Genomic DNA, 134,654 nt, shown 5'->3' with positions numbered 1-134,654 from the left:
GGTTCAAAATGGCACATCAAGTGCTAGCTGAGCCCGATAGGGCTGCACTCCTACCTACCTACCTACCCATTTCAAACCGCACGTTTCTTTCGAAGACTTCTGGCGCGAAGTGCACTTCACAAATGCATGCATTTTTAACATTAATTTTGTCCGTACGACGACAAAAATTAATCCATTGTTTTACTACGGCTTTATCCTTAGGGAAATGAAAAAATCTTCACTTCGTAACACTATTTTTACCATTGTTATTATAACAACCGAACACTCCGCAACGCATTTTAAAAATTTAGAATTTCACAATCAATACAACACTTGAAAATGCAATTCGAATACACATTCAAAAGCGCAGGCGAATAATAAGCCAACCGTGACGTCAGCGAGAACAGCTGACTGAAAGCAAACATTCGCATTGCGTAATCTCTTTCTCTATCATTCTTCGTCAAAAAACATAATTACCAATAAAAATAAAAATGTATGTTGACTTTGTTTCATAATCTTTACGAAATTTATGTAAAATTGATTTATTTTTTACCTTTTTGTCTTTGAGTTCCGTACAAAATATAAAAAAAAACGGCAATCGATTAATGTCTATGATGATGCGAGCGTTGTTTTTCAGTGTCTGGAAGCATTTGCACTAAAATCAGATCTAGTTTAAACGATGAAACTTGTATTGCTTGGATGCGCTTGTATTTTTAAAATACTATTTAAAATTAGTTCCTACAGAAATCGATCTGTGATTTTTATTATTTGTTTTTTGACAAAATAATATATAGATATATAATACCAAATACATAGGTATATTTTTAATTTAATTCATGTAACTGATTCGAAATAAAAAGTGAATTATATATTTTTTTCAATTTATAAGAAATAATAATTATTATTAAATATTAATTTTTTTATTATAAAGAACCCAAAAACAAGAACATGGGCATACTTAATTGAATCTATGTAATTTATTTATATTGAAAATATTTTTATTTTAATACATATTCGTAAATAAGAGGACATTATAAACAAATACATAAAAAATTAAGTTTTTTATTTATGCTTCTTTTTAACTGTGGTAAGTTAATAAATGTTCACCACAGAAAAATGTTACGAACAAATATGCAACTATGCCGAATAGTGGGGTCCAGAGTATGCTCATTCACAGCCAAATTTATATTTTTGCAAGGCAATTTGCTTGAGTTTATTTAGTTATTTTGTTAATCTGGAAGCTGTATAAATTATATAAACCTATGAGAATAATTTTAAAATAACGAAGCTCAAGATATCGACCACGGTACAATGTACGAGTGTTTGCAAAACTTTCCTTGTGATTATAAATAACAGATCGACTCGGATTTTATTCCAATAGAAGTACGAAATAACTAAACATGGCCTCGTTAATATTGCTGCGTAATGGGTCAGGTGCTGTTCCAATTTTATGATTTAAGAGATGAAAAAGCGATACGCGATGCAGTGAAGTACTCAAGTGTAGTTATCAAATTAGTTGGTCGTGAATTTGAGACAAAACTTTAAATTCAATAACGTGCACGTGAAAGGTGCACGTCGCATTGCGAGGTAAGCTAAAATTAAACTTTATTTCAAAATATTTACCATGTATTTTTTAATATTTTTTATAGAATCAGCAAAGAAGGTGGTGTAGAACGTTTGACACATTTGTCTGCTTTAAACGCTAGTTCCGAGCTTTATGCTTGAGGGTGGCAGCAACTTTTTGAACAGTAAATACTACGGTGAGTGTGCTGTTCGCGATGAATTCCTAGAGGCCAGTTAATATCTATAGTTCGGAAGATCGTTTCCTACGATACTACGCCCATATTTGGCGTCGCCAGTTCCATGACATGTCCCTCTGCTTTGCGGGCAAACGTACTGTGAAACAACCGGTTTTTGTGTCGGATGTTGCACAAGCTATTGTCAATTACGCTAAGGATGCCGATACTACTGGTCAGGTTTATCAAGCTGTTGGCTACCTTTTGAGCAAAATTGAATTTACATACTTTCTAATATGCTAAACATTCAACACCCACCTTGCAGACCAAAACGTTACCAGTTGAGCGATTTAATTGCCTGGTTCCATCGTGTTATATGTAAAGACGAAAAATGGTGGGGATACCGTTTATGACTTGCGATCCTACCTTCCTATTGAAAGCCAAGTTCACTGAGCTTAACTGTCCTGGACAACCTATTGGTGAGCTACTTAAGGAACGTATCGATAGCGAATGTAATACCGATGTCGTTTTCTCCGACATACCGTGCTTTGGGGATTTGGTGCACAATTGACCTCCATGGCAATATTATGATACCGAATTGGGAGAGTGGGAAGAACCAGCTCCACCAAAACCAATAGAACATCGGGTAGAACTACGTTTGTTTGCATAAAACTAATATAATGGCAACAGCAGCTAAGCAAATAAAGAACAACACTCATAAACTAAAAGTTGGTCGCGTTGGTTGCCAAGCAGCGATTTGAAAAAGAAACATTTGCATCTACGCGAATTATAATTCGTCTTTACATCTAGTGAATTATGGTCGATTATGAAAGGTGTGGAAGTTGATAATTAAACTTTAAAAAACAAATAAATGTAATTTGGTTAATAATAACCGCTATTAAAAATTAAGGAATTAGAGTTGTATTTTTATTTGGGCCAAATAAGTTATTATCGATTAAGATAACGTCCGTCCGTTTGAATATTTTCAAATATCATATCAGTATTGCTATTGAGCATGCTAAAATAGTCAACGATGTCAAAATCGTGCTTGGCGACCTTAACGCCAGGGTGGGCAAAGAAGGTATCTTTGGCACTACGGTCGGTAAATTCAGCCTCCAAGACGAAACATCCCCAAATGAGTTGAGGCTGATTGGCTTCGCCGGGGCCCGAAATATGGTTATCTGTAGTACTAGATTCCAGCATAAGAAGATTCACCAAGCTACCTGGCTGTCTCCGGATCGAAAAACTACCAACCAGATCGATCATGTTGTGATAGACGGAAGACACGTCTCCAGTGTTTTAGATATGCGTGCGCTCCGAGGTCCTAACATCGACTCGGACCACTATCTTGTTGCAGCCAAGATTCGCACCCACCTCTGTGCAGCAAAAAACGCACGCCACCAAACACAAGGAAGGTTCGACGTCGAGAAGCTGCAATCACAACAGACAGCTGAACGATTTTCTACTCGGCTTGCACTCCTGCTCTCTGAGAGCACTCGTCAACAACACGGTATAAGGGAACTGTGGGACGGCATTTCAAACTCCTTACGTACAGCTGCAACCGAAACCATTGGTTTTCGGAAAGTGTAAAAGAACAGCTGGTGCGACGAGGAGTGCCGTGTCGCAGCGGAGAGAAAACAGACTGCCTACCTCGCAACGTTACGATCGACCACTACACGTGCGGGATGAGATAGATACCGATAGTTGAAGAGGGAAGCGAGACGCATTTGTAGACAGAAGAAGAAAGAGGCCGAAATGCGTGAGTACGAAGACCTTGATAAGCTGGCCGACAGGGGTAATGCTCGAAAATTCTACGAAAAAATGCGGCGGCTTACAGAAGGTTTCAAGACCGGAGCATACTCTTGTAGAACCCCCAAAGGTGATCTAGTCACTGATGCCCAGAACATACTTAAATTATGGAGGGAACACTTCTCCAGCCTGCTGATTGGCAGTGAACGCGCAACGCCAGGAGAAGGTGAACCCGATTCCCCAATCGATGACGATGGAGCAGACGTTCCATTACCCGACCATGAAGAAGTTCGAATAGCAATTACCCGCCTGAAGAACAACAAAGCGGCATGGGCCGATGGATTGCCGGCCGAGCTATTCAAACACGGCGGCGAAGAACTGATAAGGAGCATGCATCAGTTTCTTTGTTAACTTTGGTCGGACGAAAGCATGCCCTACGATTGGAATTTAAGTGTGCTATGCCCAATCCATAAAAAAGGAGACTCCACAATCTGCGCCAACTACCGTGGGATTAGCCTCCTCAACATCGCATATAAGGTTCTATCGAGCGTATTGTGTGAAAGATTAAAGCCCACCGTCAACAAACTGATTGGACCTTATCAGTGTGGCTTCAGACCTGGAAAATCAACAACCGACCAGATATTCAACATGCGCCAAATCTTGGAAAAGACCCGTGAAAGAAGAATCGACACACACCACCTCTTCGTCGATTTCAAAGCTGCTTTCGACAGCACGAAAAGGAGCTGCCTTTATGCCGCGATGTCTGAATTTGGTATCCCCGCAAAACTAATACGGCTGTGTAAGCTGACGTTGAGCAACACCAAAAGCTCCGTCAGAATCGGGAAGTTCCTCTCCGAGCCGTTCGATACCAAACGAGGTTTCAGACAAGGCGACTCCATATCGTGCGACTTCTTCAACCTGCTTCTGGAGAAAATAGTTTGAGCTGCAGAACTAAATATAGAAGTCACCATCTTCTATAAGAGTGTACAGCTGCTGGCGTATGCCGATGATATTGATATCATCGGCCTCAACACCCGCGCAGTTAGTTATGCTTTCTCCAGGTTGGACAAGGAAGCACAGAAAATGGGTCTGGCAGTGAACGAGGGCAAAACGAAATATCTCCTGTCATCAAACAAACAGTCGTCGCACTCGCGACTTGGCTCTCACGTCACTGTTGACAGTCATAACTTTGAAGTTGTAGATAATTTCGTCTATTTAGGAACCAGCATTAACACCACCAACAATGTCAGCTTGGAAATCCAACGCAGGATTGCTCTTGCCAACAGGTGTTACTTCGGACTGAGTATTCAATTGAAAAGTAAAGTCCTCTCTTGACGAACAGAAGTTAAACTCTATAAGTCGCTCATAATTCCCGTCCTGCTATATGGTGCAGAGGCTTGGGCGATGACAACAACCGATGAGTCGACGTTACGAGTTTTCGAGAGAAAAATTCTGCGAAAGATTTATGGTCCTTTGCTCATTGGCCACGGCGAATATCGCATTCGATGGAACGATGAGCTGTACGAGATATACGACGACATTGACATAGTTCAGCGAATTAAAAGACAGCGGATACGCTGGCTAGGTCATTTTGTCCGGATGGACAAAAACACTCCAGCTCTGAAAGTATGCAACGCATTACCCGCCGGGGGAAGCAGAGGAAGGCCTCCACTCCGTTGGAAAGACCAAGTGGAGAAGGACCTGGCTTCGCTAGGAATATCCAATTGGCGCCACGTAGCGAAAAGAAGAAACGACTGGCGCGCTGTTGTTAACTCGGCTATAATCGCGAAAGCGGTGTCTACTCCAATTAAGAAGATAAGCAAAATTGAAAGTTTATAAATGTATAAATATAGTACTGTACATTTATAATTTAATATTTTCGCAACCCGTTTTAACCTCTCGCCACTCTTATTTACCAGAGGTGGCCATGATGTTTTTTTGTGAACGTACACTTGGGGGGTAGGTTTAGGACTGTGAATGGCTCCTTTACGATAGTGAATGGGCACTTTCGCTACTATCTTGTACCATGTTTATAACCACAAAGGGCAGAGAGTTATTTAAAACTCTTTTAATGACTGGGTGCAGTATAAAGTCTACTGGATCACCAACTTACTGGCCAACAGATCCACTTAAAACACTAGATCTTATTGATTTTTTCATTAACTAACATATCTATTCTTATTATATGTGCATAGAAAGCGGTTTGGATATGACTTCTGACCATTCAGCAATATATTTAACACCACATGAAGGTGTTATTAAGGTACCACAACTTACGTAAAGAAATTAAAACACTGACTGGGAAATGTTTAAGGAAATGCTTTAAGGAAATGCTATCCAGTGTTAATAATCACGCAAATATAAATTGTAATTCTGAGCTAGATAACGGAATCATAAATTTGACAAACACAATTCAATATGCAACCGTTAGTAGTACACCAATGAAAATAAACGTTACATCAGGTCATAAGTATACCAAAGAAAATAAATAAATGGTAGCAGAAAAACGTCGATTATATATAAGATAAAGTCATTTAAAAATATAACTCTCAGCAATTATCTGAAAAGGTTATCTAATGACCATAAGAATGATTATTCACTTTGGAAGTTTCCAATTTTGTTTTTTTCGACCCGTAACTCAGCATCATCCCATTAGAAAAGCTGATTAGACATGGGCCAAGAGAAATACTGAGAAAGCAAATGTTTTTTCGGAATACCTTGAAGGTGTCTTTAAACCATATGACACATCCAGTGCAGCAGAAATGGAACCTCATTCTTACGAGAATTACACCGAAATTCCTCTAATTCCTAACGATGAGGTATGTGCAGAAATAAAAATACTGAAGTCTAAACAATCACCCGGGTTTGACCTTATTATCAGCGAAATACTAAAACAGCTTCCTCAAAACGTTATAAGTAAAATTAGTGCCATAATGAACGCTACTATTAGTACATATATAATACGTATCTATTTATTGGAAAACTGCAGAGGTGATTATGTTCAATAAACCTGATAAGCCAGCGCATGACATTACTTCGTATCGGCCCATATCTCTCCTGCCAATACTTTAAAGCTTTTGGAAAAACTGCTTACTCTGAGTCTTAACAACATAATTGAAGAGAATAATCTGATACCGATGCATCAGTTTGGCTTTCGCAAAAATCTCTCCACTATTGACCAAGTACAAAGAATAACACGAGTCATTGAAAATGCCTTTGAAGAAAAAAAGTCTGCTCGGCCGATTTCCTCGACGTTTCTTAGGCTCTTGATAAAGTTTGCGATGGTGGGCCCCTAAACAAAATTAAGATGCTTCTACCAAAAAAAATATTACAATATTTTAAAATCATACCTTTCGGACCGAGTTTTTTTTCGAATTGAACATGGAGATATGTACTCTGATTTAAAGGAAATAAAAGCTTGTGTTCTTCAGGGTAGTGTGTTAGGACCCATCCTTTACTTACTCTTTACATGCGATCTACCACACGGTGACAATTGTATTACAGCAACATTTGCAGATGATACTGCGCTTTTGTCTGTCGGCAAAACACAAACTGCATCAATTACAAGATTGCAAGAACATATAAACAAAATATTTGAATGGATAGCTAAAGGGCGAATAAAAATAAACGAAACTAAATCAGTTCCCATTGATTTCACTAGATGTATACCTCTGTACTTAAACCGTGTGCAAATACTATATCACAATACTGCGAAATACTTGGAAATATAACTTAGAAACAAGAATTAGAAATACAATTCAGAATCATGTATTGGCTACTGAGTAGAAACTGTGCTCTATCCTCATATAACAAAATTCTTGTCTACAAGCAGGTGTTCAGACTAGTTTGGACTTATGGGTTACAACTTTGGGGCTGCTCAAGCCCTGGCACTGTTGTACAAATCTAACGATTCCAAAACAAAGTTTTAAGATGCGCCGTCAATGCGCCTTGGTATGTTCGCAGTCACGAGCTTGAACGCGATCTCAGAATTGAGTCAGTTGCCGCATCATTCAAAAAGCCGTATTACCTTATACGGTAGCCAGACTCTCTGCAATTTATACATTCGATTGTTTTTGGCAGCTTTGTTCTGCTTTGTCCGATCATTTTGTATACATAAATAAGAAATATACACAAGTACGCGCGAGGTGCACTTTTTGTCGCTGCGCGCCGCTTCAGTTCCTCGTTATGTACATCTATATATATCAGTAATCAGCATTCAATGCACAATTGCGTAAAGCTAACTTCACATGTACGCTTACGCTCTATCGTTTAGTCTTTGTCGAGCCCGAAACTTGTCTCTTTGTTTGTTGAGAGAGCCCATGATATCGTAGTGTTCTTTGGCAGCACTGAGGGCAGTGCTGTCCTTAAACAAGTGGGCTTAATGGTATCCGCGTATGTGGTCGTATTTAAAAAACAGCAAAAGTTTCATTATTAACTGAACGTTTTTTTTGTTTAATAATTATCCCTATTAATAAAAGAGCTGTTGAGGTGAATTTATCACATCACAGAATAAGTCAATGATAATCCTTCATTGCAGCATAGCTCGCTATTTGAAATAAAAACTTGTTCAATTAAAGCAAACTCGATAAAGTATATACATACATCAAGGGCAATATGATTCCTATTCGTTCCGTTCAGGATATGAATTCACCGGCAGCTTTCGGGACGTACGGGTTTGCTGTTTTCAGATATTTAAGGGATCGTCTCAGTGTGAAATTTTCGAGAAGGGCTAAGTTCGGGTGTCACCGAACATTTTATACTCTCGCACGATAAAATGATAATCGAGATTTTATTATCCGTCATTTACATATTTTTCAAATACCGTATTTGTGTAAAGTTTTATTCCGCTATCATCATTGGTTCCTAATGTGTATATTATACAGAGAAGGCATCAGATGGAATTCAAAATAGCGTTATATTGAAAAAAGGCGTGGTTCTTAACCGATTTCACCCATATTTTGTACATGTCATCAGGGTGTTAAGAAAATGTTACATACCGAATTTCATTGAAATCGGTCTAGTAGTTCCCGAGATATGGTTTTTGGTCCATAAGTGGGCGAGGCCACGCCCATTTTCAATTTTTAAAAAAAGCCTGGGTGCAGCTTCCTTCTGCAATTTTTTTCGTAAAATTTAGTGTTTCTGACGTTTTTTGTTAGTCGGTTAACGCACTTTTAGTGATTTTCAACATAACCTTTGTATGGGAGGTGGGCGTGATTATTATCCGATTTCTTCCATTTTTGAAATTTATATGGAAATACCTGAAGAAAACGACTCTGTAGACTTTGGTTGACATAGCTATAGTAGTTTCCGAGATATGTACAAAAAAATTAGTAGGGGGCGGGGCCACGCCCACTTTTCCAAAACAATTGCGTCCAAATATGCCCCTCCCTAATGCGATCCTTTGTGCCAAATTTCACTTTAATATCTTTATTTATGGCTTGGTTATGACACTTTATAGGTTTTCGGTTTCCGCCATTTTGTGGGCGTGGCAGTGGGCCGATTTTGCCCATCTTCGAACTTAACCTTCTTATGGAGCCAAGGAATACGTGTACCATGTTTCATCATGATATCTCAATTTTTACTCAAGTTACAGCTTGCACGGACGGACGGACAGACGGACGGACGGACAGACAGACATCCGGATTTCGACTCTACTCGTCGCTCTGATCACTTTGGTATATATAACCCTATATCTGACTCTTTTAGTTTTAGGACTTACAAACAACCGTTATGTGAACAAAACTATAATACTCTCGTTAACAACATTGTTGCGAGAGTATAAAAAATGGAATGGAATGCAAACGGAAGGTCAAAGATTTCTAGCAGTGGAGATTACAACGCAAAACACACGTACTGGGTCTCGTCTTTTTTATCCGTAAGGACGGCAGCTGTACTATACTATTATGAATAAGAGCATCAATATTGATTGCAAAATAAATACAGGAAGGGACATTGATAAAAGTATAAGGTATAATAACTAATGCAGCTGTATTGACAACCCCAACAACAACAACAACAAGAAACAATAAACCAGTTGGTTTTAGAAAAATAACTAATAATGAAATAGACATTGAAAACTTTGTAAAGAAACTGTGTCGAAATTCTAGCAAAGCAAAACTCCCTTTGGAAAGCCCAAAAGTCCTTTAAGCCACCAGTAGATTCCAACATGCCGCTAAGACAGTTGAATGGTAATTGGGCACGTAGTGATAAGGAAAAGGTAATTGCTTTGCAAATCACCTAAAAAAGGTATTTAAACCTAATTGCCCAAATAACATCTTTAAGTTGCCAACTTTGCCCAATACTGCTGACTAGTCACTTGTGTCTATTAGGACTTCTACTTTTGATGTTACTAGAATTATAAAAGGGTTAAATCCGAAAAAAGGCATTAAACAATGTCCTAGTACCCCAAGCGAATGAAGTAACTTATCTTGGGATTCCCCTGGATCGAAGGCTCACGTGGTGAAAACATGTAGCAAGCAAACTAACTTGCATGAAGTTAAGAACATTAAATTTGAATTGGCTTTCAAACAAAAATTCTAAACTTAGTCTAGACATCAAAGTCCCGTTATGCAATGCAAACATAAAACCGAATTGGAAGTATGGCCTTCAACTGTGGAGTACGACCTGTACAACCAACATTGATACAAAGATAATACAAAGGTTCCAATCCAAAATGCTTAGAACAATCACTCAAGAAGTTATCTACCAGCCTACTAGAGAGCAATGTTTTACCAAAAAAGCTCAACCACATTCTTGAGCCTCTTTAGATTTAAATATATTTAAGAATTGAATACTTATAGTTAGGCTTTACCAAGCAGATCCACTTTATTCGCCATTTGATTACTTCCCTATGCATGTCGCTCTCATATTTGCACACAATATTGTAATAGTATTATGCTGAAGAATTGGAACTAAAAATATTAACATCCGTTTAATCTCAAAAAAACTTCTCAGTATTATTCTCAGATACTCCGAAAAGTAATAGAGGCGTAACGCAGAGGAAAAAACAAACGCCTTAAGTGAGAAGTTCCGCACCTTATTTATTATTAAATCACAGAGTTTTTTGTTTTGCTTACGAATGTCTTCAATTTTTGTTTTTTTTTCTTATTGTATGATTCTTTATTTTATAAATATAACTCATATGTAATTGACAAGAAAATGATAGAATCATGATCAGGGAATGTCCAACGATAATCTAATTGCCTGAAATAATATTAATTTTGATACACTCATTTGCACGCACATATATTCAGTCCGGCATAGACCCGTTCGTTCGACTTCTGCCAGCAGATTGATTACACTGGTCTACATCAAAATTGCCTTCTACGTGAAAATATACTATATTGATTGTATTTCACTCGTTGAACATAAATATACAAGTTAAAATTCATAATTAGCTCTTATTGTGCATTTATGCCTTATAAATATAATAGAGGGTAACGCGACAGATTTATCACATTAACGATGATAACTCAAAATATTTAGTGATTACCCGCGGAAATTTTATTATTTCACATTTGTTTGTTGTGTTTAACGTTGACTGTGTTTTGTTTAACAGTTAAAACGTGAAATTGTTACCGTTTTTTTGTCATTTTTAGTGAAAAATCTACAGTTTTCGTTATGTCGCGTAAATGTGTTAATAGTGCAGACAATTTTTGCTACATTTGTGGTAAGTGACCCTTATGCTCAATAACACAACGTTTAGAAACTGCTTACTTACATTATTTTGGAATTAAAATTAAAAACCAAGACAAATCGTGGGTACCACATTTTAGTTGCACAACTTGCTCCACAAATCTGATTAAGTGGCTAAACAAAAAGAAACGTTCATTGCCTTTTGGTGTACCAATGATGTGGAGGGAACCTACCAATCATGCGAATGACTGTTACTTTTGCTTGACTCCACCCATCCAGCACGGTATATCACGAAAAAAGAAACGAAGCGTAGTACATATACCCTGACGTAGCCTCTGTATCGCGACCTGTACTACATGGAATCGATTTACCTGTTCCTCGACCTCCCGAAGAATACCAGCAAGATTCTGAAGAAGCGATTAATTCAATGGAAGTTGACTACAATGAGCCTACAACTTCACAATCGCCACAGTTTGTGGGTGACAATATTTTTTGTGACGAACCTCATAGAATTTCGCAAGATGAACTCAGCGACCTTGTACGAGATTTAAATTTGCCAAAAGATAAAGCGGAATTACCAGGATCAAGACTTAAGCAATGGAATTTGCTTCAACCGGATGTCAAAATCAGTTTATACAGATATCGTCAGAAGAACTTGATGCCCTATTTCAAATCCGAAAACCAGCTTGCATTCTGTAATAACGTAAATGGCTTGATGAACGCTTTGAACATTGAATATCATCCACAGGAATGGCGGCTGTTCATAGACTCCTCAAAATTAAGTTTCTTCTCCATAATGGTAACACACAACCATCGATTCCGTTATGCCACGCTGTGCATACTAAAGAAACATACGAAAATATGAAATTAATTTTAGATACTATATCATACTCAGAGCACGAATGGCAGATTTGTGGTGATCTAAAAGTCATAGCAATGGTGTTGGGTTTACAAATGGGCTATACCAAGTACTGTTATTTTTTGTGCGAGTGGGATAGTCGGGCTAGATCTTTACATTACATAAAAAAAGATTGGAATGCTAGACTAAGCCTGAATCCTGGAGAAAAGAACGTCCAGCACCTTTCTCTAGTTAATTCCCAAAAAATTCTTCTACCGCCTTTACATATCAAATTGGGACTAATGAAAAACTTTGTGAAGGCTCTCAACAAGGATGGACCAGCATTCAAATACCTGCGAAGTAAATTTCCACGTATAAGCGACGCCAATATTAAAGAGGGAATCTTTATCGGACCTCAAATAAGAGAGATTCTAAAGGACCAAAACTTTGATTCAGTTTTACAGGGCTTTGAAAAAGAAGCATGGGAATCTTTTAGAGCAGTCGTTCATGGTTTTTTGGGCAATAAGAGAAATGAAAATAATGTTGAACTTGTGAACAATCTCCTTCAAAAGTATCAACAGTTGGGTTGCAATATGTCCCTAAAAATTCATTTTCTTCACTCTCATCTTGATTTTTTCCCTTCTAACTGCGGTGATGTAAGTGACGAACATGGTGAACGATTCCACCAAGATATCTCGACAATGGAAAAGAGATACCAGGGCCGATGGGATGCGTCAATGTTAGCGGACTACTGCTGGAATTTGAAAAGAGATACCCCTAACAGTGATTACAAAAGACAAACGAAAAAGAAGAGAAAATCTTAATCAAATACGTTATTTTTTTTTCCAAAATAAGAGCTAATTCAAAAAACATATTCTTGTTTTCCTATTCAGTAACCTCAAAGCAATATAAAAATAAAGTATTCAATTGAAAGGCACACAAAAAGTTACAATTTGTAGACCAGTGTTATTTTTATCGCTGAGTCGCTTTGCCACGCAATAAATGCACTAAACAATGTAAATTTTAAGATGGTCGTTCGATTGTGGTCGTAAATAAAACTACCTTCAAATTATTATACAATGCATTCAGGCTATATAAATAAATATTGTTGATTTTATTGGAGAATCAGTAATCTACGATCATTTTGGTAAATTCCCCAACATATGGTGTTCGTTCAGTTCATCTAAGCTTTAAAATCGAGTTCTGAAAATGTGTATATTCGCACGCACTTCCAAAAATCGGTTTATGTTTTTAGGAAACTTACGATATACTACAACTTAAGAATTAATTTGACTATCCGATTGAAGTTAATATGAAATTTTAGTTTATTTATTAAAGACGATATCTACATATAATACGTAGGAAAACCCTTTACCATATTTTTTAGATGACGTGTTGGTTTACACAAGCCCTTCGTATTACCAAACAAAACTGAATTTACATTTAACTTTGATCCATCGATGCGTTTTCAATGCTGACCGAATTGGAGTCTTTTTGAATGCATTCGTAAATTTTGCACAATTCCGGTGTATCTTTGATTGTTTTCAAGAAATCCGTGAAGTGTTGATTTTTGTCTGAAATATAATTTAATTTCGAAGCCGAAAAGAAAAAAAACGGTAACTCACCTGCATTAGGTATTTGGGATAACGCGGATACGGCTCTTAGTGCAGACCTTTTTAATTCATCTTGTTTTTCGTGTTCTTGTTTCACAGAATTTGCTTTTACTTTGTAAGTACATGTTTCCCGCAATTGCAACACAAACTGGTCAAGTTCTAAACAAAACATTTTTAATTTAGTGTACCAAAGATATACACTGGATACTAAACATACGTTGTAATACTGCATCAGGGCATAAAACAGCTAAACGCGCTGTCATTAAATATGTTAGCATTTTTATATCATAATGATCACATAAACCAGCTTGCACGTGTCCCAAAAATTGTTTCACATCAACTCGGTCAAGTCCTTGCTCTAACAAAGTATACATACATTCAAAAGCTGCTTTGCGAATGTCTAGACCGTCATCAACAGTATGCTTAAATGGACCCATTTCAACTTCACGAATTAATTCACACTATAAATAGTTTAACGAAAGTTTAAAAATGTATTTAATTTGATTGATAAATGATTAATACTAACCTTTACTTTTGTTTCTGAGTATAAAAAAGGCAATAATGTGGGCAGTAGGTCACGTACTAATGTTGGTTTGTTATGAATGGCCGCGTTGAATGTGACTAATGCTACTCTCCTTACTCCTGGTTCTGGATCACGAAGAGAGGAAAGAAACTCGCCTAGATTTTGTTTTAATAAGTGGTCTATTGGTTGCGGTTGATCTGATATAGTATATTTTATAGAAGATACAACAACGGCTCTCATTATAGCATTATTAGAATATAAAGCATCACGAAGTTGTGGCAATAGTTCATCTGGGTTAACCAAAATTAACTTTCCGAGACATTCTGCAACAACATTTCGAGAACCCTCTTCAGAACTCTCACAATGTTTTATAAGCTGCACCCAAATAGATGGAACGGAAGGTATTAATTGAGAGAGTCCATGTTGGGTAACAGATAATGCTGATATAACTTCCTTTAGTGAATGCAATAACAAGTATTGACGTTTCGGTTGTCCTTCTATTTCTTTTAATATAAGGGGTAAATAAGATTTCAAACTTCCAACTGCAACAGCACCTAAGGCCAAACTTGATGAACTCTTGACGTCTTCAGAACAAACACCAAAACAATCAATTAAAGTTTGTGGTAAAGATAAAATCGGACTTAAGTCAAAATTGCGACCAATCTCTCCAATGGTTAATAGACAAAAGCTCATTTTTATATCATTACATTCGGTTGTTTTTTGAATATAATCAAGAAGACGCGACGCTAAAGGTATGGCTTCCCAGGGGCATTTTAGAGTGAGTGATGATATACATTTAGCTAAAGAATGATGGGCTTGTTTATGAACCTGCTCATTATCAATGATAACTGGATCCATAAGTTTATTGAGCAAAGAATTGTAATCCAAATGATGAATATTTGTTTGAACTAAGACTTGAAGAAGATTTAACGTGCACGTCAGTGCACTACCCTAAAAAATATACACTCTGTATAAATAATTAATAAATTATAATAAAAGAAACAACTTACTTGTAAAAGCGGTGAACGCACCAGCATTAATACAGCAGGCAAAAATTGCTCATGAGTATCTTCAAGAGCTTTTGGATGTTTAAGAGCCGTCGCTGTTAAAAGTATTAAACAATATTGAGCAATATGAAGATCTGAATCTGATATTAGCGGTTTAAGTTCAACAATTACTAATTGTAGAATTTGGGGATTAAATGCAGGAGAGTAATTCTCAACCAATTTATTTAGTAAATCCAAAGAATTCAATCTGAGAGCTCTATTATTTTTTCTTAAAAATGAACCTAATATGGGAATAATTTCTTTTATTATTGAAGTCAAATCGTTTCGTAAAGGAGAGGAAGCAATCATATGAATCGCTTTAACGCTACTTAGCCGAGTTACTTCATTATTAAGCCGTTCCATCAATATAGGGAGACATGTTTGAACTTGCGGAACCAAAAAATCGCCCATATTTGCTATTATTTGGCCCATACAAGTTATAGCACGATCTTTTACTTCTTGATCAACATCAGATGTCATTAATTTTTTTAGTGTAGCAGAATATAGGTCTTCCACAAAAGGTTCTATTTTAAAAGTAACAGGTGATAAGGGATCGTCTAGAGGCCTTATAACCTTTACAAGTTGTTGCATGACTTGAAGTGCTTCTGTAGAAATTTTATAAAATGAATCAAATACTGCAGTAATTATAATTGGTACCAGTGTGGGAATATGAGGTTGAAAAAGATATGTCTGTGTATGACATGTTAAAAGAGAGCATAAGAATCCTAATGCACTAATTTTTATGTTACTTGTGGAATTTTTATCACAAAGTGCGTAACTTATACCAGGGACAATATCATTTAAATATGGCCCTAAGCTTCCAGGTAATACATTTAATAATTCTCGCAATAAAAGAAAACAGTCCTGACGAGTTTTCATCGACCGTTCACGCATTAGAGGTTGGATAATTTTAATAACATCTTTTAGTTGATCTTGAAGAAGAGAGAAAATTCGGGGAATTTCTTCCATTGAATCTGGATCTTGTGTTAAAAAGTGTGGAGCTTTGGCACTTTTCAACAAAGTTATATATACGTGAAATATGTCCGACTTCACATTTTCTTCTCTTTCTTTCAAACGCAATATTAATATAGGTCCCAAATCTTGGCAAAAACTCTCAATAAATTCATGGCGAGTTATTATTAAAGCTTCCAAACATTTTGCGGCAGCACGACGAACTTTCCAACTTATATCGTCATCGTCACTGTAATCATCACTGTCGACATATTCTCCTTCTTCAGTGTCCATCGCAAGGCAACTATGACCATCATCAGACTCATAGTTATAGTTAGGATCGTAACTTAAATATTGAAGACAAATATCCAAAATCTATTCCACAAAAAAAGAAAAATATGTTTAATAGTGTTAACTTCAGGCATAAATATAAAATAGCAAGGTCGACTTTTTGTCTGGGTATTTAAACCAAACCAACTTTCTACGAGAAATTGAGTTATAAGTAAAATAACTATTTTCTCAGTTTTAGTATACAAAATAGAAATAAGCGCCCTCTTAGTAACCGCAACGCTTGATATACGCATTTCCTCGTAAAGCATTGCAATGCAACATTTATAAACTATAGAAAGATTTAACTTAGCAAAAATACATGATACATGATACATTTGTATTTTTGATATAAATCTAATTTACGTTCAATGAGTAAACATGTGCGAGAATCAAACGTTTTTGCAATTCTCACATAAATTTATTAGAGTAACGTTTCTATGTACTTTCCTATATTTAGATAATAAATTAATCTTAGTTTATTATTCTTTTTTAAAATGATCAACATATATAGGGCGTCTGAAAAATAACAGATCTTTCTTTAAACCATTACTTGCTGAATTGACGAAAAAGTGCGCGAAAGTAGGTATCGATGCAAATTTTACTACTAGAATGTTGACTGAGGCTCGTTAATGTTAAATACTAGTAATAAAACAAAAATCGTAGAATCTTAACTGAAGTTTTTGCTTTTTCGGAAATGCAGTAAATAGTGCCATCCCCGCAAAACTAATATGGATATCATCGGGCTCAACACCCGCGCTGTTAGTTCTGCTTTCTCCAGACTGGACAAGGTGGCAAGGCAAATGGGTCTGGCAGTGAACGAGGGCAAGACGAAATATCTCCTGTCATCAAACAAACAGTCGTCGCACTGACGACTTGGCACTCACCTCACTGACGACAGTCATAACTTTGAAGTTGTAGACAATTTCGTATATTTGGGAACCAGTGTAAACACCACCAACAATGTCAGCCTGGAAATCCAACGCAAGATAACTGTTGCCAACGGGTGCTACTTCGGACTGAGTAGGCAATTGAGAACCAAGGTCCTCTCTCGACAAACAAAAACCAAACTCTATAAGTCAGTCATAATTCCCGTCCTGCTATATGGTGCAGAGACTTGGACGATGACAACAACTGATGAGTTGACGTTGCGAGTTTTCGAGAGAAAAATTCTGCGAAAGATTTATGGTCCTTTGCGCATTGGCCACGGCGAATATCGCATTCGATGGAACGATGGGCTGTACGAGATATACGAAGACATTGACATAGTTCAGCGAATTAAAAGACAGCGGCTGCGCTGGCTAGGTCATGCCGTCCGAATGGTCGAAAACACTCCAGTTCTGAAAGTATTCGACGTTGTACCCGACGGGGGAAGCAGAGGACGAGGAAGACCTCCACTCCGTTGGAAGGAAGAGGTGGAGAAGGACCTGGCTACGCTTGGAATATCCAATTGGCGCCACGTAGTGAAAAGAAGAAACGACTGGCGCTCTGTTCTTAACTCGGCTATAATCGCGTAAGCGGTGTCTACGCCAATTAAGAAGAAGTAAATACTGACACTAAGCAGTTTGCACTACTGATTTCATATTTTCTAATGACAGTTTCGGGACTACTCCACGAGTTTAACTATGTTTAACGTTTCTATGGATTTGAACACAATAACTGATTAAAATAATTTGAAATTATAAGTAAAATACTTAGTTCTTTTGACCTATTTCAATTTCTCTTATTTTTCTTCCTAAATAAATTCATTAATATTTATTTTCAACTGTTTGTTAGCCCTTGAGCCCACAGAGTTGAAAACTGTAATACCACAGTAGAAAGCAACCCTTTCGTGGTAGCTTTCTGGGGGGTGCGTAGCGGCCTCCTTGGATTTTCAGTAGTAGCAACGAAGTGCTCTATATATTCAGTAAGTAAGTACTAGGCAAAAATTACAAAAATATAATATAATATAAATCAAAAATTATTTTTATATTTTTTATTATATTTTTATTAATAGATGATTCAAACGTTATGGTGTGTCATATTTCGTCCTTAAAACATTGATTTTCTGATAATATATTGTAAGCAGTGAGTTGTGTTCCTAGTGTTAGATTTCTCGGTGATGAGTTTTCTACGGCTGCATTTATTTACATTTGACCGACAGAAAACATCTGATTCTGCTTTTCTAAACCAATCTTGTTTTTTTTTTTAACTTTAAATTGGCATAATTTTTAAATAAATTATTTGTAAAATTATATTCTTATATCTAAATACAAATTCCAATTAATTTTCCGTTGTAAGGGCTAACCATTTTGTATATCTGTGGTCACAAGCCACAACAGCACAAGTGTGTTTTTTTGATTTTTCAATAGAGCATTTTAAAGATTCAAAGTAAAATTTGAAAAAAGTTTTTGAAGGAATCCCGGAATTTTTTTTTTAAATATCTCAAGTGATATCATATCCATCTTATACTGCCAAAAAACTTTGGTAAGTGCCTGTAGTTTTTAAAATACGCTTAAAAATGTGATTCAATCCTTTTTTCCCTAAAGTAATTTGACACGATTGAGAGACATAACTTAACTTGTGTTATTATTCTGAACTAAAGGTTGTACTCTCCGGCGACACAATTCAAGTTATGCCGATATTCCATAATATTAAACAAAATATGTTTAGCATAACATTAGTTGTGCTCTTTTGTCAAAGTTGGTTGTATATTAATCCGCAGTTTATTTCCATTGATTAACATACATATACATATGTATATTATACATTCTTAAATAAAAGTGTTATTGAACTCAAATTAGTGCATTTATTTAAACAAATTAGCCTCTTGTAATGAAATGTTAAAACTAAGAATAAAACATTGGAACTTCAGCAATTTTATAGTACATACAACAAGATTTTGAAATTAGTTGATATTAGAAAAATATGAAATAAAATTAAAAAATAGTAAGTAATGCAATATGATAATAAAGAACTAAACGTGAATGTCAACCATTTAAAACATAAAACAGTGATTTTTATGATGACAGGATATCCTATTGAGAGGTATCGTTCTCAATGTTTTCAGTTGAGGTACAGGTATCGCCAATGTCTGGATCAATATTCTGTATATTTCCTGAGTTTAAGTTGTTGTAGAAACTATGGAACATGGGATCGATTAAGTTTAAAATGCTCAACAAGTCTTCCTTTTTCTCTTTCGATATAAGAGGAGTTGCCGTGATTTTATCTTAAAAGGCTGCGTATCCTCTAACGAAGTTTTGTATTTTACACCACCAAAGCGATTTTTAGTGTATCGGAGCCACTTCACATCAGACCACGTAAACTTTTCCCCATCTTCATTCACTTTCCTCCAATTAAATTTATTTTTAGCGATTGTACCAAATTTGTAAAATTTATTTTCCATTTCAATTACTTCAAACGTTTTGTTAGTACCAACTGAAAGAACGAATTGATACCAATCACGTGGATGGTGGATTTTCATAGTAGTCTTCTTCTTTTTTCGTTCGATGAGGGCGTGAGCCACATCACACTCCATATGTGTATGCCCTGGCTCTGGAACTTATGCTCAATCATTTTTATAGTAGGGTTGCTTTCTAAGAAAGCTATAAACATTGAGCCCACAAAGGAGTTTTTATTTTGGCCAACGCATGAATCGCTATAAAATACGATTGAGTCAACATGTTCGTCTGTTGACACCTTCTTTAAATGCTGGAAAATACATGATGATATTTCGTTAGCACCTCGCTGCCCAACTGCTTCGTGCCACATATAGCAAAAGGCCTTATTCGTTTCACAATCGTATATGGTTAAATTATAAGTATTCAACTGCCTCTTATAGTAGCAGACTGAGGTTTTGAGGTAAGGAGTTGGTAAAACTTGCTGCAAATCAAATGTGTACGTTTTTATATTTATGTGAGTTTTTGACAGATCTTTATCAAAATCCTTTGATTTAAAAGCTCTATCTGCATCTGCGTGATGCCTTGCTTGTTTTTCAATCAACATTGTATATTCTGGCATATTTTTATTGATGTGGTCTAATTGGGATTTAAAGCAGTCACATTTATTACAAGTATCAAGTTTCGGTTGTTTGAATTTTACGTTCATTGTGTGGAAAATTTCCGAATATTTTGCTAAACTTATAGGAGTTTCAACCTCTTTGCAGTACAAACTGTACATTTTTGATATTGACAAGTCGGAGCATAAATATTTAGCACTTGAATCACGCCGACAATAGTGACTTTCATAGGCAGGAAAGCTATTAATACGTTGCGTAATAGTTTCGACCTGTGATTCGTCTAGCTTGTTTATTGGAGTGAACTTACCTCTCTTATCGGCCAATGGTGATTTTGGATAATTAAGTTTCTTTTCAATCACATTCCTCAAAAAACTGTTTGTTTCTCCAAAGCACTTCAAAAAACAACCTTTACAGACGTCAACTTTGTCGCTATCAATATTTACAGAATAATAGTTTGTTATTCGTCGAATTTTCGTTCTAGTTGATTTTTTTCAGATAGCTTTTTGCCAATTTCGACGAGTCCACAAATGAAAAGTAGCCTTGTTTTGTAGTCGCCCATTCTCCAATATTCCTCAAAAATGTGCTTTTGTTTTTCAAAAGGTACTTTCGCATTTCTTTCGGCAACTTTCGAGAGGTAGGCACTTGCGACCAGCAACCACTTTTCCTTTTTTCGTGGTGTACGATCTTCCCGAATTTCTATTTAATTGTCTGTCTTTTTTTATATTTTTGGGAGGTTGAGTAAAGTTTTGGACATTTTCATCAGTATCGGCATATGGACTCTCTAATATTGACTCCGAAATATAAACAGGTTGATTCTCCTTTTCTGATTCCGAGGTCGCACTTGAAACAATATAGTCGGGATCTCTGATAGAATCATCGCTGCTAAAGTCCATTTCGAATAGTTGCGGAGAGGAGTTTACGATCTGAGTTGAGAACAATTTTGTAAAATTGCGTGGAAAAGTGGCAAATCCGCAATCTACACTACATGATGTCTCATTCGGTACAACGGGATCGTGAAACATATTTAAGAATAAGTTATCGCCTATGGCTGGAAAATGGCTCGTATGAAAATTGGCTTTCTCGAAGGGATTGATGTAAATCACGCGTGGCACAATTTAATAAAACTTATTTCAAACACTTATAATGTCAGATAAATTTTAACCTACCTTGGTCATCCATTGTGTTTTGAATTTTCACTATGTAAATATGTACTGCAAAAAAGCACAATTCAGCAATTTCTTTAAGCTAGCACTTGGAATAAAAAAGCAAGTCAAGTTAAATTGTTGGTTGCAAATAATTCGTTTTGGAAAAATACCATATCTTTTGTTTTGTTAACTAATGATAAGAAACACAGCACGAAACAAAAGCACAACTTAAGTTAGTAAGTAGGCATTAGAAAAAAAATACTTTGGATAAAACAACACAAGTATACTTATGTAAGTTTCCGAACAACAAACTTACTTCGGAATAAAAGCACAAGTTAGATATGCTATTTTTCCGCACGCAAAAAATGAACAACCAGCCGCTCCGCTTGTTGAATGTGAACTGAGAACAAAAGCACAAGTGCAATCAATTTGCAATCACTTTGATTTGATCAGTTTTTCTTTCGTTAATATCTCGCTAACTATTGGAGTGATCTTTATAAGATTTTGACACAATGTGAAATCAAGTATGGAGATTCCAACCATGATAATAACTCATTTTGGCCAAAAGTGGAGTTGTGTTGTTATGGCTTAGGACCACAGATATGTATGTCCAACGAAAGCCCAGGACTGTATCTTTTTGCATGAAAAAGTTAAGAAATTTTTGAAGGGTGTTTAACACTTGTTTAAAAAAAACGACTTAGATAACAAGTAACTTCCCAATAAAATTGCAAAGTAATTCAAAATAATCAGTTTCGTGATGTAAAAATGTCCATTATGTAATATCTATTTAAGTGTTCTTCATTAAACTTGAAAATTTATATGTAGCTTAAATACTAACACGACACCCTAATGACCATAAAAGTAGCGAAAAAGGTGTTACACAACACTCTAGAGATTTTTTGGAGTTGAGTATAAATGTGTAAACAAACCGAACGTTTATTATTGTCTCTACTGAGGTAATACTACAAAAAGTTGAAGTTTGTTTAAACCGTAATAGAGGCCAATCAGATGATTGGAATTCATAATACTTGTATTAGGGATATGAGGTTTAAATCAATTCCATTCTAATTCAGCGCTAAAGTACATGCATTTGCGGTCAGGTCAATAGATTAAAAGAAAAGAGAGAGAAAATAACGGTAGAAAACAAAGACTCCACAATGGGCTCTTCTACTAATGATTCGTTCCTACTTTAGTCATAATAACTGCCTTAACTCATTTCCTTATAACGGGACCCCACCAAACCAGTTCCGAAATCTTTGATTTTTAGTTGCTGGCTTCTATTTAGCAACTTCACTTAAGGACTGCGTCTAATAAAATCGCCAGCTACATTTTTTTCCATACTGTGCAATTACAAATTTCAAATAAAATTTTTTTATCTTAATAGCTCTGAAATAAATGCTAGAAAATTTTATGCGTCTGTTCTTCTTTTTCTTTAATGGCGAAGAAACCGTTTACGCGGTTATGACCGAGTTAACAACTCGGTTATGACCGAGTTAACAACAGCGCCCCAATCATTTATTTTGCTATATGGCGCCAATTAGAGATTCCAAACGAAGTCAAGTCTTTCTCCACCTTGCCTTTCCAACGGAGTGGAGGTCTTCCTCTTCCTCTGCTTCCCCCGGCGGGTACTGTGTCGAATACTTTCAGAGCTGGAGTGTTTCCGTCTATTCGGACGACATGACCAAGCCAGCGTAGCAGCTGTCTTCCGAACTTTTTTCAACGTCGTCGTATATCTCATACAGCTCATCGTTCCATCGAATGCGATATTCGCCGTGGCCAAAACACAAAGGACCATAAGTTTTTCGCAGAACTTTTCTCTCGAAAACTCGTAACGTCGACTAATCAGATGTTTTCATCGTGCATGCCTCTGCACCATATAGCAAGACGGGAATAATGAGTGACTTATTGAGTTTGGTTTTTGTTTGTCGAGAGAGGACTTTACTTCTCCATTGCCTACTTATAGCAGAAACAGCGAATTCCGCTCCTCCCTTCCTTAGTTGCCGCTCGTAGCGAATAAAATCTGTCAAAAGTTGAGCCCGTAGTAGCAACGTAGAAATCAGATTATCTCTTTTGTTTTCATTTAAACAATGTTGCTATTGCTCAATATGTTTATATAGTTTTGTACACATCTAACTTTTCAATTACAATTTTTCATAATATAAAATATCAAAACTAAAATTAAACTACGAAAATAGTTTATATACATATTTACAAATAAAGCATTCGCATCTGATTTTGAGTTAGTTTAAGAAAATTGCAAACATATTGAGGACAATTTTTATAATTACTACAGTATCTCGAGACTGGCCCTGGTGTTGTGACAGAGCAATCTGATGACCCGTTTCTACGGAAAAAATCCAAACCGAGGGAAATTCTACGGTTAAGTACGGTAGAAGAGATGTTTGCTAATCATTTACATTGCGCTCTCATAAGATAGGTCGTATCAGCTGATTCGGGCTGCGGTTTTGCGTTGTTCGCTGTTTCTGCCATTAGTCCGAAGAAGCACCTGTTGGCAAGAGATATTCTGCGTTGTATTTTGAGGTTGCCATTGTTGTTGGTGTTGATGCTGGTTTCAAGATAGACGAAGTTATCTACGACTTCAAAGTTATGACTGTCAACAGTGACGTTGGAGCCTAGTCGCGAGTGCGCCGACTGTTTGTTTGATGACAGGAGATATTTCGTCTTGCCCTCGTTCACCACTTGACCGAGTACTTATTGAAATTTTTCAAAAGAAACCGTAGTGATCTTTTAAGAAAGATGGTAACCCTAAAACCATTTTTTGCGTTATTAAACGCTTGACATGAAAAAAGGTTCTGGTAAAAAGAAGGGGCACATGATCGTGAGAAGCCGAAATACATTATGACCATTCTTAAGAAAGACAATCATTTTTTGCTGCTCAAAATCATTTGTAAGGACGAAGAAAGCTGGGATGTACAATGTAAAAAAGGTTCAGATAGAAACGCCATCAAGAATGAATCTGCAAAACAACGAGCTAAGAAGCTGACGAAAGATTTTGTTAAGAAATTCGAATGCTGCATAATCGATGACGAGACCCACGTTTTAGCGGACTTTTCTCAGGTACCTGGACAGGAATTTCATACAGACGATTCTCAAGGAAATGTTAGTGAAAAGTTCAAAGCCAAAAAGGTGACAAAATTTCCTAAAAAAAAAATATTTGTGCGGCAGGCAATTTGCAGTTGATGCAAAAGAAGAAGTTCAGTCGTTGACGGGTAAAATTCAGGAAAATATATTTTACAAAAGAGATTTTATTTTGAAAAGTGTAATTTTGGTTTCTTCTAGCAAAACAGCCGTTTTCTAAATTTAAAATGATTGAACTTTTTTTTTAATAAAATATTTTAGTTTATAATTAATTTATAGAGGTTTTAAAGTTTTCTTCATTATTGTAACGGAACTTTTATTCGACGCAGTCCTTAGAAGCTCAATGTGGTTTAAAACTTCACTGAGGGGTTAAAACGAGTTTCCAAGTCAATCTAAGCGTTGAATCCCCATATCGTTAAATGTATTGGCCAACTAAAAATAAAATTTCGAGCTGATATCGGATCATATAAAAAATGTTGTATAAATGTTTTTCGAATTAAAACTTACCATTTGTGCAGAATGTCATGGCGCTGAGTCATTCTGGAAGACTAGGCGCATCGTATAAGAATATTGTTCTTCAATTGCGGGTGCTAAAAAATTATTAACTATTCTGACATATTTTTGTGCATTCATTATTTCATCAACAAGGTGCATAGATCCCAATACATGGTATCAAAAACAGCATAAAATCATTTGTCTTTGAGGTAGCTTAATTTTCTTTACTACACAACTACACTTGGTGAAAATTCATATATCTGTGTTTAAATGAGTTAAGCCTCCGTCCATTCTACCCTGGACAACACAGCTAGCCTAGCTAAACACAGCTCAGTACACCACAGATGATGGCACCACAACACAATACACAATGATATTTCATAGATTGGAAATGAAGTTATTGCGTTTTAAGTGTCAGTATGTTTGTGTTATCGGTGCGAAAATGAGCTTCGAACAAAGAGCCAACATTAAATTTTGTTTTAAAATTAGTAAAACTTTTACCGAAACGTTTCAATTGATGAAACAAGTTTATGGCGATGATTGCCTATCCCGTAGCAGTGTGCACGAGTGGTTTCAACGTTTTCAAAGTCGTCGTGAGTTCATAAATGACGATCAACATGTGGGCCAATCAAAATCCGTGATCACCGAAAATTCCTGTACGTAAATTCATCAAAAATTAGCCGAAATCATAATTGAAATTCATGGAAATGGAATTGAACATCTCCAAAACATCGATTTTTTTACCGAACATTTGGGCTTACGAAAGGTGTGTGCACGGTGTGTTCCGCACAAATTGACTGACAACTAAAAATTGCTCAAAATCAAACATTCGAAAAACGATTATTCGACCAAAAATCACATTTTAACCATTAACCTCTCCCCGTATTCCTGATATGGCGCTGTGCGCCTTGTATACACTGCGCACATCAACCATCGTTTTTTTTATACATTCGATCTTACACTGTGTATAGACGTGTAAAGTGGACCTGTTTTTATTGTGTTCCCGAAATTTCTTAGTAAATTTCTAGTTTTTATATTGAAAAAAAAAATTTTTTGTGTGAGACGTTCCGCGAGGTTTAACCACCTAAGTGGACACCAGGCCTACGGGATTAGATAAGTACACTTTGATTTATAATTACATATAATCATTCGCACATACCTTCTGTGTTTTTCCGCGTCAATTTGCAAAAGAGTCAAAATTTCTCAAGTGTACCAACATTTTTTTGACGGTCGAGCTTTTAACGTTGAATAAACGTTTTTCAGTTTACAACAATAAATAAAAAATACAACTTGAACAATTTTCCAAAATTTCAATTATTTTTCAAGTTATTGTTATAAACTTTTTTTGCATGAGTTTACAATTTATTTATTTTCTCAGGATGGATAACATCGATCTTGCTCATTTTTAAAACAGCTATCGTTAATGACTTTCTCTTCCTATTTCAATTTTTTATTGACAGGAAAAACGTTATTTAAAAAAGTTATAAACAAATTGAAATAATTTAAACTTCTCAATCGATTTACAATATCGCTTCAATTTAATATTGTTGTACATTTTATAACACGTTATTGACAAAAAGAAAAACATGAAAACTTGCAACGCAACCGAAGTTATATTGTTTTTGCTCCTGATGTGTAATGCGTGAAGCGCGTGTCACAAGCTTCGCGCGCGATGCCAGGTTTGCGAGCGCGCCGCGACATGTTTCGACACGAAGCGATTCACGCGTGCTCTGTTTTTTCTCGGTGTTTACGATTTGTCATTTGTTTAGTTGCATATAGAGAAGCAATAAGCGACGTTTTCTCGTGTTCTATTAAATTTATTCGCTATAATCCCTGGCAGTGAATTGCATGTAATAACGAGACTGAGTGTACGATTCAGCATGCCAAGAGCGAATTCTTGTTGCAATCCTCTCGGCAAGAAAGGCCACAAGTGTGTTATCAAGAATGTTGCTTTAGTGAGTATAAATTGGAATGCGAAATTTTCCAATTTTGTAGGGCAGTACATGTGCAGATCATGTCAAACACAAATTAACAGAGCTTCTAGTGGGAATTTACCACAAAGCTGCACATTAACGAATGTAACAAAAGAAAATTCAACTGTCGTACTCGATGAATCGTCAGAAAGTGACTGCGAGGTTGCAAGTGTTTTCAAAAAAAGGCTTAATAAAAAATAATGTGGATTATATTATTGAAATAATCATATACACTTTATGTATATTTCAATATAAGCAAAAAACAAGAACATGTGTCCGACTTATAACTCGTTTCCAAAGATTATTTTTCAGCGTAACATTGCGCTTACAAAGCTCGTGACACGCGCTTCACGCATTACACATCAGGAGCAAAAACAATATAACTTCGGTTGCGTTGCAAGTTTTCATGTTTTTCTTTTTGTCAATAACGTGTTATAAAATGTACAACAATATTAAATTGAAGCGATATTGTAAATCGATTGAGAAGTTTAAATTATTTCAATTTGTTTATAACTTTTTTAAATAACGTTTTTCCTGTCAATAAAAAATTTAAATAGGAAGAGAAAGTCATTAACGATAGCTGTTTTAAAAATGAGCAAGATCGATGTTATCCATCCTGAGAAAATAAATAAATTGTAAACTCATGCAAAAAAAGTTTATAACAATAACTTGAAAAATAATTGAAATTTTGGAAAATTGTTCAAGTTGTATTTTTTATTTATTGTTGTGAACTGAAAAACGTTTATTCAACGTTAAAAGCTCGACCGTCAAAAAAATGTTGGTACACTTGAGAAATTTTGACTCAAAATAAATTTCATTTTCTTTCCCCTTATAGCAGGGTGCCAAAACCAAAAGGAAAACATGAGGAAGGGAACAGCTGATCGATCAAAATGACAACGGCAGAATAAAAGAACAAATACAATTAACCATTTTTCCTCTATTCTCAAAGCTGAAAGATTGGGAAGCCCATCGAGAAGAGTGATAACAGGAAAATCATCTCAAGTTCGTATTAGTAGAGATGATAATACCCCAAAAAAGAATGCGAGAGGCATCACGCTTTTTACCACCCACAAAAAAAGCCAAAAAACGTAATTGCAAAGGAGCAAGTATCGTATAGTAGAGCAGCAAAATCAACTCAAAAGGATACTACGACTCTTCAAAACGCAAATGAAATATGGGTAAACGTTGTTAAAAAGAGGAAACCGATGGTAAAGAAAATTAGAACAAAACCGGTGCGTCGTATGCATATATTTTGCGAAAAATAAAAAAGTAACAGCGGGCTTGAGGAGCTGGGTTCGAACGTAACCTATATTCGGAAAACACTCAACAGGAGACCTGCTTTTAGAACTGAAAAATCGAGCAGACGCGAAAGCCGAATCTTTCCAAAGCGCCTTGGAGGGAGTGGTTGGCGAAATGGCTATGATATAGCCTAAAACCCACAACGCTACGATTGTATGCAAAGACATGGACGAAATAACAACTCCCGAAGAAATCCGCACAGCACTGAAAAGGGAGTTTGGAATCCAAAATCTGGATATAACAAATGTAAACTGCATGGGGCAGCAGGTTTACAAACCACCGCGGGCGGCTAATTCATGAATATCTGAGTCAAACACAGTTAACAATAAAGAACACCGGAACACGAAACACTTACCAAACCGGGAATAAGAGATCCATAATTGACATTATGTTTGCAAATTATTCGCTGAGCAGGCTCATTAAGTGGGCGGTGTCTGACATACACATACACATATGTATACACAAACAGTGATAATAGCACCAATTTCGTACACCCGAGAGCAGGAACGTCTTAGCCGAAACACCTCCCTTAAGCGAAGCTGGAAGCAACAGGAGTTCGACTCAGACCTGTTTGAGCTAGTCTGGAGTGCATCAAAGGCATCAGGTGACGACGCCGCCCACTTGGTATCGGCAGTGCGTAAAGAACTGGTCGCAGCATGCGATGTAACAATGCGTAGAGCGTCACATCACAACAAGCGGCGGCCTGTATATTGGTGGAATGAGGAAATTTCCACGCTAAGAAACCTTTGTCTCTCAGCTAGACGACGTCTACAGCGTAACCAGGTTGAAACGAACGAAAATCGCCTTAGGGAAGAATTTAAAAGCCACAAGAAGCTCCTGAAGTCGGCAATTACCCGGAGCAAAAAATCATGTTTTGAGAAGCTCTGTGAGGAAGCATACATTGACTCTTGGGGTACTGCTTACAAAATCTGTATATCGAGATTTTAAAACAAGAAGCAGCAACCTAAAGATGCCTCTTTTATGGGAAAAGTCGTCGAAACATTATTCCCGAAGCACGACCGGATTTCCTAGCGCCTGGATTTAATGGCATACCGAGCAGAGCTATGAAGGAAGCTGTAAACTCAAAACCTCGAGTACCTAAAATGTACAACGTTTGTATGAAGAAAGAGGTATTCCCCGACTCTTGGAATGTACAGCATTTGGTTCTGCTCCCAAAACCAAAGAAACCACCTGAAGAACCTTCACCTTTGTGTATGCTCGACAGAATGAGTAAAGTATGCAATCCAAAAAGCTGACAGTTTATCAGAGAGACACTAAGGCTTTATGAAAAAGAGATCCACTATTGACACATTACGAGAAGTCGTCGATACTGCAAAATGTGCAGTAAGTGGCTAAATATGAAAAGGTGGCACAAAAAAGTACTGCGCGCTGATTACCCTGGATGTCAGGAATGCGTTAAACACGACAAAATGGGCAGACATAATCAAAGCCCTGGATGAAATACGGACCACTGCATATCTCATAAACATAATTACTAAATATTTTAAAAACAGAAGGCTGATTTTTGATACGGACGAAGGCACCAAGAGCTACTCTATTTCGAGTGGAGTACCCTAAGGCTCAGTGTTAGGCCTACTATTATGGAACCTTATGTATGACGGGGTGCTAAGAAGAGAGCAACCAACAGACGTGAAACTAGTGGCGTATGCGGATGATCTCATGGTGGTAGCAATGGTCTACGACAATGGTTCTCTTCTGTGAGTCTGAAACTGGCGGAGGACAAAACAGATGTTTCACTCATAAGCACTAGGAAGATAGAAGAACGAATAGAGCTCACCATAGGGGAGTACGAGAATACTTCACAGCCGCAACTGAAGTATCTGGGAGTAATGTTGGATTCCACATTAAAAATAAAAGAACATCTGGAGTATTCTACTGGTAAAGCAAACAAAATGTATAATGTCTTATCGATAATGATTACCAATAGAGGCTGTGTGCGTTCCAGCCGGCGATTCTTAATAGCGAAAGCAATGAGTTCCGTAATACTGTATGCGGCACTAGTATGGATACAAGCAATGGATATAAAAGCGTATGCAAAATAAATAATTGCGGTGCATAGGCTTTCTGCAATTCGGGTAATAAGTGCTTTCCGGACTATATCAACCGACGCTGCTGAAGTATTAGCCAGCATGCCGCCCATTGACATCCAGGAAGATGAACTCGAGCGTTTATATAAAACAGTATCGGTAAGGACAGAGGAGGGAAACAAGAGTACTAAAATGTGGCCGGAGCGGTGGAATTCCTCATCCAAAGGGCGCTGGACCCATCGACTTATACCGGACATCCAATCGTGGATAGACAGACGACATGGGGACTTAGATTTCTATCTGACCCAAATACTTAGTGGACATGGATGCTTTAGAAGCTACCTTTTCAGATTCCACAATGACATTAGTCTGAACTGTCCGACGTGTACAGAGCATATAGAAGACTCTGAACATGTATTATTTCATTGCCCTCGATTTTCGAATACAAGGGAACAGCTAAAACCCACACTCGGTGGTAGTTTTACGGTCGATAACTTGACGACACTCATGTGTCAGTCGACTGATAAATGGAAAGCTGTCAGCGAAGTGTCAGCGTTCATAATGACCAAACTGAGATCTTTTCAACAGACTAGGCGTCCGTCAGTCCGCGCAATAGAGGAGACTTAAATGTCTTGTCCCTCCCACGAAGTAATACCTAGCCGGTGGTTCCGTGGGAGAGTCCTGAGTTGGGAGTAGGTTAGGTTTAGCGGATTAAAGTTCCGCACTTCTGCTTTCGCTGCTATAAAAAACTATTAAAAAAAAAAAATATATATATATATATATATATGTATGCCATACATACCTAAATATATAAATTAATTTTGATAGCCTACCTTAAGCAGGACTATTTGAAAATATAAAATAAAAACAGAAACAAAATATACATACACCCAACTCTTTTTTACACGGATTTGAAGTTACACTGTAATCTAGTCTGGTTTCAAAGTCACTGTCTTGTAATTATGTTTGTTTTTACTATACTTAGCACCATTGCTGAAATGAACATACAGTAACTGTAACTGGAAAATCCCCTTATTCGAAAACATTTCCATACACATTTTGTTCGCAAGATATTTACATTGCTGAAATGGATATCTCCAACGATGATACCGACTTTAGTCCAGTTCGTCGTAAACAATTGCTATTGTTATTATTACATTTTACTTCTTCTTAATTTTCGTAGACACCGCTTACGCGTTTATAGCGCGATGATACCGACTTTAGTCCAGTTCGTCGTAAACAATTGCTATTGTTATTATTACATTTTACTTCTTCTTAATTGGCGTAGACACCGCTTACGCGTTTATAGCCGAGTTAGCAACAGAGCGCCAATTGGATATTCCAAGCGTAGCCAGGTCCTTCTCCACTTGGTCCTTCCAACAGAGTGGAGGTCTTCCTCGTCCTCTGCTTCCCCTGGCGTTTGCAGCGTCGAATACTTTCAGAGCTGAAGTGTTTTCGTCCATCCGGACAACATGACCTAGCCAGCGTAGCTGCTGTCTTTTAATTAGCTGAACTATGTCAATGTCGTCATATACATATCTCATACAGCTCATCGTTCCATCGAATGCGATATTCGCCGTGGCCAACGCGCAAAGGACCGTAAATCTTTCGAAGAACTTTTCTCTCGAAAACTCGCAACGTCGACTCATCCGTTGTTGACATCGTCCAAGACTCTGCACCATATAGCAGGACGGGAATTATGAGTGACTTATAGAGTTTGGTTTTTGTTCGTCGAGAGAGGACTTTACCTCTCACTTGCCTACTCAGTCCAAAGTAGCACCTGTTGGCAAGAGTTATCCTGCGCTGGATTTCCAGGCTGACATTGTTGGTGGTGTTTACACTGGTTTATTTTACACGGATTTGAAGTTACACGGTTGAAAAAAAAATTTGTTGTAAGAAATTTGTAATCTAATATGGTTTCAAAAACACTGTCTTGTAATTATGTTTGTTTTTATAATTATGTAGCTATGTAAATATTTTTTCCTTATTTCTATTTTAATTTTTCTGTTCTTAATTCTGGATTAACAGATTTCTTTTGTTGTTTGCTTAATCTACCTATTTTTCACCTGTATGAATTATGTATTTTAAGTTTTAATGCTGAATAAAATGCCATATAAACATACAATTTGTATGCACATCTCAAATTTTATAGTTTTCAACATTTTTTACACGGTTTTTCGAAGTAAATATAGTACTTTATTTCATCTTACACGTACACGACATGAAACGTATCCCCCATTTTACTATAGGAAACGCCTCTTTTCTGAGGAACGTATCTACCGTGTAAAGAAAGAGTTGGGTGTACATATGTGACCTGGTCTACGAAAAGGGGGCTTAGGTTTCAAAAAAAAAGGAGAACAATTAATGAGATAACGAGAAACTGCCAATTATTTTTAACAGCTGCAAACATATTTCCTTTTTTTCTAAAAACATATACATACATACATAAATGCATAATAGCCTTGACAGACGGCAGCGTTAATCCGGATTAACTGCGCACTTAATCAGATCCAAATTTGTAGGTGACAGACGGCAGGTATGCGAGTTTGAAACTCTCATAAACAGCTCATTGTCCTTTTTATAATATTTTCAATGAAAATTGATAGAAGATAAACATTACGGTTGTTAGCCGACCAATTTTTACCAAACCATTTTTTATTACAAAAACATATCAACACATTATTTTTAAAACTGCATCATAACATAGAAGTTTTATTGATATTATATTGAGAATTTGATAAACAGCTGTCAGGGTTGCTTGTATTTCATTCACAATAGATGAAAATTTGCCATTTTTAACAATGTTGCCAACGAAAATCTCACAAACTCCCTAAAATTTTGAGAGTTATTTTTGGATTCAGCAACGGAGTTAGCTGTGGTAACTCCTGAATTAATCCCAAAAAATGCAATTAATCTGGTTTAACGCTGCCGTCTGTCAATGCTATAAGGAACATACCTCCACATCACTTATTTCGTATTTGCACTCTTTTCGCAGTGCGAACATACATACATATGTATATATGAACATTTATATATAAGGACAACGATATATAATCCGCCTATATCGTACCCTACACTGAGTACTGGCAAATTATTAAAAAAAAACAAAAATTAATTAATCCTAAAATTCAAAGTAATTTTAAAATTCACTTACGATACGGCGGTAAAATGAAATCAAATTTTCGTAATTTTAATTAAAAGCAATAATCAAATCGCGGGTAAGCTGTGAACGCACGTATTCAAATATTCATTGCATAAAAAAAGCGCATTGGTCTCTTCAATGAGTTCTCAATTGCACAAAACACAAGTATATACGTATGTACAGACAAGTCCACGTATTAGGGTGGATCTAAATAGGATGTAAAGGGTCAATATATTAAAAGTGCGGATATTTTCATACTTAGAACTAAAATAAAATAAATATAAATAATATTATTTTGCAAATAAATAGAAACGGTAATAATAACACGAAATTACGTACTCGTTTTTTACCAACTTAAACTGAAAATAAATACTGTTTTACCTAAAAAAGTTCCAAGCAATATTCTATTGCCTTATTCAAATCATTTACACTGAGAAAAGATTTAATTATTTTTACACACATCTATCTTCTATCTATATAAATAAAAATGAATTGTTGTTCGTTAGTCTGATTAAAACTCGAGAACGGCTGGACCGATTGAACTGATTTTGGTTTTAAAATGTTTGTCGTAGTCCAGGGTAGGCCTAAACGGTGAGCAAAAAAACAAAAACAATAATAAAAACAATAAATAAACTCACATCTATATATATAAAAGAAAGTTGTTGTTAGTTACACCATTTATAACTGAAGAACGGCTAAACCGATTTGGCTGAAAATTGGAGGGGAGGTAGCTTAGAACCAGGGTAAGGACAAGGATACCTTCTATCTCTTTATGGCAAAATTTAATACAACTCATAAATACAAAAATTATATTTTAAATCATAAGCATGTTTTCAAAATTCATGTTTGTAGGAATTATTTGAATATATGCGTACAATTTTAAACAGAATCTTCTTAAAAAAAAATAAAATAAAAAAAAAATAATAATAATAATAATACAATTGCTAAATATTTGGAATAGAAGAAAAGAACTGCAACCAACTACGCAGTGAAATAGAGTATAACTGGCTCAGTAATCAGTCGTTGAGTATGTATTACACCACGTGCCTGCCAAAAGACTGATGTCATAACTTTTCCAGTCGCCTTTTTCGTTTCCACGCCTGATAGCACAGCCAGTGAAAAACGCTACTGCCTTCCTTCCTTTTCCTTCCTCATCGGCAAAATGTGTGCACAGTGAAAAAAGGGGTAAAAACCCAGAAATCAGCCATCTTTGTTTGTTTACATTTGAACAATGTTGCCATTGCCCAATACGCATATACATATAGTTTTGTACACATCTATGTTTTCAATTACTATTTTTTACAATATAAAATATCAAAACTGAAAACAAACTATTAAAAATAGTTTACATATTTATAAATAATAGCATTCGACTTATGAAAATTTCAAACATATTGAACAGATGGAATTATAAAAGTTGATAATTACTACAGTGTATCGATATTGGCAACCCTGCGTTGTGAGAGAGCAATCAGCTGACACGTTTCCACGGCAAAAATCCAAATGTCGTGAATTCTCACGTCATCCCACGTCAAAGAGAGAAGGGAGTAGCGTTTTTCACTGTGCAGTTACATTGCGCGCCCATAAGATAGGAGCCACGATCCTACGTTTTTCACTGGCTGTGCTACGAGGAGTCCACTAGAATGACTGTCGATTGGGCTCCAGTGGGAAATGATGGAGCTATGTTTCTATCACTGACGAAAAATTTCGGTTCCATTACGATTAAAGAACACTCAAATACTTCTCAGAATCAGTTATTCGTTGTTTTTGTTGGATTACGAACTTGCGAGGCACCCACTTTGCACAGTGCTTTCGCCACTTTAAGCTTAGCAAATATCTTTTCATCGGTTGATTACCCTGAGCCCAAATTCAACAGCATTTTCCCCAAAAAAAGCAGTGTTTTATTAACACACGAAATGCTTTATGATCCATTTTTTTTGTAAACTAACACAAGTAGCTTTACGAAAATGCTATATCTCATTAACTAATAGTTATAATCCAACTAATAGAAATCATATAGATGGTAGTAGTAGTATTATCTATGTATCAGCCACAGTGAAGCGTGGACGGGTCCTCTAGTTTATAATAAAATTGAAATGATGATTGACGACAAAAATTAAAACACACCTGCAGGAGCTACATGCTCAAAACAGGTTGCTCAATATACTGCAGTAGATTTTCCGGCTCACCGATTAAAGATAATTCTAAATCGTTATTAGAAATAAAAAGCCAAAATCTTAACAATTTTTGGACACGGGTCAAAGCGGCACATGACGCCATAGTAGATTCTGAGGATTTAGATCTGCCACATAATTTTAAATCATCGCCTTACGATATTTACGAAAACTGCTTAAACCAATATTGCACCTACTCCACATCCGAGAGTAGAGCTGCCACAAATAGACACACAAAAGGCAAGTTGAGGCATCCACCTCGAGGTGCTCGCATATGACACAGAAATATTTTATGGAGGTTATGAAGAATGGCCGGTCTTCTGGGACATGTTTACAGCCGTTTACATCAACCATCCGCAACTTTCAAAAGCACAAAAGTTGTATCGCTTCCGATACAAAACTAAAGGTCAAGCAGGCATAATAGTAAAACAGTTCGATCTTAATGACGAAAATTTCAATGTGGCTTGGGATGCTCTAAAAGCGAGATACGAAAACGAAAGAGTACTGGTCGATAATCAAGTAACGACACTAATGAACTTACCAAAAATTAAGAAAGAAAAAACAAGTGTAGAATTCATCAAACCAGAATTCACTGTTCCAAATTGATTTATTTATTTGGTAGGTGCAAAACTGGAACAACGTACATTTTTCCATTTCATCTCCTTCAAAGTAATCCCCTCCAGCTGCAATACACTTATGCCAACGAATTTTCCAATCATCATAGCACTCCGTCTGGATTGCATCCAATACAGTACGTAAAGGTGCTAATAAACTAATATGTGCAAAAAAAATACCCAAAAATAATTGTGTTGAGGCAATTGTTTGCAGAAGTGAGATTCTCGAAAAGTTATTAAATTCAGTTTCCGGAGAAGCCTGCAATTCGCGTAGCGATTCACGCTTAATGGTTTTAATTGACTCAAAATGGTTTCTCCGGAGCTTTGGGCGGTCGGAAGGAATTCGGAGTGCACCACCACTTGATAATCGAAGAAAACTATCAGCATAACGTTGAATTTCGGCTTACCTTTGCCACGATATTCGGCCGACCGGTAAGCATTGTTTTGCAGAGGTTAACCCGACGATGTTTTTCGAAAAACTTGAGTGATTTAGAAACAATCGTGGCCGTCCTGAACGTGGTACGTCGTCAACGCGTTCACACACCCTCTTGGAATAATTTGTACCAATCAAAAACACTTGCTCACGACCAAAAATTATCAGCGAAGAGTTTTTCCAACATTTTGAACATTTCGACACCAGAAATTTGATGCCGCACACGAAATGGAACTTCTTTGTTGAATAATTTCACTTATCGAAAAAATCGCCGTATGCACTTTATGTACTTCCACATAAGGTGCCTTCCAAAGTAAGCAGGACTTAAAAAAAACAGACCAAATGGTTTTTTCGGCAAAATCAATTTATTTTATTCAAAATAGTCTCCTTCTGCTTCAAAGCTTCCGCTAGTATACCGGTGCAAGCCGGATGTTGGATTCTGAGCAATTTTCGGTCGTCAGTCAATTTGTGCGAAACAAACCGTGCACACACCTTTCGTAAGCCCAAATGATCGGTCAACATGCCGTAAATCGATGTTTCGGAGATGTTCAATTCCATTTCCATGAATTTCAACGCACAGACGCTAACTTTGATCAAGAAAAAATGTAGAAGCATCATCATCATAGCAACTTTTAATATTACGAAAATGATCACGAAATAAATTTTCATACAATTGCATCAAAAAAACACTTCCCTTAATTGAGATAACAATTAAGCCTGATAAATTAATTGCTTTAGTTCTTCCCTTAATTAAAAATCAAATATTTATCATGAAATCTTAACCTATTTGCCAACAGAGTTGAACGAAAATGCCACTATGGCATGAAAATTAGCTGATTTTAGACATAAACAATTCGATAATAATAATAGGCCAAAATATATTAAAACCTCTTAAAGATATAATTGATAAGAGTAAAGAAGTAGTTATTATTAACCAAAGAGTATTAAAATTTGTTCCCACAATACACGAAATTACTAAAGCCAACCAGCCTAGGAAAAAAGAAAACATGTAATGGATAACCTGTTTCTTCTTCTTTACTGGCGTAGACACCGCTTACCCGATTATAGCCGAGTTAACAACAGCGCGCCAGTCGTTTCTTCTTTTCGCTACGCTACTCCAATTGGATATTCCAAGCGAAGCCAGGTCCTTCTCCACCTGGTCCTTCCAAAAAATTCGAGGTCTTCCTCTTCCTCTGCTTCCCCCGGCGGGTACAGCGTCGAATACTTTCAGAGCTGGAGTGTTTTCATCTATTCGGACGACATGACCTAGCCAGCGTAGCCGCTGTCTTCCGAACTATGTCAATGTCGTCGTATATCTCATATAGCTCGTCGTTCCATTGAAGGCGATATTAGCCGTGGCCAACGCGCAAAGGACCATAAAACTTTCGCAGAACCTTTCTCTCGAAAACTCGCAACGTCGACTCATAAGTGGTTGTCATCATCCAAGTCCAGTTCGAAGTAGCACCTGTTGGCAAGAGTTAACCTGCGTTGGATTTCCCGACTGACATTGTTGGTGGTGTTTATGCTGGTTCCAAGATAGGCGAAATTATCTACGACTTCAAAGTTATGACTGTCAACAGTGAAGTGAGAGCCAAGTCGCGAGTGCGACGACTATTTGTTTGATGACAGGAGATACCTCGTCTTGCCCTCGTTAACCGCCAGATCCATTTGGTTAGCTTCCTTGTCCAGTCTGAAGGAAACAGAACTAACGGCGCTGGTGTTGAGGCCGATGATATCAATATAATAAATACGCCAGCAGCTGTACACTCTTATAAAAGATTGTACCTGCTCGATTAAGTTCTGCAGTTCGAATTATTTTCTTCAGCAGCAGCAGTTGAAGAAGTTGCACGGTAGGGAGTCGCCTTGTCTGAAACCTCGTTTGGTATCAAACGGCTCGGAGAGGTCCTTCCCGATCCTTACTGAGCTTTTGGAGTTGCTCAACGTCATCGCGGCATAAAAGCAGCTCCTCTTCGTGCTGTCAAAGGCAGCTTTGAAGTCGACGAAGAGGTGGTGTGTGTCAATTCTCCTTTCACGTGTCTTTTCCAAGGTTTGGCGCATGGTGAATATATGGTCGGTTGTTGATTTTCCAGGTCTAAAGCCACAGTGATAAGGTCCAATCAGTTTGTTGACGGTGGGCTTGTGTAGAAGTTCACGCAAATAAGGAAAGTTCTCTGATTGCCATTCACTTGGGAGTGGCCGGAAACGATTATTTTACATGTGGCTCAAGCAGCTCACGACTTCCGGTCCTTGACCAAATATCCTCTGGGTAGCCTAATGGCATAGGTTTGAAGGCGAGCTAAAGTGAGAAGCCGAAACATTCCCTCCACAGGGTTGTGCGCTGGGTTTGGGACCCGCCACGTAAAAAACAGTACCAATGAAAACTAATCGACAGATTCGGATGAGAGACCGCCTTTTAGATGACGGATAACCAGTTGAGTGACTTAAATATCGAGAAGTTAGCTGCACTTTTCTGCGATTTTCAAGATAAAATATTGATGGAGGGTGAAATATTGAGAAATACCAATTGTGTAGAGCACGAAATTAAAACCGTGTCTGAAAAACCGGTTTACTGTAAAATGTGCAGATAACCCCCTGTACGTGAGAAGAAAATTTATGGACAGACGGAATAGTACGTCAAGGCTTCATTAGGAAAATATGTCACCTGATAATGTACTTTATGGATAGTGCCAAAAAAAAAGGATAGTTCAGGGATGGAAAAGTGAAGAATAGTAATACATTACCGAAAGTTAAATCAAATAACAGTAGAAAACAAATTTCCTATTCCTAATATTGAAAGAATATTAGACAAATTGGGTCGAGCTCACCACGATAGATTTTGCAAAGAGTTTTCACCAAGTCCTCCTATTTTGAAAGTTTTTCAAGAATTGTAACGGTTGGTTGAATAATTTTTTTTAAATCAACTCAGTCCATTTCCTTTCCAGACAAACCCTGTACTCACCCAAATAGGAGTGAAACCCAATTCGGCAAAAGTTGATTGCATTTTAAAGCAAAATTTGAACCATATTAATCTTTCCTTAGTGTTACGGAATATTATAGAAAGTTTATTCCGACTACTCAAAGGTGGCTTATCTAACAAAAAAGTTTTTAAAAAAGGATGCTACAGTAAAACCTAATAATCCCAATTTCATAACAGCTTTGGAAAAACTTAAAACAATAATAACTGATGCTTCCGTACTCAAGCACCCCGACTTAAAAAAAACATTTTCAGCTGATAACAGACGCTAGCAACTATGTCCTGAGTACAGTCTTGTAGCAAGGCAATCATCCAGTAAAACCTTAAATAACCATGAAAAAAAATTATTCTTAAAATCATTCCAAAGAAGGAGACACTCATAATCATATTGCCTTTCTTAACACAGTTGTTAACCGTTTTAAAACGAAAATAATTCTTACAGATGATAAAACCAAAGACTTTGAATATAAACATAACAAAAAGAAAATATATATTAATACCACTGACTTGGAAACAAATTTCGAACATTTATTAAACAAACATACAGGTACTGAAATTAGACGAGGATAAATACAATATTTTACAACAAAAAATACTACACTTATTCGAAATATACGGAAAGGTGAAAGTTGTAAAATTTTTGTACAATGCAAAGGAAGTAGAAAATGAAGACGAAGTTTACAGAAAAATCCAAAGAAACCATATGAATGAAACGGGACATGTATTCATAAATGAAAATTATGAAAGCTTAAAACGGCTGATATATTATAAACTAAAAGAATGCATACAAAAGTTTATAAATAATGGCTACATTTGTAGTAGATGTAAATACGATCGCAACCGTATTAAATAAAAGTTTAAATTTACAGATATTCCGAATGACACAAAACAAATAATACAATGCATGTGTATACAAATTCCAAATGCAATTTCTTAACCTTTAAAGACCTTTTTTTCGAAATTTGCAACTGCTTTTTATCTGGAAGACCGTAATAATCAAACGATAACCGAAAAATTATGCCTTTCCAAATCCCAAATAAGAAATTTTTGGTAAAATTATAACTAATAACGAGTTCAAGAGCGTTAATATAAAAAAAAAATCTTAAAACTGAAAACAAAAATTTATATTTCGTTAAGCCAAAAAACCGCCCAAGCAATAATGATATTGAAGGAATTAACCCCTCGACGTATCAATTAGCGCAACGAAACCCGCTTCCAACTGTTCGCACACAACTTGCACTAAACAAACCAGTTTTGATGCTTATAAACAGTCGCACGCTTGTTTTACAAATTTACAAAAAATAAAAAATAGTTAAACATAAAATATAAAATGAGTAAGGCTGTAGATTTTTTAAATAATAGCTATCATTCTGTTACAAGATATAAACCAATCGATGTTGAATATGGGAATTGTAAAATATTTATGAAAATATTTTAAAATTTAAATCAAATTATCTTTAAAAAAGAATTAAAAGGAGAGAAATATTTATGGACAATAGGAAATATGCATATATTAAAAACTATGAATCTTTACGGCATAAACACGAACGTAAGTTTAGATTTAATAATTTACAAAATATACATAGTTCAAAGATAAAAAGGCAATTGAAATTTGAAGGAAAACATCAAAATCTTGTTTAAATTTATTTAATATTAATATTAAACTCAGGAGTTTTAAATTTAAGGGATGGGGAAATTATGCATGTAAACATGTATACAAAAATTATTTTATGAACAATGTATATGTACATACATAGGTTATTTTTAGGAAATTTCTTTATAAAAAACTAACATATGAAGACAGGCGGATTAATACATACACATAGATCCATAAAAAAGAAAAGCTTTGCAGTAATTCGTTTGTTTTCTATAAGGCTTCACGGTGTGCCGATTAGTGGGATCTTAAAATAATTAGACAACAACGGACAATCTTTCAACACAATGGAGTGTAAATTTGATCATTCTATCTTTAGCGAATGCAAACAAACTGGATGCCCATGCAAGGATATGCCACATAAAGTTGTCCGTGGTAAAAGCATTTATCAATTTATTCAATTGTCCCATCTGTAAGACTCATAGGAATTCGTGGCAGCAATACATTTTCACCTCGGAACGCGCTATTCAAAATGAAGGGTTGGATAATGTATTTCATACATTTTTTCATGACAAATTACAAAGTAAACGGAGATTCAACCTTCAGTTGTAAATAATGCGGTGGCTTAAGGATTTTTTTGCTCAAAATAAAAGTCACTTTTAGATCAAAATGTCGTGTTGTAATTAAAGAAAGAATTTAGTTCAGGTTTAATTTAATAAATAATCATTACTTATGGTTTTAATTTTTTTATTAAAAAATAATCATTATTTATGACTTTATTTTTATTTTTTTTTTCTCTAAACTAATAATTATTTATGGTTTATTATAGAATTCATCATTACCGGTAATAATTGCAAAATTCAATGCATAATCAATATTGCGTGATTGAAATAAAACTTATAATGACTACGGGTCCCTGTTTTAAACAAGCGTTGATTTCATCAGCGTACGTTGAACGTGGAATAACGGAAATTGTGTCTGAAATCACCTGAAAGGAGTAACAGAGAGCCGTCAAATAATTTGTCGTTGTTTTTTTATATCATTCAATGCCCTATACAATGCCTCGAACGAATGTTTTTGCCATAGTGCATTCATGCCAAATGATCTTTAATGACAGCTAAATTCTGTATCTCAGTAGTTGAACCTAGTGCATCAAAAACAAAAAGAACTGACAGCATAATGGGGTCGTAAATTGTTTTTTGTTCATCATTAAGTAGTGGAAAATTGTGAAACAGTCCAATTCGACAATGTGATACTGAAGTTTACGATTTACATACATACTATGTACACACATACATATATCTGTGTTGTTTATACACTTCGATTTTGTGACTCCACTTGAACTAGAATTGTATAGTATGTATGTACATATTTCGCAAAAAAATTATTAATGTGTACAAAAAAAAATTGGTCTGAAAATTGGTTAAAAGTATGAAAAATAGATGTTGGCCGATTCTTAGACTTACACTTACCGCCATGCACAACTTACCATTCAAAACTTTCAAGTATTGCGCATATTTGGCAACACTTAAAATCGGTACCTTTTGGGGTATTGAATTTTATTTTATTCGAAATAAGTTAGTATCTTGTTCCCCTGCGAATGGTAGGCACCTTGTCGTGGTGCAGGGGCTTAAACCGCAGCACAGCACAGCATCTCTCAGCCATCGAAGATGATGCGGCAGAGCATCGCCCCCGGTGGCTGACGGAGGCTGCATGTGCACAGTGACCAAGAGCTACCACCTCCTAATCCAGGGTGTTATGCGACCCGTGCCTATTGGATGATTTGCAGCCAGGAGGTAAATTCGGCTGTATTCACACGGAGCCTCCCAACACCGGGCCGCCTTGGGAAGTAACGGTGGCCTTACTGCGTCAAGGGGCTCTGGCGCAGCGGACTTTTAGACTCCCCTTCTTTAAGACTAGACCGGGAGGCTTACAACACGAGCCGAACGGTCGTAAGAACAAGATGGATCAACAACAACAACCACAAAAACAACAACAACAACGGCAACGACCAAAGCAACGACAATCAAAATGGAGGACACGGACAGCAGCAGCAATAGTACCGCAAGCAAGAGTGGCCCAGGGGCTAAGCGAAAGTTTAGCTTCCTGGACGCCCTGTCGCCGGAAGAGCGTGCACTCTTTGAAGAGCACGCGCGCGACGACGACGACGATGTGCCCTCTTGCAGCGGCACTCAGCGCAGCGCGTCAACAGCAATTCGCGCAAACGCTACCCCCACAACCTCCTCGAGCAGGATCGACTGCGGAGAGGAGGGTGGTTTCACGAAAGTGGAATCAAGGGGTGAACGTAAAAGAAGACGGCAACGAGGGAACATTCCTTGTACCCCGGAGCCAGGACGGCCAGGAGGTCATGACGACCCACGTAGAGCGGGAATGAGTGGAGCCACTCTTAAGTGGTACCTAAGATTCCTTGAGGACGGTATGACCCCGGTGTCAGCCGAAAGGCGGGCTCTGGGTAGGAGCAGTGGGAAAGACCCCTCTCCTAACAATGCAAGACGCACAGGTACCAACGGTGGATCGGCCGCGACAAAACGCAGGAACCGAAGGCGTCGTCGTGCTAAAGCAGCCTCGTTGGAGGAACGGAGCGCAGCAGGGCCGGCGACCCAAGAGGCACCTAGTCGATCAGAGAAAAGTAAGGGTGGCCAAATAACGCCTCAGGTGCCACCAAAGCCCAAGAGAATATGGGAAGATAAACCACAGGAGGCCAGTGGTAAGCGCTCCAACTCCAACCAGCAGCCAATAAGTACCGCGAGCCGTAAATACTCAGAGGCTGTAAGTAGCATTCGAATGGCAGTGGTGCCCCGTAATTACCCGGCGGAGGCCCTAGGGCCTGAGCAACTTACAGCCCTCCAGGACTGCCTGGTAAAGGCCCTGTCTATCGGCTACAGGTTCACTGGCGCCTTTAACGGCATTTTCTTCAAGGGCGGCATACTGCTGATCGACTGCCAGGAAGAGAAGTCGGCCACCTGGCTGAAGGAGATCACGCCAAGGCTAGTGGGTTGGAAGGGCCCGGCCCTGTGTGTAAGGAGAGGTGAAGAAATACCGCAACTACACAGCATGGTGGCGTTCTTTCCGAGAAGTGCAGATGATAGCTACGACTTCGCGATCAATCTGGTGAGAAACCAGAACGAAGGTTTAAGTACCTCGGCGTGGAAAGTTGTAGCAAGCAGTGTTGTGGGTTCCGGGTGGAACCTCAGCATCACGATGGACGACGAGTCCTACAAGTATATAAGGCTGAAGGGATTCAGACTGAATTTCCGCTTCGGCAAGATTGTGGAGGCCCAAGGCTGCGTTCACGAGCCAAGAAGCTAAGACGGGGATGAACGTAGCACCAGCTTCACCCGTAACTCGCCCAGCGGCGCATGAGGCGACTGCAGCTGTGGTTTCGGGTAAGGATAACGAATCCCCCAGCGAACCCATCTCGGCTGGGCAGGCTGCGACCACCGCCGCGGATGCAGACGAGAGCAACGGGCGAGAAGACACGATGCCATCCACCCAGGAGCTCTGGAAGGGCTGGAGATGCAGGTCGATGAAGGGGACGAAGACGGGGACCTGTCTCTCATGGAACCGATTCTGTAGGCTCCAGCACCGGCATAGAAGTGGCCCAGGTGAACCTACATCACGCATCGGCAGCCTCGGCAGTCATCGTGAAGAGGTTCATCTCGGATAACCTGGGCATCCTTCTAATCCAGGAACCCTGGGTGTTCAAAGGAGGGATAAGAGGCCTCAACATGAGAAGGAGCAAGGTAATCTGGGATCTCTCTAGCGAGAGACCCTGATCTTGTGTAGTCGTTAGAGCCGATATAGACTTTTTCTGTATTTCAGAGTTTCTAACGCAAGACCTGGTGGCGGTGCAGGTGAAGGACAAGGAAGGATCGGACTTCGTCCTTGCATCCGCATACTTTCCGGGAGAGACAGCCACAGCCATTGTGGACGCCTATCATTGTGCCTGTCCATTGAAAGCGACCACCAGCAAACAAGGCTGCCCCTGGTGGTCCAGTAAACTCTCAGCCCTCAGACTCAAGGTGCGTAGGCTGTTCAACAAAGCCAAGCGCACAGGCAGCTGGGAGGACTACAAATGGCACCTAACAGCCTACAACAAGGAGATTAGGCTTGCCAAGTCAAACAGTTTCAGGAAATTCTGTGATAGCGTCTCCTCGACCCCGGAGGCAGCTCGACTGCACAAGGCGTTGTCGAAGGGTAAGACGGACACAGTATTATCCCTAAAGAGACAGGACGGGACATATACGACAAGCACGTAGGAGAGGGCAGAAACACTCCTACAAACGCACTTTCCGGAGACGGCTCAAGCTGACCTAACCCCAACCTTGGTCACACGCAGGCCGGATCGCTCAGACTGGCTGACTGCAAGGAACCTGTTCACTGCAGACTCAGTCAGATGGGCACTGGCCTCCTTCTCGAACTACAAGTCACCGGGAGTGGACGGCGTCTTCCCGGCCCTATTGCAGCAAGGTATGGACATCCTCCTACCACACCTGCTGGGGCTGATGAGAGACAGCTTGGCGATGTCGTATATCCCCGAGCCGTGGAGAATAGCAAAAGTGATTTTCATCCCCAAGATAGGGAGGAGAGACTATTCGTTAGCCAAATCGTTCCGGCCTATTAGTCTCACGTCCTTTATGCTGAAGGGGATGAAAAAAGTAATAGACAACCATATTAGATCGGAAGCGCTAAAGATTGCACCCCTACATGCCAGACAACACGCGTACAGGGCAGGTAGATCTACAAACATCGCTCTGTACTAACTCGCGTCTGAGCTGCAGGATTTGCTGGATAATGCCGAGGTTGCGATCTGCGCCTTCCTTGATATCGAGGGGGGCTTTGATAATGCGTCTCACACCAGCGTCATCAAAGCACTCGAGAGAAGGAAAGTGAACCCCTCGATACGCAGATGAATAGAAGCCCTTCTGCGCATTAGGGTTGCAGAAACAACAGTGGGAGGAAGTAAAATTCGTCTTAGCACAACGAGGGGCTGTCCACAGGGTGGAGTACTGTCCCCTCTGCTTTGGAGCCTGATAGTAGACGAACTACTCGAGTTGCTCACCAGCAATGGAATCCGCTGTCAAGGGTACGCGGACGACATTGTCATAATGGCGAGAGGAAGATTTGAGAACACTCTCTGTGACATTGTTCAAAGGGGCTTAAACTTGGCGAAGGAATGGTGTAACACGGTAGGGTTAAACATCAACCCAGCAAAAACCACCGTGATCCCATTCACTAGGCGGAGATCTCTTCCGAGCCTGAGGACCCTAACAATTGGAGGCACAGAGGTGGAAATATCTAGGGAGGTCAAATTCCTTGGCGTCACCCTAGACTCAACGCTGAAATGGAGCAGGCATTTGGACTTGTTGCTGTCCAAAGCAACAAGAGCACTTATGATTTGCAGACGCCTAGCCGGCAGATCATGGGGATGCAAGCCAAACATCATGAGATGGCTGTATACCATGATAGTAAGGCCCATCGTCACCTATGGAGCGGTTGTCTGGGCCACCAAAGCAGCACAGTCCTCTGTGATTCAGAGACTATCAAAGCTGCAAAGACTTGCATGTGTCTGTGCTTCGGGGGCAATGCGAACATGCCCCACAGTGGCACTGGAAGTCTTATTAGAGCTCACACCGCTGCATAAGGTGATCAAGCTAGCAGCAAAGCACACCATGCTGCTAATGTCAGCAGAAGGCTGCGGGAGAGGGAAGATAATGTCCTCCAGACAGATGGACGCTCTAGCGGAGAGCACACCGCTGGCCCTCCTCCCAAGAGACGGCACAACAAGGAAAATAAACTTCAAAAAGCATTTCAAAGTAACTCTAGGCAGTAAGAAGGAGTGGAACGATTCCACGCTGGAAAGACTGCTGGAAGACAGTACCATTCAGTGGTACACAGATGGCTCGAAAACACCGGAAGGCATTGGGGCAGGTATTGCGGGTCCGCGAACCAAGCTATCCATACCTATGGGCTGCTTCCCAAGCATCTTCCAGGCTGAAGTTCTTGCCATAAGTCAGTGCGCTGAAATCAACCTCAGCCGCAACTATCGTAACCAGCGCATAGCTATTCTCAGCGATAGTCAAGCGGCACTAAAAGCGATCTCATCGTACGAGACCAAATCGCTTTTAGTAGAAGAATGCATAGGAAGGCTAAACCGCCTGTCCCTGTGCAACCGGGTGCACCTAATTTGGGTACCAGGGCATAAGGGAGTAGAAGGGAACGAGAAGGCTGACGAGCTGGCTGACGAGCTGGCCCGCACGGCGGCAGCGTCCAAGATGTGGGGACCAGAGCCGTTCGTAGCAGCAGGACCCCACATTCTTAAGGAGCTGCTCCGCACGGAGGAGAGAGAGCGGCACTGGCGGCAGGCAGCAAGTATGCGCCACGCCAAGCTGCTCCTAGGAGGATATAACCTCTCCAGGTTTAAGGAATTAATTAACCTCCCCCGTGAGAAATTCCGAATCATCGTCGCAGTCTACACAGGGCACTGCAAGCTCAGGAAGCACCTGTCCAACATGGGCATGGTCTCCTGTGCTAACTGCCGGTTCTGCGACCTGGAACAGGAAACACTAGCACACCTTATCCTAGATTGCACAGCAATCTGTGGAAAAAGGCTTAAGGCCCTGGATTCCATCTTTATCAGCAGGGATCACATCACCTCACTAGCGCCCGGCAAACTACTGGAATTTTTCAGACTGCTGGGGCTTTGGGAGGTCATGTGATACAGGAGAGGGCACAATAGACCCAAGGTCGCGGTGCAGAACCTCAATAATATTCTTATCTATCTTATCTTATCTAGTACCTTATTATTTATCAAAATTTTTATTATAAATTAAAAACAAAACTGAAGGTGTATATAGACTAGACATTTGAAAGTTTGTGAGCTTTACAAAATAAACTGCCTGCGATGAAAAAATTATAGTTTTAAATTTAATTTGATTTCATATATACTATAATTGAAATTAATGTTTTCTCATATTTTTTTAATTTAAAGACAAAGTTTAGTGGCGTTATTACTTTAAAAACAATAAAATGGCCGCTTTATATACACAAAGAAAAGCTATTTTGTGCTTTACTCACTCACTCAAACGTAGTAAAATAAAAGACCATAATTATAATTAAATAATATACATTAATTTGATTGTGCTTACTAAAAACGTAAAACAAATCCCGAAAAAACGAGAAAGTCCGAAAAAATTCTAAGAAATGAGAGGAGTAAGTTGCGCGTGGCCGCTGGTGTATCCAATAAGCACACCAAATTTCTCCTAAGTCGGTCCAGTCTTTCGTTAAAGTATTGCAACAAACACCGTGGCACGAGAATTTTATGAGATATTATATAAGTATACGTAGAGCATAAGTTTTGTTATCCTTACATTTCTTAGTTTATTATTAAGATATTTCTTGCAATTTTAAATAGTGTGAGAAACTTTGGTAATAATCTGATATTCCACATTGTACTAAAGAATTAACTGTAAGTAATAAATAGTAATAAATTCACACAGTAAATGTGTTGATACGATCGCGTCTTGAAGTAGCCAGGGCGCGAATGGACAATATATTTGACTTGCAATCCATGGCAGAAACAAATTGTTTGCAGATTATTAGAAATATAACTTTATACGGTCATTTTTTCGCATCGAAGAAAAATATTTTTCGTGTCCAATCATGTTTCGAAAAGAATTGACATTAGAAGGGGGACAAATTGTGGTACGTATGCATAAAGATGAAAAATCATATGCAGATATAGGAAAATATATCGGCAGGAGTAAAGCAACGGTACAAAAGGTAATACAATATTTCAAAAAGAGGAAAAGCCGCCCTAAGAAGCTGATTGAAAAAAATAAACTACTTATAAGGAGAACAATAGAGGAAAATCCATTCATAAGGGCTCCGAATATATCTACTGCATTGGAAACATCTTTAAAAACCATTGTTTCAAAGGATACAGAGCGCAGATCAATAAAAAGAAATATATTAAGCCGTACAATCCTAGGAAAAATTCCTTTGTTAGGGAAGATAATAAACAGCTGGAGTTTGCTAAATCATATAAACTCAGAGGATTTGATGTCTGGGACAATATTTTTTTTTCCGACAAATCAAAATATAACATTTTTGGATATGATAAACGACTTATGATGTGGATTGCCTGGGGGAATTTATTTACAGCAGGACAACGATCCCAAACGTACCGCACAACGACTACGTTATAAACAACTTCACAGTGCCCAGATCGCAATGTCTTCGAAGTGGTAGGGTATCAAGATTTATATAAAATTGATTTAAATTGATCGAGTAGTTGTTGAGCTATGGGATTCCACCAAAAAGTGGGAGGTGCCACTGCCATCGACATACCGGTTCATGTGTAGCCCTCCCATTTCTGTAACTAACCTCTGTATGGGATTGGGCCATGATCTAATTTTATCCATTTATCCACTTAGTTGTAGTTTATAATATTTATTAAACGTAATAAGAGACAGTGCCCAGGCGACTATTCAAAAAAATATTTATCAATGATGCCCCTCTCTAATATGGTCTTTTATGTGATAGTTTGTAGCTTGGTTAAATCACTTCTCTGTGCTTAACCGTATTTTGTGACAATGTGTACAAAGTTTCATAAAGCTGTTTGTGATTATGTAATATTGTAGTCGCTATTTGGATTTGATATGATGCTTTGAATCTTGACATGCGTAGCAAATAAAAACAAAATGCTTTTAGATCAATAAAATATGAAACTAATTTCAACATGTTTGGTTACAATATAAAATATTCAAACTTAATTTGAAGTGAATACATTTTTATTAAAACTTAAAAATCTATACATTTTACAATTTAACATAAAATAAAGTATAACTTGATTCATTAAATTTAAGTTAGTTTTTACAAACCCTTACAGATATTTTTTTCCTAGACTTTATAAAATATTATAATATATTAATAATTGACGTTAAGCTACCTTTTGTAGATGATACTAAGCAATGATTAGATAGATGAATCGTTGCGGTTACTCGAAAGAATATACGGTGTTAAATGTATAACAAAAATATAAGAAACAATCATACTTCAATATTAAACTTCTGCAATTACGTTTTAAGTAAAAATCCTAGGTTGAAATGGGTATGATCGGGATGTTTTCGATGTTAAGGATTAAGAATATGTATATATTTGTCGCTGACTAATGGTTTTTGAGATATTTGCATTTAAAATTCATTTTATATCCACTAACGCTAGACTAATTATTCATACAATAACAAAGGCTTGCATGCAAACAAAAAGTACTTATTTTGCAAACGAAGAAACGATGGCACTCCGGTGTTGGACCGACTAGGGTTATTTTTTTGAAGCGTCGTCAACTCAAAAAGGAGCTCTTCGTGAAAAAACTGGTTTATTTTTGCGAAGGCCGCCAACGCTAAAATCAACAAAGCAGAAAAGAATTCTAATTAGGTTTCTTTATTTTTATTTTTTGGTTCCTTCCCAAACTTTGTGGATAAGGTAACGCCGATATTTGTTAGAATGCAAACCCATTTTTGTGTGGAAAATAAAATAAAAGTTGAATATTGAATTAAAAGTTCTTTTGCACTATTTAATATAAAATAAGCGTGAATTGTTAATGGATATAAAAGTTAAAAAAACACGTACTTAAAATATTATGTTGCAAAATATCTCCCTTCCGACTTTTTGTCTTTTGAATTTCGCGTATACTTGTATAAAGTGCTACAGAGCTCGTATCTGGCAATACTATACATCTTTGAAAGGTCTTGACATAATCTACAAAACGACGCTATGCATGATTAGTTCGGATATTGCGTTCAATAGTTATAGACGTGTAAACATGGAGTTCACTAACGCCGAAATTCGCGCTATTTTAAAGTTTTCCTTCGTTAAAGGCAAAACCGCTAGAGGGGGATATTATGAAGTCGCCGTCTAGATGGAAACAAATTATCGAAAGAAACGGCGCATATTTGAACTATATCCGATCACTGTAACACTTTTTATAAAGTATTGAATAAAGAGCAAAAAAGCGGAAGGAAGATATTTGACAGCCTAATATCATCACCAATTTATTAGGTTATCAATAGGTTATGTCAAGACCTTTCAAAGATGTATAATATTGCCAGATACGAGCTCTGTAGCGCTTTATACATAACCGCGAAATTCAAAAGACAAAAAGGCGAAGATATTTTCCAACCTAACAGTTGAATTTTCGAACTTTAAATGCAAATATCACAAAAACCATATAGTATGTTAATCAGAACCACCTATATAACAGGTCAATTGAAAACTCCCCGGTTCGATACACAGATGGCGCTACTAGAATTAAATCCATATGTCTTTTAGTTAGCCCTAACAAAGTGAAGATACTTTTGTTATTGTGCAAAAACTAAATAAAAATTAATTTCGCTTGTTGGTAAAATATTACTTTGTGAAAGGAAAAAATAAAGTTCAAGCAAAGATTTAGCCTGATGACGAGTTTCCGAAGACTACCGCAGGAAAATCAACCATCAAGGATTGTATGCTAAGTAAGTGCTGAAATGAGCATCGAAGACGGTGAACGCAGTGACGCCCAAAAGGGGTTGTTGCTGACGAAAACATCAAAATAGTACACAAAATAATTTTGGATGTCGGTAAATTGAGATTGATTGAAATAGAAGGCACTCTAAATATATCAACTGAACGGATACATAATATCATTTATGAATGTTTCGGTATGAGAGGGCTCTGTGCAAAGTGGATGGAGTTGATAATATGGTGCAGTGTTTGGAGATGTTCGAGCGTAATAAACCCGAATTTTCGCGTCGATATGTGACAATGGATGAAACATCATTTCACTGAAGTACAATCTACAGTTATCCGAGTGCAATGCACACTAAGAACCCGCTCCAAAGAGTGAAAAATTTGGCTGGCAGGTTACGTCGTCTGTATTTTGGGATGCGATGAAAAATGAACGATCATTTGAGGAAAAGGAAAGTGCGGTTTCACCACGCCAATGCACCGGGTCACAAGTCAGTAAAATCGATGGCGAAAAACCATGAATTGGGCCTCGAATTACTTCCACATCCTCAAAAGAATGCTCGCTAGGAAGAAATTTCGTTGGATGAAGAGGTGATCGCCGAAAGGGAGGTCTATTTTGAAACTAACGACAAATCGTACTACCAAAATGATATCGAAAAGTTGAATTTAGCCAAAAAAAAATCTGTTTTACTATGGTTTGCCGGAGACTTCAATTGACCAGTTATGATCTTAGTCTAGAGAGCTTCCTCTATCCGTACATACCCATTTTAACCCCAAATGCGGGAGATGATGTTCTAAAATCTACCCAAAATATAGATATCAACTACAAAAAAATGTATAGACATATATTAAATAAACAATAAAACTGTTTAAAGATACATACCATAGACACGTGGGGAGCTACGGCGTCTTGGCATCTGTAAACAAAAGCTTCAAACGCCTGGAGACAAAATTCGTGAACTTCATCGTCATCACACTGACTGTATCTTTCTAAATGTTTTATGGCTGTGTTCACATGGCTGCATAAACGAGGTCCAGATTGTCGACTATATTATAAAATATTATGTTACATGTATTTCAATAAATATATTATATACTACCAAATCGATGCTAAACATTGGATGTATGTTCGAACGGCACCAGAGTTTGAGTTGTTTTCCAAACCTTTCAAAAGACGAACTATCACATCATCATAGATGCTATCATCCGCCAATGCAAGAAGATGTGAAAGTGCGATAATTGAACGTTTTCTTACGGCCTGTCGAGGTGATTCTAGTTGAGGAATCAAAGCTTTTAAAATCTGATTGTGAAAAGGGATTAAAAATAATCCAAATCGCGAAAGCAAGTCGGTGAGTATATCCAGTGCTTCAAGTTTTACCGAAACGTCCTCCTAATCAGTTAAATAATTTTATACATTTAAAATAATTTTGATAGTTGAAAACCTAAAAATACTCGTTTATATATGTATATGTAATGGCAGAGACAAATTTTAGAATACGCTATGTCGAATATGTCGAATACCTAACACCAAACTAATTTTAAAATGATTATTATATCGGGTGATTTTTTAAGAGCTTGATAACTTTTTTTTTTAAAAAAACGCATAAAATTTGCAAAATCTCATCGGTTTTTTATTTGAAACGTTAGATTGGTTCATGACATTTACTTTTTGAAGATAATTTCATTTAAATGTTGACCGCGGCTGCGTCTTAGGTGGTCCATTCGGAAAGTCCAATTTTGGGCAACTTTTTCGAGCATTTCGGCCGGAATAGCCCGAATTTCTTCGGAAATGTTGTCTTCCAAAGCTGGAATAGTTGCTGGCTTATTTCTGTAGACTTTAGACTTGACGTAGCCCCACAAAAAATAGTCTAAAGGCGTTAAATCGCATGATCTTGGTGGCCAACTTACGGGTCCATTTCTTGAGATGAATTGTTCTCCGAAGTTTTCCCTCAAAATGGCCATAGAATCGCGAGCTGTGTGGCATGTAGCGCCATCTTGTTGAAACCACATGTCAACCAAGTTCAGTTCTTCCATTTTTGGCAACAAAAATCTTCCATGTGGTCGAATAACACAAACCCAATTGCTGCGAACGGCGACGAATCGACATTTCACGGTCTTCAGCCACACTCTCAGAAACAGACGCAATATTCTCTTCTGTACGCACTGTACGCATTCGTGTGGTTGGTTTAATGTCCAATAAAGTAAACTGAGTGCGAAACTTGGTCACAATCGCATTAATTGTTTGCTCACTTGGTCGATTATGTAGACCATAAATCGGACGTAAAGCGCGAAACACATTTCGAACCGAACACTGATTTTGGTAATAAAATTCAATGATTTGCAAGCGTTGCTCGTTAGTAAGTCTATTCATGATGAAATGTCAAAGCATACTGAGCATCTTTCTCTTTGACACCATGTCTGAAATCCCACGTGATCTGTCAAATACTAATGCATGAAAATCCTAACCTCAAAAAAATCACCCGATAAAATCTATTTTCTAATATCTATGTGTTATGTAGTCTATCAATAACAGAGTTTAAAAATTAAAAATGTACATTTATTTTGTCAATACTTTTACATATACTACCAGATACCTTTCATCCGTTCATTTCTCCAGATAACTTGGAATGTTCTTTTAGAGCTTGCTCTGATAAATTTGTAAATAATATCGTTTTGTCTTGTTTGAGTTGCTCTTTTTCTTCAGTTTTGTTTTTTTTTCAATATCATATTAGGCTCCAAAAATATTTATTTTTTATATCAGGTGAATACGGGAAGTGATTAATGGTTAAAATGTGATTTTTTGTGTCAGTCATTTTGCGCGGAACACACCGTACACACACCTTTCATAAGCCCAAATATTCAGTCAAAATGCGATAAATCGATGTTTAGGAGAGATTCAATTCCATTTCCATGAATTTCAATGATGATTTCGGCTGATTTTTGATAAATTCACGCATAGTTTCGATGGAATTTTCGGTGATCACGGATTTTGATTGGCCCACATGTTGATCGTCATTTATATCCTCACGCCCACTTTGAAAACGTTGAAACCACTCGTGCACTCTGCTACGGGATATGCAATCATCGCCATAAACTTGTTTCATCAATTGAAACGTTTCGGTAAAAGTTTTACCAATTTTAAAACAAAATTTAATCTTGGCTCTTTGTTCGAAGCATATTTCCGCACCGATAACACAAACATACCGACACTTAAAACGCAATAACTTCACTTCCAATCGATGAAATGTCTCACTGGACAATCGATAAAGATAGCAGATTCCAACGCACCAGTCGACATATAGATGGCGCCAGCAGTGGGCGCTGGATTCAAAAAGTCCTGTTTCTTTGGGAACGCCCCTTGAATAACAAAAAAACGTGCTTTTCTGTCCTGTCTTGTCTATTTCATTCGGTGTGGGTTGCGCCATAGCTTAGCATCAGCAACAAAGACGGGTTTGTCGCATTTGTGCGTTGGATGTATGAAAATGCATAAGAAGTTCGACAACAGCTCTTCAAACAAGTCAAAGCTCGAACATGCGTTTTCGTTCCGTCTTGTTCGATGTGGGTTGTCACATATGAAGCTATGGGCAGTTGTCGTATGAGACAAAAAAGAAAACTGTTTTGACTAACCCGATGTGGGTTAAGCCTAAAGGAATATAATACTACTCTCTCCAAGCAGTTCCTGCTTTGATGTTTCCATAGAAACCATCCCTGCAGTCACTTGCTTGGAGCGGAGCTACCTAGGAATATCAGAACATTATTTCAACACGTTGACGAAATTAAACAATACACCGACTAAAGGCACTGAACGCATCAGAAAACAGTAGCTCTAGTTACCGCCTGAACCAAGAGTAACCCTAGCGCAACTTCGTTCTAGGTACTGTAGCAGGTTATACTTCTACTTATCTAGAATAGACCCAGACATACAAAGCTTTTGCCCTACATGCGCACGAGACTAATCACATCTTTGCATGAAAAATGAAAACTGAAGTAATTTCGAAGAATAGTGCCGAGTTGACAATCCTTGGCCGTATATAAAAAAAAATTCGGCTCCGTTCCGGCTATTTAGACCCGCCTAATCACTATTAGTGTAATTAAAAATTGATTTAAAATGCAAAAATACTTATGGAAGACTTGGAATAATATTATTAAAAAACTTGAAGTTTAACCGTTTCTATTAAAGGATTTAAAAATTATGGGATTCAGAACTTTAAGTTTATAAAAATAATCTAATACAAAGTAAATCAAAACAAATTCTATATATAATTATAGTTAGTTTTGACAAATTCTTATTTATCCATGCTTTGTAAATTTTTATTCAACCTGGTAAATTTTATTTGATTTCTTTGTTTCCTCATTGTCTGACTAGCTTTCGAAAATAAACGTTCGGATTAAACTTACATACATATGTATGTACTAACAATTGAAATATTTGAAAGACACTACTTTCAGCGGATTTCCTACTAGCCTTCCAACTGGAGTAAGAAAATATATGGATAACTCATCTGACATATCCAACAAATTGTTTCTGTTTATCTTCCAATGTTTTTCGACCAACGTATGATGAGTAGTCCAAATACTAAAGAAGATTTTAGCGTTATCAGAACTATCTGAAATGTTCATGTCCATCACTCGGCTTCTACAAATACTTATAATTTTTGTGATTTTTATAATAGCTATTGCTAACTAACTATCATATATACTACAATTGAGGGTAGCAAAATTTTTGTGTAGGCATTTGCCATGATGAAATAATCATTTGCAAAACGTCATCGACCAGGCAGATTCAAACTATAGAAACACATGTCAGAGCTTTTAAACCGTTTAGAAATTTAATGAGAATGACAATATTTTATGAGCAGATGGGAAAGAGTAGAAAATCTACTATTTTGTACAAACGAAACAAATACTTCTTATTTTATATGGTTCAAGACTTAAAACATTTATGAAGAATGTGAATTTACCAATTTGAGGGTTTTTTGCACGTACAGATACTAACAATTATCATTAAGAGGTTAACATCAACATTTTGTATTATATATTGTATATATTATATAATTTTTATTTTGAATCTCATTTTGCAATTGCAATTTACGCAACCAACCATAAAAAACACCAGACACTGAGATCATGTAACGGAAACATTATACATGTTGCCGCTCCAATTTTTTTGTAGTAATGACAACTGAGCTACCAAACCATCAAAATGAATTTATATTGAATATTGCTGAACGTGAGCAATAAAATCCAATAAAAACATTGATGTATCGGAAGTATCAGCCACCATACCATGCATCCCAATTAAACGATGTATCACATTAAAAAATTTCGACGGATATCGGCCATCACTACTATAGTCGGCAATCCTTCATACTGTTTCGATGTAAAAACTCCGCATTGAGAAGAATTAAACAGGGGGTCCCGCAGGGTAGTGGGGGACCTCAAGAGAATCAAGTGAATGGAATCAAACCATTGCAGATAAAGAGGTCGAGTTGCCGCAATAATCTAGAGTGACCCTTGCCCAGCAGCCTGCGTGTAGTAGGTTAAACTCCTATTTATCCAGAACCGATCCCGACATACCAAATATATGACGAGCATGCAACGAGACTCTAAACACCCAGCTAACCCTACACATCTTTCTATAGTCCGACTCGTCGAAACAGCAAGTTTACTGGGCCTAACGATGGATGTCCTCGATGACAACTTATCTGAACCACACAAACGTAACAGGATTAAATAACCCTTACAACAAAACAACTAGCTGGCGAAAGATCTGGCCCGCTTTGCTGCAACTTTTAGGATGATGGGACCAGAATCCTGCATTTCGGTGGGGTCTCATACCTTTAAGGAGAGGCTCCGCGCGGAGGAGAGAGAGGGCAGGAAAGTAACCGCCATAGCCATGTGTGTATGGCGTATGTATAAATAACAGATTAGAACAAATGATAAAAGGGGACTCCAATGTAATTAGGCTGTTCACGATAAGGTGGTTATCGGGTTATGTGGTTATGTGATTAAGTGAACAACAACAAAATGCGGTATGACAAAATAACCAAAGTTGACCAACCTAGACCCTTGTTTACAGATTATGTGGTTATTTGCTTATTTCCAGTGTTAGAAAGTCGTTGGAATTTTACTAAATGGCAGCACAAAAAATAAATAAAACTAAGCGAATGGCATTTCCATTTAGATTTTCTTATTGGAAAATCTGCTATTAACAGCTGGTTTTTGTTTACAATCAGCAAATTAAAACCGAAATAAAAGGCAACGAAAAGCATCAAAAATTATCAAAAGTAAATAAGAATCACAAAGTACAAAATAAATATACACTTTTTGTCATTTATTTATACTCTAATTTTAGTGTCTACAGAAACACGAAAGCGCCGGCGAGAAAAGGAGGTGAAAAAATGAACGGAAGCCGAAATCAAATTTCATTGAACTAGAATTGTAAACAATGAACAGCTGTTTGTGTAAACATAAGCAAATAACCATACAACATAGGGTGCTCACGGAGCATAGAGGTTATATTTAATCTAATAAGCACATAACCCGATAACCACCTTACCGTGAACAGCCTAAATGTGTTTATGAAGCGCATGCTTAGGTTTTTTGTTCAGTGAATTGCGTTTAGTGATTGTGTAAACATTTACATAATGCGTAAGATGGCGAGGTCAAACCTGAGCTTAAAAGAAAAAATTGAATTAATCAACGTTAGTGAGGAAAACAATTTGTCCGCGCATTGGCCGAAAGGTAAGTTTTAATATTAAAATCGTGCAAAAATTATTTAAAAATTTTTTTTTGTGTGTACAATTTTTTTTAAATCAAACACAATCGTTTAGTACTACAAAATTTAGTATTATTTTCCTGTTTCACATATTTTTGCAACATAATTATAAACACATTGAGTTCCTGTTGGAATACGTTATTGAAAATGTGCCCAATTTTTGTTATCAGGTTCAAAATTAGAAAAACGCAGGCTGCGCTGGTTATTAAAAATAAAGAAGAAATTCGAACAAAATGGATGTCTGGGAGCAATGTCGAATCAAAAAGGTCATTCATGAAAATCGATGGAAAAGTTGATGAAATGTGTTTAGACTGGTTCAATAAGGGACAAAGCCAAAACATTCCAATATCTGGACCAATAATCCAAGAAAGGGCAAGAGAAATTGCCCGAAAGCTGGGGATTAATGATTTTGTGGCTTCTAACGGTTGGCTACAAAAATCATAATATAACACTCAAATACATTTGTGGTGAAAGTGCTGCTGTTGATATGGAAGATGTGCAGCATATTTCAGATAAACTACCATCATTTCTGATTGGTTATAGCCCTAGGGATGTCTACAATGCGGACGAGACAGGCCTTTTTTCAGAGCTTTGCCAAACAAAACATTGGTTCTTAAAAATGAAGTATGCCGTGGTGGTAAACTATCGAAAGAAAGGTTGACTGTCTTGCTTTGTGCAAATATGGCAGGGGAAAAAGAATAACCCCTTGTCATAGGGAAAGCTGCACGACCAAGAGCGTTTGTATCAATAGATTTAAAAAAGCTTCCAGTAAATTGGCAGTCCAATAAGAAAGCATGGATGACGCGTGAAGTGATGACACAGTGGTTGAAAGAACTCGACAAAAAAATGGAGTTGGAAAACAGAAAAGTACTTTTGTTTTTAGACAACGCAGCATCCCACCCTCGAGATATAAGTTTGAAAAATGTTAAAATACTATTTCTGCCTAGTAACACCACTTCAGTTTGCCAGCCTTTGGATCAAGGAATTATTCGAAATTTTAAAATTCACTACCGAAACTCTCAGGTTAAAAATATTTTGGTAAGCATAGAGACTGGTTCGCCAAAAAAAAATATAAACGTTTTAGAGGCAATACATTTCATAAAAGAAGCCTGGGCAAATGTTCAACCGCAAACCGTAAAAAATTGCTTCCAAAAGGCAGGATTTGACAAAAATAGAAATCTGGCTCCTGAATTCGATCCCGAAGATGACTTGCCATTATCAATGCTGGCTTCGATTTTTGAATTATCAAAAGCCCTTGGAGAGTGTACTCATTCAAATCCGGATGACTTTGTCCAAATAGATAATAATGCATGGACCGAAAGCTCAGACTTCGAGTTAGACGTTATAATTGACGAAACCATAGAAACTATTGACGATAATAGCACTGATAATGAGAGTACTACCGAAGAAAGAAATGAAATTTTCTCAAACGAAACCGCATTGACTGCCGTTTCAAATTTAAAAAGATTTTGTAGCGACGACCTTATTGCATTCGGATTGTTGCAAAATTTGGAAAACCATTTGCAAAACAATTTTCTTTTAAAAAAGCAAAAAAACTTAAGCCAGTCTACAATTACCCAGTTTTTCAAGCAATGAATTTAATATTTATATTTTTTATATATTACTTCATGTGAATTTACATGAAATTTATATGAATTTTTGAAGTACATAATACATACATAAATTCCTGTTTAAACAATGTTATATGAATTGTTTTGCATTTAAATCTGAAAGTGATGAGTATTAAGGACATAATAAAATTAAAAATTTATAAAATAGCTACCCACTCCATTGAGCGGCCACCTCTCATGGGCGGACAAAAGTTGACTGACGGTGAGTGTCCGCCCAAGGGAGTTTTCACTAAAGAATTTAATGAAAAAGAGTTCATATGCGAATTCCTTAAATGTAACTTCAACAAGAACTTTGTCGGACTCATTGGTAATAATATCTTAACGAATACAAATGTGATAATAGATTACCCAAGGATGAAGCAAGATATATGCAGAATAAACAATAAGGGAAATAAGGTGGAAATCTTCAATAATGACATAAAAGATAAATATGTCACATAATTTGTGGACACCAATCACCTTAACGATATAAACAACAAGTAAGAAAGTGCTAAGTTCGGGTGCAACCGAAAATATTATACTCTTGCAGCTTGCAGAAATCAAAGCCAGGGAAATACTTACGGTGTAAAACCAATCATATAGAGGAATGTTCGAATATCCTTATATTCGTTATATAGAGGCTAGGCCAAGTTTTCGTTCAATTTATCTATTTTAGGCACAAAGATGCACTGTTATGATTAAATTGTGGGATTAGAATTGAATTTTAATTATTCTAATTAATAAACAATTCGCAACCACTTATTCGAATATCGAATAGTGGATTACCAGAACTTTGTGGGCGGTAAGGCATAGCGTCCATCATAGTGAGGAAAGTATTATGATTCCTGATTCTAACGCCGTAGTGTTAAGACGTGCTGCCTCGCCAAAGGCCATCCGTTTCTGTTTAAAGACAATTTAATTATTTAAAGTTTAAAGTGAGCGTTGTATTATCAATTATACTATTTATAAATAAAGAATTAAAAGTGGATTAAATAAACAAATAAATGTATCTAAAATAAGTGACTCCTTATTTCAAATTTCTACAAATTGGGGGCCCGTCCGGGATGGCCCAAAAGTGAAAAGTTGGAAGTGGACGATTTGCGTAAGAAATCAACGGGCATACGTGCAGAAGGGCCCAAAAGTGAACGTGTAGATTAGGGCTTCCTAAAGGTACGAGGAACTGTACCTACAGTCCGAGGAAGCGTGGATTGGTATCGTTTGAACACCGAAATCTAACGGCAACTGCAACGGTCAGCAAAGCAGAATAACGGCATCCGCGAACAGTGTTCATTTGCACCAATAGGAAGAGAGCAGCGTAAAATCATATATACATATATTGGCAGTAAATTCATCAGCACGGGAGAAAATAACGGCAGCATCAACTTTACATACATACGTACACTAGGCGTATTAGCAGTTAACAATGGCATACATTGTATACGGATATACATACGTAGTAGCGAAGCAGAACTTGCGGGTTAGAACACCAAGCGTATTAGCAGTCAACAACGATATACATACACACATACAGCGAGGCAGAGAAGCAGGCAATAGTAGAGTGTGAGCGGCGGGAGCAGAACAAGCAAGATAAGTTTTCTTTTCAAATTGTTGTAGTTACACATATGTACATATGCGTACAGATATGCTACCGTATTCACTGAATTACTTAGAATTAGTACAGCACCAACTGTATCATTTGAACTCGAAATAATAATTTTAAACTTACAGTAATTTGTATTTAGCTTATGTATACATTATAGTATTATAACTACGTATAAGCGTAAGTAGTAGCAATGTTTTGAATATCGTAAATTTGAATATTTTATAATTTTGTAAAATAATTACATATATGTAGTATATACGGGTTACCCACTCGCAGTGTTACCTATTCAAACGACTATAATTTTTTAGTTTGATAATATTTTTATTGATTCCAATGACAAAAATGTATGAAAATAATCAAAAATTTAGAATCCATTCACTTTAGCTCGATATGGCCACCTTTTGCCTTGACTATGGCCCTCAAACGGTCAAAAAACGAGTTGCATGCTGCACGAATGTGAGCTTGTGGTATTTTGGCCCATTCACGTACAATTGCTTTCTTGAGCGCATCCATACTGGTGTATTTTTTAGTCCGCACCTTGCTCTCTAAAATGGACCAGATGGAAAAGTCCATCGGATTTGCGTCTGGTGAATTCGAAAGCCATTGTGTCGACGAAATGAAGCGTGGAACATGATTTTTTAACCACTCTTGGTTAATTCTCGCTTTATGTGACGGCGCCGAGTCTTGTTGGAACGTCCATTCTTTCCGGCCGAAGTGTTTACGTGCCCACGGCTCTAAAGCACCTTCCAAAATATTTTCACGATAATAAGTCGCATTTACTTTGACACCAGGCTCGATGAAAACGACTGGAGAGCGCCCATCAGCGGTCACGGCAGCCCATACCATCACTTGCGATGGGAAATTACTTCGGGTGGCCATTCGTAGGCTTAAATTCTCGTACGTGCGTTCGGTCAAGTAAACACGGTCATTTTGAGAGTTTATGAATTGCTCAATAGGGAAATTCTTCTCATCAGAAAACACAATGTTCGGAAATTCGCCACGTTCGTGCAAGTGTAACAACTCCTTCGCTCTTTCGAGTCTAACTTTTTTTTGCTGCGGTGTAAGATTGTGTCCTTTTTGGAACTTGTAAGGCTTGACCTTTAGCTCACTTTTCAACAGTCGTTGCATTGAACTTTGCGAAATTTTCAGCTCTTTAGCCATTTGATTGCCACTTCGACGTGGATTTCGTTCAAGTCGAGCCTTCACTTTTCGAATCATCTCAGGTGATGTTGCTGTTTTCTTATGACCACCTCCATGGCGTTTTGCGATGCTGCCAGTATCATTGTAACGATTTATAGTGCGATACACAAACATTTTGTTCACTTCGAGATGTTTTAGCTGACGAACAATTGCTGCTTGTGATTTTCCAGCCAAATATAAAGCAATCACACTATTACGTTTAAATTCCATCACGTATAACTTTTTTTTCACACGACACAGACTAAAATGTTTTTGTACGCTTGTAAACAATGGAATGATTTGTTATTGGTGTAAATTTAAGCACGCTGTCATTAATAGTGTGGTAGTTATAGCAGTTTGAATTTGGTAACACTTCGAGTGGGTAACCCTGTACATACAGTGGTGGCCATAACATATGCAACTAATACGTTATATTAGAAAAATTATATATATATATTAGCTTTAAACTTTGAAGACAGTTGATTAAACAAGAAATTATTATAATTTGGTATTTTTACTTTTATTTAACGTTTTAATACAAGAACATTTCATATCCAAAGAAAAAACAAAAAATTCATTTTGATTTCACCTCTTAAATTACGTGGACAAAACATATGCAACTTTTTGAAAACAATCCTAAAAAATAAGTTTTTCTAATATTTTGTTGCAAATCCATTGTTTTTGATTACTTCGGCACATCTTTTCGGCATTGAGGCAATTAAATTGTCTATGGTTTTCATCGGAGTCGATTGCCAAGCTTCTTGCAGTCTATTAAAAAGTTCATCTCCATTTTTAAGGTTATTCCTGTCTATGCGCCTGTTAACTAGCTCCCACAAGTTCTCAATCGGGTTGAGATCTGGGGACTGTGGTGGCCATTCCATAACATCGATGTTATTTGCTTCAAACCAAGACTTGACATATTTGCCGTGTGCTTTGGGTCATTGTCCTGTTGGAAGACCCAACGCAATGGCATTTCCCACTCAGCATATGGCAACATGATACTCTCCAAAATATATTTGTAGTCGTATTGATTCATAATTCCATTAATCCTATATAATGGTCCAACTCCGTTCGCAGAAAAGCAGCCCCAGACCATTACATGGCCTCCACCATGCTTAACTGTTTTCTTGCAATAACGAGGATCATATCTTTTATTTACTGGCCTTCGCACATAAGACATTCCATCACTGCCTATTAAGTTAAACTTGGATTCATCACTGAATAGAACTGTTTTCCATTTACTAATTGGCCAACTTAGATGCTCTTTAGCGAATTTCAAGCGCTTGGCTTATTTTTTTATCGAAACCATCGGTTTGTATGCGGGACGACAACCTCTTAGTGAGGCTTGTAAGAGGCGCCTACGCACACTTCTTGTGGATATTTGCAAGTCTAAATCTTCTATGATTTGTGATGGGACAATTTCAGGATTTTTTTTCGGTAGTTGTACTATTAAATTGTCTGTCATTTGGCTCGTTTTGCGTGCGCGACCGCCTCGGTGATTAACAGAAACTTCTTTTGTTGTAACGAATTTTTTTATTATTCGCGAAATTGTGCTTTTGTGTATATCACAAAAATCGGAAATAATTCTCTTCCGAAGTTCAATTCCAAATTTGTCTCTTGCCATTTTCAATAAAACAAAACTCACGTTGATTTGCCCGAATTAACACAAGAATTTATTTACAAAAACTAACGATATTGCGTAATTTTCAAAGTGGAAGCTCAACAATAACGGAAAAATACCGCTATAATAGTATTACGTGAACTCAAACTCAGAGTTGCATTTGTTTTGTCCTCGTAATTTAACAGTTGAAATCAAAATGGAGTTTTTTTTTTATGAATGAAATTTTTTTGTATTAAAACGTTGAATAAAAGTAAAAATACCAAATTATAATAATTTCATGTTCAAAGAACAGTCTGCAAAGTTTAATGGTAATATATATGTATATACTTGTTCTGAAATAATGTATTAGTTGCATTTGATATGGCCACCACTGTATATTGTACACCAACAATATCTGATTAAAGTACCATATAAGAAAAAAAGACAAAGAACTTTGTAAGAAGGACGCCGAGACCGTGAAAAGTAAGACTATTAACATGTTGAGGGAAAAGTTAAGGGAACTTAACCTGAGTATAGTTGGGAGAAAGAAAGACTTGCAAATGAGATTGTTGCAATACATGGTTTTCGGGGATGAAGTGGATGATGTAGGAAATGATAATGAATCAGCAAATTCGTTATACACTACAGAAGATAGAAGTGAAAGGATAGCATATCCAGTTTTTATGGATACGGTACCTATAACGTGTACCACTGGGTTGATGAGTTTAACGAGGTTGCTGAAACAGTAGGGTGAAATGATTTACAGAAGTTCATATATGGAAAGCAGTTGCTGAAGAGAGCAGCCAAGCTATTTGTTCGAGGAACTGGAATAATTGGAAAATAGCTTTGGTTGAAGAATTCGGGGGAAAAGTTGAGTGCCGTTGAGGTACATCGTACGTTGAGGAATAGGCGTAAACAACCGAAAGAAAGTTTGCAGGAATACTTATACTCCATTATTGAAATTGATAAGCCAATATCACTTGATGAAAGGAGTATAATAGAATACTTCGCGGAGGGTATCCTGAACAGCAGGGGAAATAAAAGTGTTTTGTATCAAACACGTAGTGTGAAAGAATTGAAAGAGCAAATCCGAGTTTATGAAAAAATTAAAGGTACATCCGTTGCAACTAGTAAAGTTTTCTTTCAGTCGTCAAATGCAAGTAAAGGTACTGAAGACTTGGTTAAGAAGAGATGCTACAGTTGTAATCAGGAAGATCATTTAGCTAGAGAGTGCTCACGAGGGCACGAGGGAGATATTGTTCAAATATGTACCTTTGATACAACGTATTATATTTTAGATAACGTTTAGCGCTTTGGTCGATACGGGATGCTGCGCAAGTATATTGAGATACGATACGTTTATGAAACTAGGAGAAATTAGTCTCAGAAAAGAAAAACAACGGCTTTATGGAATAGGAAAAGGCGAGGTTACAACAATGGGTAACTTTATAGCAGAGGTAACTGTACAAGGTGTGACAGTGAATGTCAAGTTTGATATAGTAAGAGTACAAGATATACCCCGCGCGGCAATGTTGAGAAACGATATGCTTAAATATGTAAGTGGAGCTGGTGTTTTGAAAAGGAAGTGTGGAATTTAGAAAACCTAATAATGGTAGAGAAGTGTTTGATGATACGGGTGCCAATGAGTTGGCGGTTAGAAGTAAATATGCTTAAGTGGGCTATGAAACTGAAATCTCAGTGAGTGAGAGGGTTTCAGCCGAGGAAGTATGCGAAAATAATGTTAGTCCGGAAGTGTCGGGAAAAGAGGTTAGAAGTATATATATTCAAGTGGGCGATGAAACTGAAATCTCAGTGAGTGAGAGGGTTTCAGCCGAGGAAGTATACGAAAATAAGGTTAGTCCGGAAGTGCCGGGAAAAGAGGTTAGAAGTAAATATGTTCAAGTGGGCGATGAAACTGAAATCTCAGTGAGTGAGAGGGTTTCAACCGAGCAAGTGTGCGAAGATAAGGCTAGTCAGGGAAAAGAGGCTAAAAGTAAATGTAGTCAAGAGGGCTCGTCGAATGTCGTACGAAGATCAGAGGTACATATGTAGATGATCAAGTTGGGGAAATGCTTAAAGATGGGATTATTCTAAATAGCACGTCGGAGTACAACGACGTAGTTGAGTATAGACCCGGAACGCGAATGAGACATGTGGACGCATTAAGTCGTGTATATTTTTTACTGATTGAAGAGCTCAATTGCAAGGGATAGGGCAGTAAGGAAAGCGTTAAAAAATGGATCTTACGAGAGGTTTTACATAAGAAATGAGTTAGTATATTACGATCTCTTCAAGGAGTTATTAGTTGTATCTGAGGGCATGGAGATTATAAACATAGGGGAAGGTGGGGAATGTTGGGCAGGTAGGGAATCCCGGGCCAGCGCGATATTTTTTTACCTAGTATAGGTTGACAGCTGCAACCAACTGTCATCGGCTCGTCTCATACTAAGCTCAGTTTCTATATAGCACTCGAGCTGTGAACACGTGTTATAACCTCTCTGCGACAACAAAAAAAATTCGACACTCCGAAAGTTTTTTTTCAACTCTGTGTACAGTTGATTTTTTTCACATTTTCCAATAAATTCATCCAGGTAAATATGTTTATAATATTAGTTGAGCCTTTAGCCTTCGACACACAAAAGAAATTTTGCACGAATTTACATTGTGTTCATTATCCACCACCATCGAGCCAATTATTACGGGGAATGTCGGGCCACATAGTTTTTTACATTTGACATGCTAACTTCATATATTTGACGTGTATAAGTGATTTTTCGTGCAGAATTTCAACCACACAATAGTTTTTCAACATTTCCTGAAAGTTTCGTTTCCGAAAAATTTTTTTAGTCATTATGCCGCGGTACTATCCCAAACAAGAGAAAATTGTTGATTTCGACAACATTTTGGAGGCGATCAAGTCGGTGAAAATACATCACAACAGCGTTCGACAATCTGCGACGGCACACAAAATTCCGAGGACCAACCTGATGCGTTATATTGCAGCATTTGATGGTGCGAGCATCGACGTTACTACTGCCAATGCCGATGTAATGAAGAATTTGCTGGCTGAAAGCACGACGATGGGCACAAAAACAGTGAGTTCTGCTGGTTTCTTTCTTTTTCTTTCATCGAATAATAAATAATTTTTGCCGCTCCTTGTCGATCAGTGCCTCGATGTTATGTTAACGCCGAAAACCATCAAATCCGGCTTCCGAACAACTGGCATCTACCCGTTCAACCCGCAAATTTTCACTGAAGTTGACTTTGTCGCTTCGGAACTGAGCGGTGAAAATTTGTTCGGTGACGAAGAGAAAGACGCCGACAATCAACGTCGAGTTCTTGCCTCTGGTGATGCCATTGTGACTGCTGCGAATGAGGAGGTATCAACGTCGGAGGCATCGACAAGTGCCCCAGCTTCAACAAGTGGTGCTGCATCATCGTCGTTGTCTCTTGTTTCGGCTCCACAGCTCCGTGATGCATTGAAATCGGTTGGCCCGTTGAAATTGGGCACACCTGCGCCGAAATCAAAACGTGGCCGCAAGACAATGGAGTCAACGATTTTGACATCGCCTGAGGTTGTCGCAGATCTGCGTGACAAGGCCGAAAAAAGCGGCAAAAATTGACGAAGGCAGCCGATGAACCAGCAGCCAAGAAGCAAAAAGGCCGTGGCAAATCGAAGACGCCACGGAAGAGAAGCCCGTCTCCGACCGAAACCGACATCGAAGAGGACTTCGATTTTTGCACGATTTGCAAGAAAAAGATGCCAAAACACAGTGATCGAGGGGTTCACTTGAAATGTGCCGGACCGAACCCGAATACTTACACCTGCATCCACTGCGAGTCGGAATAATTTTTTTCGCCAATTCTTTTTTTTCTTATTATTTATGAATCTCTCTTTCATTTCCATTGATAAATAAACGTTTTTCATCGGTAACAATCATGTTTTAATCGATTTTTTTTTGTAGAATTTTATCAAACCAATGTTATCAAAAGGAAGGTTACGACTCGCACTACAAATCCATGCTTTGGAATTTTCACGAAAAATAACTTTTATGAGACTTTTTAACCGAAATCAAAACTATGCCCAACATTCCCCACCTTCCCCTTCCTTCCCCCTTCCCCACCACACAAGCAAAGACACTTTGCGGTTCAGAAATCAAAAGAGATTTTTAAATACCAAATGAAGTAGAAAAAGTAGGAGTCCATGAAGGACCTAACAAGACCACTACCGTTGCAGAAAATATGAAGAAATGGGGTTGGTTATTCGAGGGCGAATAACTTGTCAGGACGGCCGATTGTGGGACTAGAATTGATATCCGAATTTTAATTATCATAATTAATGAACAATTGGCAACCACTTATATCGAATAGTGTATTCGAAAATAGTGGATTACCAGAACTTTGTGGGCGGTAAGGCATATCGTCCATCATAGTGAGGAAAGTATTATGATTCCTGATTCTAACGCCGTAGTGTTAGACGTGCCGCCTCGTCAAAGGCCATCCGTTCCAGTTTAAAGACAATTTAATTATTTAAAGTTTAAAGTGAGCGTCGTATTATCGCAATTACACTATTTATAAATAAAGAATTAAAAATGGATTAAATAAACAAGTAAGTGTAAGAAGTGACTGGTTATTTCAAATCTACATATATCTGATGTACAAACTTGTATTTTCGTTATATATATGTATTTATGTGAGTGTCAATTTTAATTAGCCAACAAATAAATAAATGTTTTGCACAGTAATGTTGGTTTGACTTGACTATTTTTTTATTTTTATTTTTTATTCTCTTCTACGTTGGAGGTTTCATTACATATACAAGGTGTCTTCCAAAGTAAGAATTAAATTACGTTTGTGGAATTAAATATGTAACTCATGCGACAATATTAGTGACGAAATTTCTTTAACAGTTTGAAAAAATTAAAGGAATTAAAACGTTAAAGAATTTAGTAAAAAAAAGAGTAAGTTAAAAGAGTTAAATTTGAACATTGGAAAAAATTAAAATAAATTTAATTAAAAATTTAAAGTATTTAATTAAAACAGTGAAAAAGGGCTAATTCAAAGCAGTAAAAGTTTTAAAAATTTGAGCAAATTAAAAGAGTTACTGACGGAAGGACAGACAGTGAACCGGATTTCAACTTTTCTCGTCATCCTGATCATTTATAAATGTTAACCCAAGGTATAATCTTCTAGTCCTTACAACAGCCCTATTTGGCTGGTACCAAAGAAGCTGGACGCAAACTATAAACAAAAATGGCGTGTGGTAATCGACTATATGTAGGAAGTTGAACAGTGTAACTACGGAAGACAGATTTCTAATTCCAAATATAGACGATATTTGATAAGTTGGAAAGATGCCAATATTTTTCAACGCTTGATTTAGCTAAAAGTTGTGACCAAATTGAAATGGTTCAACGCGACATACATTCATAAAACATCGTTTTCCTAGTACAATTGAATAAAGTTACTTGCAATAGTTTGGGTAACGAAACATTTCCGTCCATACTTATTTGGCCGATACTTTACTATTAAAATGCAATAATTCAATAATGGGATGTAACTGAATTTATACGAAGTATTCAGTGATGATGACATACAATAGATACGGAATACGAAATCAAGCATAATTTTAAAAGGCAGACAAAGGAACTTTTAACATTGGTAGAAGAGAAACACGTGGAAAATGTTCACAGAGGAAGAAATGCAATATTAAGAGGTAATTAAGAAAACACACTACTATCCAAAACTACAAAAAGAAATAAAGAAATACATTATAATTGTGAAATATGTAATAATGCGAAGTTCGAAAAAAATCCTATAAAACATAGGGGAAAACTTTAGAATACCGTCCCAGGCTTTCGGAAATGAAATTGGTATGGTCGGATAGAAGAGGTTCTCCAGATCAAGAATATATATACATATGTATATAGCTATAGCCGCAGGAAACCAATAGTTTTCGAGATATTTGCGTTTAATGTTGAAAATAACCACTATTTGAATTACGTATTTTTTGGATTTAAAATTAATTTTACACTTATATTTTTCATTTTTATGTTCACTAACACTTTATGTTCACACACTGTGTACATTTTTTTTACATTATATAGGGCAAAAATATTTTTTTTCCAATATTAAACTTATTGTTCAAATCTATTTATTTGAATGAAAGAAAATAGATTATACCCAAAAAAAGGATTTTTGCAGTTGTTTATCGCAAAAAATCTGTTTATTACCCGACAATAGGGTGTGCCAAGTTCGCGTAAAACCCCTGTTTGCGTTGGCGGCCTTCGGTCGCGCTTCATAAAAATCACCCTGGTTGGTCCAACATCGGGGTATGTTAATTTTTTTTCGCGTTAAACATTTTTTTGTGTTGGCGGCCTTCGGCCGCTCTTTAAAAAAATAACCCGGGTGAGGTTTGTCAATTTTTTTCGCGTTAAATTTATTTTTATTAATCTTCCTTTCTATTGCATTAATGTTAGTTTGTTCAAATGTATTAGTATGGTAACACTGATTATTTGACAGTTTATAGCTCTTTCGTTATCGTTAAGTAAATAGATTTGAACAATAATAGCCCTGACAGACGAAAGCTATCCATTTTTCCAAAATTCTTAACTTTTTTGCACTTTTATTTCACTTCTTTTTTTTAATAAATAAACAAATTTCACTATCAACTGTTTAAATGCACAAGCCTGCCGTTGCTTAAGGTGCATTAATTTTGCTGGTCTGTCAGGGCTAAAAGTTAAATATTAAATTAAAACTATTTTTGCACTATATAATGTTAAAAAAAATGTGTACAAACCAATTAGTGCAGTGTTAAAGATCACAAAAATGAGAAATATCAGTGTAAAATTAATTTTAAATCGATCAAATAGAGATAATTTTCAACTTTAAATGCAAATATCTCTAAAACTTTTGGTTTCTGCGGCTATAACTTTATATATTCTTGATCTGGAGAACCTCCTCTATTCCGACCATACCCATTTTATTTCCGAAATCCTGGGACGGTATTCTAAAGACCCAAACATAGTTTAAATATTAGGGAAACTCCTAAAAAATCGTTCATTTTGTTTTTTCGTACACACAAATACTATAAAAGAATTTAGTATTTATGCACACTGGAAACTTTAGTAACAGACAATGAATTAGATACAGTACCAATAAAACAATTCTTAAAGGATAATAAAATAAACCTACAACTGAGGACCACTTATAATAAAACAGGAAACGCAGACGTTGAAGTTACTCTACACTTTAATTTGAACAATTTGAAAAAAAGTATTAGTAGTTGGCTATGTCATTACTTTACCTGAACGATATGATTTCTTTTGTGTATAATCTATATGTATGTATATACACCCAGCGAAATATTTATAAAGCTCCGTCAAATTTCATATTTTTCTTGGAAAAATTAGTGTAAGGTTCCACAGATCCTGTATTTTAAATATACGGGATAACATATGAAATATTTCATATTTATTTAATTTTAATCGCAGTAGGCGGTGAATATTTAACAAGAACCGTTATCTTTAAGCTAAATATTTATAACGCCGAGGGTGCTTATTTGCTTCCATTGTTTGCTTAGTTGTGATAAATAAGACTACATGTGAGTTATTATTTATTGTTGCATAAGTAATTTAATAAATTAATTAAATTCATTATCTTTTAACTTTTTTTCGAAATCGAAAGCTTTGACAGAAGAGAAAGGAAAAATTATCACATATCATGAAAAGGGTTTGTCAAAACGAAACATTTCGATACTATTAAATAGGTTGAAGAATATTGTAAGAATTTTTTACAACTAGGGACCCATTATGGAAAAAATTAGAGAAGTGGGAGGCCTCCACAAGTGAACGAAAAACAAAAACGTAGCACTAAACGACTTATTTATTATGCAGAAAAATGTAAGTTCGAGACAAATCAAACAAGTTAATTTGGAGATAGGAGTACGACGAGTGGAAGATGGAGTCATGTGAAGAAGTTCACGCAAGTGAGGAAAGTTCTCTGATCGCCATTCACTTGGGAGTGGCCAGACACGATTCTTTTACATATGACTCAAGCAGCTCACAACTTCCGGTCTTTGACCAAGTATCCTCTGGTTAGCCTAAGAACATCCGTTTGAAGGCGAGCTAAAGTGAGAAGGCGAAACATCTCCTCCACAGGGTTGTGCGCTGAGTTTGGAACCCACCACGTGAAAAAGACAAAACAGCCTCGGATAAGAGACCCTCTTTTTGATGACGACCATGGCAAACAAATTAAGGACTACGACATCACCGCCGTCCAAGAAATGCGATGGGATTCGTGGTGGAAGAGAGAGACCGTCGCCGAGTACTGTCACTCAACTCGGTGGATGAACGTCTAGCCACAATCCGCATCAAATCGAAGTTCTTCAACAGATCGCGGATTTGCGCCCACGCCCTGACGGAAGAGAAGGACGATGTGACCAAAGATGCCTTCTATGAGCGCTTGTAGCGCGCTTATGAGAGCTGCCCCCGCCACGATGTCAAAATCGTGCTTGGCGACTTTAACGCCAGGGTGAGCAAAGAATCTTTGGCACTACGGTCGGTAAATTCAGCCTCCACGACTAAACATCCCCAAATGGGTTAAGGCTGATCGACTTCGCCGGGGCCCGAAATATGGTTATCTGTAGTACTAGATTCCAGCACAAGACAATACATCAAACTACCTGGTTGTCTCCGGATCGAAAAGCCACTAACCACCACCACCACCTGATTGGACTTTATCAGTGTGGCTTTAGAACTGGCAAATCAACAACCGACCACACATTCACCATGCGCCAAATCTTGGAAAATACCCGTGAAAGGAGAATCGACACACACCACCTCTTCGTCGATTTCAAAGCTGCTTTCGACAGCACGAAAAGGAGCTGCCTTTATGCCGCGATGTCTGAATTTGGTATCCCCGCAAAACTAATACGGCTGTGTAAACTAACGTTGAGCAGCACCAAAAGCTCCATCAGGATCGGGAAGAACGTCTCCGAGACGTTCGATACCAAACGAGGTTTCAGACAAGGCGACTCCCTATCGCGCGATTTTTTCAATCTGCTGCTGGAAAAAAAATTCGAGCGTCAGAACTTAATCGAGCAGGTACAATCTTTTATAAGAGTGTACAGCTGCTGGCGTATGCCGATGATATTGATATCATCGGCCTCAACACCGCGCCCCGTTAGTTCTGGTTTCTCCAGACTGGACAAGGAAGCACATAAAATGGGTCTGGCAGTGAACGAGGGCAAGACAAAATATATAGATTGCGAGCGAGATAATGTTGGATGCTTAGCCTTCATATTGCAATATCGTCTAATCGATGGAGACATCGAACGCAGGGATACTACCCTAGTCAGGGTACAGCTATCCGGTCAGGCGATGTCGCGCTCGAAATATTTAATATTGGGTAGTCGAAAAGGTATTTCCGTATTTCTAATCAAATTTCAACTTATTTTTTTTTATATTTATAATAATAAATAAATAAACAAATATGTACCATTTTGGTCGACCGCTAGAGGCTCTTATTCCATCAGTTTAAAACCTTCGGCAGTGTAAATCGAAATTTCTAGACCGCATGCTAGGGAACCATTGATGTGCTACACGAAGTGATACAGCATCATCTCCGTAAATTTCAAAAATTTCATTGGTGGTATTCCTCCTTTTTTTATACAAAAATTTCAAAATATAGCGAATTTCTTCAAAATTTTTACTAATTTTTGAACAGTTGTAACTTTTTTTTAACTTCCCTGACTTTAATTTTTTTTGTTTAAATGACAAAATATGAAAATACTTTTCCGACTAAGCAATATATAGAATCCCCCAGTTACATGTTGCCCCAAAGGATTTCACTGAATATAGGTACATAAATAGTATAACCTGGCAACCTATGCTAACTCCCGCATCAGACCACCTGCCCATAATTATCTCGATCGAGATACCTTCCGATTTTGTTTCTGTGGACAACCCTACCTTTGTTAACTTTGACAAAGCTAACTGGGTCGGCTTCACAGAATTTACTGAGAACACCTTCACTGCTTTACCCATTCCTACGGACGTAACCGTTAGCTCCGCCCTAATTTCCCAGCCGAAGCAGCTGTTAGCCAACGAGCGCGACACTCTACGCCATGCCGATCACCAAATAAGGGATCTTAGTTTGGAGATTCGTTGGTTAATCAACACATACTGACGAAAGGGATAGAGCACTTGAAATCCTGTGACATCTCCACCGGCGAGAGTAAGATTTGGACTAGTGTCAAGGCTTTGTCTAGTCCGAAGAGACATGATGACCAAGTTGAAGTTCAATTCAATAGTTATGCCTCTTCAGAACCGAAGAAGTGCGCAAGCTATTTTAGCCGGCAAATTTACACTGCACCCTTCGGTAGACAAAGCCAAACGATGTGTTACCCGAATTCAGAATTCTGTCGCTACAACAACAACAACAACATGTGTTACCCTACGGCTGCGCAAAATGCCAAAAGACTATACACCACTTACTTTCACCGATAAGGAGGTTCAGAATGTCATCAATAAGGCAAAATCATCTAAATCCATTCACTCTGATGGAGTCAACATGCTTGTGCTAAAGCATCTAGGCTCGACGAGAGTAAGCTACCTCTCCTTCAAGCCAGATCTCAATCCGGCTCAGCAGTCACAATTGCAATCACTGAGGGAAAAACTTAGATTGCTGAATGAAAGTGGCGTGAAAAACAAAACCATTAAATACGTGAATGGCACGCCTAGAACTGTTAATACAAACTTTCGCCAAGTCGTCGAGGAAAGGAAATCTAAAGCAGCTACACGTATTCTACCAGAACACGCGCGGTCTAAAGACAAAACTAAGCGAGTTCCTAACCTCATCGGCAAGTAGCTTGCACGACGTAATATGTATCACAGGTGGTGTCCTGATTGCTTTTAAACAAACAATTAAAGCTGAGCTTATATCCATTGGAAACAATAACCTAGAGCAGATCTTCATAAGCATCAAAGGTGATAATGCTTGTATAATCATTGAGTGCGTATATATACCACCATAATCTAATTATGAGATATATTATGCCCACACTGAAACATTAATACATTTGAGAGAAAAATTTCCGGATTCAAAGATCATGATAGTGGGATTTACAATTGCCTAGCAGTACACCGTGCTTTGATTGCGTGAAGCTGCTGTACGATATCACAGCTCTGATTGAGTGTCAACAACTCAATCACATCTTAAATAAAAATAATCGGATGTTGGATATATGTTTCAGTAATTTGGATCTTTCAATCAACGAAACCCTTGCTTTCACGACTGTGGATAAATGTCACCCGCCTCTGGAGATCTCCTTGGATTTTCAGCCTAGTCTAATACCAAATTATCCTCCTTCTTATTCGTTTAAGAAAGCGGACTATGTGAGTCTTAACGCTTTCTTTTTAAGATCTAACTGGATTGAGCTATACAAAATAGAAGAAGTGGATGATAAGGTTAGTTGGTTTTATAATAAAGTACAAGAAGGTATTTCTCAATTTGTCCCTGTATATTCGAGGAAACCAAGTAAATTTCCCAGCTGGTTCTCTAAAGAACTTATAAATAGAATTAAATTGAAGAAATCTGCGCATACCAGATATAAGAGAAATAAAACTAAGTCAAATTATAGATGTTTTGCCAATAGAGACTCGAATGCAAGAAATTAAGTGCAATATGTTACAAATCATACATTAATAAAGTGGAAAATCTAGTCTTTTCAGACAAAAATGAATTCTGGAGGTTTGTCGAGAACAAAAGGGGTACCGACATGGGAATCCCAGCTACCATGACATGGAATGATCTAACCGCTCATTCGGGAGCGGAGATTAGTAATATCTTCGCATCTTACTTCAAAGACATTTATACAATGAGCCCCAGCGGAGTTGGTCATCATCAATCTGCTGATATTGAAGAAAATATGGAGCAAAATGAATTCAATGCTAACTTCAATGAAATTTTTAAGCAGCTGATGGCCCTGGATCTAAAAAAAAGGAGCAGGACCTGATAGTCTGCCTAATATATTTCTACGCAACTGTGCTGCCGGGCTCTGTGAACCTATCACACATATATTCAGCAAGTCTTTTCATCACGGAACCTTTCCATCGGCGTGGAAATCGTCGTTCATCAGTCCCATCTACAAAAACGGCCCAAGATCTGACGTCACCAATTATAGACCTGTATGTATCCAATCTGCATTAGCAAAACTGTTTGAGAAAATTGTCCTGCCTCCTAAACAGCTCGGATTTGTTGGTGGCAGATCCACTACAAGAAACTTATATACCTATGTCAACAACATCTTCAAGGCCATGAACAGTGGTATTCCAGTTAATTCAATATATACGGACTTTAGCAAGGCATTCGACAAAGTGGACCATGAGACTCTTATGGAGAAGCTAAAAAATTATGGAGTGAATGGCAATGCGCTACGCTGGATCAGGTCGTACCTAACAGGAAGAAGGTTGCAAGTAAAGATCGACGGACGCATTTCAGATGAGTATGATGATTTAAAACTTTTTCGTCGAATTTTCACCGTTCTTTATATTCACATCTTACAAAACGATATAAATGAGCAGTATAACTGGTGTAAAATAAATAAACTTGTTTTGAATGTGAAAAAATGCGCAGTGATGTTCTTCACCCGTGCGCATACGCAGGTACTTTTAACCTACACTTTGAACGACCAAAGACTCACGGAAGTTAAAGAGAGAGACCTGGGTATCACTATTGACAGAGGACTAAATTTCAATAAACATATCGAAAAAAATACTTCGAAGGCATACAAAATACTAGGGTTTATTAATCGTATGTGTAGGGAATTTGAGAACAATCGCTCATTAACCTGCCTGTTCTCAGCATTAGTGCTACCCATTCAAGAATATGGAACAGTGATCTGGTCCCCATTCACGGACTCAATGGTCAACAGAGTAGAGAGAATCCACAACAAGTTCTGCAAAGCGCTGCTATTTCATAACAGACACAGAAACGATAGCAATTCAACAGAAGACGTCCGAAGAATCCTGAAAATAAATGACCTGAAATCTCGACGGCAGGTAACAGACCTCATCTTCTTCTTCAAAATCTTCAATGGATTTGATGGTTGCTCCAGAAATCTTTGCAGACTTTGAAATCATACCAAATGAACTTAACCTTAGACAGATGAGGATCCTGAAAACTTGCAGATCGAACAAAAACTAAGTAATCAATGGCCCAAAGGAAAGAATCTGTGGATTGGTAAACTCTCTGCACGCTGACGTCAACTTCTTCAGCGGATCTCTACAGAACCTCAGAAAGTTCGTTAAAAAAGTTTTATTAAAATACTAGCATACGAACTAGGTTACTTGTTTACTTTCTAATACTATATGTTTAAGCCTGATGTCTTATTTAGAATTATAATTGTTATTTGATGTATAGTGCCGTATGGCGTTAAATAAATAAATAAATACCCGATGTATGGAAAGTCGGAAGAGTGGTCGTCCGATAACTCTCCTGTCCTCAGTAGTGAAGACACTTGAGACCTTGCTACTCCCTACATTGGAGCGTAATATCACGGGTGTCAGTCGCCAGTTACCAGCCTAAATGCTCGAACGAGACATTGGAGTCAACGGATGGACCATTTGAGACGTAGCCGCGGCCAACATTTGATAGAGATAATCTTCAAAAGGAGGATGGACTCATGTGTAGAAGTTCACGAAAATGAGGAAAGTTCTCTGATCGCCATTCACTTGGGAGTGGCCAGAAACGATTCTTTTACACATGGCTCAAGCAGCTCACTACTTCCGGTGTTTGACCAAGTATCCTCTGGGTAGCCTAAGAACATCCGTTCGAAGGCGAGCTAATGTGAGAAGGCGAAACATCCCCTACATAGGGTAGTGCGCTGGGTTTGGGACCCGCCACGTAAAAAAACACCCCCAATGAAAGGAAGCAACAAGCCTCGGATGACCTCGACTTGCACTTCTGCTCTCTGAGAGCACTCGTCAAACCCTCGGTATAAGGGAACTGTGGGACGGCATTTCAAATTCCTTACGTACAGTTGCAACCGAAGCCATTGGTTTTCGGAAAGTGCAAAAGAACAACTGGTACGACGAGGAGTGCCGAGTCGCAGCGGAGAGAAAACAGGCTGCCTACCTCGCAACGTTACGATCAACCACTACACGTGCGGGATGGGATAGATACCGAGAGTTGAAGAGGGAAGCGAGACGAATTTGCAGACAAAAGAAGAAAGAGGCCGAAATGCGTGAGTACGAAGAGCTTGATAAGCTGGCCGACAGGGGTAATGCTCGAAAATTCTACGAAAAAATGCGGCGGCTTACAGAAGGTTTCAAGACCGGAGCACACTCATGTAGAACCCCCAAAGGTGATCTAGTGACCGATGCCCAGAGCATCCTTAAATTATGGAGGGAACACTTCTGCAGCCTACTGAATGGCAGTGAACGCGCAACGCCAGGAGAAGGTGAACCCGATTCCCCAATCGATGACGATGGAGCAGACGTTCCATTACCCGACCATGAAGAAGTTCGAATAGCAATTACCCGCCTGAAGAACAACAAAGCGGCATGGGCCGATGGATTGCCGGCCGAGCTATTCAAACACGACGGCGAAGAACTGATAAGGAGCATGCATCAGCTTTTTTGTAAAATATGGTCGGACGAAAGCATGCCCAACGATTGGAATTTAAGTGTGCTATGCCCAATCCATAAAAAAGGAGACCCCACAATCTGCACCAACTACCGTGGGATTAGCCTCCTCAACATCGCATATAAGGTTTTATCGAGCGTATTGTGTGAAAGATTAAAGCCCACCGTCAACAAACTGATTGGACCTTATAAGTGTGGCTTCAGACCTGGAAAATCAACAACCGACCAGATATTCACCATGCGCCAAATCTTGGAAAAGACCCGTGAAAGAAGAATCGACACACACCACCTCTTCGTCGATTTCAAAGCTGCTTTCGACAGCACGAAAAGGAGCTGCCTTTATGCCGCGATGTCTGAATTTGGTATCCCCGCAAAACTAATACGGCTGTGTAAGCTGACGTTGAGCAACACGAAAAGCTCCGTCAGGATCGGGAAGGACCTCTCCGAGCCGTTCGATACCAAACGAGGTTTCAGACAAGGCGACTCCATATCGTGCGACTTCTTCAACCTGCTTCTGGAGAAAATAGTTTGAGCTGCAGAACTAAATAGAGAAGTCACCATCTTCTATAAGAGTGTACAGCTGCTGGCGTATGCCGATTACATTGATATCATCGGCCTCAACACCCGCGCCGTTAGTTCTGCTTTCTCCAGGCTGGACAAGGAAGCACAGAAAATGGGTCTGGCAGTGAACGAGGGCAAAACGAAATATCTCCTGTCATCAAACAAACAGTCGTCGCACTCGCGACTTGGCTCTCGCGTCACTGTTGACAGTCATAACTTTGAGGTCGTAGATAATTTCGTCTATTTAGGAACCAGTATTAACACCACCAACAATGTCAGCCTGGAAATCCAACGCAGGATAACTCTTGCCAACAGGTGCTACTTCGGACTGAGTAGGCAATTGAAAAGCAAAGTCGTCTCTTGATTATAGCATCAAACGACGCTGCAACACAAACAAGTTATGTGAGTAGAGGGACGCCTCTCCCCGTTTCAATGGGTTGTAGCGCTGAACGAAATACTACTACAATTAAACGGTGGAGGAGTGAAAGCAGTAGCATATGCAGACGATATAGTGTAGTTGGTATCAGGCATGTTTCCTTCAACCGTCAGCGAGATTATGGAAGGAGCACTACGAAGGTTAAACCTCTGGGCTAAGAACAATGGACTAGGTGTTTACCCGAAACAAACAGAATTGATGCTATTCACAAGCAGAACCAAAATTCCTCAATTTAAACTTCCGGTACTAAACGGTACAATACTTTCTCTACCCCCACAGCTAAATACTTTGTCGAGATTGACGCCAAACTGTCCTGGAAAATAAATATAGAAACAATAATAAATAAAGCATATATATAAGTACTCCGCCAACCCATTAGAAACACGGACAATTATTCGTATAGTTTTGCGTTCAGAGTCAAATAAACCAAAAATTATTACGAAGTATGAATGCAATTTTTTGTATAATATTTATTTGAAATATCATCTTTTCATAAAATTGAGATAAAGTTAAATTTTTTTAGTATTTAGTTGACAAGCCTTTATTTTTATTAACAGCCTTCACTATTTGAGGCAAACTATTCAAACAAATACCATCATTATTTTTAAGTCTGGATCATTTAGGCACACATCCTTTATGTTATCTTTGAGTGGGGCTATTGTGGGATTTCTTCGGGAATATACCTTCGATTTAAGGAACGTTCAGCAGTTTTCGGTGGAGTTTAGATAGGGTGACTTGCCCGCCTAAGGTAATAATAGGTTGTCAAAAAAGTCTTGCGGTATTTTCTCTAGTTGGCGCTGAAAGCTCGTAGTTCTAGTTTTATCGCATCGGGTCATGCTTTACCTTTTTGGAAAGCTCATTTCACGCGCTAACACGTGTTTGATTGATTGTCGTTTCTTTTAGGTCGTTCGTGAGTTATAGCGTCGCAAACATGGAGCAAAATAAAGAGAAAATACATATTTTACAGTACTACTACGATAAAGGCAAAAATGTATCTCAAGCCGATAATAATAATAATTAATAATATTTGTGCTGTTCATGGACCCGATACAGTTTCCATTTCCACCGCACAACGATGGTTTCAACGTTTTCGTTCTGGTGTAGAGGTGGTCGAAGATGCGCCACGCTCCGGAACATTCGTCGCTAAAGTTAATCTTTGTTAAGGAGAAAATCATGTTAAATAGCAGGGTATCTTTGAGTGGGGGACTTTCGGGGGACGTTGATAACTTTTTATGTTTATCTTGTTTCAATCCACCTTTGTGGAGTTCTGATCGAGTTTGACCCTTACTACTCGTTGATTTTTCATTTGCTAGGTCAATTTTGATTTCTTTGCTGTACGGCGGTTTTTAGGTTTTTTTCTGAAAAGATGCGTTCAACTGTTCTTTGCGATATTTTTACATGAGTATCATTTAGCTTCTTTGAATTTCTCTAGCTGGTTTGCTTGCGTGATTACAGAGCGAACCTCATTACTTCACGTCGAATGTGCTCAGACATTTTCCCATTTTGGGAAGCAATTTGCCGCATACTTGTGCGACCAACGGTGCAATATTTGAATGTGTGCTCAATTTTCGATACTCGAGTAACAGTAGCTGCACTCACTCCAAACTTTTTTTATTTTTTTGTAGGATGTGCTTTTATCTTTTAAAAGTGCAACAAAGGGTGTTATGCGACTCCCGTGCCCATTGGATGATTTGCAGCCAGTAGGTAAATTCGGCTGTATTCGAACGGAGCCTCCCCAACACCGGGCTGAATTGGGGAGTAACTGTGGCCTTAGCGCGTCAAGGAGCTCTGGCGTGGCGGACCTCCTAGTTCCCCATAACAATAGTAGACCCTACAGCTCACCTCGCTGAGCCAAGGGTCGTAAGAACAAGATGAGCAAACAAAACACAACCACAACAAACAACCCAACTATAAGGCAACGCCAGGACAACGACCACGGACAATGGAAAAGAGCAGGTAAGCAGCGTAGGCAAAGAGGGTCAAGGAGCTAAGCGGAAGTTTAGCTTCCTTGACGCTCTCTCGCCAGAGGAGCGGGCGCTGTTTGAGGAGCATGCGAGGGAGGATGATGACGACATGCCCTCATGCAGCGGCGATCGCCTGGCGAAAGTGCCTGCTGCCGCCGCAGCAGCTACGAGTGCCGCCAAGACCCCCTTAAGTAGGCCTAACGGTTCAGACTCGGGGGAGTCGCATCGGGCAGAGACCGATGGTGCTCGTAGCAGGAAGAGGAAGCGCAGAAGAGGTGGGCAGCGCCCTCTCCCAGCAGCTGGAAAACCCGGCAGGTGTGACGACCCGCACAGGAAGGATATGAGTGGAGCCAGCATGAAGTGGTACCTGCGTTACCTCCGGGACGGAAGACTGACGAGGCGGCAGAAGCTATGGTCAGAGGAAGGAAGGAAGGGAGCAATGTATCCCCAGAAAAGGAGCGCAACAGGGCCGTGTCAGTTAGCACGCAAAGCAGCGGTACTAGTAACCGAGGCCCGGTCAGCACAACCCTGACCGCAAGACGTGGCGACGGAAGGGCGGCGCCCACGGACACTTACGGCCAAACAGCGAAGCGGGAAAGCTCACGCCAGCTCACGCCGCAGTAGCCCCGCAGCTCCAAAAGGATGAAGGGCGGCAACACGAGGAAAGCCGAAAGCCAACCATCCGCACCAGCTCCACACCGGGGGGAGGGTGGCGAAGATATGCGGATACTGTTAAAGTCATCCGGATGGCTGTACTGCCTCAAAACTACCCGGCGCAGTTGCCCGGATCGGAGGAGCTTACCGTGCTCCAGGACCTCATAATGGATGAGGTATTCAGAGGAGACGATTACGCGGCGTACTTCCTTGGGGTGTACTTCAAAGGAGGTATGCTACAGGTGGACTGCAAGGACGAGACGTCCGCCAACGGGCTGCGGGTGCTCGTCCCAAAGCTGGACGGCTGGAAGGGCCCCGTCCTTTGCGCGAAAAAGGCGGAGGACGTGCCACTCATGCACAGCATAACACTGTTCCTCCCCCGGTGTGGTGACAAGCCATACGAGTTCGCCCTAGGGTTGGTGAAGAACCAAAATCTGGGCCTCAGTATCGCAGCCTGGCGTGTCGTCAGCGAGCAGGCAGCCACCGCGAGCAAGGGAGCTGACAAGGCTGTGACTCAGGAAAGCGGGAGTATCGCAAAACAGGCAACGACTGTAGCGGCCCCGGAGGTGGAAAGCATGCAGGTAGACGAGGTTGCGAATAAGCCCATCGAGAGCAGGGCTGGGCAGGTTCACAGCGGATAAACTGGGTATCCTGCTGATCCAACAGCGTGGGTCCATAGAGGAGAGGTTAAAGGCCTCAAGACGGAGTGCAATAAGGTAATCTGGGATCTCTCTAGCGAGAGACCTAGAACTTGCATAGTGGTCAGGAATAACATTGAATTCTTCTGCATTTCAGAGTTCCTGACGCAGGATCTGGTGGCGGTGCAAGCCAGGGACTTCGAAGGCAAGGACTTCGTACTGGCTTCAGCCTATTTTCCAGGGGAGGCATCCACGGCACCCCCGGCACCCCCGGAGGTGGTGAAAAAGCTGCTGGAGCACTGCAGTAGACACAAGCTTCCCCTAATCATTGGCTGTGATGCGAACGCCCACCACTTAGAATGGAGCAGTACAAATTGCAACGCAAGAGGTGAGTCTCCCTTGGAGTACATATTAGGTAATAGCTTAGCGATAGAGAATGTAAGGTGTGAGCCCACATTCATAACTATAAGCAGGAGGGAGGTGTTGGACATCACCTTGGACAATGAGCACGCAAACGGATTGGTCTCACAATGGAGAGTCTCAACGGAGCCCTCTTTGTCAGACCACAGGATTGTAAGGTTCAGGCTAAAGGTAGAGGTCAGACAACTCCCCCCCAGACGCAACCATCGGAAGGCGAACTGGGATACCTTCCGGGAGATACTAGGCGAGGAATTGAGCAAGATGGGGCAGACTGATAGGAGCGTTTCAGGTCCAGGAATTGAGAGTAGGCTATCGGAGCTGAACGGTGCTGTTATCAATGCCTGTCATGGCAGCTGCCCTCTAAGAGTGCCCACAGACAGTTGAAGACAGAGCTACGGAGCTTCTGCAGGCGCACTTCCCGGACACTATTCGGGAAGACCAATGTCTACCCGTGATCGAACACAGGCCATCCCGCGAGGATTGGAGAATAGCCAAGCAGCTGTTTACAGCGGACTCGATCAAGTGGCCAATGGCCCCGTTTGAGAGATACAAGTCTCCGGGACTGGATGGCATCTTTCCAGCGTTGTTACAGCAGGGGGAGCAGTTTTTACTGCCATACCTGGTTCGGCTGCTGCGAGAGAGCCTCGCAATGACGTATATCCCCGAAGTATGCAGGACAGCGAAGGTGATCTTCATACCCAAAGTAGGAAGGAAAGATTACTCATTGGCGAAATCCTTCAGGCCAATCAGTCTGACTTCTTTCCTGCTAAAAACCGTGGAGAAGATCGTGGACCATGAAATAAGGTCGAAAACGCTGAAGAGGGCACCCCTGCATGCGGCTCAGCATGCGTACAGAGCGGGCAGATCTACCGGTACTGCTTTCCCACGACAGCCGGTTCTACGCACCGGAATTGACTCGGATTTTATCCGACCAAGGGCTGTTTTTTCGGCGATCTAACCTCGTTTGGATCGGTAAGTTTTAATTTGTGTTTGTCATCATTGGAGCAATGTCTTGCAGCAGGGTTGCTCCGTATCCTCCTGACTCGTGCTGGCATTGAGTCCAACCCGGGCCCGGAGGAATTTTTCTGCTGCGTATGCGTAAAACGGCTCTATCTAAACTCCACCTCGGTCAGTTGCAACACATTCAATGGATGGAGCCATCTTAAGACCTGTTCTGGCCTTAAGACTCATAGGGAGTGGACCACGCGTTACGTGGCCCCATATTGCCTGCGCAATACTGCCGCACAAGCCTCTACGGGTGTGCAATCTGCACATAGTTCGCGCGCCGCGCCGCCACTCAATCCGAGTGGCCAACAGAGGACCTCCACGATCCCCAGGAGCTCAATCAGGCAACATAGCTCCCCTTCTGACTTGCTACCCCTGCGGGTTCTACAGCTGCAACAACTACCACCCACACGTCACTCCCTAACCCCCAGGATCACCCACGGACACCCGCGACAAAATCGGCTACTTCAATTTAACTGCAATGGACTCCGGAGTAAGATCGAGGAGATAGTTGCCAAGAAACCAAGCTAAACAGCCGCTCAGATCTTCTGAGTTGTGCAGATTTCAACGTATTACATAAAGATCGCGAGCGAGATATGGCGGTGGCCTAGCCTTCATATTGCACAACACCGTGCAGTATCGTCTAATCGACGAAGACATCGACCCCAGGGATACTACCCTAGAATGTCAGGGCATAGCTATCCGGTCAGGCGATGTCGAGCTCGAAATATTTAATATATACATCCCCCCAGTTACATATTGCCCAACAGGATATCACCCGAATATAGGTGCGCTACTTCGTGGTGAAAACCGTTTGGTACTAGGCGACTTTAACGCGCACCACGATCTTTGGCATTCCTGCCTGTCAAATGACCGCAGGGAGATGGAGCTGGCGGAACAGATTGACGATTCGACATTGTGCAGAATGAATGACGAAGGCCCCACCAGAGTTATTGGCACCTGTAATAGCTCGCCGGATATTACCATTGCTAGCGGTGGTCTGATAAACAGCATAACTTGGCGACTCTTCTTGCATCAGATCATCTGCCCATAATTATCTCGATCGAGAAGCCTCCTGACTTTTTTCTGTGGGCAACCGCACCTACATTAACTTTAACAAAGCTAATTGGGTCGGCTTCACAAAATTTACTGAGAGCACCTTCAACGCTCTACCTATTCGTACGGACGTATGCGTTGGCGAACGTCAATTCCGCAAGGTGATCGCAGCAGCTACCGCTCGCTTCATCCCGGCTGGAAGAATAGCGGAAATCCACCCTAATTTCCCAGCCGAAGCAGCCGTTTTAGCTAATGAGCGCGACACCTTACGCTATGCCAATCGCGGGGATCCCCGAATAAGGGATCTCAATTTGGAGATTCGGCGTATGGTAAACCAACATAAGCGGACGAAATGGATAGAGAACCTGAAGTCCTGTAACCTCTCCACCGGTGTGAGTAAGCTTTGGGCTACTGTCAAAGCTTTGTCTAACCCGAACAGACACGACGACCGAGTTGAAGTTCAATTCATTGGTCATGCCTCTTCGGACCCGAAGAAGTGCGCGAGCTATTTTAGCCGGCAGTTCACACTGCACCCTTCGGTTGACAAAGCTAAACGATGTGTTAACCGACGGCTGCGCAAATGCCAAACGACGGCGCGCCACTTACTTCCACCGATGAAGAGGCTAAGGGTGTCATCAAAAAAGCTAAATCCTCCAAATCCATTGGCCCTGATGGAATCAACATGCTAATGCTAAAGCATCTAGGCTCGACGGGAGTAAGATATCTCACCAAGGTCCTTAATCTGTCGCTGACCACTCTTCATATACCCGATGTGTGGAAAGTCGGAAGAGTGGTCCCACAACTGAAACCTGGGAAACCCGCCAACAAAGGGGAATCTTATTGTCCGATAACTCTCCTCTCCCCAGTAGTGAAGACACTTGAGGCCTTGTTACTCCCGACCTGCACTCACCACCTGAGCCTAGCCAGCCACCAGCATGAATTCCGAAAAGTGCACAGCACCACCACAGCACTTAGCGTCATAAACGCCCAGATAGTCCGTAGCCTCAACCAGAAACCACCCTGCGAAAGAACGATCCTCGTAGCGTTGGACCTGTCAAAAGCTTTTGAAACGGTCAACCACACAATGCTACTGCAGGACATTGAAAAAACTACGCTCCCTCTAGGGTTAAAGAGGTGGGCCATGAACTATTTGTGCGGTCGGCAGTCATCCGTGGTGGTTTCGAGGTGAAACATCTAAGCTGAGAGGAATTAAACAGAGCGTTCCGCAGGGTGGTGTCCTCTCCCCGCTACTGTTTAATTTCTACATCTCGAAACTCCCAGAACCACCAGGAGAAGTTTCCATAACCTCGTACGCTGATGACTGCACGATATTGGCTTCGGGCAATGAAATCGATGGCATGTGTTCGAAGGTAAACAGCTACCTCCCCGACCTTTCTCGTTTCCTCACTGCACGAAATCTCACACTTTCCCCCACCAAATCCACAGCGACCATATTTACAAACTGGACGAAGGAGTATAGACTTCAGCTTAATATTGCAGCCGACGGCGTCAAAGTTCCGACTGTCAATAATCCTAAGATTTTAGGTGTAACTTTCGAAAATCTATGCTCCTTCTCTCCTCATACGACCGTGATTATCGCCAAGGTACAGAGCCGCAACAAAATCCTCAAGTCGCTAGCCGGCAGCACATGGGGAAAAGACAACGAAACGTTGTTGGCAACATACAAGGCAATCGGCCGGCCGGTCCTTAACTACGCAGCTCCCATATGGTCGTCTGAATGCAGTGGCATGCAGATGAGGAAACTTCAGACTTGTCAAAATACTGCACTCCGGACCACGACCTGATGTCTTTTGATGTCTCCCATTGAACACCTCCACAGTGAGACGCTTATGCTCCCAGTTAAGGAGCATAATGAACTCCTCTCCAGGCAGTTCCTGCTGGGATGCTTTCGCAGAAATCACCCCTGCAGCCATCTGCTTGGAGCGGAACCGCCTCCTAGGAGCATCAAAAGGTCATTCCTCGACTACGTCGACGGCGTCGTACAGTACGCCGACCGGACTTCGGACGCAACTAACTTTCGACAGGTACTGACCGCCATTCACAGCGGAGCCATCAACACCTTCACCGACTCCCTTCCCGTGAATGGCGTTCTTGGAGTCAAACGACCACCCATGGCAGACGAAGAGCTCCAGCTGCCGCGAGAAACGCGTGTGACCCTTGCAACTTCGTTCTGGATACTGTAGCAGGTTAAACTCCTACTTATTCAGAATAGACCCTGACATACCGAATGTATGTCCTGCATGCAATGAGTCTCCGCATGACACTGACCACTCTTTGCATGCCCCACGAACCCTACTCATCAAACACTCTCCTCCCTTTGGTCCGACCCCGTCGAAACAGCATGTTTCTTGGGCCTCCCGTTAGATGACATCGACGACAACACAAATGACACTTACCATCCCAACGGGGATTGAATTTCCGTTAAAGCAACAAACAACAACAACATCCGGTACTGCTCTGTACCAGCTAACCTCTGAGATAGAGAGTTCACTGGAGAACGGGGAGGTGATGCTTTGCGCTTTCTTGGACATCGAAGGTGCCTTTGACAACATAGGAGCGTAGCCAGAGCACTGGAGAAAAGGAATGTGGCAGCACCTGTGCGTAGATGGAAAGAAGCCGTACTGCGCACCAGAATTGCTCGGCACAACAAGAGGCTGCCCACAGAGGGGTGTGTTATCACCCCTGCTGTGGAGTCTTGTCGTAGACGACCTGTTAGCAATGGTAACGGACAATGGGATCCGCTGCCAAGGCGCCAAAGGCAAATATGAGGACACTCTCTGCGACCTGATACAAAGAGGTCTAAACCTGGCAAAGGGGTGGTGCAGGGGGGGCTGAATTGAACATCAACCCCTCCAAGACGACCATAGTCCCGTTTACGAAACGCAGGTCCCTACCCGGTCTCAGGAATCTCACACTAGGAGGCAGAGTGATAGAGATGACCAATAAGGTCAAATACCTCGGTCTCACGCTAGACTCTACTTTGCGGTGGAAGCAGCATGTAGACCTGACCTTGGTCAAAGCAACAAAGGCATTAATGGTGTGCAATCGGCTGGCGGGTAAGTCCTGGGGCTGAAAGCCAAGGATTGTTAGGTGGTTATACACCATGATAGTGCGACCGATAATCACGTACGGGGCGGTGGCCTGGGCCTCAATAGCGTCGCAGACTTCGGTAGGACTTAAATTGTCGAAGCTGCAGCGGCTAGCCTATGTCTGCATGACGGGCGCAATGCGCACCTGCCCAACGGCAGCTCTGGAGGCCCTGCTTCAACTCACACCGCTTCACATGGTTATCGGTCAAGTAGCCAAGAGCACGCTTCTGCAAATAACGGCAGAAGGGTTTGGCAAAGGAAAGGCAATCTCGTGAGGAACAGTACATTGAGGTGGTACACCGACGCACTATGGTTCCTAGGACCACATTTTCTGGCCAAAATTCAAATAACTGTAATATAGTTTTGAAATTTTGCATATATATAGTAAATAGGGTTTATAGAAAGAATGGGAGTGTTTAAAAAGCCGCCACGCGCATCTATCTAATATACAGTGACTCAAACAAATGACCCCGTGGGGAATATTTTGAAATAGCAAGAATACTTTCCTTTCGAATTTTTTTTAAGATTTTTATTAAAATATAATTCAACACAAATAGCGCAAATCAACGTTAAACATTCTGCACAAAATTTCAAAAAATTCGATGAGTTTTCCCAAAATTTTGAACTTTGTATTTAGAGCTTTAAAACAAATTGCGAGTACGCAGCCCAATGAATTTTGGCATAAGGAAGTACACGTTTTCGTCGGCTCAGACTGCGCGATGATTTTAACAATATTTTTGAAAACTTTTTTCGTATAACGTATAAATTTTTTTAAATTTTCGTTGATTTGTAATAATTATCGTATATTCTCTTGGAAACTTTCAACTACAAAAACAATTTTCGTTATACGAAAAATATTCTCTAAAACTGTGGAAAATTTTACAAAATAGGTTTGAAATTTAAATAATTTCTGATTTTTATTGGGTGATATTTTTATATAAGTTCCTTGTTTACACCAATAATTTCAGCAAATAATTCGTGATTTTGAAATGCGCGGCGCGAAGTATTTCCGTCGTTTGTATTGCCAAATCCCCCAATTTTTGTTTATCTACATGTAAATCGAGATGTGTCCAAAACAAACATTGAATATTCTTTTTTTCTTCTGCGACGATGTGTTTATCTGATTCGTTACGTATTTGCCACTTTTTTAAATTTTTTTTATAACTTAAATGAAGTACAAACTCAAAAAACCGTATCCAACAATGTAGAGGAGAAACTTTAAATTACTTGATTTCGGTTTAAATTTCTCTGATTTAAGATTTGTTTCATTTAAAAAATCCTTAGGCATATAGCACCGCATATAGGACAACATTGAGTTGCTTTTGTTCCGGTTAACACATTTAACACTTTTCCATCAATTGCCGTCAAATACAACTTATAATTTATTTCAATTGTTTTCTCATCGCCAATTTTTATTTTAAAGACATCTAATTTGTCCAGTTCCGCTTTAATATCGTTGTTTTCTTTAGTTATTGTATCTTTAGGTTCTTTAATATACTCAAGTTTCAAAGGACGACAAAATCGTATAGACTGTGGTGTCCGATTGTATAATTGTAGTGGCAAGAAGCGATGAATCAATTTCATGTGATTCAGTTGAATATTTCTGCTTGAAGTTAGAATGACCTGTACTGCTGTCAAATCCATAGTTTACAATTAACTCCACTTTCAAAAAGGTTTCTTTCCTATCCTCCATCACCGCGACCATAACATCTCTTTGTAGTATACTAAGCCTCTCTGCTGTGTGTTCAAGCAATCTTTTCAAAGGAACTTTTGCCAAATTTTCGTTAACTACTATTTTCCTTCGGTCTGCATGCACATTTCTTACTTAATACTTCTTTGTAAGTAGGAAAGATATCACAATTTCGGCTAAGACTTTCTTCTCGAATATTTATATATTGTTGTTTGGTAAAGCTATTTTCCAACAAGAAAGCCAACCCCTCTTCAGCAGACATGCGAATTGCGCATTTCTCGTCGGCTTTTTTTCTACTAGTTTTCTTATTTTAGACATTTCCTTTGAGTTGTTTAAAGTCCTTTTTAAAGTTACAGCCAAATCTATTTGACCTCTTTTACGGGCAGCCGTAGACGCAGCGGACACCATTAAGTCAATATTGTCGCCTTGCTGTTTCGATAATTCCGCAGCTTCTCTTCTTTGCGTTCTTGCAGATTTTTCATTAAATGTAAGGGATTTACGGCCTACTTTTGATGTGCTTGGTATAGAATATGAGAACTCCGGTTTCATTATTTCAGTTTTTGTTAAAAGCTAGTTTGCATTTTGTTTCAAAAATACATCTACACACCGATGACTTTTTTCCCATCTGTCATTAATATATTTACGTATAATTCTATTTTTTTCCTTTAAATAGACAGTGTATTCGTCGGAAACGTCAATTGCAATAACGTTGTCTAACAAAAAATCAAAAACTGCTGTCTGTCTAAGGCACGTGTTTGCCTCCTCCAGCCATACTTAAAATAAATCAGCAAATCGCACGGAGTAGTGGTCTAAGAAAAATGTGAATTATTCAAAAATCGCAAAAAAGAGCAAAATAATTTTTTGCACACAAACTCCAAATTGAGTTATTTATACAATCACAAAGTACCAAGACTACCAACTGCTACCAATTTTTTTTAGCTCCACGTAAAGTTGAAAAATATTACTTAAGCCAAAGTTAATATTTAAATAATTTTTTTTCAAACTTAACAACAGTTGAATGTATTAATATTCGAGAAACAAAATATAATTACCTTTATTGTTAGTTTCCATTTTTTTCTTTTAGTTAATTTTAATTTGTTTATAAAATATTCAGTTTTGAGTTTCAGCCAAATTTCACCACATGTATAAGCAAATAGGCAAAGTTACAATTTAACTGCTAACCACATAACGGTAAACCGATTAAAGAGAAAACAAAATATGCAATTAACTCATGCGAAGATCAGCTTAGTGATGATAAAAAAAACAGACGAAAAATCGGAACTTTTAAAAATCGATTTTGGCCAGAAAATGTGGTCCTAGGAACCATAGTGGGACGGCTCAAAAATGTCGGAGGGAATTGGTACAGGGATCGCGGGTCCACGCACCAAGCTCACCATACCTATGGGGGAGTTTCCGAGCATTTTCCAGGCGGAAGTATTTGACATAAGTCGGTGCATAGAGATAAACCTCCAACGCAACTATCGCAATGAGCGGATAGCCATACTCAGCGATAGTCAAGAAGCACTAAAATCGATCTCCTCCTACAAGATCAGATCGCTGCTAGTGCAGGAGTGCAGAGAACGGCTGAACAGCCTTGCAGAAAGAAACCAGGTGCACCTAATTTGGATGCCAGGTCACAAAGGAATAGCCGGTAACGAATTGGCAGAAGAGCTCGCCCGCTCCGCAGTCTCCACCAAAATAGTAGGTCCTGAACCCTTTACAGGGGTGGGTCCCCATACCATAAAGGAGCTACTCCGCAAAGAAGAGGGAGTGGGCTCACGGCATGCGGCATGCCAAGTTGCTAATGGAAGGTACAACATGAGCAGGTTCAAAGTTGTAATCAACCTCCCTAGGAATAAACTTAGGCTACTGGTCGCATTTTATACTGGCCACTGCAAGCTAAATAGGCATTTGTATAACATGGGCCTATCTTCTTGCACTAACTGCCGGTTCTGCGACATGGAGCCTGAAACACCGGAACACCTGCTGATCGACTGCACAGCATGTCCATGTTTCCGGACAGGGATTGCATCGACTCACTAGCACCCGGTAGAATATTGGACTTCATCAATGTGCTGGGGCTAAGTGAGTCCATGTGATTTAGGAGAGGGCACAATAGACCTAAGGTCGCGGTGCATTCCTCATCAATAAATCTAATCTAATCTCATCTAAGTGCAACAATAGCACTTTGGGTTTTCTTTGAATTGTCGGATTTTTTACCTATTTCTTAAAAATTATATTTTTCATTGTTTGTATTATAAAGCTTCAGAAAACTTTAAAAAAACAATACTAACCTAACTAATAAAACTCTGGAATCTATGAAATAATAGTTAAACATTTATGAAAAAATTCGATTTCTTCCACTACGCCATACAATTAACTTCTGATGAACCAGAAATCACAAATACTAATTCCAAGTAAACTAAGCATTTCAATATGATTTTTTATTTAAGTTCCGCTAATTGTAACGGTATATTTTTTTTATGATTGACACCGAGTAATATGTAGTATACAGCCTACTTAATACTTAAGCAGTGGAAAAAATTCAAATTATTCGCCTAGCAAGCTTTCCCAGTACGTTATTCGTAAATTTTTATATTTATTTACCATGTTTCTAATGGGATGGCGGGGTACTGTATATAGCCTACTATAGTTGCAAGAGAATCGTCAGCAAGAATTGGGGCATTAAACCTAGTATAATCATGTAGATGTATACGGCTTTCATTAGACCCATACTTACATATGGAGCACTGGTATGGTGGCCAGCGCTAAAGAAACAATACAACATCAGAAAATTACATGGAATACAAAGAGTAGCATGTGCAGGTGTTACTGGTTGGGTGGTAGGAATCAGCACAATTGTGGACATAGTGGAATCCGAAACTAGCTCAACATTAATAAATCAGACTGCATTCTCCCAAAGCTGGATGGACACTTCCAGGGGAGTATACCCTCTAGACTAGAATGGAGAAGTGGCTCAATAGGGGAGGAAGATACCATCTCAGTCTATACCGACGGGTCCAAAATGGACTGCGGAGTAGGCACGGGGGTATTTTCCTCTCTGTCCGTCTACCGAACTCTGCTATACGTAAAGCAGCAATATTTACGGATACCCAGGCGGCCCTCCTGGCCTTGTCTTCGCGCATGACAAATTCCAATATAGTCCACAACTGCAAGAACTAAGCTCAATAAGAGACAAGCTCCAACTAGACTTGATCTGGGTTCCCGGTCACAGGAACATTTTCGGTAACGAAAAAACAGACGAGTTGGCAAAGGCAGGAGCTTTCCTTAACGAATCCGAGGCTGAGCTAATACCAAGCCCGCTAGGATCAATCAAAAAAGAAATCAATAGACAATTTCAACAAGTTGCAAGTAACAGATGGGAAAACATAACGAAATGCATCATAACTAAAGAATTATGGCCAACATTTGACAAGAAAAGAACTAACGACTTATTAAATAGGTCTAGGAAAAGTATCTACAGCGTAGCAGCTACCATAACAGGGCACTGGCCATTTGGAGAACATGCGTCCAAAATGGGTATGCCCTACAACAACATCTGCGGAGGCTGCGGAATAGCAGGGAATAAGAAAACAATTTTCCACTTTTTCTGTGAATGCCCAGCCCTATCACAGATCCGACACAGAACACTTGGAATACATCAAGCACCAAACCCTTGAATGGATTTCTACTAAAAGCATATCAGACATAAGTAGCTTCATCGAAACCTCAAAATGGTTTGAAAGAGAAGGTGAAACATGATACAAAAGGTTCTACAAATAGTGCATCAAAATGGCACAGCCAAAGCTAATTGAGCCCGAAAGACAACTGGCTGCACTCCTACGTACCTACCTGTCAATAATAACATGCATTCATCTCTTATGATTGAATTTCTCAACACCGTAACATTTCCGCTATTTTTTAAATGTAGTAGAACAGAATAAGCAGAACAATTTCTTTCTGAAAGCCTGTGCATCTTTCGGCCATCATCTATTATAAATGTCTTGACGGTTCCATATAGTGTGCCCAAAAAAATTATTTACATAAATGATCAATATAGTCCATATACAACAAAATTTGCTGTACCGTTGCAGTAGCTGTGTGATGTTATTATGTTGTTTTTTTTGTTGATGTAAAAAATATCCAAATGATTGTTAAATGTATATTGAAAACATGCCCGAGAAATCCATTATAAACAGAAGAAAAACCTTAAAATAGTTGAGGTTGGAAAAGGTCTTTGTTAATTGTTTGTCGCGAGCAAGTGTTTTTGATTGGTACAGGACAACCATCAACATCAGCCGATGATCAACGGGTCAATAAAATGAAGTAATTGGTGATTAACAGACACGAGATCTTATTGGCATCGTTGGAATATCGGAAGGATCAGTGAAAACCATTTAAAATATTATTTGGGCCTAAGGAAAATGAAAGTGCGATTGGTCGCGTTAACGTCTGTGAAACAATGCTTTCCAGGTTGTCATGAAACACATTATTACTGACAATGGGTATTGGATCTATGCTTATGGCCCGGAAACAGATAATCAATCGGCCGAATATGAGGAGAAGGTGAGCTGAAGCCAAAAAAATCCACCAAAGCAGGTCATAATCAAGGTTATGTTTACATTTTTTTTCGAAGATTCGGCCAAACTGTCAACTAGAATACTATTTATATTAGTATAGAAAGAGGCCATTCATTATTATTGCAGAAAGAAGAAGAATTTGGACACAGAAGAATTTTTATGAATTATAAATTTTCCTATTACGTATTTCTCATTTTTATCCAATTCTCGATCAGTCTCGAATATGGAGAATATCGATATTTTAATTTATTTTTATTTTTCCAATTATTATTATTTTTCTATTATGTATTTCTCATTTTTACCAATTCTCTTTCAGACTCGAATATTGAGAATATCGATATTTTAATTTCTTTTTATTTTTCCAATTAATATTATTTTTCTATTATATACATACATATGTACAGAGAACGTATAATATAGAGAAGGTTCATGGCGTGCCGATTGTCATAACTTTCCTCTTTTTGGAGGGGTTGAGTTTTCTATTAGTGGATTTCACCACAAAAATATTATTAGCGGATTTCACCAATATTTAACATAGAGGGGGTCGAAAATAGCAGAATTGAGCATTTTCATTGTTAAATGAGAAAAGTGATGCTAATTTCAAATTACAAATAATGTTTACAAATGTACGCTTACAGATTCGCGTATTTGCAATGCGCAAACGACTATGGATATCATTTATAGATATTCTCCATATATTTGATAACAAAGCTCATATGCACTTATACATATACTTATCTATGTACATATGTATGCGCAATTTGACCTATTTAATGATAAATTCCATTAAATCTTTTGGAATTTATAATAAAGTCAAATTTTCAATACTACCTAAATAAATATACCTACATGTATATTGGGCATTAGAGGTTTTAATAACATTTTGAAAACCAAGCCGACGCACATATTCGCATATGTACATATAAACAGATTTTTAAAAACCATACCCGTAATGATAAGTTTTTTTTTTTTGATAAAATCCCGTTTTGATAAAATCTTAAAAGTCATATGCATAAATTATGTGTACATGTAAACAGATTTTAAAAAACCGTACGCATAAAGTGCACATATTCACATATGTATGTACATATGTAATTTTGTGTTCATGTAAACAAGTTTGAAAGAATCATTCGCATTATGTTTGTAAATTTGTATACACGCAACTTTGTGTTTAAATATATACACCCATTGTTTCATACAAAAACTCCGTTGTCACAGACAACCAATTGCCGAACTTCACGTTTTATCAAAAAGTCAAACATTGTGTTGTTGGTAGAAAATCCGAGCTGTGCCGAAAAAAATCAAACGATTGTCACCGCTTCCCTTGCCACTGTACAGCTCCGCCTGCAAACCAGCGTAAATATGTATGTATGTTTGTGCGTGAGCTTGCATACATATCGACTCAGCCGCGTAAAAATATTTTAGAATTACAAAATATTTTTTACATTCGTTGACAAATACAGTCAATCCTGGTTATGTGCCACTATCAAAGATACACATATTTATAGTTAGTTAAAAATAAAAATATAATATGGTACATAAGCCGACTGCGGATACTTAAATGAGTCGTACTTAAAACAGTAATTTCTAGGTGTTTCAAAAAACAAATCGTGAGATGCAGCAAGATATAATATAGGCTGTTAAGAGTGATGAGGGAGAGATTTGATTTTCATTAAGGCGGAGTACTACTTAACCGGAATTGACTGTACACATAAATCAGAGGATATTCAATATTCTTTGAAATATTTCTTGACTTAAAAATCGACAAATAAACTATGTTGGCAATTTTATTCTATATACATATTGGCGGGGTTGTCACTTTTTCCTTCCATAAAATTTCAAAATATATTCAATTTATGATTTTTAGCTTTTGAAATCGTCGCGAAAAGACGCTTGTAGGCAAGGCATGCTCGGGGAGATGTAATGGCGTCTGCTTTTATGAATGAATCGAATATGCTTTTTGAAAGTACGTTTGCGTTCATTAATGAAAATTTTGTTGTTGTGTAATTTACTACAAATTTTGACATCGGCAATTGGCTGCCATATTGGTTTCTGATGCTTTTTTAAACGATTGTTGTTTTTGTAGAACAATATTTGTAATTTTTGCGGGTGACATATCAACATGTGAACGCATGTAAGTATGTATGTTGTGTATGCATGGTTTGTGTGGGAATGTCATACGCACATATTTACATGTGTACTCATATTGTATGTATGTATGATGATTTTTGAGGCTATTGTTGTTTTTCAAGAAGAATGTTTGTATTTTTTGATTTACATGCTTACGCATATATTATTTATGTGAGAATGTCATACGCACATACATACATATGTGTGTACGTAAATATAGAGAAGCGCGCGCTTTTTATATTACTGATAAATGATAATATCTTGATTTGAAATTGATTTGTACTAGCATACATATCTCCGGGATAGATGCGTATGAAAGTTTTAAATGATAAGAGGTATGATTTCATATATGTCGGAGCGCTAGTACAATTATTTTGTAGGTCAGTGTATATGCGTATGCCAGAGTGGCAATATTTTGTAAGTAAATGTATGTGCCAGACCGTCAGGCTCGGCGCAGGCGACGCATAGGCGGCATATATTGCGGTACTTTGTCTTGCAAATGCGCAAATAAGCATAGTAACAGGATAGAGATACTGTTACTGAGTGAGGTCCGATCGTATTCCGCGAACTAAGAAGGAACACAACTGTTATGGAACCGTTATGTGTTTTAAGTATGAAAGGAATGCGTGGTCATTGAGCGGTGTGCTCGCTCAAGTAGAGTTCAGTTGAGAAAGCGGCATTGAGACGATCGGAACTCACTGTGCTTCTTTAAAATAAAAATAAACTACTAGAAGAAAAGTGAAGTAAAGTGAAATAAAGTGAAGTGAATTAAAATAAAGGAGACGAATTCAAATGAGTCTCCTATATATATTATTATTGTAATATATTATGTTTTTAGGATATTACGATAATATTTCATATATAGTGTGCGACAAAACTAAAGCACGGAATCTGCCTTGTCGGTATTTAACCGAATAAAATCATAAAGTAGGCATTACGTGATGTTTTATTGATTTGTATTATTAGTAGTTCATGTATTCTTCTTTTAAAATTAGTAAAAATTAAACAAATTAACTTACTAAAATATTATATAAAATTAAATATATGAAGAACTCCAAAAATCTGGTGCGACAAAACAAAAGCACATAACTAAGAATTTACATTAATTGCACATTAATTGTTTGTCAAACGGTTTTTAATGATCAAAAATGTTGGATATGTGTAGTTATTACCTAATTAGAAAAATATTAATGCATATTCAGTTGCAGTTCGTCATTCAGTACGATTGGTTGTATGTTAAAGAGAAAGATATTTCAATGGCTCGAAATAAGTATTCTGTTCATTTTAGAAAAAAATTTGTTAAGGATTTTAAGAAAAGAGAATCGGTTATGACTATTGCAAAAAAGTTTGGAATAAATCATCCTAATGTTTCCCGAGCATTTAGCTGATTTGGCAAATCAAGCTCTTTGGTTACAGCGCATAGAGGTAGACGGCCGTGGAGAGCAACCGAACGAGAGGATAAGGGAGTATCATTCGGGCAATAAAAAATTACCCTTTTATATCGGCAATATCTATTGTAAGACAATTACGGTTAAATATATTACAGAGATCCATACAACGTCGAGCTGTCCATGGGGAATTTTCATGCTACCTGTAGCAAGTTATTGCAAAAAAGCCGTATTATTTATTTAAAGAACAGACTGGCGTGATTGGAATTTGTGAGGATGCACATAAATTGAGCGATTACCAAATGGCAAACTGTACTTTTTTCTGGCGAATCGAAGTTTAATATCAAAGATTGAGATGGGCTGAAGCTGGTAGGCAGACCGAAGGGACAACGCCTAAATCAACGTTATAAAACAAGCGCGGTGAAACATGGTGGAGACAATGTACTAGTGTGGGGTTGTTTTCCAGGGAATGCAATAGGATAAATTCATCATATAAACAGTATAATGGACAAATATAAGCATAAAAATATATCTCAGAATATTAATGCTGCCACATGTTGCAGAAGAAATGGCTTTAAAATGGAGTTATCAACATGACAACGACCAGAAACACACTGCTATTTGTGTAAAACAGTGGTTTGTTGATAGCGGGAATGAGATTTTGAAGCGACTCGCACAATCACCTGATCTTAATCCCATAGAGAACCAATGGTAAATTGTAGATCGAAAAATCAGACTTGAGAATTGTAAAAATAAGGCCGTTTTATACATTCAAGTGAAGGTAGCATGGAAAAGCATTTCCTGGGACATATCAAATAAATTAATTGAGTCCATGCCTAGCCGATGTGCAACTGTATTCAAAAATAAGGGATACGCAACCAAATATTGAAAGACATAAATTTTTCAATCATAAAACCATTTCGTGCTTTTGTTTTGTCGCACCAAATTTTTGGAGTTTTCATATATGGTATTTTATATATTTTTTTAATAAGTTAATTTGTTTAATTTTTACTAATTTTAAAAGAAGAATACATGAACTAATAATACAAATCAATAAAACATCACGTAATGCCTAATTTATGATTTTATCCAGTTAAATACCGACAAGGTAGATTCCGTGCTTTAGTTTTATCGCACACTGTATATAGCATATATATGTACATGCATACGAAATTATATAATATTATCAAAGATAAGGAATGTTTATAAAGTAGCTTATTTGCCCATTAACTACAAATATTACCATGAAAATAGCATGATTTAATAATAATATTATCAATTTTGCATGAATTCACAAAAATTCGCAAAATTATATTCATATCAATTGATATGATAGCATGTAAACGTATAAAAATATAAGCCAAAAGGCGTCTGTAAAAGCAATGTACAGTGGCGGACAAAAGTCTACATACACCCCCTATTTCCGTTGGATTTAATGTAAAAAAAGTTTATTGGAAAATTTAATGATACAGTTTATTTTAAATATATTTCCTTATCATGACAAACAAAAAAAATCAATTTTTTAACATAAAATAGTAACGCTATCACAAAAAAACGTTAATTCAGGATTGACAAAAGTCTACATACAGTACATACATAACATATATTAGAGCGAAAACTCTGTGGTTAACATTAGGTAACCTGATTTTTTAGTATTTAGTTGGTCCACTGTTTGCATCAATAACAGCCTGAAGCCGTCGTGGCATCGAAGCTACTAAATTTGTCAATTCTGCGTTCTTTGAGTACTGCAGAGCTGGAAATTTAATTTTTCTTTCTAAAATTTCCCAGACATGTTCAATAACATTCAAATCTGGACTTTGAGGTGGTGTGTGTAGTTGCTTTGGAGCGTGATAAAGCAACCAATCCTTGACAATATGGGCCGTGTGCTTTGGATCGTTATCCTGTTGAAAGATCCAGCCTGCACCAAGCTCCAAAGTATCCACTGAAGGCTTCAGATTAGCTTCCAATAATGCCTTGTATTTAAACCGATCCATATTACCCTCAATAAAAGCAAGCTTTCCAACTCCAGATGCCGCAACAGCTCCCAAACCATTACGTTGCCGCCACCATGCTTTACTGTTGGTACTATATTTTTCGGGTGTAGTGCAGTGTTTTTTTTTTCTCCAAACTTTTGCGAATATATTAAACTTCGATTCGTCTGTAAACAAAACTGTTTGCCAAAAATCCATTCCCTTGTCCAAATGTGCTTTGGCGAACTCTAAGCGAAGTTTACGATTTTTTTCAGAAATAATATCCTTTTTACGAGGTGCTCTACTGTGGAAGCCGTTATTGTTCAGAGCTCTTCAAATTGTTCTTGGACGGACAGACTTATTTGATGAGCTTGCTATGTTTTCGGCTAATTTTGGAGCAGTAACTTTGGGATTATCGTTCACTTCTTTGAGAATCAAGCTGATGTCTCTTCGAGACAGTTTCTTCGGGCGGCCAACTCGCGGCTTATTTTCGGTGGAGCCATTTTTTTCATAGTTTTTAACTATGGTCTGTACTGTTGGACGACTTAAATTTAAAATTTTTGAAATTTCGTCATAAGATTTGTTCTCATTTCTGTGCTGTATAACAAGGTTTCTTACGTCAATAGAAATTTCTTTTCGAGGAGCCATTGTTGATGCTTAAGTGATTAAACCACAACTAAATTAAATACCAGCAAATCAGACTACATAATAAAGGAAAAAATATGAAAAAAACGGTACTTTATCCTTATAGCAACACAGAATATCGATCTACCTGCTAAGAAACCGGTCTTGTATGTAGACTTTTGTCAACGACGTTTTTGGGTTTTTCCATCATAACCTTTTTATATTATTTTAAAGGTAAGCTCAAAACCTTCTCTAATGTTCCTGCTCCAGCAGAAGATGTCTTCGCTGAATTCGCTGAACGTAAGAGACGTGAATCGAACGTCGTCTTGTTAAATGTCACTGAATCAACGAAAGCAGACGGTAAAGACCGTCTTGAAGAGGACAGAGCTAATATCCTCTCAGTTCTGCCTCCGGACTTGACTGGTAACGTGGACCATTTTAAGATTCGTCGTTTGGGCCGCCCATCGCGCGGGCGCACTCGTCCACTTCTCGTTGTAACTCCATCTCCAACTGTAGCGCGTGCAATACTCAAATCTAAACCGCTGGAACCCGCTACTGGATCTAATAAAGTGATCTTTAAATCTGATCTCACTCCATCTCAGCTAAACCACCTCAAGAACCTACGGGCGCAGTTAGATACCTTAACGAAAAATGGTGATACATCTAAGACAATAAAGTATGTCAATGGTGTTCCTAAATCAGTAGATAAAAATTTTCGCTCGATCATCGATAAGGGAAACCCAACCTAGTCTGCAAGTCCATTACCAGAACGTAAGAGGCCTTCGAACCAAGCTCAGTGATTTTATCACTGCAACGTCAACTAGCAGCAATGATGCTTTCTGTATTTCTGAGACATGACTTCATCCTGCTATTCACGACGGGGAGGTAATAGACGAAACATTTAACATGTTCAGGCAAGACAGAAATAATTCAACAAGTATCAGCGAACGCGGTGGTGGTGTCCTCATAGCATTAAAAAAATATTTCCATGCTGAGTGCACCCACATCTCCGATGATAGCCTAGAACAAATATATGTAAGAGCTAGAGCTTCACTCAACGTATACCAGATTTATCTTGATACGCTTTACTACTTGAAAGATAAACACAGGGACGCCAATTTTCTTATCACTGGAGATTTCAATCTTCCTAGTAGTTCACCACGTTCAGATTGCGAAAATCTACTTTATGAAGGTTTCTCTCTAATGGAATGCATACAATTCAACAAAATCTTAATTGACAATAATAACTTACTTGACATTCAGTGACCTACATTGTACATATTGAGCGTACCCAGGAAATTACTATTATAGATCGGTATCATCCAGCTTTGGATATCTCAATTGAGCTTCAACCGTGTCTTAAGTCTACATTGTCACGTTACTTAGACTTCAATAATGCTGACTATCTCAACCTCAATAATTTTTATCTAAACACAGATTGGTCTAATTTTTACTCATCGTCCTCCATAGACAGCAAAATCAAAGTTCCATACGACATAATACACGTTGGTATCTCAACCTATGTTCCTGCTGGTATACAGAAAGACAATCTCTTTCCTTGTTGGTTTTCAAGTGAACTAAAACATAAAACGCTACTCAAGAAAAAAGCTCACGTTACCTATAAGAAACACAATACTAGTCCGAACTATAGTAAATTTAGTAGGCTCAGGTGTGAATGCAAGCAACTCAGCGCTGAAGGCTACAACAACTACATAAACAAAGTCGAACTACGGGTCCAAGGGGACACTGATGCTTTCTGGCATTTTGTCAAGAACAAAAGAAGATGCAGCAGCGATTTACCATCAACCATGTCCTGGAACAACTGTACAGCCACCTCAGGCTTGGAGATCAGCAATATGTTCGCATCGTTCTTCAAAAGTGTATACATTTCGGGTCCATGCCAGAGCTCCTCATCCCCCAATAATGAGCCTGCAGCTATTAATATCTTAGATGAGTTTGCTGTCAGTATAAATGAAGTCCAAAAATGTCTAATGTCTCTGAATATCAAGAAAGGAGCTGGTCCTGATGGCCTACCAAACACCTTTCTCAAAAATTGTGCCACCAGCCTCAGTGAACATCTCACACATATCTTTAGTTTCTCGCTTCACAATGGTACTTTCCCAACTGATTGGAAGATCTCGTTTGTGTGTCCTATTCATAAAGATGGCCCAAAGGCAGATGTCTCCAACTATAGACCAATTTGCATCCAATCTGCTCTTGCTAAACTCTTTGAAAAGATAGTTCTTCCTCAACTGACTGCTTTCTTCTCAAACATCATCACCAGTAAACAACATGGATTCGTCGGTGGGAGATCCACTACCTCCAACCTGTTCATTTAAGTCAATTACCTGCTTGAATCTCTAAACAACGATAAAGTAATTCATTCCATCTACACAGATTTTAGCAAAGCCTTCGATAGAGTGGATCACAACATCTTACTGAGTAAACTACGCAAGCATGGCATCCAAGGTAACGCACTTAACTGGTTACAGTCGTATTTGATTGGTAGGCAATTCCACGTGAAAGTTGATGGTAACCTCTCTATCAAGCATGACGTAACATCTGGGGTGTCGCAAGGTTCGCATTTGGGTCCCACTCTTTTTAATATATTTGTTAATGATATCGGTGATTTCTTCCGATCTGACTATCTACTTTATGCAGATGACCTAAAGTTATTCAGAGCCATAACTTGCGAACAAGATACTGTTACTCTCCAAAGTGACATCGATGCACTCTCGACCTGGTACCACAAGAATAAACTTGATCTGAATATCAAAAAGTGCGTTGTCATATCATTTTCACGATCGCACTCATGCAATAAACGTAGTTGAACAGGTAAAGGACCTGGGCATACTCATCGACAACAAATTGACATTCAGCAAGCACATCGACAAGATCTTACATCAGGCTTTCAAAGCACTTGGTTTTATAACTCGGACAAGTAAAGACTTTAAGAATCCAAACTCCATTCTGCGTCTTTTTTCCTCGCTGGTCCTCCCAGTCCTGGATTATAGTAGTGTAATTTGGTCACCTTTCACTGACGTAGCAATCAACCGGGTTGAAACAGTTCAGGCGAAACTATGTAAACTTCTAGGCTACCGGTACTGTCATGATGTTTCAGGTGGTCTCAACTCAACTGAAGACATCTATATCTATGACCGCTTCAACATCAACAAGTTACATGCTAGTCGTCAGGTAGCTGACCTAATGTTCTTCTTTAAAGTCGTGAATGGATTAATTGATGCTCCGGACATCACCAGCTGTTTCGAGTTGGCACCGACGGGTATCTTTTTAAGACGCAACCGCCTGCTAAAAACCATAAAAACATCAAAAAACTACGTGTTCAACGGCCCACACAATCGCATCGCGTTGCTCGTCAACTCGCTGCATACTGAAGTGGATTTCTACAACAGCTCACTCAACGCATTCATCCCTGATATAAAACGTCGTCTATTAAAATTCCCCTAGTCAAGACAAATTTCATTTTCTTTTTTTTTACTTGCTGTACTATAATCTCTATGTAATAATTATATTATAATTTTATATTTCCCCTATAAATCAATTTACATTATATTTCTATATATATGCTGTATAATGCCGATTGGCGTAAAATTATTAAATAAATAAATAAAATATTAAGTTAGGTAATGGATTTTTTTTTGTATATGGCATTAAAAAAGGATTTAAAATAAAACTGTATACTTACATTTTTCAGAAAAGTGATTGTACTTTCTACACAACAAATACAAGCGGTGTATGTAGACTTTTGTCCGCCACTGTATATTTCTGAGAATAATTTTCTTTGAATTCTCGGCTCTGTTCACTCATTTCTGTAAAAATTTCTCCTGCCGAGCCAAAAGTGGTGAAATCCACTAATAGAAAATTCATGGCTCTTGACAGTTCACTCGCTTGTCCGTAGTTGAACCTTCTCTATATTATGCGTTCTCTGCTATGTATCTCATTTTTACCAATTCTTGTTTAGTCTCGAATATCGAGAATATCGATATTTCGAACCCGATCACTGTTTGTATCACTACTGCTCAATTGAATTTCGAACAGTAATGCCATTTATAGCGTAAATATCGTGCAAAATCGTAATATTTTTTATTGTTTTTATTGCAAAAAAACAGAAAAATACGTAACGCGCCATATATATATATATATATATATATATATATATGTGTATATTATATATATTCGTAAATTAGAATTAAAAACACGAATTTTAAGACATTTCCCGTGAAAATTGGTGCACGTTTTCGGAAAAGCCGATCTCCTGAACCTTTACCCTGCTTTTATTTAAAATTAAAAAAATATATATATTAATATTAAAATTGTTTTATTATTAAACAAATTAAGATTCATCATACGTCATTTTGTATCAGAAATGAACTTTCTACTATAAAATTAGCTTTAAATATAATTCCGGACCAACAGTACGGGTTTCGCAGACACCACGGAACTCCTGAACAATGCCATAGAGTGTTAAATTAATAAAATAAGGTCAGCTTTAGAGCAAAAAGAATATTGTTCAGGTGTATTCCTTGATGTGCAACAAGCATTCGATAAAGTCTGGCACCCCGGACTGCTTTACAAATTAAAGAAAAATTTACCTGCTCCCTTTTTCTTTCTTATTAAATCTTATTTAAAGGATAGACAATTTTATGTCAGGGTTGGAAATGAATACTCAAGTATGTATAAAATAAAATCAGGCGTACCACAGGGAAGTGTTTTAGGGCCATATCTTTATTCGATATTCACAGCGGATATACCAAATACCAACGATGTTACGATAGCAATATTCGCTGACGACACTGCAGTCCTAACTTCAAATAAAGTACCTTCAGAATCTTCTGACATACTACAAAATTACTTATTCCAACTAGAAGACTGGCTCAAGAGGTGGAATATTAAAGTCAATTCAGATAAATCTGTCCATGTTACTTTTACCCTAAGAAAAGGTGATTGTCCTTCAATCAAAATTTTTAATACAGCCATACCTGTTAGTGATCATGTGAAATACCTGGGGTTACACATAGATAGAAGGCTTACCTGGAAATGTCATGTAAAAGCGAAAAAAGAACAAATTAATTTAAAATTGGGAAGTCTTCATTGGCTTCTGGGTAAAAAATCTGTCTGTTGAAAATAAACTACTAATTTATAAAACCATCATCAAACCTATTTGGACTTATGCGATACAAATATGGGGCACGGCAAGCAATTCAAATTTTGAAATAATACAGCGCGTTCAATCAAAAACTCTCAGGTCAATTACAAAAGCTCCATGGTATGTTTCAAATCATACTATTCACAGAGATTTAAAAATATGCAAAGTGGAAGATGAAATAAAAAAGTTTAGTGAAAGATACAAAATCAGGTTAGAGATCCATCCCAATCCTTTAGCAGTGGCATTACTACAGGTACCCACTACAACAAGGTTAAAAAGAAAAGACATATTGAACTTGTAAACCAGCACGCATGCACGTAATGTAAAATACATAACTTTAGCACAAACTAGTGATGATTATGTTATTTTAACATAAAGAAAATAGCAAATAATTATGTAAATTAGTATGTATGTAGTTTGGATTTTTATTTTTATTTTTATTATACTGTCACTAAACAGAGGGTCACTTAATGAAGTAACACTCACAATTTGTTTGTACCTTAACAGCACATTTACTTATTGTCTATTAACATTAAGATAGATTGTAAATTTAACTTGAATAAAAAAAAAAAAAAAAAAAAGAAATGAACTTTCTACTATAAAATTAGCTTTATATTTTCTTTATTTTCCATCTAAAATATACCTATCAGATTTGAAAATTTTGTTTCACTATCTAAAGTGGTTTTATTTTTATATAGTTTTGTGTTTCTGCTGTAAACATATGAAAAGTCATGTTACGTTATTTTACATTTCAGGTGACGATATACTCTCATCTATAGAAATACCCCTATCCGCCCGAATCCATTTGAAATACTTTTATTTATTTTTTGTCTTTAATAGAGCAAATTGCATGCTTACTATAAATATTATAAAACACTTATATGCATATTTATGCATACATACCTTTTCTATAGCACTGTTAAGCTTTCCGGTTATTCTCCTACAAACATTAGGCGCTAAAGAATTTGATGCCTGCGGAAGTTCCAAAATAACAGTTTTCAAACCAATGCTGGATATATCGCGAAGTTGTTCTACGTTCGATATCATGTTTAAGCAAAGGGAATCCACAATAGTTTCAACTTGGCCCTCCTTTACTTTGTTTACCAAAGGTCCTAAGCACTTTACCGCCAAATTTTGTACTTCGCCATTTTTATCTTCCAATAGTCGTAATATCATACGTACAACCTTTTTTTCAGATTCATCATCGAGCTTAATGCTATCCTTTTGCAATTCCGTCATTAAATCATTTGTTGCCATAAAACGAAAATCCTTGTCACTAGAAGTCATCTGAAATCAAACATAATTCTTTATATATACTAATGAAGAAGCTTTGGTTTTTTACTTTTTCTAGCAAGCTGGCTATTTGATGATATTGATACGACATTGTTTCCAAAGATAATTATTCAGAAGATATATTTAGTCAAATTATATTTGTTTAAACCGGCACATAAAATACAGAACTCAAACGGGTAACACAAAGCACTAATCTACCAGAAAATACATGAATCGATACATTAAACGATAACAATATTAGGTATAATTCACAGTGAAGTGCTGAACACATAGAGCGCGGCACGACATGGCAGCACGACAATGAACTGTAAATGGCATCGTGAATCCTTCTACATTAACGTTTGTAAGAAGGCAGCAACATAACAATGGCCGGCATGTACACCAAACAACACAGCTGTCTATTTTGCATGCACACAATTTCATTGTGGCCATACTAATAGAGCCCATACACGGGCACACAAGTGCGTTCGATCGGTGTGAATTCGTTTGCCCATACACGACACACAAATCCATTTTGAGTTCGTTTTTCACAGAGTTAACATGTGCGACAGGCAAGCGGAACATTTCTTCGAATTTATTTCTAATGTAGCACGTTTATATATTTCTTTGTATATCGATAATAAGTTATTCCAACGTTTATTTTTCTTACACTATATGTATATATGAGCGCTTAGGCAAAAAGCGAAAACTTTGAAGCGTGATTTCTCGGTTTTTCATTTTTACGATTATTCTTAATTGGCGAGCAGGATAGAAAAAAAAACTAAACGTCGTATGGAATTAGGGCAAAGTTTATTATCATTGGCATAAAATTATCTTCTATTTAAACTAAAAAAATATTAAGAAAAGTCAAGTTTTAACATATTTTTAAACAGCATAAACTAAAATTTTTTTTATCAAAAGCCACTATTTATTCAATTTTTAATAAAATTTTAAATTTTACACTTTTTTTTTGGAATTTTCTTAGTTTAACTAGAAGATAAATTAATAAAAAATATGAATCTCTTTGAATTTTTTGTTTCCGATAGGAATTGCGACCTGCATCCTGTTCGCCGTCCGAAAACTGCACATACGAGATGCATCGGGCAATTGCTTCCGAAAGGCAGAATATCAAAGATTTCGTATCCAAAAAATTTGTGAAAGATGTTCAAGTATATAACTATAAAGCCGAGAAATTTCGCTTGAATCAATTATTTCTTTCCCTCCCAAAAAAATCATCAAAAAAATCGATTTTTTGAAGCCTCGAAAGCAAGCTCTCCCCTTAACACTTGCCATTGTCCGCGATCTTCACTGTTCGGCGACACGAGAGAAATGAGATTTTGTGCGCCGACAACGCCATACACGATAAACATGTTCGCGCACCGATCGTAAAAAATCAAACATTTTCGCGAACATGGATCGGTACGCGAACAAGCCCATACACGATAAACCGCAAGCGCACACATACCGATCGAACGCACTTGTGTGCTCGTGTATGGGCGCTTTAAGGCACGATTCCGATTACTTTGGCGGCGGGGTAAAAAACCGAATTTCCGTATAAATGGGGTATGTACGGATAGTGGAGCTTCTCCAGAGGAGGAATATCCAAAAATAATGTAAAAATTACTAATATTTTTTAAAATATTCACGATTAAAAGTTCAAAAATTTGCACTAAGAAAACATGTTATTTCTCTATGTTTCACAAATTTTTTTCACATTTTTTACTTTGTATATTTAAATACACACTCTAAGCTTTGAAATAAGCTTACATTTTACTTTTAGTTTGCTATATTTTACCTAAATTTATTAATTTAAAAATCACTTAGCACACTCATCGTTGAAAAGGTTAGATTGTTTACAATTATGAGGAAAACGAGCTTTGCCACATCTTAAACAGTAAATATGTAGGATTTTTAACAATTTTTCTTTGTTTGTTTTATCGCGTGATTCTTTTTTCTTTATTAACTATAAAAAAAAATACTTTCTACATATGTATATGTGTAATACATAATTTATGTGACTGAAGTACTTTCGCGAAGTACTTTCGCCAAGTACTCCTTCATGCGTTGGCGGCCTTCGACCGCGCTCTACAAAAATAACTCTGGCCGAGCGAATACCCGGGGTGACTGAAGTATTTTCGCGTAGTACTCCTTTCTGCGTTGGCGGCCTTCGGCCGCGCTCTAAAAAAATAACTCTGGCCAAGCGAATACCCGGGGTGACTGAAGTACTTTCGCGTAGTACTCCTTTCTGCGTTAAAAATAAAAAAAATATATTGACTTTTTGTTATAAAGTGGTGAAAGTGGTTATATTCTTTGGTTATTATGCACTCATATTCAAAGAAAATTTAAGTTTTCGTTATAAAATTGATAAATTTTGATTACTATTTCTGTCAGCGATTTCCATTTATTTTTTATGATACATTGGTTTGTATATTATATTTAAAATATAAGTTTGAGTGCATAATAACCAAAAAATATAACTACTTTATACCCAAAACTCAAATTTTGTTTCAATATGAGTGCATGATAACCGTAAAATATAACCACTTTATATCCAAAACTCATATTTTAAATATAATAATATATATATCGTCCCCTAAAATAATATATATATCGTTACCTAAATAAATAGGTAGGTAGATGAAGGGGGGCGGCCGAACATCCTTGGCCCCGGGCGTCCGAAGTTGTAGCTACGCCACTAATATGACTTGTAAATAAATTTAAAGACATTCCATAAAAAACAAAGAACTAGCTGCTTAAGCCTTCATCCTATTTTGTATAGATAGAAATAGATATTTCAATTATTCACATAGTTGTGTAAACAAAAAGAGGCAAACATATTTTGTTTCAGAGTTTCGCATTAATATTTGATTTTATTTACCTTTGTATGGAGGGAAATTCTGATCACTGTTAGGAAAAAATTATTTAAACTTATTCTTGTATCTAAAAACAATTTTATTAACAAGAAAACAATATACTTTAAAGCTTCACAATTCCCTATTGTTGTTCCTATTTTGTTCACACCAATGTATATGATGTAAAACTGTTAATGATGTTGATGCTAGTTGTAAAAATTCATTTTAATTACATTTGAGAAATCTTTTCTCAAGTTGTGGGCTTTTATACATACATATCCAAGGAAGTTTTATATATCTATATCTACATATATAAGAAAAGAAAATATACTTGTGACCATAATATATATTTTCTTTAAAAATATTGAAGTTCTATTTAATGAAAATGCTTATATAAAAATATGTTTTGTAAAATTTTTCAGTTTGGTTGTTTTACCAATGTTTATTCAAAGAATTGAAGTTTTTCCTATAACACAGTACAACAGCTAATCTGGGGGGTGAGAAATTCCAAGTCAGGGTGATGGTACTAAGTCAGTATAGTAAAACCCTCAAAGGGTCTGGCGTTCGTATGTGTCAGTTTTTTTTTATGACCTTTTAAATTTCACAGTACAACAGCTAATTTGGGGGGTGAGGAATTCCAAGTCAGGGTGATGGTACTAGGTCAGTATAGTAAAACCCTAAAAGGGTTTGGCGTTCGTATGTGTCAGTTTTTTTTATGACCTTTTAAATTTTTTCTTATGTTATAGTGAACGAAAATTGGGTACCAAATATACCGAAAAATAAAAAATCATCATATAAATATATTTGGGCGGTATGGTATTATTAATTGAGGGTGGCTAAGCCCACAAATAGAATACAAACGCTAATAGGTGTGTGCGGAGCGCTCATTTGTGCATATGTGTTTGAAGAAACAGTGGTTCATAAACTGAAGTTATTATAATTTTAATGTGCAAAAATGTTATCAGCGAGTGAAAACAGTGTCCAAAATTCAAAAAGAAAAATTAATTAATTTAATGTGGAATGGAAATAAAATTATTTATGTCGGGAAAGCTCTGGCAGCAAATTAAACAAACATAAAATAAAAAGGAGGTTATCTGATTTATATTTTGGTACAATAATACATGTAGCTACAGCAAATGAGATTAAACCAAACTTAGAATTTATTATTTCAATTAAACTAAATTAAAATCTGTTATAAAGACATATTAAATGCTCTCAATTCCCTCTTCATGTTTGCTCGCGATGATCCCCTCATCTAGCCTTCAAAATGTGCATGCATGCCAGAACGGTGCAAAATGCCCATGAGACACATATGTGTTGTTATGAGAGTACACTGAGACAATTTTTTCTCATATATTCACTTTTCTCCTATTACATATTTAAATAAACCGAGATTTTAAGGAATCTGAATCAGTGGTCGGCATTTCTTAGCTCAATTGTGCAAACCAGGGATAATGGGATGCCCAACTTATTCCAGTGTGAGAGCGCCTCAAAATAAGCGTTTTTTATAACATTTTCCATTGCGGCCACATCGAACAAAATAAGAATTTTTGGGCATTTAAATTAAAACGCCCAACGTTTATTACGATTGCAAATTATTATATATTGGACTTTTAATATATGTATGGCGATACCACTTAAATCCTTTTTTATGATTTTATGATATATTAAAACAACTGACTTTCGATCTTTCAATACTTAATAAGGTGAATTAAGCCTGTTACTTGTCAATTAATGAATGTTTTTAATCATTTGTAATAGAAAATGATTTCTATTATGCATCAAATTACAAAACGTTTCATGAAATATGTTTAAATTTCGCATTTTCTCTGCTTTTCTTTGTTTTAAATTTTTATTAACGATCTTGAACGGCGGCAACAAATTTCTCCGTTCACATATATTTTTCGTATAATTTCAATCTGGCCGTTCCAGTCATTCCAATTGCAAAACGTCAAAACCTACCCAATCCAGTCAACTGTCAAAGTTCGGTAGGTGAGCGGCTCTCACATATCCAGTGACAGGAGAGTTGGGCATCCCATTATTCCTGGTGCAAACTAACTTCACACGTACGCTTACGCTCTATCGTTCAGACGTTGTCGAGCAGGGATAATGGAATGCCCAACTTATTCCAGTGTGAGAGCGCCTCAAAATAAGCGTTTTTTATAACGTTTTTCATTATGGCCAGATCGAACACAATAAGAATTTTTGGGCATTTTAAATTAAAACACCCAACAATTTTTACGATTGCAAATTGTTATATATTGGACTTTTAATATATGGCGAAACTACTTAAATCCTTTTTTATGATTTTATGTGAGTTATGTTAGTTATAAAACAACTGACTTTTGATCTTTCAATACTTAATAAGGTGAATTGAGCCTGTTAGTTCTCAATTAATAAATGTTTTTAATCATTTGTAATTGAAAATTAATTCGATTATGCATCAAATTACAAAACGTTTCATGAAATATATTTAGATTTTACATTTTCTTGGATTTGCATTGTTTTAAATTTTTATTAGCGATCTTGAACGGCGGCAACAAATTCCTCCGTTCACATATATTTTTGGTATAATTTCAATCTGGCCGTTCCAGTCATTCCAATTGCAAAACGTCAAAACCTACCCAATCCAATCAACTGTCAAAGTTCGGTAGATGAGCGGCTCTCACATTTCCAAATTCCAAATGACAGGAGAGTTAGAGATCTTTTTATCTCTGTTGTCGAGCTAGCAACGAATTAATATCACGCAAGACTATAGCGCAACCTAAATATGCCCTACGAGAAATATTTTATGATTCTAAATGCCTTTGGTGCCAAGCAATGCCTTTTATGTTCGAAGTCTTTTAAAGATAATAGGGAATATATCCTTAAAAGACATTTTGTTAATTTTCATTATACTATTAATTATTTAGATTAGATGCTTAATTTGAATTCCAATTTCTCACTGGGCTTCTTTTTTTTCGTGCTCACCAACACATTGACAGATCCTCTCATGCTGATCTAAATCAACATAGTATATAAAAGTACAAAAAATGGTTTCTGAAGAAAAGAGACCATGTACACCTGCAGAAGCTATACTCTCAAAGCAAGGTGCTACGAAGCAAAAAAGGGTGAAAGATATTTCATATAATAAGTTTATTTCTGAGAGTGACAGTCTAATTCGATACTGCACTCGATTTTCATCTTCACCGATTCAACACAATTCTGAATCGATATTAGAAATCAAAAAAAAAATATATATATATATATATAGAAGCTGAGTATGACGCAATTGTAGAATCTGACCAATCAGATCTACCTGAAAATTTTAATTCCTCAGCATACGCCAAATATGAAAACTGCTTAGACCAGTACTAAGAAACGAAAGCAATGATCTTCGATCAATTGAAATTAATTAAAGTAATTGCACCTACTCCACAACCGAGAGTAGAGCTGCCACAAATTCAAAGCCAAGAGGCGAGTTCAGGCATCCACCTCAAAATGCCCGCATGTGACACTGAAATTTTTCATGGTGGTTATGAACAATGGTCGTCCTTCCGGCACTTGTTTACAGACGTGTACACAAACCATCGAAAATTGTATCACCTCCGATTCAAAACAAAAAGTCAGGTAGGCGTAATAGTCAAACGGTTCGCTCTTAATGACGAAAATTTCAATTTGCTTGGTCGACAAACCCGATATTAATAAATTTACCAAAAATACAGAAAGAAACAACTGAAGAATTCGTAAAACTTCTATCCACTGTTTCAAAATGTTTGTCAGTTCTATCGACACAGAATATTCCCACAGACAATTTAGACACCATTCTGGTAAATATATGCGCATCTAGAATACCAGAAAAATCGTTACTTTTGTGGGAGCAATCGCTCTCATCGCGAAGAGAATGCCCAACGTGGCAGCAAATGAAACAATTTCTCACTACCAAAGATGAAATTGTAGAAGGGGTAGACAAAAAGATAGTCAGAACGAACAACGTTCAATGCGACCTCAATAGATGCTTCAGTAGACCCCAAGATTGTAGCAACAATAATTTAAATAGGAGCTTTTTTAAGAATCGATCGTTCACATTCGAACAATATAGACAAACACCACGAGAACTGTGTAAAGGAGAGCACAAGCTGCAATATTGCGAGAGGTTTAAAAAATTAAATTTTAACGAAAGAAACAATTTCGTAAGAACGAAAAGACTTTTTTACCAACTATTAGTCACATACGCATGCGCTCAAAGATTGCTAAAGGAAATGTAATTCCTCAAAATAATGGTAATGTAAAAAGAGCTGCGGGATTAATTGCAAAAGCATAACCCGACTCGACGCTATACTGCGCTATTCGAAAAACTCAGACGCTATATATTTATTATATTTTCTATATTATTATACACAGCGTTGGTCTCCATCGAGCACCGGGGAGAACTGTTTAAACTTAGGGCTTTAATGGACGTCTAGGTCACAAAGTAGGTTACAACTGCCTACAAAACTAGCCAATTTTGAAATTATGAAAAAAGGTGGACGAGTAGTACAAAACTCAAACAAAATCTACCCCATTACCTTTATTTCCCCCATGCGCATAAGTGCATTCGAGCAGAAGCTCTTATCTTACAGCAACAAACAAATATGCTTCCAAGCTATCATATAAATAGCAAGCATTGGCAAAAGGCTTCACATCTTAAGTTAGCAGACCCCAACTGCAAATAGACATTCTATTAGGAACCGATCTCATACCACAAATAATACTCGAAGCTATTGAAAAAAATTCGAAAACATTCATCATTTTCATCATTTCCGGTTGAATACTAAGTGGACGAGTTGCGGAACCAGTTACCACGATAACAACCCGAGTTGAGGGAATCTCCAACGAATACCTCAACACACAGCTGAAAAAATGTTGGGAGTTAGAAGAACTCCCCCCATATCAATTTGAAAAGGATTTTTACGAACCCACAACTACTTGATCAGACGTTATACGACTACCACTAAGGCCAGAATTTCCCCGAACACTCACCTTAGGTCGAAAAATGTATTGACAAATAGTCGTACATAAAGATGATCAAGATTTTCAGTGAATTATTTTCCCAATAGTCCACTACGCGACTTTGAATGAAAAACAGTTACCATTAGCGTAAACTGTGCCCCATACCTAGCCATTCGTACACTCCACGAACTGGCAGAAGACACGAAGTCAGAATTTCCTCTAGCAACATGAGTGTTAAAAACACACCCGTATGTAGACAACATTCTGTCTGGGAGTCACACACTTCCACACGCGTACCAATCTTTATCACAAGTAATAAAATTACAGCAAATCATACCAAACGAAAATTTGTTAGACACTTAATTGCTTATATTCGAAAAGTAAAGTACAACAAAAACTCTGGGCATCTAATGGAATACAATATCGGACCACGTTTCACACATGTCTGAGTCCATATTCGCATTATCCGCCATAACAAAAAGACGGATTTTATCAAACTTTTCGACCCCGCAGGATGGCTTCCGCCAATTATCATACAAGCGAAAATTCTAATAGAAGTATTGTGGCTAGACGGAACTGACTAGGACGAACAAGTGAAACAACTTCGTTTTGAAAAATGTTCCCAGTTCGCGGACAATATGAATGATATTTTACAGATACAAATCCCACGATGGATAAATTATGTCCCTGGGCGCAAAGTCGAACTACATGGCTTCTGTGACGCCTCTGAATAGGCTTACTGTGTCACCATCTACATATGTGCGCACACAAATCGACACAGCGACAATCAGTCCCCTACTAGTAGACAAGGCAAAGGTGGCTCCGCTAAAATCAAAAAGTCTGCCACGGCTGGAACTATGTAGTGCGCTACTACTAGCCATGGTGCAAATGCCCCCAAAATGCAAAATATAAATTGTATCTCTGGTCTGATTCCGAAATTGTACTAGCCTGGTTAGAAAGCCACCACAGGCATGGAAGACGTATATTTCTAATCGAACGTCTCAAATCCTTGACCTAGTGGGATTATCGATTGGCGACACGTAGCCAGTGCTGACAATTTTGCAGATCTAGGTACAAGAGGATGCAAGCCTCTACACCTTGCCACCACCACTCTTTGATGGAATGGTCCCCGATGGTTAACAGAATCTCCCGATTTTTGGCCACAATCGCCCATGCGCAATATAATTGCCCCAGAAAGTCGAAAAATCGACTCTTTCCGCACAACATTTGATGATACTGATATTCTTGAGGGATTTTCATCACACCCCCGAGTACTCAGAGTAATTGCTTATATGTTCAAGTTCAAAGAGCGACTCAAGATTAAAGTTAAGGGAAACTCCCAAGGCGATTGTTGCACCTAGACCTACAATAGGCAAAGTTCGCTCTAATCACTGATACGCAATAGCGGCACTTGAGGTTCGAGATGTCAAACATATAACGAACACCACCCTCTAACAATATATCACAAGGCTAGCTTGGGCTACTGTGGGGGTCAGCAGGTGGCGGATAGTTGAACGGCCTCCAGATATGAAGGTTAGCTGCGGATAACCAATAAGCAGTCCCCGACCAAAGCAGCATGGACGGAGGGTATAGCTTAAAAGACTATATCTACCCGATGAAGTCTCTGTGATGGGGCGAACCGACACCGCCCAAAACTACGTGTCAAACAAAGAAAAATCCCGGGAGCGTCGGCCTCAGATTGAGCGGCTCACTGGGCAGCGTCTGTCTCCAGGTCAGGGGCGGCTAAACTGACCAGCAATAAACAGAAATTGGAATAATTGGAATAATTCTTACAAAACGGATACCAGATTCTAAGCCCAGTAAGACTCTGGTGAAAATCTACTGGAAACGGTTCTCGAAATGTATACATTGGTGCTGACAAACGTAGCATTCGGTAACTTTAGTAAGCGGAGTGAAATCTTGCTGAAATGGCTTGCTGGCTAATGTTACGAATGTCTTCCGTCCTCACTAAAGCCCTAGCAAGGCCTCAAGGTACGTTCGATGCTTGCCGTCATTGAGTTGGCGCTGCAATTTCGGTTGAGCCTTACTCCCGATTAACGCTGATCTGGCACTGAACGTAGGTACCCATAAGGACCTACGTTAACCCTTGCGTGACCTCCCTGCATTGCAAAGATAACCACGGGATCATCACAGCGATTGCACATAGCGAGCAGAGATAGCGGCCTCGAGGGGGGACCCAATTAAATGAACACCACAAACCATAATAATGAAATCGAACTTGAAAATGTAAACGAGCACATAGCCTTTAGGCGAAGCTCAAATGTTATGCGAACACCGCCGCTGCATACCAACCACGAAAGCAGCACAGCAGCAGCTGTTGAACAAGACAAGCAGCAAGAAGTAACTCCTATGGCGAGGAAAACAATTACTGGAGGAAATATGCCAGCCTTTTATCAACTCGGCGAACAGATTGGCAATCTGGTTACCATGCTTGAGGATGTAAATAGACGGTCTATCCACCAGGCCATGAGAGACACGATAGGACGGATAACCTCATTATATGAGCTAGCTGCCTCTGAACGTGCAACTAAACCGAACCCCTGTGAAAGGAGGGAAAATACGTCCCAAACTTCGCCGTGGTTTGTGATTGCGATGCAAGCGAAGAGGAAGTTTGAAAACGAAAAAAAAAACGTCAAAGAGTAAGAGACGAAATGACTGTGGTAAAACGCAGCAAACGCAAATTTCTGACAGTGTAGCCCTTTCTCCGGAAGATCAAGCACCTGAATGGCAACTAGTGAAAAACAAACGTAATAAACCGGAATTGAAAAAAGTAGAACCAAAGATCCCAAAACGGATGCTGAAGCGCACAGAAGCCCTTGTGATTTCGAAGACCAGTGAAATGCCTTACGCAGATATGCTAAAGAAAATGAAATCAGACCCCAGACTCGAGACCTCGGTGACAGCTTGAGCAAAGCAAGGAGAAAACGCACAGAAGCCCTAGTGATTTCGAAGACCAGTGAAATGTCTTACGCAGATATGCTAAAAAAAATGAAATCAGACCCCAAACTTCAAGACCTCGGTGACAGCTTGAGCAAAGCAAGGAGAACGGAGAGAGGTGAACTTCTGCTAAAACGCAAAGCGAAAACGAAGGAGCCTTCTAAAATCCTCTAGGAACGCGCTATTGAGGTCCTGAAAGATATGGCAGAAGTTAAAGTTCTAGCACAAGCAGTTACGCTGGAAATTAGAGATTTAGACGAGGCAACGACAGCCAAGGAAGTATGTGTGTCTATAAACGACAAATTTCCTGAGGAAGAAAATGTAGAGCGAAGTGCTATCAAATCCATACGATGCCTCAAAGATGAAACGCAAATTGCCATTATTAGTGTCCCTTTGGCAATATCAAAAAAACTCCTAGACGCAAACAAAATAAAAATAGGTTGGGTTAATTGTAGGTTCCGGGAAATTATTAGACCTGTCCGATGCTTCAAATGCTTGGAGTTTGGCCATATATCGCGCAGCTGTAATAGCAGCAGGGATCTCACCGGCTCTTGCTATAGATGTGGAGAAAAGGGGCATGCCGCAAAAGGATGCAGTAAGGAGCCATTATATCTCTTATGCCCTCCTTCAGCTGCCCAGCTTATAAAAAGGCTGCTGCAAGATCGCAATGATGAGATGTCTCCAATTAAATCTAAACCATTGCTCGATGCTACATTACTATTATTTAGTAAACCATATAAGACCCCAAAAAATGACAATATCTGGGTCGAAGACAAGGACGCAAAATCTGCGTTATGGACTTTCAACAATATTTCTTTTGAAAATAAAGCTTTGTGTACGCAAAGATAAAGGGCATAGCCTACCCCTTATTGAATTCCAGGATATGCGCTTTAGGCTCATATCGTGCGCCAGAGGAAAGATCCCGCTAGTCCTTGCTGGTGACTTTAATGCATGGGCGGTTGAATGGGGGAGTATGATCAGAAACGCGAGGGGCACAGCCCTACTATCATCCCTTGCAAGTCTTGATCTTATACTCCTTAACAACGGATACAAGCCAACATTTATCAAAGGAAGAGCATCATCGTATATAGATCTAACCTTCGTAAGCTCGTCGATAGCAACCCAAACCTCATGGAGAGTTTCGGACGTTTATACACACAGTGAAAACCAGGCTATAATATTTGACATCAATATACAACATACGCAAAATGCTGGTATTTGCGCACCTAAAAGCATAATAAGACGCTGGAAAACAAAAGTCTACTATACTGGTGGTCTGACGAAATCGCTCAACTAAGAGCTGAATGTCTCAAGTTTCGACGCAGGCAACAACGGGCTAGAGGAAGAGGAAAGAATTGCATAAGGCCATAGCCAACAGCCAAAAAAATGCCTTCAACCAACTTATCTCAGAGGTAGATAACGAGCCTTGGGGAAAAGCCTACCGAATCGTAATGCAGAAAATAGGTAGATCAAGAACCCCACCTATTTCGGCCGCAATCTTACGTAAGGTAGTCCATAGTTTATTTCCAAGATGCGAACCTAGACAAGTCCCAATTCTCCAAATTAACCCGGACGAAATTGCTGAAGTATCATATGAGGAAATACAACATGCAGTGAAGAGAATCAAGATAGGCAAAGCACCCGGCCTGGACGGAATACCCAACTTCGCTACTAAGCGCATCATCCAAAGAAAGCCAACATTGTTCCAAAACGCATACACAAGCTACTTGAAGGAAGGGATCTTTCACAAGTGTTGGAAGCGTTAACGCCTCGTTCTTCTCCCCAAAGGTGATAAACCTCCAGAATAACCCTCGTCATATCGGCACTTATGTATGCTAGATACGGCTGGAAAAGTTTTCGAAACAATTATTTGTAAGCGGCTGGAGAAATATGCCGAAGGAGATTCTGAGTTGAATCCATTGCAATTCGGTTTCCGGAAAGGACGAAGCACATTGGATGCACTTAAATGCGGTTACCAAAATAGCGGGGAAAGCACTGGAAGGGAGTAGATGGCGTTGGGGTGACAAAGAGTACTGCGTTGTCATCACCCTGGATATCAAAAACGCTTTCAACTCAGCGAGCTGGGTCCTAATTATTAGAGCCCTGACAGAGTTAAAGGTCCCGAACTACCTTATCCGAATTGTGGCAAGCTACTTTGAAAACAGAGTATTAGTGTACGAGACAGAATGTGGACCTGAAACATATAAAGTAACAGGCGGCGTTCCGCAAGGGTCAGTTCTCGGCCCTGTACTCTGGAACGTGATGTACAATGGAATCTTGAGAGTCGCGTTGCCAGAGGCGGTAAAAATAGTAGGATACGCGAACGACATTGCGGTCGTAGTAGTAGCGAAAACCCTAGACGAGGCGAGGAACAAGTGTACTGAAAGCATTAACAATATTAAAAAATGGCTCGAGACAGCTGGCTTACAGCTAGCTGCACACAAAACCGAGGTGGTTTTAATGAGCAGTCGAAAAACAGTGGAATCAATTGAGATATGTGTTGATGGGCATACCATAAAGTCAAGCCCACATCTCAAATATCTTGGAGTAATCCCAGATCATAGACTTTCGTTCAAGCAGCACCTAATTGCCACACACATCAAAGCGGCGAGATCTGTGTCGGCAATAGCAAGAATAATGCCCAATATGCGAGGCCCCAGACAACTAGTCAGAAAGCTGCTGACAAGTGCCAGTAGCTCCATAAATCTGTACGCGGCGCCAATTTGGATATCTGCTATTAGACATAGTAGCTCGTATATGAGAGGAGTTGCTTCGGTACACAGACTGGCATCATTGAGAACTTGCTGTGCATTCAGAACAGTATCGGATGATACAATACATGTTATATCGGGAAGACTCCCCATAGACATAGCAGCAGAGCGTTGCTCATCAGTCCGAGATATGAGGGCTAACATATCACCTAACCAATATAGACAAGAACTGATAAAAATCGACGAGAAATGCCTCCGAAAATGGCAGGAGAGATGGAATAACTCAACGAAGGGAAGGTGTACCCACTCTCTGATACCCAATATTAGATAATGGATTACGCGGGATCATGGGGAGGTGAACTACTACCTTACGCAGTTTCTGTCTGGCCACGGCTGCTTCAGAAGCTATTTGCATAAATTCAAGCATGTGGAATCTCCTCTCTGCATGCACTGCGAAAATTATATTGAAACAGCAGACCACGTACTGGTGGAATGTGCCCGCTTCCAAAAGGAAAGACAAATACTTTCCGATAAACTAGGAAAGCCCCTACCCATACGCTCAAGGGACGCAGTAAGTTTCATGCTAACTTCCCATCTAGCATGGGATATTGTATGTGGGATAATAGCGTATATTATGCAAAGGCTGCGAGAAGATGAAATCGCTGTAGGATCGAGAGTGCAGTCCCGAGAAGCTGCAAACCTATGACACCATAAGAAGTTACATGTAAAAGAGCTGTTCAATACTTAAACAATACCTGCCCTGCCAAGGAAAGCCTACAGGTAGTTCCGCAGGGAAACACAGGTCTGTGGGCAAGGGGGTGCTTTAGCACGTATGCGCTTCATGCGAATCGGGCATAATTGTTGGTACGGGCCAACAATATTTTTTGAAGATTTACACCCACCTTTGGCGTATCCATAAAAAAAAAAACCCTCTAATAATACCCGAGAAGCCTCGACTTGCCGCATTACTCCTCAGGTATACATACTTACTAATGCTGCACTTTGAACATCGCTTAATGCAACACATGGTCCGCCAAGAGTTCTATATTCCCCGACTTAAGCTTCAAATAAATTTGTACATTTTCATGTGGAAGATCTGCACTATGTATAAATAGAAAAGGAGAAGGCAGATTATGCCAGCACTTCAACCAGAACGCTGCTACTGCTCAACCTTTCACTATTACAAGTGTCGATTTCGTTGGGCCTTTTCAGATAAAGGCGTCCATGCTAAGGAAAGGCAAGTGATTGTTTTTATCTGTTTTACGACAAAAGCAGTGCATCTCGAACTATGCACTAATCTGACAAAAGAGACTTTCTTCGCGGCATTTGTCCGTTTCGTCGGACGACGCGTTTTTCCGTCCAAACTCATGAGCGACAATGGTAACAGTGTTATCGGGGCTCAAAGAGCGACAGAAAAACAGTTTGTTTATTTTATTAAATTGTAAAGGCATTAATTGGCAATTTACCCCCCACGAGCTCCTCAAATCAGGGAATCAGCTGTAAAAAGCTTCATATCCCTTTTAAGTGGTCAGCAGGGTAATCTGGCCTGTTTTCTTGACATTTTTTTCATAGAAATTTTTATTCTACAATAGAACTTTTTTGACATATCATGAGGTATATCGTGGAGTGTATAAACAATTTTTTTCGGAATTTTTTGATGACATCTGTCGGTGAATGAGATGCGTTTTTTCACTGGCGGACATGATTTCTTATGTTTGGATGATCTGAAACACAGAAACCCAATTTAATCTTAAAAAGTACGTGGTAACCATTCACGTACACCCTACTTCTTCTTCTTAATTGGCGTAGACACCGCTTACGCGATTATAGCCGAGTTAACAACAGCGCGCCAGTCATTTCTTCTTTTCGCTACGTGGCGCCAATTGGATATTCCAAGCGAAGCCAGGTCCTTCTCCACTTGGTCCTTCCAACGGAGTGGAGGTCTTCCTCTTCCTCTGCTTTACCCGGCGGGTACTGCGTCGAATACTTTCAGAGCTGGAGTGTTTTCGTCCATCCGGACAACATGACATAGCCAGCGTAGCTGCTGTCTTTTAATTCGCTGAACTATGTCGATGTCGTCGTATATCTCGTACAGCTCATCGTTCCATCGAATGCGGTATTCGCCGTGGCCGACGCGCAAAGGACCATAAATCTTTCGCAGAACTTTTCTCTCGAAAACTCGCAACGTCGACTCATCCGTTGTTGACATCGTCCAAGACTCTGCACCATATAGCAGGACGGGAATTATGAGTGACTTATAGAGTTTGGTTTTTGTTTGTCGAGAGAGGACTTTGCTTCTCAATTGCCTCCTCAGTCCGAAGTAGCACCTGTTGGCAAGAGTCTTGCCCTCGTTCACTGCCAGACCCATTTGTTTTGCTTCCTTGTCCAGTCTGGAGAAAGCAGAACTAACGGCGCGGGTGTTAAGGCCGATGATATCAATATCATCGGCATACGCCAGCAGCTGTACACTCTTATAGAAGATGGTACTTTCTCTATTTAGTTTTGCGGCTCGAACTATTTTCTCCAGAAGCAGGTTGAAAAAGTCGCACGATAGGGAATCGCCTTGTCTGAAACCTCGTTTGGTATCGATCGGCTCGGAGAGGTCTTTCCCGATTCTGACGGAGCTTTTGGTGTTGCTCAACGTCAGCTTACACAGCCGTATTAGTTTTGCGGGGATACCAAATTCAGACATCGCGGCATAAAGGCAGCTCCTTTTCGTGCTGTCGAAAGCAGCTTTGAAATCGACGAAGAGGTGGTGTGTCTCGATTCTCCTTTCACGGGTCTTTTCCAAGACTTGGCGCATGGTGAATATCTGGGCGGTTGTTGATTTTCCAGGTCTGAAGCCACACTGATAAGGTCCAATCAGTTTGTTGACGGTGGGCTTTAATCTTTCATACAATACGCTCGATAGAACCTTATATGCGATGTTGAGGAGGCTAATCTCACGGTAGTTGGCGCAGATTGTGGGGTCTCCTTTTTTATTGATTGGGCATAGCACACTTAAATTCCAATCGTTGGGCATGCTTTCGTCCGACCATATTTTACAAAGAAGCTGATGCATGATCCCTATCAGTTCTTCGCCGCCGTGTTTGAATAGCTCGCCCGGCAATCCGTCGGCCCCTGCCGCTTTGTTGTTCTTCAGGCGGGCAATTGCTATTCGAACTTCTTCATGGTCGGGTAATGGAACGTCTGCTTCATCGTCATCGATTGGGGAATCGGGTTCTCCTTCTCCTGGTGTTGTGCGTTCACTGCCATTCAGCAGGTTGGAGAAGTTTTCCCTCCATAATTTAACTATGTTCTGGGCATCAGTGACTAGATCACCTTTGGGGGTTCTACAAGAGTATGCTCCGGTCTTGAAACCTTCTGTAAACCGCCGCGTTTTTTCGTAGAATTTTCGAGCATTACCCCTGTCGGCCAGCTTATCAAGCTCTTCGTACTCACGCATTTCAGCCTCTTTCTTCTTCTGTCTGCAAATGCGTCTCGCTTCCCTCTTCAACTCTCGGTATCTATCCCATCCCGCACGTGTAGTGGTCGATCGTAACGTTGCGAGGTAGGATATAGCTTTTCTTTTGCGCTTTCCGAAAACCAATGGTCTCGGTTGCAGCTGTACGTAAGGAGTTCGAAATGCCGACCCACAGTTCCCTTATACCGAGTTGTTGACGAGTGCTCTTAGAGAGCAGGAGTGCAAGCCGAGTAGAAAATCGTTCGGCTGTCTGTTGTGATTGCAGCTTCTCGACGTCGAACCTTCCTTGTGTTTGTTGGCGTGCGGTTTTTGCTGCACAGAGGCGGGTGCGAATCTTAGCTGCAACAAGATAGTGGTCCGAGTCGATGTTAGGGCATCGAAGCGCACGCACATCTAAAACAATGGAAACGTGTCTTCCGTCTATCACAAGATGATCGATCTGGTTGGCCGTTTTTCGATCCGGAGACAGCCAGGTAGCTTGATGTATCTTCTTATGCTAGAATGTAGTACTACAGATAACCATATTTCGGGCCCCGGCGAAGTCGATCAGCCTCAACCCATTTGGGGATGTTTCCTCGTGGAGGCTTAATTTACCGACCGTAGTGCCAAAGATACCTTCTTTGCCCACCCTGGCGTTAAAGTCGCCAAGCACGATTTTGACATCAAGGCGGGGCAGCCCTCATAAGTGCGCTCCAAGCACTCATAAAAGGCATCTTTGGTCACATCGTCCTTCTCTTCCGTCGGGGCGTGGGCGCAAATCAGCGATATGTTGAAGAACCTCGCTTTGATGTGGATTGTGGCTAGACGTTCATTCACCGGAGTGAATGATAGTACTCGGCGACGGAGTCTCTCTCCCACCACGAATCCTACACCAAACTTGCGCTCCTTTATATGGCCACTGTAGTAAATGTCACAAGGACCTACTCGTCTCTGTCCTTGTCCCGTCCATCGCATTTCTTGGACGGCGGTGATGTCAGCCTTTATTTTTACGAGGACATCAACCAGCTGGGCAGCGGCACCTTCCCAATTAAGGGACCGGACATTCCAGGTGCATGCCCTCAATTCGTAGTCCTTATTTCGTTTGCCATGGTCGTCATCAAAAGGCTGTTTGCTAATTTTCATTGGTAGAATTTTTTACGTGGTGGGTCCCAAACCCAGCGCACAACCCTGCGGAGGGGATGTTTCGCCTTCTCACTTTAGCTCGCCTTCAAACGGATGTTCTTAAGCTACCCAGAGGATACTTGGTCAAAGACCGGAAGTAGTGAGCTGCTTGAGTCATATGTAAAAGAATCGTTTCTGGCCACTCCCAAGTGAATGGCGATCAGAGAACTTTCCTCACTTGCGTGAACTTCTACATATGACTCCATCCTCCACTAGAATCATGAAAAAATAAATTATATTTTTTTATTTTTCCCCATGTTTTCTTTACATAAATTTTGTTATAACATTGTCATTATAAAAAACTTGCTACCTAAATCGATTAAAACTCTTAAGGGTTTTTACTTTGTGTTTTATTTATTGTTGTAAAACTGTTACTCATTTATAAAACATATTGGTATACAACATATTTGGTTTTTCCACCTGCCGCGTAAATGAATAAGCACCTTGGTGTTCCCACTCTCGAGCATGCGACGAACAATTGGCCGTGGGAGAAGCACGGTTCCTCCAAATTGACGCCGCACACTTGAAACGTTTGCCCTTGCGATTTGTTGATGGTCATTGCAAAGGCAAGACGTACTGGGAACTGCAAGCGCTTAAATTCAAACGGCATGTCCGTTGGAATCATGGGAATGCGTGGTAAGAGTACAACTTCACCTGCTGCCTTGCCATTTAGTATTGTTGCTTCAATCAAATTTGGCCACAATTTTTTGACTGAAAGTCTTGTGCCATTACACAAAGTCGGTGGCTTCAGATTTCGTAGAAGTATAATGGGTGAACCGACTTTCAGGACCAAACGATGCGGTGGCAGACCGGGGGGATCCAAAGAATTCAAGAATTCAGTTGGATAATTGACTACTTCATCTTGATTTAAAACGCTATCAATCGATATGTTGTAGCTTCTCCTGGCAGTTTTTCTTGAATGGCAAAATTGATTTCGTTGACGTGTACATTTTTCGGTGCCAATATTGCGCATTCACTAAATAATCGTGGCGTTGATAGTGTTGAACAATATTCGGAAATACACTTTCAATCAATTCTTCTTTCGATTCTTAAAGTGCACAAAAGATGTTCGGCAATGTGATCAAACCGGTATCATCGATTGGTATTTTGCCTTCGCCAATGTCCAACAACTGCTTCGAAAACGCCGCTGCGGATCGATCATTTTGCAATTGGACTCGCATGTTGATGGTAAGAGTCAGCCTTTGAACATGTCTCCACAAAACTGACGATTTTAAACATACGTTTATTTCATCGGCAGGAGTTGATCGAGGAATGACTGACAAAGTTTGCCGAAAATCGCCGGATAATAAGACTAATGCTCCGCCAAAAAGTTTTTGTTTTTGGCGTAAATCTTGCATTGTTCTATTGAATGCTTCTAATGACTTTTTATTAGCCATTGGGCACTCATCCCATAGAACTATTCTAGCTCCTCGCAAAACTTTTGCCATTGTTAAATTCCTCGATATGTTGCACGTTGGTGGTTCAACGACTTGGATGTACTGTTCGGTCGCCATCAAGTAGAGTAGCAGCGATGCCTGACGAAGCAATTGCCAGCGCAATTTATCAAGAAAGTAGAATCCACCATTTATCAAGAAAGTAGAATCCTCGCAAAACTTTTGCCATTGTTAAATTCCTCGATATGTTGCACGTTGGTGGTTCAACGACTTGGATGTGCTGTTCGGTCGCCATCAAGTAGAGTAGCAGCGATGCCTGACGAAGCAATTGCCAGCGCAATTTATCAAGAAAGTAGAATCCACCGGCGTTATTGTCAACCGCTCGTATAATCTTATCATAAGCATTTTTCTGCTGAATATTCAATTTGGTAATGTTAGCTTGTATGAAAGCACGCAATTCATTGAAATCGTATTGTTGTTCACGTTGAAGCTCATGGTCAATGATTGGGCGCAGTAATGCCAAGTTGCGCTAATGCCTTATTCGCAATTGTAAGGCACAGATCTTCAACCAATATCAAAGCAAAATTATACATTTGTAATGTATATAGCAAGTCTGCGTCCGATGCTCGATTACTCGCCAAAATTAATAAGTCCTCGATCATGCAGTCTTTGTACTTATTCTACAGTTATTGCGGATTTGACGGAAGGCATGTAGATATTATTATGGCGAATAGCACGCGTATTTGTTTTGGATGAGATGTGAGTGATGCGGCATGAAGTGCGGTGTCCCAATGCATATCATCTTCTAACAAATGCAATCGCTGACATGCTTCACGATACGTCGCACACAACTGACCGTCAACAGTTTTCAAATCAGCAAATGATTCTGGTCCGCGCACGTTGACTAATAGCAGACGCAAATAAAAACATTCGGCGTTGTTCGGATGGATGGTGTAAATACGTCTTAAGGCATCGGTTTTACGGACATTTGGATAACCATCAACACGCTCCCCTTGCTTTCGTCGTTGAAATGTTTTCGATGATGGATTCCAAGTGAAATATTGTGGTATTTCGGAATATAGCAATGTTCTTGCAAATTCATCGTTTTCACACAACTCAAAAAAGGTAGTTAGTGTTGTCCCCGGTGGTCGTGCTAGAGTATGCATATTTGAAGTACATAAATAAAAATGGAAAAATTAACCTAAAACTACATCTTAAACTATGTATTTTACCCACACACGCATATGCAATAAGACCCACCAACAGTGTAGAGGATAGTGTTAGTGTTGAGTGAAGTGGACGTGTTATTTACGCTCTTGGATTATTCGCTGAATAATCCTAGCTTTTCATTGTGAAAACACTAGATTTTTTGAGTTAGGACTTACCGGAATTCCGGACGATCCAAGTGGATACTAAACCCAAAGAAATAGATAAGTACAATTTAATTTAAACAAAAATTTATTTGCAAATACCTGCTCCTTTTCGCGGTCAATTTCCAAATTATTTAGTAATAACTTTTTTATTTCCCCTAATAACAGCGAATCAAACGTGCGCTTATTTTTTAATTTGCCGTTTTGCTTTGATCAAATCAGCTGTCCTCTGTTTTCGCTTTTTCGCTTTTTTCTTCTTTTCGTCTTGCTTTTGGTTTAGGCATTGCCAACCATGTATAATATAAGTTAGGTTTTAGCAGCAGGGACTGAACGTACTCACTAACAGGTGTACCCAAACTACTTTCTCACTGAGGTTATGGCCTCCGAGAATAGTATGGGGCGTACACCAGAGAATCCTTTTCGGAGGAATTCTAAAATGTTGAGAACGCCCCCAAACGGCAAAAATGAGGAATCCAAAGCTGCTGGATCAACATTTAGTGAAACTGCTGATCGGGCAAGCAAAAGTGAAGAGAAATCACTAAATAATGAGTCCTCCAACTATTTCAACAACCTGGGCTGCAAATTAAAAGAGTTAGAAAATATGATGGCTGGTCAAAGGCATGTAAACCAGGCAATGCGCGATTTACTTAGTAGCATAATGTGCTTATATAGTAAAGCCGAGAAACCGGTGTAAAAAACTATGGTTGAGAAAGCAACACAGCTTTCTCATATTTCCAAAGAGATTAATACCCCAAAGCGGCTGCGAGAAGCATCGGGAGAGCTACCCCCCACAAAAAAGCAAAAAAGGCTATTGAAAAAGTGCAACAAATGACCAGTGAGGCCACGAAAATAATAGATATCACGGGTCAACATAACGCATGTGAAAAATGGGTGGATGTTGTCAAAGAGAGAAAGCCGATTCAGAAGAAAATAAGAATAAAACCGGACGCCTTCATTATAACCAAAAAGGAAGGATCGTCGTATGCTGATATTTTACGAAAGATAAAAAGTGACAGCGGTCTTGAAGAGTTGGGAGCAAACGTGACCTACATAAGAAAAACGATGAAAGGAGACCTACTGATTGAGCTAAAAAATCAGGCGGACAAGAGAGCCGAATCATTCCAAAGCGTCTTAGAGGGCGCGGTGGGTGAAATGGCGCTAATACAGCCAAAAACCCATAGCGTCACAATAGTGTGTAAGGATTTAGATGAAATTACTACACCTGAAGAAATCTGTGAGGCGCTAAAAAAAGAGTGCGGGATCCAAAACCTGGAGAAATCAAGCGTCAAAAGTATGAGAAAAACGCGTAGTGGCACACAGATAGCGTTAGTATGCCTACGTGCACAGGATGCCAAAGCTGCACTAAAGTCGGGCAAAGTTGATCGGGATGGTCGATCTGCCGCCTTCGAGAATACTCGCCTATTCCTAGATGTTATAAATGTTTCCACCTGGGCCACATGGCGCGTAACTGCCGTAGTTTGACAGACAGATTTTCTCAATGCACCCGTTGCGGAACCGCGGGACATTTAGCAAAGGCATGCACCAACGTTCCGAGCTGCATGCTCTGCAAAGGGGAACACTCCGTATTGAGCGTGACTTGCCCCAAGTACGTGGAGATGATGAAGACTCTAAGGAAATGAGGATAATACAGTTAAACTTAAATCATTGCGCAGCAGCACAGGATTTACTAGACCAGACAATCACAGAAGAGAACATTGATGTCGCCATACTAAGTGAACAATACTCCCAGCGTCCGGAAAGCACATGGATTGCAGACAAAACCGGCAAGGCAACAATATGGTCCTGCAAAGGACAACCTTTCAAGACTAGCTCCAGAGAAGCTCATAACTTTTTCACATGGGCGAATGTAGAAGGGATATATTTTGTTAGTTGCTATGCTCGTCCCAGCGCAGCAATTACAGAATTTGAAGATTTCCTCTAAAGGCTCTCTTTAGAAACCAGAGGCAAAACTCCAATTGTAATAGCGGGTGATTTTAACGCATGGTCGACTGCATGGGGCAGCAGATATACAAACCTTCGCGGGCGCCTAATTCAAGAATTCCTAAGTCAAACGAACCTAACAATAATAAACAGTGTAACGCAAAACACGTACCAAAAAGGAAACAAAGGATCCATAATTGACATTATGTTCGCAACAGATTCACTCAGCAGGCACATAAAATGGACAGTATCAAATATATACACATATAGTGATCATATGGCGATTATAGCTCAAATTTCGTACACCCCTGAGCCGGTACCCCTCAGCAAAAGCACTTCCCGAAAGCGAAGCTGGATGCAACAGGAGTTCGATCCAGACCTTTTTGAGCTAGTCTGGAGTGCATCAAGAGCACCAGATGACGATGCCGCCCATCTGGTATCTACGGTGCGAAAGAACTGGTCGCAGCATGCTATTCAACAATGCTCAGAACAACACAAAATAACAAACGGAGGCCTGTATATTGGTGGAATGCGGAAATTTCCACGCTGAGAAAACTTTGTCACTCAGCTAGACGGCGTCTACAGCGTAACCAGGTTGAAACGAACGAAAGTCGCCTAAAAGAAGAATTTAAAAGCCACAAGAAGCTTCTAAAGTCGGAAATTACCCGGAGCAAAAAGACATGTTTTGAGAAGCTCTGTAAAGAAGCAAACATTGACCCTTGGGGAACTGCTTACAAAATCTGTATGTCAAGATTTAAAAATAAGCAGCAGCAACCGAAAGATGCATTTTTTATGGGAAAAGTCGTCGAAACATTATTCCCGAAACACGACCAGATTTCATATGCTAAACGACGAAACGAAGCTGCAGTTTCACCCCCTTTAGTCACAGAAGAAGAGCTCCTGGCCATAGCAAAGAAAATAAAAAACAACAAAGCACCTGGATTAGATGGCATACCTAATAGAGCTTTGAAGGAAGCTATAAGCTCAAAACCTCAACTGTTTACTAAAATGTACAACGCTTGTATAAAGGAAGAGGTATTCCCCGACTCGTGGAAAGTACAACGTTTGGTTCTGCTCCCAAAACCAAAGAAACCACCTGAAGAACCTTCATCGTACCGACCTTTGTGTATGCTCGACACAATGGGTAAGGTGTACGAAAGTATAATACGAAACCGCTTGGAGTTAGTAATCCAGAAAGCCGGCGGACTATCAGAGAGAAAATACGGCTTTATAAAAAAGAGATCCACAATTGACGCACTACGAGAAGTCGTCGATACTGCGAAATGTGCCGTAAGTGGGAAAAGATGGAAAGGTGGCACGAAAAAGTACTGCGCACTGATCACCCTGGATGTCAAGAATGCGTTCAACACCGCAAAATGGGCACACATAATCGAAGCCCTGGAAAAAATTCGCGCCCCAGAATACCTCATAAACATTATAACGAGTTATTTTAAAAATAGAAGGCTGATTTATGATACGAACGAAGGAGCCAAGAGCTACTCTATCTCGAGTGGAGTACCCCAAGGGTCAGTGTTAGGCCCGCTGTTATGGAACCTCATGTATGACGGGGTGCTAAGAAGGCAGCAACCAAAAGATGTGAAACTAATAGCATATGCGGACGATCTCATGGTGGTAGCAATGGCAAAACAATTAGTCGACCTAAGAAGCAAATGCAATGAGTGCGTAAATGATCTACGGCAGTGGTTCTCTTCTGTGAGTCTGGAACTGGCGGAGCAAAAAACTGAAGTTTTACTTATAAGCACCAGAAAGGTAGAGGAACAAATAGAGCTCACCATAGGGGAGTGCGAGATTACTTCGCAGAAGCAGCTGAAGTATCTGGGGGTAATATTAGATTCTAAATTAAAATTCAAAGAACACCTGGAGTATTCCTCCAGTAAAGCAAACAAAATTTACAATGCACTATCGAGAATGATGACCAATACAGGCTGTGTGCGTTCCAGCCGGCGATTCTTAATAGCGAAAGCAATGAGTTCCGTAATACTGTACGCAGCACCAGTATGGATACAGGCAATGAATATAAAAGCGTATGCTAAACAAATAATTGCAGTGCATAGGCTTTCTGCAATTCGAGTAATAAGTGCTTTCCGGACTACATCAACTGACGCTGCTGAAGTATTAGCCAGCATGCTGCCCATTGACATCCAGGGAGATGAACTCGAGCGTTTATATCATCTATCAGTGCCTAAAACAGTATCGGCAAAGACAGAGGAGAGGAACAAGAGCATTAAAATGTGGCAGGAGCGGTGGAATTCCTCATCCAAAGGGCGTTGGACCCACCGACTTATACCGGACATCCACTCTTGGATTGATAGACGACATGGGGACTTAGACTTTTATCTGACCCAAATACTTAGTGGACATGGGTGCTTTAGAAGTTACCTTTTCAGATTCCACAATGACATTAGTCCGAACTGTCCGACGTGTACAGAGCATATAGAAGACTCTGAACATGTATTATTTTATTGCCCTAGATTTTCAAATACAAGGGAAAAACTAAAAACCACACTCGGTGGTAGTTTTACAGTCGATAATTTAACGACACTCATGTGTCAGTCGACTGATAAAGGAAAGCTGTCAGCGAAGCGTCAGCATCCATAATGACAAAACTGAGACTTTTTGAACAAATTAGGCGTCCGTCAGTCCGCGCGATAGAGGAGACTTAAATGTCCTGTCCCTCCCACGAAGTAATACTTAATCGGTGGTCCCGTGGGAGAGTCCTGAGTTGGGAGTAGGTTAGGTTTAGCGGATTAAAGTTCCGCACTCCGGCTTTCGATGCTTTCCCCTACTATAAAAAAAAAAAAAAAAAAAAAACAGTGTATTTGCGAACCGCATGGAAGCACTTACGAAACAATAACAATACTTACTTGCTTTGTGTGTGTTGCACGGTCAGCAGAAAAACACAAAATCGGTTCCAATAAATGTAGCAAATCGATGGAATTAAATCTGCAAAAAACACACAATGTTGAAACACATTTTTTTACACACACCGCGCATTTTCAAGCGACAATCGAACCGCATGGCATCACATATGAAACCACAACAATACTCACTTGCTTTGTGTTGTACGCAGAATGTTAATCACGTTGAAATCTGAGAAAAATACACACAATGTTGAAACATTTTTTTTGATACACTGAGTGCATTCGGAACACTTACGTTCTGTATGTCTTGTTAGCTTGACAGTCATCTATAGAAAGAACGAATGACAGACAAAAACGATCAACATGCGATGTCAATGTTTTTTATTAATTGTAAACATCCGCCAGTTGTTTCGTTTTTTGTTTTTTTCTTTTTGCACAACGTGCAATGATACACACATTAAATTTCTTATGTGCACCCTCCAAACAGACCCCAATCACCCCTGAAAATTTCATTGAAATCGGGCAAGCCGTCTAAGAGGAGTATGCGAACAGGAAGTTTTGCCACTTAATTTTATATATATAGAAGATTATGAATTATGAATATGGACGATAGCCAAGCGTTTTGTGAACACTTAAAAAAATTAAGCAAATCGATTGATGAGTTCGACCGGAATCATGTCCGCCAATTTAAAAAAGTGTGTTTTGAGGAAAAAGCGTTAAATGTTTGAGGTGTGCACTCCGAGCACTCCAAACGTCGAGCGTATTATTATTTTTAGGCCTTTTTCGAAACCTTCCAATGATAAAGTGGGTTTCTACATTAATTCTAAGGGTATAAGGGAACAGAAACTGCAAAACAAAAAAAATATTTTAAAAAAGATTACCACTGACTCCTTAACGACGTCGTTTGACATTTCTTTGATGACTTCAAAAAAAATTGTTTACTTTTTGAAACTCTTCTTA

The 134,654-nt window shown here is 38.7% G+C and overlaps 1 protein-coding gene across 2 annotated transcripts; it reads right to left on the bottom strand.

Annotated features, from left to right (window-relative positions):
* Window positions 1–13,238: 13,238 nt before the first annotated feature.
* LOC126765193 (cullin-associated NEDD8-dissociated protein 1) lies at window positions 13,239–108,225 on the bottom strand. 2 transcript variants are annotated; one of them, XM_050482794.1, is made up of 9 exons: window positions 108,062–108,225; window positions 107,623–108,006; window positions 53,012–53,301; window positions 52,795–52,957; window positions 15,084–16,445; window positions 14,077–15,024; window positions 13,768–14,011; window positions 13,563–13,709; window positions 13,239–13,511 (listed from the first exon to the last, which is right to left on the bottom strand). In XM_050482794.1, the coding sequence occupies exons 1-9, from the start codon at window positions 108,101–108,103 to the stop codon at window positions 13,381–13,383; spliced, it is 3,711 nt and encodes a 1,236-aa protein (XP_050338751.1). In that variant the 5' UTR covers window positions 108,104–108,225; the 3' UTR covers window positions 13,239–13,380. The 2 variants fall into 2 exon arrangements, with proteins under 2 accessions (XP_050338751.1, XP_050338752.1); XM_050482795.1 differs by lacking the exons at window positions 52,795–52,957; window positions 53,012–53,301.
* Between the last annotated feature and the right edge of the window lie 26,429 nt (window positions 108,226–134,654).

Source organism: Bactrocera neohumeralis, unplaced genomic scaffold (genome assembly GCF_024586455.1).
Source record: "Bactrocera neohumeralis isolate Rockhampton unplaced genomic scaffold, APGP_CSIRO_Bneo_wtdbg2-racon-allhic-juicebox.fasta_v2 cluster10, whole genome shotgun sequence".
NCBI lineage: Eukaryota > Metazoa > Arthropoda > Insecta > Diptera > Tephritidae > Bactrocera > Bactrocera neohumeralis.
The sequence above is the reverse complement of the archived record's forward strand: the minus strand, read 5'-3'. Positions and strand labels throughout refer to the sequence as shown.

Coding starts and splice junctions, on each gene's coding strand:
- LOC126765193 (XM_050482794.1), bottom strand. CDS start 108,103: ATGTCGTATCAATATCATCAAATAGCCAGCTTGCTAGAAAAA. Junction 52,958..53,011: donor CAATGTTTAGCATCGATTTG/GTAGTATATAAT, acceptor TTTATAATATAG/TCGACAATCTGGACCTCGTT. Junction 16,446..52,794: donor TAGCTCCCCACGTGTCTATG/GTATGTATCTTT, acceptor TTTGTGGAATAG/ATTTTGGATATTTGTCTTCA.